The sequence below is a fragment of the Clavelina lepadiformis genome, chromosome 3, assembly GCF_947623445.1.
Source record: "Clavelina lepadiformis chromosome 3, kaClaLepa1.1, whole genome shotgun sequence".
NCBI classification, from domain to species: Eukaryota; Metazoa; Chordata; class Ascidiacea; order Aplousobranchia; family Clavelinidae; genus Clavelina; species Clavelina lepadiformis.
The window spans coordinates 2,447,522-2,549,484 of NC_135242.1; the positions used below are offsets into that span (position 1 = coordinate 2,447,522).

At 38.4% G+C, this 101,963-nt stretch overlaps 9 protein-coding genes and 1 long non-coding RNA gene across 18 annotated transcripts; 2 read left to right on the top strand and 8 right to left on the bottom strand.

The window, feature by feature from the left end:
* Positions 1–3,203: 3,203 nt before the first annotated feature.
* On the bottom strand, positions 3,204–6,101 carry LOC143450520 (uncharacterized). 5 transcript variants are annotated; one of them, XR_013114719.1, is made up of 7 exons: positions 4,896–6,101; positions 4,635–4,782; positions 4,456–4,525; positions 4,267–4,371; positions 3,975–4,133; positions 3,755–3,846; positions 3,204–3,666 (listed from the first exon to the last, which is right to left on the bottom strand). It is a non-coding gene; the product is annotated as an uncharacterized LOC143450520 (long non-coding RNA). The 5 variants fall into 5 exon arrangements; XR_013114721.1 differs by having other exon boundaries at positions 5,261–6,097; XR_013114718.1 differs by having other exon boundaries at positions 4,635–6,101.
* A 971-nt stretch (positions 6,102–7,072) lies between these two features.
* On the bottom strand, positions 7,073–15,525 carry LOC143450221 (vacuolar protein sorting-associated protein 41 homolog). Of its 2 annotated transcripts, XM_076950671.1 has the most exons (24): positions 15,398–15,525; positions 13,914–14,015; positions 13,166–13,249; positions 12,959–13,099; positions 12,692–12,877; positions 12,306–12,467; positions 12,163–12,226; positions 11,954–12,055; positions 11,687–11,833; positions 11,430–11,596; positions 10,902–11,012; positions 10,476–10,601; positions 10,201–10,328; positions 9,921–10,029; positions 9,730–9,813; positions 9,583–9,633; positions 9,315–9,430; positions 9,054–9,130; positions 8,827–8,967; positions 8,567–8,688; positions 8,298–8,412; positions 8,170–8,217; positions 7,993–8,072; positions 7,073–7,590 (listed from the first exon to the last, which is right to left on the bottom strand). In XM_076950671.1, the coding sequence occupies exons 1-24, from the start codon at positions 15,431–15,433 to the stop codon at positions 7,552–7,554; spliced, it is 2,538 nt and encodes an 845-aa protein (XP_076806786.1). In that variant the 5' UTR covers positions 15,434–15,525; the 3' UTR covers positions 7,073–7,551. The 2 variants fall into 2 exon arrangements, with proteins under 2 accessions (XP_076806786.1, XP_076806787.1); XM_076950672.1 differs by lacking the exon at positions 13,166–13,249.
* Positions 15,526–20,826: 5,301 nt separating this feature from the next.
* On the top strand, positions 20,827–25,776 carry LOC143449955 (lethal(3)malignant brain tumor-like protein 4). Its single transcript, XM_076950310.1, has 5 exons — positions 20,827–22,236; positions 22,401–22,524; positions 22,837–23,148; positions 23,346–23,412; positions 23,542–25,776. The coding sequence occupies exons 1-5, from the start codon at positions 22,175–22,177 to the stop codon at positions 25,644–25,646; spliced, it is 2,670 nt and encodes an 889-aa protein (XP_076806425.1). The 5' UTR covers positions 20,827–22,174; the 3' UTR covers positions 25,647–25,776.
* Positions 25,777–27,701: 1,925 nt separating this feature from the next.
* LOC143449383 (lethal(3)malignant brain tumor-like protein 4) lies at positions 27,702–33,003 on the bottom strand. Of its 2 annotated transcripts, XM_076949561.1 has the most exons (6): positions 32,269–33,003; positions 31,242–31,397; positions 30,810–30,962; positions 30,278–30,625; positions 30,124–30,187; positions 27,702–29,964 (listed from the first exon to the last, which is right to left on the bottom strand). In XM_076949561.1, exons 2-6 carry the CDS (start codon positions 31,317–31,319, stop codon positions 27,857–27,859), a joined length of 2,751 nt encoding a protein of 916 aa, XP_076805676.1. In that variant the 5' UTR covers positions 31,320–31,397; positions 32,269–33,003; the 3' UTR covers positions 27,702–27,856. The 2 variants fall into 2 exon arrangements, with proteins under 2 accessions (XP_076805676.1, XP_076805677.1); XM_076949562.1 differs by having other exon boundaries at positions 31,242–33,003.
* A 3,700-nt stretch (positions 33,004–36,703) lies between these two features.
* On the bottom strand, positions 36,704–40,643 carry LOC143450078 (microtubule-associated protein RP/EB family member 1-like). 2 transcript variants are annotated; one of them, XM_076950484.1, is made up of 8 exons: positions 40,481–40,643; positions 40,031–40,137; positions 39,834–39,926; positions 39,597–39,714; positions 39,040–39,141; positions 38,353–38,519; positions 38,103–38,270; positions 36,704–37,854 (listed from the first exon to the last, which is right to left on the bottom strand). In XM_076950484.1, exons 1-8 carry the CDS (start codon positions 40,641–40,643, stop codon positions 37,774–37,776), a joined length of 999 nt encoding a protein of 332 aa, XP_076806599.1. In that variant the 3' UTR covers positions 36,704–37,773. The 2 variants fall into 2 exon arrangements, with proteins under 2 accessions (XP_076806599.1, XP_076806600.1); XM_076950485.1 differs by lacking the exon at positions 39,040–39,141.
* Positions 40,644–42,864: 2,221 nt separating this feature from the next.
* LOC143449554 (dynein axonemal heavy chain 12-like) lies at positions 42,865–47,106 on the bottom strand. The gene is made up of 13 exons (XM_076949808.1): positions 46,787–47,106; positions 46,589–46,674; positions 46,256–46,420; positions 45,886–45,994; positions 45,460–45,618; positions 45,254–45,389; positions 44,980–45,154; positions 44,428–44,595; positions 44,181–44,286; positions 43,970–44,109; positions 43,761–43,869; positions 43,503–43,656; positions 42,865–43,416 (listed from the first exon to the last, which is right to left on the bottom strand). The coding sequence occupies exons 1-13, from the start codon at positions 46,955–46,957 to the stop codon at positions 43,274–43,276; spliced, it is 1,821 nt and encodes a 606-aa protein (XP_076805923.1). The 5' UTR covers positions 46,958–47,106; the 3' UTR covers positions 42,865–43,273.
* A 3,079-nt stretch (positions 47,107–50,185) lies between these two features.
* LOC143448647 (dynein axonemal heavy chain 6-like) lies at positions 50,186–79,623 on the top strand. Its single transcript, XM_076948466.1, has 80 exons — positions 50,186–50,439; positions 50,573–50,754; positions 51,459–51,677; positions 51,829–51,986; positions 52,221–52,418; positions 52,555–52,699; positions 52,893–53,089; positions 53,330–53,459; positions 53,665–53,765; positions 53,899–54,028; positions 54,302–54,365; positions 55,129–55,252; positions 55,345–55,519; positions 55,704–55,831; positions 56,078–56,222; positions 56,425–56,679; positions 56,766–56,915; positions 57,179–57,307; positions 57,421–57,576; positions 57,724–57,825; positions 57,916–58,006; positions 58,089–58,237; positions 58,359–58,451; positions 58,537–58,656; positions 58,977–59,140; positions 59,313–59,487; positions 59,673–59,859; positions 60,117–60,253; positions 60,509–60,739; positions 61,016–61,219; positions 61,451–61,596; positions 61,755–61,986; positions 62,138–62,275; positions 62,544–62,699; positions 62,820–62,963; positions 63,115–63,272; positions 63,463–63,577; positions 63,854–64,015; positions 64,193–64,374; positions 64,607–64,724; positions 64,923–65,066; positions 65,226–65,427; positions 65,651–65,818; positions 66,004–66,152; positions 66,348–66,488; positions 66,856–67,065; positions 67,270–67,398; positions 67,641–67,741; positions 67,858–67,968; positions 68,115–68,346; positions 68,480–68,655; positions 68,975–69,082; positions 69,259–69,402; positions 69,565–69,691; positions 70,028–70,177; positions 70,364–70,576; positions 70,775–70,951; positions 71,066–71,257; positions 71,392–71,505; positions 71,745–71,903; positions 72,107–72,282; positions 72,533–72,698; positions 72,877–73,005; positions 73,143–73,258; positions 73,407–73,604; positions 73,930–74,101; positions 74,247–74,453; positions 74,527–74,667; positions 74,815–74,955; positions 75,135–75,351; positions 75,635–75,755; positions 75,967–76,072; positions 76,208–76,563; positions 76,818–76,989; positions 77,190–77,380; positions 77,580–77,742; positions 77,885–78,038; positions 78,222–78,385; positions 78,676–78,898; positions 79,159–79,623. The coding sequence occupies exons 1-80, from the start codon at positions 50,343–50,345 to the stop codon at positions 79,260–79,262; spliced, it is 12,651 nt and encodes a 4,216-aa protein (XP_076804581.1). The 5' UTR covers positions 50,186–50,342; the 3' UTR covers positions 79,263–79,623.
* Positions 79,624–81,807: 2,184 nt separating this feature from the next.
* Positions 81,808–84,409, bottom strand: LOC143448649 (hydroxysteroid 11-beta-dehydrogenase 1-like protein). The gene is made up of 8 exons (XM_076948467.1): positions 84,207–84,409; positions 84,007–84,137; positions 83,388–83,499; positions 83,074–83,167; positions 82,868–82,971; positions 82,590–82,758; positions 82,435–82,496; positions 81,808–82,144 (listed from the first exon to the last, which is right to left on the bottom strand). The coding sequence occupies exons 1-8, from the start codon at positions 84,289–84,291 to the stop codon at positions 82,023–82,025; spliced, it is 879 nt and encodes a 292-aa protein (XP_076804582.1). The 5' UTR covers positions 84,292–84,409; the 3' UTR covers positions 81,808–82,022.
* Positions 84,410–84,899: 490 nt separating this feature from the next.
* Positions 84,900–91,754, bottom strand: LOC143450526 (NACHT, LRR and PYD domains-containing protein 3-like). The gene is made up of 14 exons (XM_076951103.1): positions 91,521–91,754; positions 91,376–91,445; positions 91,088–91,279; positions 90,808–90,879; positions 90,660–90,731; positions 90,525–90,566; positions 89,382–89,459; positions 87,436–89,189; positions 87,173–87,337; positions 86,865–87,029; positions 86,408–86,578; positions 86,174–86,335; positions 85,889–86,050; positions 84,900–85,817 (listed from the first exon to the last, which is right to left on the bottom strand). The coding sequence occupies exons 1-14, from the start codon at positions 91,533–91,535 to the stop codon at positions 85,773–85,775; spliced, it is 3,165 nt and encodes a 1,054-aa protein (XP_076807218.1). The 5' UTR covers positions 91,536–91,754; the 3' UTR covers positions 84,900–85,772.
* Positions 91,755–95,094: 3,340 nt separating this feature from the next.
* On the bottom strand, positions 95,095–100,284 carry LOC143450202 (uncharacterized). 2 transcript variants are annotated; one of them, XM_076950650.1, is made up of 10 exons: positions 99,959–100,284; positions 99,419–99,708; positions 98,619–98,745; positions 98,239–98,531; positions 97,936–98,062; positions 97,527–97,825; positions 96,503–96,632; positions 96,122–96,414; positions 95,697–95,831; positions 95,095–95,534 (listed from the first exon to the last, which is right to left on the bottom strand). In XM_076950650.1, exons 1-9 carry the CDS (start codon positions 100,020–100,022, stop codon positions 95,697–95,699), a joined length of 1,758 nt encoding a protein of 585 aa, XP_076806765.1. In that variant the 5' UTR covers positions 100,023–100,284; the 3' UTR covers positions 95,095–95,534. The 2 variants fall into 2 exon arrangements, with proteins under 2 accessions (XP_076806765.1, XP_076806766.1); XM_076950651.1 differs by having other exon boundaries at positions 95,688–95,831.
* Between the last annotated feature and the right edge of the window lie 1,679 nt (positions 100,285–101,963).

The window sequence follows — 101,963 nt, forward strand, 5'->3', positions numbered from 1 at the left end:
TAAGCTATGCATAAAGCTGTATGCGCGTGCAAATAGAAAGTACCGTTTGTAGTTTGAATATAATTTGGTAAATAAAGGATTTTTTCGTACTACACTTGAAGAAGCAAGCGTATAAATGTTTGCGAAAGCTCGGGTAGAAAATTCAAAAATAATACTTAACCTTCAGAGTGCCAACCTATAACTTGTTTATTATTTTGGTAAGTAAAGTTTTACTACTAATGCTAAAATGTCGTCGTTATAAAAGTCTGCTTTTACTTCAAATAATTAATCAAAGTTAACCCGATCTTTCCACCGCAACCCAAGTACCACTGTCATTCTGGCAGAATCCTAGCAGAATCATACTATCCAAACGAACAACAGTGTTTCCGACTCTAAAATTTTCAAAAACAGAATGAAACAGCACTTTATAATAAAGCAGACAAAGTTTAACGCTTCCAATCATCCAATTTAAAAAAACAAAAATTTTAGACACATATTTTAAAATTAAAAATGATGGTAACACAAAACAACAAGAAGGAAAAAAACAACAAAGTATACACACAAAACGAGTTTCAAGAGATGTGAATGTTGTACTCCTCTGTCACAATTAAAAAACAATTTGAATACATGACGTAACAATGAACAAAAGGAAAAAGGACTTGTTGCAGATTCTTAAAGAAGATTTCCTCCTCTTCACGATGGTGACCTTGAAATCGATCCCCCCTGGCCGGAAAGTTCCGAAATTCACAAAAACGCGACAGGTACTAAGAAATGCAATAAGACCCCCAAAACGTATAAAATGCCGTATTTATGAAATATTTCACGTCAATTCTGCTGAGTGTTGTCGGAAGATGTGTCACTTTTTTATTGCAGATTCTTAAAGAAGATTTCCTCCTCTTCACGATGGTGACCTTGAAATCGATCCCCCCTGGCCGGAAAGTTCCGAAATTCACAAAAACGCGACAGGTACTAAGAAATGCAATAAGACCCCCAAAACGTATAAAATGCCGTATTTATGAAATATTTCACGTCAATTCTGCTGAGTGTTGTCGGAAGATGTGTCACTTTTTTATTGCAGATTCTTAAAGAAGATTTCCTCCTCTTCACGATGGTGACCTTGAAATCGATCCCCCCTGGCCGGAAAGTTCCGAAATTCACAAAAACGCGACAGGTACTAAGAAATGCAATAAGACCCCCAAAACGTATAAAATGCCGTATTTCCAGTGAGCAAGTAATGAGGAGAAACTCCAGTTTCCTCGTGAACACTTGAATTGTAAGTAGCGCTAACCAAGAAGAGCGCGTCATCCCAAGAAGTTGGGTCAACCATAACATAATTTTTTTAAATCGCAATTATGGTCTGATTGTTTCTTTCCACAGCACCGTTTCCCATTGCGTGATACGGGCTGGTTCTTGTCTTTTTGCAGCCCATTAACCGTGAGAGCTCTTGAAAAAGAATACTTTCAAAATTCCGGCCCTGGTCGGAGTGAATTGTTTCTGGGACGCAATGTATCGTCACCCAACGGTGGTAAAGCAAATAAGCAGTATCTTTGGCATTTTGGAATTTCATTGGCCAACACTGCATGTATTTTGTGTAGGTGTCACATACGACAAGAATATAACGGTTGTCGTTTCCTGTTTCGGGTATAGACCGCTTAATACGTCGATTTGAACTTTCTGCATAGGTGTATTTTCCTCTGATGGAACTAATGGGGCAAGAACAATCCGCCTTGGTACTTTTCTTAAATCGCACAAGCAACACTCTTTGCAGTATGTTTCGACATCTTTGTGGCAAAATGGCCAGAAAAAACGCTCCTTTAACCTGGCAAACGTCCTTTTGACGCCCATGTGTCCACCTCCGTGAATTAAATCGTGAACAGACTTCAACACATCATTCTTCATTGTTGAGGGCACCAGCAACTGAGCATAAACTTCTTCCAGAGAATTCTCGATTTTTTTTGAATGATGGTCGGCGTTCCTGGCTCATCCACTGAAACAGTCTTTTCAACACTGGATCTTTTTGCTGCGCCTTAATAGTGTTTTCGGTTGACCATCCAGATGCTTCTTTTGCTTTTGGGGTTCAGGCAAGCGTCTTGGGTGCTGGCGTATAGGGAGCGAGTCTCCAGTTTCGATTGAGTGTTCGACCAGTTCTGTTTGTCCAATATCGTACGGGTGCAGCGAAAATACATCACGATAGGAAGAGATTACGGAAAACAGCTTTTGGCGTTCAACTTCTGACAGTTCCAATTTGTCCAAACATAACTCATCGTGCAGTGCCGACAACTCATCGTTGGAAAACTTGTTCTCTATGCAAGTCCTGATCCATAGTTTGAACCTGGTAGATTTCCCATGGTGGATTGCTGTGATTTCCGTGTATGTCAGAAGCACGTCGAAAGTTTCTTGCACGTTGCCTGTGACAACGTCGAGCAATGTGACCATATTCCCCACAGTTAAAACACTGAAGTCTTCTTCTCTCTTCCCCAGGTTTTCTTGCTGTTTTCATTTCTTTTCGCAGCTGGAAAATTTCGTCCTGAAGTTTTTCGACAGTTCTTTTTAATTGGGATACGTCCTGGTGATCTCCTGTAACCGCTGCTACTTCTGACGTCATTATACGTGGTTCATGATGCGTCCGTTCTGCGTTTTCAATAATGTTCTTTGCTGTGGCGTAAAAATCCGGTTGTGCATTTTTAAAGTTATCGCGTAAGATTTGTGGGACTTGTTGACGATCTCTCAGTCCTCGAACAAGTAGGTTGTACAGCACACTGCTGCGCATTTCATGCTGTTCGTCGTTTGTATAAGCCATTTTTCCCAATTGAGCTATAGATTCAAGAAAGTTTCTTACAGATTCGTCAAAACCTTGAGTTCGCTGAACGGGTTGTTGCATGGCATGCTTTTGTGAAGATAGTCCTGAAACCGTGTCTTTTGCTTTTTGAATGAGTTCGTCATAACTAAGCTCGTAGAGTTCATTACGACCATCGGTCATTGAGAATCTCATGTCTTCCGGCAAGCTTTGTAGAAATGCATGTTTCTTCCCGCATCCGATGCTTTAACGCTGTCTCAGAAGGATTCGAATTCTTTGAGAAAAGACGAAAAACTATTGCCGAGCCGGTAACGAGGCGGAGAGTAAAAAAAATTCAACTTCAGTAAAACTTGATAAAATCTTCTGTGCCTCTAAAAGGTCGTGCCGTGCTCGCCAGTGTTACGTTTTGTTGTTCTCACTCTTAGAATTACAGGCACATGTTTTATTTTAAAAGCAGTTAGGTCAAGTTTTCGTTCACACAGCTCATTTCAGGAGCTCCAATACAAAACTGTCAGTGCAACTACTTGTCGGACACACGTCGATAAAAAGACACATGTGGTTAATTTACCACGGAAACGCGCAATCGGCCGCAAGGGAGAAACGTAACAGATACAGGGCAAAAACAAGTGTAACAGAAACAACAGAAATCTTTTGCTGCCTTTGTATAATGAGGTAAGCCACGGCTCGATGTTAATTCTCTATATCGCCGAACACTTCACATGCTTAACTTCCAAAGAATGTTCCTCATGTCCTGGGAATCCTATAATGAGCGTAAATGTTCAAGGAAGGTTCATTTCCACGTCACAACTGCTTGTGATCGGATTGAGAAGACGTGATTCAAAGTCACTGTCAGAAAAGATTGTGGTTCCCAATCGTGAGTTAATTATACCCTGTGGAGAAGGAAAAATAAGATATAAACTTCAGGCAGGGATTTGTTACCTTGAGTTTGGTGAGGAAAAACGGCACTATATTACCTACATCGTGCGTGAGGAAAGAGTAGTCCAGTGTGATGGTGGGGAAGTGGGGATAGTAGAATATGATGGTGTTCGTTCCAAGATCGATCGCTGTAGCTATATATTTTTTACGAAAAAATCAGCCAATATTCCAAAACATCATAAAGACGTCAATAAGAAAACTGCTTTCACGAAAGAAAACAAGTCTCAGCATAATACATAAATCATTAAATGGCGAAAACTACCGAAATGTATCCTTGACATGGAGATAATCACAACAAATGAGCTGGAGGAATTTCAGCCACAGTACAACTTGGAAGGTAAGGCAGGTAAACACTGGAAGGATTTGTCGACGGCCGTTCTGGACAATATTGCTCAATCACTTATTGACCTTATACAGTTTTCTGTAGAAAATGCAAAGTCAAAGATGTTTGCTTATCGCCACTATCTCTTTTTACAGTGTTCAATGACAAAATTAAAGATTTACGAGTACGACTTTACGAAGTTAAGTACACGGAGAAATATCTCAGTAGCAACCTTGCATCAAATCTCCTGGAGTTTGTTCGCAGCAGATTGTGTGTACAACAAGTGAGGAAGCGATGGGTAGACAACTCTTTTATTTCCCATATCACTGTGGGCAACCTTTAAATAAAGTATTTTGAAAAGTATCAGTGTAGCTGTAACGTTTACCTTGTATGAGTGTTAGAAATAGAAGCCATAATTTACCTCACTCTGCACCTCTATCACTTGGACTACAATAGTGCTTCCAAGAAGTTGAATTTCCCAATCAAAACGTCTGTTGATGAAATTAAGAGCTGTTCACAATCACATACAGTTCACAAAATGTACGATAGTATAAGTGCATACCACCACTGGTCTTTGTATATAAAGAAATTTATATGTACTTCTTCATGTAGCACAGCGATGCCGTCAGTTCACTAGATTTTTCCATGGCATGTGCAGCCTCTGCAAGTCCCATGTTTGTGCATTCTTAGATGTTATTCTAATGATGATGTATCTGGTTGGCTCCACATTCTTTTATGTTCACTTTGTCTGTTTGTATTTAAAGTGCACAGTATCATAATTGTTGTGCCTGTTTAGTATTTATGCTTCACTATAAATACTACTTCTTAGTGTAACCATTGGTTTTGTTCAACGAGCATTACCTATTATCGAGGTATAATATGCCTATTGGGGAATGTCCTGATGAAAAAACCAAACGACCATGAAAGGGCTGCCTCAGGGGCATGGTTGGAAAATCCATCAACAGCAAATTATGATTTACACAAATAGATATATTGGTATGTTCAATTTCAGTGATAATAATTGGAGTGATAATAATTAATGTGAGAAAACTTAAATATGGTAAAAGCACAAATGAAATCACAAAACATATATGAGACTTGCACAACAATAGAACATGCCTTCAATACCGACATATTGGAGCTTAACCACATTAAAATGATAAATCCTCTTCTTGTATGTTTTAAAGGGCTGAGTTGACTTTTAAAACAGTAATTGCAATACTTACCGTATTGATTAAATTTCAAACAATTTTAACTTATCTAGAGAAAAGGATGTTTACACCAAGAAGTACTTAAACAAAACTTCCCATTTCTCTGTCATAAACTCAGTATTTTGTCAACCCTAAAACATATATGCAATTTGACAAATGCTTACTATTTACACTAAATAGGCCTATATAACATGTTAAGAATTCAGAGCCAAAAAACACTTGATAAGTAGGCTATTTCAACATCTTGGGCTGGTAAATGCATTTACTGAGTACATATAATACAATTACATGCACATTTATTTTGGAAATCAGTCAAATTACTACATCTATGCTATGCTTTTACTTAGGTTTGTAGACTGTTATCCATACAGTTGCTGACTTGATTATTGAGACAGTGCAAGTGCAACCTATTGCGATTTTGTTTTTTCAACTATATGCAACCTGTTATTAAGCTATAGCTAATGGGCTATGGTCTACAAAGAAGCTTCACTTCCAGACTTCTGCATTGCATCAACCTAATAGGCCTAAAATGTCAGAAGAACCTGACATTTTAGCCCATCAGCATTCAACAATTTTACCTTTTACCTAGGCCATGCAATTCATAATGCTAAATCAAAGAATTTTCTCATTAATATTAATAATAACGTTTGACTGCTGACATCGAAATACCGTAACCAAAAATACTTACATGCGATGTTAAAAACAGACAAGTCACGACTAGGCATACCACATTAAAACCATTAGCCAGTTTACCATTAGCGCTTAAGAATAATTATTTAGTCTACTGTACATAGTTTATAAAAAAATAAACGGAAACCCTGCTGTCATTTTGGAAGCTATGATTCTGCTAGGATTCTGCCAGAATGACGGTGGTAACCCAAGTGGTAGGCTAGTTCTAGTTGTCCATTTTCCCGATTTACTACATTATTTACAGTTATCTGACTTCACAACGATTGGAAAATGTAAAATATAAAATGACTAAAAAAAACAGAATGATAAAACTGATTCAGTATTTCTCAAAATAAAAGTTTTGAAAGTTTTAGTAATAGGTTCTAAAAGATTGTAAAAAACATGGAGTTTTTCAAAAAGCTTTAAACGTTTTTTAATTTAAAACACACGAGTAAATGTGAGCATAAGCAAAAAATCTGACGTCACTTCATTGAAATGCAAATTGTTTATCGATCAGCGATGACTCAAGGTAAGAAAATGTATTCTAAAATGAACAGTTTGCATGAGCTTTCCAACCTCGAAATATTAACATCGATATTGAGAATAGTTAAACGACCGTCAATGTTTTCCCTTAGTGCTTCGGCTGTTATTAACGAACAGCAAAAATCCCCCATACCATCTTTAACCAACGATTACGTGCTGTTGTTGTCGTTTACAAATTCAAGCATAGGTTGCTTTCTTCAAAAATTATTAAAATTGCTCTCAGCACGGGAACTACTGAGAGCAGTTGTTTTGTAGCAGCATGCGTTTTGTACAAGTGTGTGTCGTACGTGCCTGTAACATAACCATTCGGCCTTATCCTACAAATCAGTGCAGCTTATTCCTGAAATAAATTACTCCATTTACCACCAGTCATAAAATTAATAATATAGATCGTTTGGGGAGACTTAACGTATCTCACGTTTTGCTGCCCTATGGGACTAACTTCATCGGGGCAATTTTGTGACTGCTTGATTGTCCAAATAAAACTTCCATTCGCGTGGGTCAAGAGAATGTTGACTAGATTTACTCCTTTATCAGAAAATTATTCTTTACTAATGTTATCATTATCCCTCAATCTCTACGTCAAAGACGGCAAGAAAATGGTTTCCACGAAAATTAGAGAAACAAAATAATTTATTGCACTGCAATAAGTACGTAATGAAAAAGGAAATAAACCTACAGTAAACAGCATAAGTGTAGAACGCTGGTAGTAGATGACCAAAATGTAATTATCGGGATTCGAGCAGGGTAGATAAATTTTATGAGGACAATCATGAAACACGAAGTCGTCCACTCAACAATGCTTATATTAAAGCAAACCCAGAACACAGGACAAAGAGCAACTGGATGCAATGCAAGATAACAATAAACACGTGGAAGCGGCTTCATAATTCGCTCAAGGCAATTCATTGCAAGAATGCTCACAGCAACACGGAGAATGCAAAGACGAACACAAATAAAATTCCTGACAATAAACAAAAATTAATGGTCGTTCACAAAAAATACTGACAATTCGCATTCCACATAAAAATATAATGCCAAGAGTGGCATTTTTTATGACTTTTGGAATGACGTCTTTTCTCTCAACTCTACCGTCAAGAATGACGCATCTTTCCTTTGCACACGCAGCAGTCCTGCAAAACAAGAAGCACACAGTTCACAAAACTGTGCTAGGTCAGTTAATGTCTAAAACAGCGTGGTCCAACTTCTTTTCATCGCGGGCCAAAATCAGAAAATTTTTTTATCTTGCGGGCCAATGTTTTTAAATTAGAACTGAAGAAATGTGAAATTAGAACTGAAAAACAATGTGACATTGATATTAGAACTGAAATTAGAATAGTTCAAAATTTAGCTATTAAATGCTGATCAATGTGACACCTGCGGTCGAGGTTCTTCCTCGACAATAGCGACTATCAAAGCTGACTATCAGTTCGCGGGCCAAAAAATCGGTGCTCGCGGGCCAACTTTGGCCCACGCTGGTCTAAAACATACAAACCACATACAAATGGTACATTGCACTACTGCAATAAACTCACCCTGGATGACAAACATTTATCATGAAAAGAATGTTGACATAGAAAGCTGACCACCACAGGAAAATCCAATCTCGTACCAGCTTAATTTAAAGTTAAAATATCTCATTACATAACGGCGATCCCTGCTAAAACCACAATGATATTTGATCTTGCATCTGATGCTTTGATTAATTTTACCTCTTTTACACAGAAGTGGTTGTCCACAAGCGTCGCAATCCCTGCTCTCTAAAACATAAAAATGTATGATTGATCAAACACAAATTACAGCTGTCTTGAAAGAGTCGATATGTTTGGGAAATCCCCACCATCAATACGTTGAGGCCGCATGTTCACATTCATCTGCTTGCGCATGAGCGCCACCACGTCAGATGATAAAATCCTCTTGCACTCCCACCAGAGGGCAGTTTGCATCGAGTAATCCTGTGAAGAGCAAAGTAATCAACTAACAAGCAAATCCAAGTTCAATTTCGGAGCAGATATGATAACAGTTTATGATCACATAAACATCATATCATATCATCATAGCATATCATATCATATCATATCTTGTCGTGGAATATGTGAGACAGACAACCTGGAGGATTTTCACGAGAGCGTCGCGCAGTCCCGGGATCTTCATGTTGTTTGGAATCTTCTTGATGAGTATAATCGGATCGACATGGGTACCGATGTTTTCAAGCAATCCACGGATATAATCTGCATGAAAAACTTAACGTAATGAAAAGTTGCAACAAACAACTTGTCTTTTGACATAATCGCTGAAAATTTTCAAATAAGGTTTTACGCTGTAATGGAGCTCTGTGACAATCATCAGAGCTGAAGACAAGAACCGACCTGGTTTATCGAGAGAATTATTGATCAGTTCATCCCAAAGCTGTGAGTCGTCCTGGTCCTTACAAAATTCCACGGCTCGGGAAACATCAGTTTCGTGTTCCGTGATCAACGCCAGTGCCCGAGATGCGTTGCCCATTCGACCTGAATGGGAGGTTACGGTTTTAAAGTCGTTCTTGTTTCTTCAACTAACAGTAAATACTGGGTATTGTTATTTTTGGCTGATTTACCAAGAAGAAAAACCTGTTCATCAACATATTCCCTTTCCTCACAAATACAAAGTGCTTCTTCTAATGGGATGTAGTTGCTGTAGAAAAAAGATCTCAACTGCTTGCATTATACAAGATACTGTAGTACAATGAATGAAAAAATACCATTGGGTAAATTTATTCAGTCGAACTAGAACAAACCATGCAAATGTTATAATACTGGCATCGAAAAATATGGCACAAACAGTTATTTCAAAAAGCATATGTTTATGAAGTGCCTACCTTGATCTAAGAAAAGGCAATAAACGACTTCTGTCAAACTCTGCATACAATCTCACTTGGAGGGCGTGGTACTCGCTGCCAAGGTGGGGGTCTCGTAAAAAAAGAGCATGCAGGTACTGAAATGTATTAAAAGTGATTTAGATGGGAATTCCAAAAAAGTGCCTAAAGACCAGCTTGTCAAAGCGCCAAACATTTCCGGACAACATTCTTAAATTTTAATCTCGTACCTAATGTCAAAGCATTAATCATATTTAAGGTTGTTTAATACCTTGTGAAGATGATTCTTTTTTTCCTCCAGTTCGGCAACAACTCTATCAACCTGTAAGTTGATAGAGGTAAGACATTTTTACTCGGGTAAGACAACAACAAGTATTATGAACAGAATAATATAATAATTCCAAAAAGTGCAACTCACAGGAACGTATTCCATGTTATCGAGTAATAAATCAACTGCCTCCTGCTGCTGTTCTCTAAATTGCATGAGGGGAAGGATATTCTCCTAGAATAGATGACAGGAAAGTAAGGAGGATTTCACATATTTCATTTGATACAAAAGTAAATATAATTTATCACAGAATACAACTGGGCTTGTCAGCACCACCGCACCTGTAAAGCTTTGTAGAGGTTGTGTTTTCTTATCAGTTGAAATGCCTCAGGATCCTGAAGCCTTAAATAAATGCTGAGAGCACGATCGAATCTGTTATCGGCTGTGTACCTGAAAATAAAGCATTGTATATTAGGTCGTTGTATGAGCCAGACTAGACATCAAGGCAGTTACATGTCTTAGATAAAACCACTATTTATCCATCGAAGTTGTGGGTCGTGGGCACACCATGACATTTTAACTGTTACACTTTATTTGAAAACTTAGCTAACTTGTACTTACAATTTAGCTAAGGCTGCCAGCAGAATTGGATTATGGGCATCTCTGTCCAAATATGACAAAACTCGGTTGGTCATGGTGGTGATGTTGTACAGCTCACTCGGCCATTCGTTAAGCAATTTCGAAAAGCCCTTGTTGAAAAATTTTGAACACATTCCCGTTAAGCTTTGCTCACAGTCACATGGAAGATTACTAGATGTCTATGACCTACGTACTGCCATTTTACAAGCTGAACAAAAAAAATAATTGAACAGCTACGATGTGTAATATGCAGTAACCTTGTGGTCTTGCTTTAAAAAGTCTTCAAGAACCATTTCATAGCATGACAAAGGCAATCTGAAGTCACCCCGAGGTAATAATGGTGAAATCTCCCTAAGCTGACCAACTTCTGAAAACCTGTAAACCTGCGTAAAACATATCACAAAACTTATCACTAGCTTCAACTATTTGAAATAGCAAGTGCGGCCTTTCCCACAGATGAATGATCAACTGATTGAACTTAACACCAACACTAGTGACTGCCAATTGCAAACAATAGGCGATATATTTTATGGCAACAATCCATTACTAATAAACAAATGTTCTGCTAATCTGCAATTAGTAAAACAGATTTACACAATTAGCTACAAAGTCTTAGTTAAATAGATATTATCACATAATTTGGAGACTTGTGACCAAAATTAAGTCACAGAGTAGTAACTCACGATTTGTTCCCATAAATTCATATTATTGCCAAGCACTTGAGGGCAAATTTCGGCAGCTTCAGCGAAATCGCCGTCATCCATTAAGTGTGATAAATAGGTAAGACCAACTTCCTATAGAAGGAAACATGGTAAGCGACTCACACACAATGACATTGTCTACAATCTCTCTTCAGAAGCCGCTGTGACCTTTTCATGGAGGCAGCAGCTCTAATAATTCTCAGTTGACTAAATACTTTGCATTTAGTCACCATGTCTGCCAGTTCCGCTAAACATATACCCAATCGGGTTCAAGCTAGGCCAGGTCAGACATGCAATCGTACCACCTGGTTCTTTGTCGAGCGGTGTGGAAAGCATTTTATTTTACACTAATTTAAAATAAAAATCATAATTTACAGTTTTTTTGCAATATGGTGTGATTTATTACCATATATAATTTTCAATGTCTATTTATGAATAAATTGTAACAAACGGTCTTAATAAATTGCATAAATAATGTGGATCAGCGAACACATTGCTAATATATCGCACCAGGTATGTGTGTTTCTTTAAACGCTTTCCGTACTGCTGAACCAATTCTAGCGCTTCCCGGTGTTGGTTTATCTGCAGGAGCCAGGTAATCCGATCATCTTCATCGCGCTTCTGTGCAAGAACAACATCCTTTGGCGACACAACAAATATCTCCGATCCGTTGTATTCTAAGACAATCAACAGATGAGACACGCTCGTAAGAAGTAAATCAAGCTCACACAAGAAGATTATATAGAAGCTTTAGTAAGTTGGATCACCGAGACTGTAGTCGCTACAACGGTAGTTTTGATAACCCCGAATAGACAGCGCGTCTCGCGAAACTTCAATGTAAGATTCCTTGTTATTCGGATCTGGTTCAATGATTCGAAGCTGCGGACGTTGTGAAGGTTCATTGTGATCATCAGCTGCAGAGGAAAATTAAAGTACAGTATTTTGCCGGTATGCTGCAATCAAGTATCATTGAACGAATAGATAGTACCATACATACTACAGGTTTGTGGCAAAGTGTGAGTTATTATCATTACCTGTTTCATTTTGCAAATCTTCTTCAAGAAATGCTAATGCGATAATCTGATCACCGAGTGGAGCAATTCCACAGCAGGCAAAATCGGCTTTGAATTGGTACACTAAGATACATAAAATACAAGGCAATTTTAAAAAATGAGATTTAAGCAACAACTCTAAACTGATTTATCACCACTTGCAAATATATTAATAGAAGGAGAAATCTTACGTATAACGCAGTATTTTGTTGGTTCTCGCAGATTTTGGGTGGTCTTTTCACGAACAGCGCAAACCTGAAATAAGCATACAATTTCACATGCTACGACAGAAGTATACATACTTGCAGCGACATAATTTGAAAACAATTCCTACCTTGATATCATTTCCCCAACCAATCAAGATCGTTTTATCATCCTTCCACGAAATATGAGCGGGATAAAGTTCCGGTCTCACAGTGTTGTTCCGTTTGTTGGTTGATGTGCGAGAAATGTGAGTGATTCGTCTTTCTTGTTTCGTATCATAAATTTTTACACCCTGCGATGAGAACCATAATAAAATACATTTTGGTTTTACATCAATTAAACAAAAAACATTTCAATAAAGTTGAACTCACAAATATCAACTATATATCGCAATAAATAAATGTTTACATTTTCAAGCTACATCAAGTGTACATATTTTGTACCGGCATATATTTTGTTCAGCAATATTTTGCATAATATAAAATGGACTTGAACTGCAGAATATAACCAACCTACCCAATCATTGGCCCAAGCTATGAACTGTTTTCTCCACTTGATGGTTCGGACAAGTCCTTCGCCTTGATGAAGGACAGTTTGTTGGTGACGTCGTAACCACGTCCGTACACACATCACCAACTTATCAGTTCCGAATACAATTTGCTTCGATGAACTTTGAGCGTATCCAGGTTCAAGGGCAACTGACTACGAAAATAAACAAAGAATCTATATAAATAATTTACACCACGGTTGCAACAAAAAAAATTTTGCTTTTGCCTTTTTTACCTTGGCTGGTTTATCCAGGGTGATAACTTGGCTATAATCGTCATTGTAAAGGCTGATAACTGACACCAAGCCATCATCTGAGCAACTCGCTACGTATTCTCCAGTGTCATCAAGCGCTATACTTGTCACAGTTGTAGTATGCTGCAAAATATCAACGAGATGAAAATCACAAGAAAGCTCTGAGGTAAAATGATAATTGTTTCCTACCGGAGAGAATCGTTTGCTGGTGATGTTGTTTCCCTGATGGTCAAGAATATGCATTTTGCCCCAGTGTGTGCCCAAAGCAACAAACTACAAAAAATTTAGGGATAAAGAAATTTTGTCAAACCATTGTCATAGGTTTTGGGTCATGCATACATTAGATTCATTGTATTCACACTTATACACACTCTAATATTAAACACAATTTCGGCAAAAGAGAAAAAACAAACATATGTGAATAGTCTATATAATAAGCCATTACAGCTTTTAAAACTACACATAAAGAGAGAGTTTGTGGAAAGTAGAACATTTCAATGAAATAAAACAAATGTTATGCTAATAAAGCATTACTAAAATTAATAGCCTTGGTCTAGTACAACAGTGCACAACCGCATGATTAGGCACTAACAAGCACATATGCTTTCCAGCATTGTGCAACTGACATTATTTATGGTAGTTCATTTTATACTTAAACATGTTATTAGAGTTTTTATCCCCAGACGTAAGAAAGTCATCGCAAGATTTAAGCTCAGTGATAATGTTAGTATTTGTGTAGTCACTTCCAATTTCACAATTGGTGGCCATTACAATTGAACAGTAACAAGCGTTGTAAATGCCTTGCCCCAGCACATCAATTTCATGAGTTAACATCGTCAAGAAACAAACTCGACTTTCACGTTTTGGGTACAACACTCTATTGCTACTACTAAGGCATTTCTATGGAAAATTACCGTCGACATGTATCTACATATACCTTGCAGTGGAGAGCAACACACGAAGCAGCATCAGTCTTAAGAATTTCAAGCAAATCACTTCCCATTCTCTCGTACTTGAGTTGGGGTTCTTCCAACACGTCCTGAAAAATTGCATAACAATCTCTGAACATGGATAGTTGTACTTACAAGAGTAGTTAACGGGTATAAATCGTAGTGAAAAGTGTAGCATACGCACACAGTGAGACTTAAACCAATTTACAAAAACGAAATTTCATTGCACGTCATGACACTTAAACTTTTGTCTCTCCACAAGCATGATTTCTAATGATAATTGCCATACTTTCCATTCGAGAGTAAAGCACAACCAAACAAAACATCGCGAAATCAGCAATCCAACTTTTCACAGCTCAATCTCTAGTTTGGTTTAACTTGAATTGAAGTCTTTCTAATTGTTTTATATTTTGTCCAAATCAGATATTTTTATTATGCTATTTTTTGCTTTAAACACTAGAAATTTTTTTTTTGATGATAATTTTTTGGTTAGGCCTACTTCAAAATAAGATTGCAAAATATCTAGTGTACAAATTTAAGCAATTTCTATACTATCATTTATCTTTCTCATTAACTGCAGGGAGCAATAAAGATGATGCTAACCTTTACACAGCACAGAACGAAAATATGCTTTTACAGTTCACACAAGCCTCGACGGCTTAAATTGTGGAAGATATTAACTATGTACACAGCACTGTTAGTGTGCATTCCAAATGAGTTAAATGGCGCAAACTCAGTTTGACCTCGACGTCGCACAGAGCAAATCACGTCTTTGTGGAACCACATAAAAACCAAGGCAAATGCAAATTTATCTTTCTCTTCAGTTTCTCTCTTGTTAATACGAAAAAGGCTAGTTAAAATCCCCTACTGGACAGTTTGCTTTCAGTATGCCAGATAAATGTTCCAATAAATGTATCCCAAAATCAACACCAGAAATTGGCGAACCTTCTTCGCTGCATAAATCCGGCTCATTAAACAAACTTTCCAGTAGGGTTAAAATAGCATTGATGCGGCATGGATTTTATGCACAAAGCAAACACTATTTTTCTTAAAAAACGTTGTCTTTTTGAATGGCCTATCTTTAATATCTAACATATCGTAGATAGTGATGCTCCCGACTTAAAAGGACAACAGTTTTCAACAAGAAAGCATGCGTGCAAAGACACAAATTTTGGCGTGATGGCATGCACTGAAGCTTCAATTCTTTATTTATTATATATTGGCTGTCAAGCAACCAGTTTTTTCTTTGTTTTTTTATTATAAATTGGCATTAACGTAAGAAAGTTTGACATGCACATTGATAAACCTCATCTGTGCAAATGCCACACTTTCTGCTATGGCTAATGCTTCAAGACTGTATTGCATTGATGTTAACTTTTTACCACACCAAAGCTATTAAAAGTTGTACGAAATTAATGATTTTTCAAAGTTTTCACAAAAAGTTAACTTGTTGTAAGCTGGAATACAGTACCCCGGACTCGTCGTCACTGGAAGTGGTTGAAGACATGCTCTATTTGGGATTTCACTCAAACAGTAGGTTCAGCCAGTTACAGAGTTAAATTCTTTCTTAAAATCTGTAAATTTCAGTGTATGCAATAGACTATAAGCTTATAAACGAGTCGCTAGTGAACTTTGCAATAGATTAGTCCATAGTAAATTTTCTTTCCCGTGATAAAAAAAAAACAGAAAAAATATAGCATAAATTTAGCATTTATCTCTGTCGCATTAGGGCTAGGCTACACAGTTTTGACAGCACCATCCTCCATCAACAAATAACGTACGCTGCTATACAGCTTGCCGAGCTATAAACAGTAACTGGCTTGTAAAACCACAATAGCAATACATATTTCGCCGAATTTAATGTGCATGCTCTCGGTTGATCTATTCACCAATCACCATTCACCAGTACTGCAATTGAAGAACCTAACGCTACCCTATAGAGTTATAGACTACTAGGCCTTAGCCTAGCAGCGCAGTGCGCCATAGAAATCTGAAGGAACTTCATCATTTTGGAAAACTATAAATTCATAATTCAATGACAAATTATAATTTAATGAAATAATAATTTTAGTAATCTTTGAATATCTTTTATCATAGTTAGTTTAAACTGTCTAGGCAATTGCTTTAAAAATATTGCTAACCCCGAGTGAAAAAAGATTTTAATTCAATCACCTGGGTTCCCGCTTTTGTCATTCACTCAATCGGTATCCTGATTCATGAGAGGGTAGGAAGTTCACTCGAGTAACTTAAATTTTATTTCGAACCACTCAGCTAACGAGCTGACTTGTGTGTACCTTCTATGTTCTCATAGGCTAGGCCAATGACGCTTGGTCGTAGATTTTTACATATATTTTTTAGCTGTTAGGCTGCTTTAGGGTTGCCATACGTCAGGATTTTCCTGGACATGTCCGGGATTTTAGTGTTCAAATCTGCGTCAGGGAGAAATGTTAAAAGTGCTTAAATGTCTGGGATTTTTGAATAATGCATTTTATGAAATCTACCAGGCAATATTTCGACAGTAAGAATTTGTTAAAGGCTAAAGATTAAACTTTGTTATTGTTTTGCTACTGAAAATGTAAATTTACTGACGAGATGCAGCCAAGCTCTTTCTGGAAGCAGGCCGAGATGCAGACCTAGCTTCTTCCAGGCCTATCGCCCTAACGCCAGTCTAGTGTGATTTTTAGTTAACTTTGCTTGGTGACGTAGTAATTTTCATTATTTAAATTGCCTTTTTCATTTTTCGAGTCATTTGATTAAGCTAGTTTGTTTTGTTGGATATTTTGTAACTTTTAGATAGTGAATGTAGCAAAATTGGTATAATTTTCGTTAAGCGGAAAAAAGCTCTAATATTAATAAAACAGAAAGTTATTGGACTAAACAAATGTCGCAATTCTGCACTTTTTTCCCTCTTTGACAGTGATGCTGTCTTGCAGAAAAAATAGGCGTTTGGATCGGTAGGAAGTAAGAACATATGCTACTGCAAAATGCTATATAGCGCTTCTTTGGTGTTGCGAAAGTTGGTCATTGAAACCGCCAGGAATTTAGCTTTTACAGATATGGTAAACCTATTTTAGCTAGCCTATATTCAGGGCTGCCATCGGTCTGGACTCAAATGTAAGGACGAACAGGAAACAAAAGACTAATACTGTACCACCTTAAACAGTGCACAACAGGAGAAAGCAACCGTGCTTGTATCTCTTTGGTACAAAATGGTATACTAAAGGAGTCAAAATGCCCAAAATACGGATCTCTGCCCTAAAAATAAGACGAAAATAAGTACGCAAGTGAAAATAAGGACATTTCTTAGAAAATAAGGACAAAAATATTTTCTAAGACACGGACCTTCAAAATAAGGACAAATCTTAGAAATAAGGACGGTATGGCAACCCAGTCTATATTAGCCGGATATAGCTTACTATACATTTCTCCAACGTGAACAAATTCGGAATTTTAATGTTGTGCATTTGAAAATAGGATATTTGTGAGAATAACCTTACCGGTATTTATCATATGCTATCTTCAAGAGTGCAGGAATTAAGATGTAAGTGAAATGATTTTCAAGCATAGACCTATACTGAAAATCCACAAATTTTTAAGAAATCTTGTCTATTTCGTGATCCCGATAACAATCTATGGAAAATATCGTTATGATATTGTTATGGATGTCATTATAATAATATCCTAATAACCTGTAAGTTATACAACTTGCTTTATGAAAGTTTAGGGAGAAGGAATCGCAATGTTGGAAAATAATATTCTCAATTTGTTCTAAGCTTCGATTTATTTGTGAGATGAACAAAATTTAGATCTGACTTAATTCAGACCGATGCAAAAATTCATAAATTATTACGCGTTATTTTAAAACATACACTAGATGGCACTAAGGTGTCGTTTTTTATGTTAAAATTGTGAAAATGGTTCTTCCGTTCTATTTACGCTTGACTGCGGATTGAAAAACGTTGTACAACCCAGGCAAATGTGGTTAATGTTATTTATTCAGAATTTCAGGTTTTCAAAGCAATTTAATATATTTAAAGTCACTAAATTCCCCGGTTTCAGATTATATCGTCAACACACGGTTATCACGAAGAAGAATATAAACTTCATCGTGAGTTTTGCTGGTCTTTATATTGATTATGAGTGTTAGTATAGGTGCTTTGAAATTGATCGAAATCTGGATTGTAAAAGTTCAATCGTATAATATTGAAAGAAAATGCTTTTTGTGACTATTAGGCTTCCATCAAAAGCAGCTGTTCCACAGTTTAATAAATCTCAAACTAAGCTGCGCGGAAAAGGAAACAGAAAAAATTGTGACGTTTTGTGACGTTTCTTTTCTTAATTAAAGTGAGTAAATTTTGACATCCTTGCGTTTACTTGAGCCCCCAGAAAACGTTTTGCGTGAATAGGCTAATTTGTTTCAGTTTTAATATCCTTGTAAATTAAAAAGGAAGGTTATTTTTGCTCATTAAATTAGTTTATTAAAATTAACGCGGAACTTTGATGTGTTTCAAACAAAATAAAACGTAGAAAGTTTGTTTACCATCCAAAGTGGAGGGTTGTAGTTTCTAAGTAATTTCATTCAACGCATAAAATCTTATAAAATGAAGACACAAAATCCACAGGTTTTTCAGTTTCATTTGTTTTTCTTTATTGGAAGCACTCAAAAAACAAAATAGTCCATTGCAAACGCAATAAGGGCAAAAGTTAACCTTGTTTACGGTTTTTAGAAAACACATATTCAGATTATGAGTCACCAAACAAAACTTAAGTGGTATTATTATGTTTCAAACGTGAAGGAGGCAAAATAAAGAAAAGGCCACTCCTATGTAAAGAATGGCGCATAACATATTTTATATAAGCATTTTGCCCGAGGCGGTGATTATACAAGCTCATAAATCTAATTCAAATACTAGTGGAACTTAAGCTTTAGGAATTCTCTGTATTTGACAAAGAGAATAAAGCCAGTTTCTTACAGCGAAGACGTGAATTTTCAAACCAAATTGTGAAACAAATAAAATTTCAACAACTGCTGTTTCCATTAAGCGATAAAATTTGTTTTTAAATTGGACTATTTTTTTATTAACAGTGAGCGCTTTCTAAATCAAAGCGATGTAATATTTATTTCTCTTCTCCCCGCCCAGCTGTTAATTATTGACGTTCTTACAGACTATGGACATCATAAACCATTTTAAGCTAAAACGGAAAACTTTGAAACGTCAAAATAAATAAACATGATTTTGAATGTAATTGAATGAATGATTTTGATTTTTTAACATTCTTAGAAGGTCATGGATTTTAGAAAGATACCTGATTGAAGTTCATGAAATTTCGAAAGGTTCTTAGTCGAAACAGTTATAAATTTCTCATATTTGACGACAAACAATCTGAAAAAGCACGATATGCTTAAGACATGTATAGTGCCAATTTTACGCCACTAAGCGTGACTCGTTTTTGGGTTTAATTTATAAAATCAAAAGAAGAAATAACTTTGCCATTTGCGCTCTATATATAGGACTTAAAAGCACGGTACGTGTACTGCCATTGGTATGCCATGCGTGTCAAGAGAGATTTATTTTTAGGCTTGGGAAAACTCCTTGTATTATTACAACGCTCAAATTTCAGTAAATGATGTTGAGTTGTTTGTATGCGGTTTCGTTCATTTCGTCTTCCTCGGCAAAAACAGATCAGAAATATCACCGAACAATTTATCACGTGATGGGAATTACCGCAAGCCCAGGCAATAATGAACTGTGCAAATATCGAATTCGTTTCATTTAATTACTTGTGGAAAATTTTGTTTTAAATCTGGGCACAGTAAGTATTGCGCATCATCCTTGATACGATATGTCCAGATATCAAAATTAGCCAGCTTGTATGCTGAATGCTAAGTTGTAGAATTTATATATTTCTTTTAAAGTTTTTAAGAAGTTTGTTGATGTTTTCAAGAACTTCCATATCTGGTCGTTTTCAAAACCGAGTAACATCAACCGTTTTCATATATTCTAAAGTTAGAATTTTCTTTGCAGATTTTTAAATTTCAATTTTTTTTGCTGGTAAATTTGCAATGTCTTACAAAGACTTTGATAAAATCCGCTTTAAGCATTTCTACTGATAATACCAGTAGTGCTGTAGATTCTACAAAGCTATCCATGTGGAACGAATTGAATAAGGCTCACAAACCATACAGCTCTTTTACAAGCTATGTACAAAAGTTTGTTGCATATTTAAAGGAAATCTTGTAAAAGTTACCAAACAATTCAATAAAAAACTTTGTATTTTCCAAATCTTCGGTGAACTTAAAATAAACAGATTCAAAATAAATTCCTGTTGACACCGAAGGCTTTATAATGTTAAGTAAAATCTTTTTAAGTGCAAATATTTGAACAAATTTACCAATAAAGTTAACTTGTTTTTATGCCCAGTTAATTTCCGTGGTTGTAAAGCTATTAAAATTATAAAACAAAGACACATCACAGTTTAATACGAATTAAAAATTTGGTCTGTTGAGATCTAAGATTTCTTTAAAATTTGTAATTAAATTTCGCTTAGGTCAAATTTAAACTGTGTTCATAAATAAACGCAGCATATTTGCAGAGATGTGTTCGCTTGGAGCAACGATTTGGTTTATTTATTAAAACAGCCAACGGGTCTTTACTTTTATCTTTCCACTGCTTTTAAAGTTGAATTCAATCATCATTGAGCGCGCGAGCCCAAGCATTCTGTTGCGCATACACAAGCACACACAAACACCCGTTTCCACCTCTCCTCTTTGGCTTTTCTCTCTTACATTATGACGTCATCAAAACTGCTTGTTTATTATAGCAAAGCTTTTTCTTTTGAATTTAGAATTGCTGCAGAATCTTTTGACAAAAGACAGCGGTCAAGCGCAGGTTGAGTTATCAGAATTATGTATTAGTCTGTTAATTAACAGTTCGCAAATAAGTTGGTTGCATTTAAACAATATATAAACTCAATACGATAAGTAGCGCTGGTTACCTGGTTCAGAAATACATTAATGGAGATTTTGTGTTAGAGTTACGAATGTTTACTCCAGAAAATCGGCTAAACTCAGCCATATTTGAATAGATTCTGTTCAGCAGTTTACTAGTTTGTTTCCTGTCAAGATACTGATGTGAACGTTTAAAGTGTGAACAATAGGACAACTCCTGTATGGGGTATGCAGTTGATAAACCGTCAATCGAGGCAGATAAGACTACTCAACCAGCATAAAAGTTAATTACAGGGAAATATCAACTCTTAATTCGCAATGTATTGAAATAGCGAAGCGTTTGGTTCAAGCGATGTGTACAGATATATTCGCAAATTTGGAAAGGAATTTCCAGATCGGTGAAGTAAATCGAAATTTATGAACGCTCAATAAAAAAGGGAAAATCTGCTTTCGTCATCACAATCTGTTGCCCGTTCATTTTTGACATTGATAAACATGTTTATTTCGAATTTAAAGCACCTGCTGTTAATTGCCAAGTCCTTTTTCACGATTATAATTTTATCAATACCCTCGCCTTAGGCAAAAGTGATTCCGACCATTGTCTTCAAATCCAAAATTCAAACGTCACCACATACGTCACATGTTTTGCTTGAAACCTCCAGCTACGATCCATACAAACCAAAACACGTAAGTTTATTATATATTCGAAAGCGGTCTCGTTATTTCTCGCGGTTTTGCGCGCTTACGCGAATGAGCTCTCTTGTTGGATTGCTGTGTAAGCAAGCTGTTCCACGCTCGTTACAAAGAAACAAATTCTCTCATGTTGTTGCATAAGAACGAACATCACTGTTATAAATGTGATTCTTACCCGATGACTCATACAGTTGTTATACTTACACTTTACAGCAGTGTTTTGTTGTTTACCCTCGATTCCATGTCAGAGATATATTTTAGGTTAAGGTATACAAATTCCCGCCCATATTGGGATCGACAATTTGTAGATTATTACGTCATAACAATCACTCAAGGCTCATAATTATAAGAGTTCAATTGCGTGTTTGCCTCGATCTTTATGCCGTTGTACAGAAAAGCTGCTGTTGCCGGTTCTGAAATTAAGTATTGACGGTTTCTTTGCAGCAACAATTTTGTAGGGCCAGATAAATGGGTTTCAAATTTATTTTTCATCAAGACGCATATTAACCGCTTCCTTTCAAAAGCAGGTCATATTTCTGTATATATCATACATATGCAGTGCGTTGTTGAATAGTGTGCTACCAGAACGGTATTACATCACTTGTAATGTTCCAAGCCGAACAAATGCGCGTCAACGATACCGGAAATGGTATTGCTTCCAGTGGAAGGTGAACATTTGTAAATTTAATGCTCTCTCGAGATCAGTAGTCTGTCAAGCTATAGTTCATGGTCATATGTTATCAGGATAATATAGTACTTTGTTGAAACGATATCTCCTTTTAAGTTGTCGTACGCTTATCGTTTTTATGGTTGGTTTTTTAAACCGTTGCAGGTCACCGAAGATTGCGTCAGATACCAAACAATATTCACGCATGACCTCACATAGCAATGATGACGTCATGGCAGGCTTCAGATGGGGGAATGGGGTCAGAATTTCGCCAGGAGCTGATGTCAAGGTGATTAAGAACAGGTTTATAAATTATATGCAATTGAAACACTTATTTCAGCTACATGAAACGACTGTAATATGATTACCCGAAGCTCTATCGTTGTACACTCGCTCATTCTGCGAGCTCTTGTAGAAACAGGCTATAGCGTAAACATTTAGGAGAAATTAAATGTGAAAGGCTGTCCAATATAATAATTAATATCTCGCGTTCTCTTCTGTTACGTTTGGGCGCTGGTCGTAATGTTCGTCCAGAGCCGAAAGGAAGTTATCATTTAATTATCAAAATTGTGATGTCGATGTTTATTTTTTTTTTTTTCAGTTTTCCGTCAATCAACAAGGCGACCTTAAAATGCATTCAAGCCTTCTGACCGGATGTTACATACCTAAAGCATCCAATCAACTTTCGCCACGATCTGAAATGGAAAAAGTGGAAAATAAAAATGACGTCATCCCGGCAGAGAACTTTTCCAATCACGTGACCAGCGCTTGCAACCAAATCAACGACGTCACGCAGCATTCTCGTGGTCAGACTAAAAGTTCCATGAGCAGTGAAGCGAAAGATGAAAATAAGAGAGATGTCATGTGTGATGACGTATTTGACGGATCACTGAGCACGTGGAGTGAGAAAAAGGTGGCATAAACGCTGTATCCATTTTTGACAGCATTTAAGTAAATGTTGTATTTTAATTATTGCTTATAGTTTTGCAAAGTTACAGCCTTCTACATAATTACTTAAATAAGTTACTTAATTTCTTGCAAACATGCCTTGGTGCATCTGAAAATCTTATCTGTGTTAAGAAATGAAGGTTGTCTTCTTTGTTCTTTCAGGAAAAAAGCGACGGCCTCCATGATGAGATTCTAGGAGAGTCCGAAAATTACAAAAATTTAAAAGAAGGTGAAAGAGTTTATAGAAACATCCGGTCCTAAATAAATACAAAATGATAAATTACGACGATGCTTTGTCCTTATGTGTGACAAGTTGTAGAGCGCCATGAATATTTTCTATATAAATCTTGATGTTTAGGTTTAAATACCAACACACAATTTACTTACGATAACAACCATTTTTATGGAAGAGGAAAAATCTCCACGTCGGTTAACTACATCTCTTGTTTGTTCTGTGGGAACACCGGGAACATCCGGAGCTTTTTTGGACGCTTCTGCTCAAAGCAGTGCGTGGCGAGGAACGCGGCCAGACACAAGGTGAAAGGAATGAAGTCGAACACGATGATGAGGAAACAGGAGCGGAAGAGACTCCGGAGTTACGAAAACGGACTCGCTCTCTCGACCGACAACGAACCTGGAGATTTGAAGATTAAAATCCGGAGGAATCTGTCGGTGGTCGAAGAAGATGAAGATTATCAACCATCTCCAGCGAAAAGAAGACACGTAGTGACTCCTCCTCCTCTGAAATTGAAGAGAGACTTTGTCTGGGAAGATTACCTCAGCTCACAAAAGGCTCGAGGTGCCCCGCTTGACATATTTGAGGAGTTGACCGGTTCCAAAGCTTTCCCGTCAAATCCGAATCGATTTCGAGTTGAGTGGCTCCTGGAAGCGGTTGATCCTCTTCATCAGTCGATGATTTGTCTTGTCTCCGTCGCAGCCGTCATGGGTAATCGACTTCGTATTCATTTCGTCGGATTTCCTGCCATTTATGATTTCTGGGTCAACTCTGATTCTCCGTTCATCTTTCCGTGCGGATTTGCTCAAAGAACCGGTAGACGTTTGTCACCACCGTGCGGTTGCGAAGAGGAAGGATTTTGCTGGAAAACTTTCGCCCAGAAACACGATTTCCAAATCGCTCCGGATGATGCTTTTAGTTCCATTTTGTATGAAAACGAAACCGGCTTCAAAATTTTGGATCGAATTGAAGCGATTGATCGTCATCATCCTGAACTGGTTTGCGTCGCTTCAATCGTTGACGCCATGGGAAAGTATTTGTTGATTCATTTCGATGGATGGAACTCCTGTTACGATTACTGGACTCTGGCAACATCCAATTACATCCGACCGATCGGATGGTGCAAGGAAATAACCTATGAATTGTCTCCACCACTTGGATTTGATGAGAACGAAACCTTTGATTGGGAAACTTATCTTCAGAAGAACGACTTCCGAGCCGCGGATGTCGGTTTATTCCGGAACGAACCTCATCGGTTTGAGATCGGGATGAAATTAGAAGTGGTTGATCAAAGAAATTGCCGCCTTATTCGTGTCGCGACCATCGCCGACTTCGACGACTTCCGAGTTCAAGTTCACTTCGACGGTTGGAGCGACATGTACGACTTCTGGATTGACGCAGATAGCAGAGATCTGCATCCGCTTCAGTGGTGCAATGAGACCCAGCATCAGCTTCAAGGCCCGGTCAATTCAAACGAAACACCGCGGGGAGATCAGTGCCGATGTCCCGTGCCTGGATGCAACGGAGCCGGGCACGTGAAGCACGATAAGTTCGAGAACCATCACAGCGAGTTCGGATGCCCTTACTCCCTGCAGAACCTCAACAGGGAAGCACTTCCCGATCGACTCACTTACGACAAGACCCGATCATACGATGACGTCACAATCGACGCTAACAATAACAAGAAAACGAACGCGACGTTTGTCGTGAAGCGAAAGCGTGGACGTCCTCGCATAAATCGCTTGCCGAGTCCGGTCGAAGAAAAGGAGAGTCCCGGGGAAAGAGTCAAGACTCGAGCTTCGATGACCAGCAACGGACACTCGAGACGACACCGGTCCAAGGAGCACAGCAAACGATTGTCCACTTTCAAAGCTCGATCGCCGCTTTACGAGGCGGCCTTCATGACGTCACTATCGGAACGTCAGAATCAATCCGAATTGTCACTGGGCTGGGACCAACACGTAATGTCACTTCCGGGGGTCAAAGGTAAAAGGGCAAGCGAGGTGTCACAGTGGGGCATGGAGCAAGTGTCGAGATTTGTCAACGAGCTGACCGGTAAAAGCGAATGCGGTGACGTATTCGTTTCACAAGAGATCGACGGTGAAGCTTTCATGCTGCTGACGCAATCTGACATCTCCTCTGTTTTAAAACTCAAACTCGGACCCAGCGTTAAAATCTATAACGCGATATTGATGTTCAAAGCGGCCGAGAAAGTGAATTCGTTTTGAAAATGGTAATGTTTTTGACGAACATTCGTTTATATTTTGTCCAATTGAGTTACTTAACTTCTTTCTGTGGATTTCTGATGTGGAAACTTTTGTATGATTCTTTCAGAAAATATAGACATAAAGCATCTTGTTTCGAAGTGTTGTCGTGTAATTGAAATGTTTCAAATAAATTATAAGTTTAAACTAAAAAGTTGGACAGACTGCATGTTGACGCGTAATTCCAATAACGTTTGCTAAAATATGATGTCCATTTACGGGCATGAAAGAGCTTTAAGTCGAAAACGTATTCGAATAAAACGGCTTATGTATATATAGGCCAGCGCTATTGCAAGATTCTATTCCAAGAATATTAAAAAAAACATAAATCAAACAAGTGTTGTTTTTTAAATCAAGTAAAATTCGAATCTCTCTTGACCAAAAATTTGATTGGTTTCCTACTGGAAATTTCCCAGCTCTTTAAACAGACAACACACCTTTAACCAAAGACAATTTCAACGACAAGACAATACCTTCAGCATCAATGAAACAAGTATAAGGCTTTTTTGTCGGTTTAAGGTCATACTTGATCGGTCGATTTCAAAACAGAGCAATCAGTTAATCTTTAACTTATGTAACGATGTTTATCAGGAGAGTCCACTCGGCCTAAAACTTTTTCTATGACAGAATTTATTTTCGCGGCCTGCGACGAAATACAGTTTCCAAATATTACACAATATCACTTTTACACTGAGTTACGTATTTTGCAAAACGAAATCTTTGTAATTTAATCGTAAAAACATTCGAAAAAGTTTTTATTCGGTCAAAACCCAGACGTATTACACAAATTTTGGTCTCCTTTTTGCAGACGTTCGACTCTACGACACAAAAATGTATTAACAAATAAAAATAACTCTTAAAGCATTTTATTATCGTACTCTTCAATTTCGTGACATTTTGCATTAGTTTGATAATAATAATTGGGTGATTTAAAAAGAAACGTTTAAAAAATCTCACGTTTTCGATTTGAATTGTTCTTTAAAGTTAAAATATTGTGTATTGGTTATTGCATACCGCATTGAACCGCATTGAATCGCATTGAATCGCATTGAACCGCATTGCGGCTTTGTAAGCGTTTCTCTTATAGCTTCTTTTGTCAACTGAGCGAAAGAGGGTACTCTGTAACAAAGTGTCGACAGATGCGAAGTTAAACATGCCATGCACTTCATAAGTGCTGATGCTTTGCGTAGTCTGTCGCCTTCAAAATATCAGAGGTTAACTTTCACCTACATTTATCGTCATTCAAATCACACCCAGTCGAGTGAGTTCAGTTTTGACACAGAAGCACATATCTAATATTTACATCTAGAAACGAGATGACTTTTACCGCAGACATGTTGGAAGGGTCATTATGGTATGAGGTAAAGGTGTTATTGATAGGATCAGCGGGTGCTGCCTATACAAGGAGAAAAAACTGTACAAAATAAACAAGTTAGGCTTTACGTGGTATTGATATGTTGTTGGCCAGCTTCATATTTTATGGACGTGCCCTTTAAAATGAGGATGTCTGGTGAGTAACTGATTGTAACAAGCCTATTCCTAATGATGCAGAAAAAGTTATTTAAAAATGTAGCGATATAATATCTGCTTTCTTTGCAAGTTTATAATTGGCTTTGTGAAAGCACTTTTACTTATTAGTATTTTTTATTTACTATTTACTTGTAAGCATTATTTCTGCATCTTAGTAGTAATCATAAATAATGATTACAAATTAAGATTAGTCTGATATAAGCATTTTTAACTGACGTCATACATTTTTAGACAAAAACTTAGCAGTTTTACGCGGGCGTTGCTTTATTTTGGAAAATATTAGTCATTCATCCTTCGTAGTCCACTTTGTCAAGAAGTCTTGTAGCCATTTCCAATCTCGGTATTTCCTATTATGTTACAAAGGGAGAAATGATATACGAGAACTAACCTGACATGCACCTTTTAAACCTCGCAAATAACTTTTCTCCATTCCTTCATTCCCTTATATGGTATAATGATGATGATGGATTTCTTTCAAACTACACGCGGTTCTTTTTCGGATGCGTCAAAATTTAATCAAAGAATCAAGAAGAATGAATTAGTTAACCACAATTTCTTACCACACGGGTTGAAGCCATAAAATACACAGAATGTACAAAAACCGCCGAAAATTGTCGCTCGTACACAAAACATCAACGAAAATGTTAAGCTTTGAACTTCTCGGCCGCTTTGAACATCAATATCGCGTTATAAATTTTAACGCTGGGTCCGAGTTTGAGTTTTAAAACAGAGGAGATGTCAGATTGCGTCAGCAGCATGAAAGCTTCACCGTCGATCTCTTGTGAAACGAATACGTCACCGCATTCGCTTTTACCGGTCAGCTCGTTGACAAATCTCGACACTTGCTCCATGCCCCACTGTGACACCTCGCTTGCCCTTTTACCTTTGACCCCCGGAAGTGACATTACGTGTTGGTCCCAGCCCAGTGACAATTCGGATTGATTCTGACGTTCCGATAGTGACGTCATGAAGGCCGCCTCGTAAAGCGGCGATCGAGCTTTGAAAGTGGACAATCGTTTGCTGTGCTCCTTGGACCGGTGTCGTCTCGAGTGTCCGTTGCTGGTCATCGAAGCTCGAGTCTTGACTCTTTCCCCGGGACTCCCCTTTTCTTCGACCGGACTCGGCAAGCGATTTATGCGAGGACGTCCACGCTTTCGTTTCACGACAAACGTCGCGTTCGTTTTCTTGTTATTGTTAGCGTCGATTGTGACGTCATCATAAGATCGTGTCTTGTCGTAAGTGAGTCGATCGGGAAGTGCTTCCCTGTTGAGGTTCTGCAGGGAGTAAGGGCATCCGAACTCGCTGTGATGGTTCTCGAACTTATCGTGTTTCACGTGCCCGGCTCCGTTGCATCCAGGCACGGGACATCGGCACTGATCTCCCCGCGGTGTTTCGTTTGAATTGACCGGGCCTTGAAGCTGATGCTGGGTCTCATTGCACCACTGAAGCGGATGCAGATCTCTGCTATCTGCGTCAATCCAGAAGTCGTACATGTCGCTCCAACCGTCGAAGTGAACTTGAACTCGGAAGTCGTCGAGGTCGGCGATGGTCGCGACACGAATAAGGCGGCAATTTCTTTGATCAACCACTTCTAATTTCATCCCGATCTCAAACCGATGAGGTTCGTTCCGGAATAAACCGACATCCGCGGCTCGGAAGTCGTTCTTCTGAAGATAAGTTTCCCAATCAAAGGTTTCGTTCTCATCAAATCCAAGAGGCGTGGATAACTCTTTGTTATTTTCCTTGCACCATCCGATCGGTCGGATGTAATTGGATGTTGCCAGAGTCCAGTAATCGTAACAGGAGTTCCATCCATCGAAATGAATCAACAAATACTTTCCCATGACGTCAACGATTGAAGCGACGCAAACCAGTTCAGGATGATGACGATCAATCGCTTCAATTCGATCCAAAATTTTGAAGCCGGTTTCGTTTTCATACAAAATGGAACTAAAAGCATCATCCGGAGCGATTTGGAAATCGTGTTTCTGGGCGAAAGTTTTCCAGCAAAATCCTTCCTCTTCACAACCGCACGGTGGTGACAAACGTCTACCGGTTCTTTGAGCAAATCCGCACGGAAAGATGAACGGAGAATCAGAGTTGACCCAGAAATCATAAATGGCAGGAAATCCGACGAAATGAATGCGAAGTCGATTACCCATGACGGCTGCGACGGAGACAAGACAAATCATCGACTGATGAAGAGGATCAACCGCTTCCAGGAGCCACTCAACTCGAAATCGATTCGGTTTTGACGGGAAAGCTTTGGAACCGGTCAACTCCTCAAATATGTCAAGCGGGGCACCTCGAGCCTTTTGTGAGCTGAGGTAATCTTCCCAGACAAAGTCTCTCTTCAATTTCAGAGGAGGAGGAGTCACTACGTGTCTTCTTTTCGCTGGAGATGGTTGATAATCTTCATCTTCTTCGACCACCGACAGATTCCTCCGGATTTTAATCTTCAAATCTCCGGGTTCATTGTCGGTCGAGAGAGCGAGTCCGTTTTCGTAACTCCGGAGTCTCTTCCGCTCCTGTTTCCTCATCATCGTGTTCGACTTCATTCCTTTCACCTTGTGTCTGGCCGCGTTCCTCGCCACGCACTGCTTCGAGCAGAAGCGTCCAAAAAAGCTCCCGATGTTCCCGGGTTTCCCACAGAAAACGCAGAAAATGACATCACCGGTTGAAATGGTTGCCGGTTCCGGTTTTATCGGAGTTTCTATTGCGTCATCAACGTTTGGTGACATAGAAACAACCGCTGAAAAGCAAAAATATGAAATTTGTTAACGTGCCTGTTACCAGGATGCTTCGATTTCTCCTTTTGCACAGTTTGTAATATGAGTAAATGAAAAATTGTTTACATTGTTCCATATTTTAAAGGAAGTGATTGATAAAAAGCTAATATTACGTCACCTACCTTCTCTTTCTTCTGCCTTTATTACGTCAGCGCTATTGGATTCTACTGTCGTGGTTTCTGTCACCTAGAGCGTGGCAATTGAGGTTATTTAAACAAAAGTCATGGGCTAAATATCAAACAACTTGTAAATGCTAAAAACTGTAAAAAGTCTCACATCTGGCTCCTGATTTGCATTTAATGACGTCCCGTCGTCCTCGTTGTTGTGTACGTCATCAACGAATAAATTTTGGATTTGTTCGTCATCATCTTGTTTTTCATCATCAACCGTAGAAGCGGAGGAGCCTGTTACGTCATCACTGAGGTCATCACTTATATTTGCATCGGATCTTGTTTGATCGTCATCAACGGGATCTGCCTCCATTGCTTGCTCTTGTTCGCCCACGTCCCTGCTCGTCTCATTTTCAGGAGCTTCAGTGACGTCACCAGAGGTTTTGCCTTCGGGGTCTTCGACCTCAACTGGCCCTGTTATCATTTCCACGTCGCCGTGTTCGTTCACGCGAAACTGTGAATGAGCATCGATAAAACGACCAAGAAATTGAAGATTTAGGTTTAAGACAAGTTCCGATGCATTAAAAAATTACTCCCGATAAGATTATTCAGACACTTCCAAGACGCGGAGATAAGTTTTTGAAAAAGAGCCAGAACGGAACAAACATACAATCGCGAATGATGAATTAGGCGTTCACCTTGAAATTAGTTCCCGGCAATATTCCTATCCCGTTATCCCAGTCCAAACCCGATATGACGTCATCGTTTGCTTGCGGTGTGACTTCATTGACTGTGACGTCATTAGCAACTTCTGGTTCATTAATTGTGTGTGCGGTCACGGCTTGTTCGGTCTAGAAACACATTTTAATGAAAAGAAAAATTCAAATAAGATTTGTCTGATTTTTAAAGTGAAAAAAACAAAACAAAACTTAACAAAAAATTAAAAGCTGCTAATAAAAAACAAAACAATTTTTCAATTTTAAAACTTCAATGCAAAACTTGTTCCGAAACTAGTTAACCGTTTCATGATGCAAAAAGCCTTACTGAAATTAGCATAACTGCAAAGTGCTTACAACATGAAACGAGTTACCAGTTTTGGAACCTCAAATATTTTATAATAAAGTTTATACCGCGGTGGCCCTTTCCATGGTGACGTCATTTCCGCTAGAGCACGAAACGTTTGGCTCATTCACGTTCTGCGACATCATATGCTACTTGTTGAGTTTTTAAAAACAAGCAAGCCACTCAATTCATGGCAAGTAATAACAAGACTGTGCAGCAAAGACCTGTCGTAAAACAACAATAAAACAAGATGGAGGAATGCCGTGGGCTTTAACCTGTATTCTGTCAATAATTAACCCAGCAATGGCATATATCACACACCCACTCCCAAAGGCTATGTAAATTCAAATAAGACGTTTTGTAGAACAAGCGTATATAAAGCCATGGCCGTGGGAGACGAGTCTATAAATATGGCAATAAATTGCTTATTTGAAAACTATTTACAGAGGTTTTTAATTCAACCTGTGCTTACGTCATCAGCTTACGTCATCAATAAACTTAATAAACGACTTACAGTGTTAAAGGATTAGGCCGCTTGAACTTACAGTCAACCGTCAATTGTAACCGATAAGAGATAAAACAACAAAAAAGTTGCAAAGAAAATCAAAGCAATCGAGATTACCACTGCTTTCCGAAATTAGACCTAGCAGTAGCAGGCGCGAATTTTGCCACAAAAAAAGCGAAATAAATCATCTTATTTGCACAGGACGGCAGGATGTTCAGGAAACACGTGACGAACATATGGAAATATATCTTCCAAAGTAAAACGCTGACAACGCTTTACCATCTAGCAGCTATTGCACTGCCTTTTTCATGTCTATTGCACGTTTTAGTATGTAGACACACTTGGAAACTAAGTAGTACAATTTAAAATCAAATAAAAAATAACGTTAAACGACCTGATAATAATACATCTACAGCCCATAGGTTAACAGAAAGTTTCGATTTAAAAGATAACAGTATAAGCAAATTCAATTTCCAGTAGGTTAGTACGTCTTAATCTGCTTCGCTGCTACATTAATAAGTGAGTAATGCGATTAGCACTGTAACACACATTGCAAGCAGTCAGTAATCAATTGCAAAGTCAAATCTTACCAAATATCAAGTGGTTCACTGCTTGTTACAAGCTGCTTTCTGTGTTGATTGTTGGCAGCAATTCGGTAACAATTCGTACTGCCACTGTTGTTTAAATAAAGCAAACAAGAATAAACAGTCACCGTCACTAGGCAAAATAAAACTAGTTTACATCAAACGCCCTTTAACGTTCATTTGAAAAAATATGTATGGGCAAGACTGTTAGTTGCAGGAACTGTAACCGTATACTTCCGTGATACGTAACAATACTGTTGGTTCACATGCGCTGCTGTCTGCCAGACCGATTCTGCTAGCTGACTGGTTGGCTGAACAGAACCGAGCAACAAACAGAAAACGTAGTCTGCCTGAAATCGACGAATTTCGAGCTACAGCGCTGTAGTTTTAGAAGAGAAACATAGGCATTTAAAACCGTATGCCTGGCATGTTTTCTTTTCGCTTAACTAACTTTGTAAAAGACAAATTATTTATAAGACATTTTTCTAATTTATATACCACTCATTTTTCAAACCTATTAAATTAAATTCCCAAGTTAATAAATATTCCTTTTTACTTAATCATTTTCTATGAAGTAGTTTAACAGTTTTGCTCAGAATAATTTTGACTAATAAATATAGAAAGTTTCTTTTTCAAAACACACAAAAAATAACTACTTCACCTAAAAAACTGACAGGAACTGTAAGCCTACAGTAGCTCACTAGTTATCGTTAAACTCTGCCTTCTTACACAATGTTGTACGCATTGTGAAGTCATAGAGCAACGGTCAATAGTAAAGAACAGTTGCTCCTTCACATCAACTGAGTGTTGCTTAAGATAATAAAAGAGAGAAGAATTAGAGAAGCGGGGAAGAAAAAAGCGAATTGTGTGTGTGCTGACATCCATAAAATTAAGCGAGGATTCACAGTGTAATTCAAGCCATCTTGGTTTTAATTATTACAAAGGTGTTGTAGAGTCTACTTTGCTTTTGTGTTTGGGTCTGCTCAAAGCATTCTTGATAAAATTTAAAATGGGTCTACCAACTTTGAATATTTAAACTCTTTTTTTGCTTAAATAAAAAGTAGGAAAAGAAACTATGGCCTGTTTAGTACACCATTCAACCTACTTTGAAAATAGCTTTTTCAAAATATTTTTAAGCAAGAAAACGTGCAGCTAAAACAGACAACTTACTGTTTTCTTTTTAAAAACACCTTATAGTTTTTGTCAAATTCATATTTTTGAAAAACATTTTAATAAAATAGTTTTACCTTTTCAAAGTGAACCGTTAGTCAAGCAAAATGTCTTGCCGATTTACTAACTACTGGGACTAGTTAATATGAAAGTAACGAAGTACGCCCTACCTGATACTAGAACCTTAAAAAGCAACCACTTGAGAATTTGTTTGAGTGCACCATTCGATGCTTATTTTCGTTTTAGTTCCGCCATTGTAGTTTGTTGCATTTAAAGGCGTCCTGTCATAATATAATTATGACTTCATAAAGAACCTATCCTATGTATTAAGTACGTTACGCTTCATTGGCTTCTTAGAATCTCAAGTCAAATTTACCCAAGCGTGACGCAGGAGATACGTAAATACACCAAGTATAATGATATTGGCCAACGTTGAAATGAAACTTGTAACCTGTATCAGGGCTATGTATTAAAGGTGCCCTAAATAATCTTGACTATTAAAAAAGCTCAAGCGAGCATCACTGATTTATTCAAATCGATGATGTCACTGCTAATTAAATAAATACATAAATAAAATATAAATGTTTAAGGAATTTGTCTTTAAATAATTTCTTTTTTTTGCCAATAATGTTTTTTTATTTTCTCAACGTTGTGTAAATACTGTAAGTCTTTTATAGACTGTCATTCATTATTCATTTTAAGTTCTAGGTAACTGTAATGGTCCAACCGCTATTATTCCCCTGTTGCGTTGGCAAAGAAAAATATTATTATTTCACTAAAATCGATCTTCTCATTATTTAAAAAGAAGATGGTTTGTCGGAAGAATTTGAAAACTGGAATGATAACAAAGAAAATGTTTTAATTATAAACTACTAAGCCAGTACCTTTCACTTAACGTTATAAAGCTGTATCAATACTTAAATACGTAAACTTAAAATTAACTATGGAAAAAACATACTTATCACTTTATAAAATGTATTTGATGCACGAGAGTCTGTATGGAGGTTAAGTTACCTCGTAAGTGGAAACCGCAAAAGTAATGTGAAGTCTTTTGGGGTTTGTACAGTCTTGTTTGATGTCTTTCAAAGTAAACCGGCCGATACGTACGATCTGCCATTCGCTTGTTTGTTCGTACAATATTAAGTCCTGAATAGCTACATGCGTTGGCGGGCGTTTGTAGTTTTAAAAATTGTAAACAAACAGAACTCAACTCTGAGGCTATGGTAATTTCTTTTCAGCATTTTAAAACAGAAAAGTGATGTACAAAATAAGGAAAGTTTTAATAAAATTTGAATTAATCCATTCCAATGTCGATATCACAAACGTATAAGTCGCCACGACATTTAAAATACAAAGCGCTGCCAATCGCTTGGGGCGGTCGGTGGTGTAATATGTATGGGAAAAGGTTTTGCGGTCTTTAGTTAGCTGCAAAAACGCTTTAATTTTCTAAACAAGTTCTATCTTGGTTTCTGCATAGTTATCGTAATAATGCGAAACCTTGTTTTTTGACCGCATGATTTGCCGTTGTGTTTGCAACAGCAATGCAGATAATATTCATTATATAAAATGGATTTAAAGAACGGATATTAAAACAAATTTATGTTCACTCAAAATTATTTTTTATCGATCGTATGTTTTAAGCTACGTTCCGTTCATAGCCGTTTCATTCGCATCTGTTTCATTTTAACGTTTTGTTTTTATAGTTTCACGATTATTATGCCTATTAACTATATAATGTTTAGAATTAAACAAGAAAGACGCTATTTAAAAGCACGTTTTTTGGTTTCTTTTAAGCAGAATTAGATCGTGCCCTCTTTTGTTATTTCTTCTTTTGTAAAATAAACCTTTTTAATTAAGTCGAATTAAGGTCGATTTTAAAGATTTGAGGTAGAAAAAGTTTTTATTTATAAACTTAAAAAATATGATATGGTTACTTCGTATCATTGTCACAAAATAAAACACAAGACATTTTCAAAGCAATATGGCTGTGACATAGACTTTCAATATATTCTATAAATTCTATATGGCTTTGCGAGCGATGACCAAAATTGCTAACGATATAGTATAGGCCTATAGCTTGTCACGCGGCGCTTAATTTGAAGAGACGTTCAACGTTTTTCGATGATGTGTTTCAAAAATAGATTGTCAATTCGTTATCGCCATGTAAGGCAATTTTAGCCCTAATGAAACCGCACCCTAGTTTGTATACGTCACAGTCGGCGTATCCACTATTTATCACAAATATCGTAGTAAAAGGAAATGTAGAGGCATGATTTCCTATTGACATTATTATACTTTTTAATTGATTCACTTGTTTGCCTCATAATTTTGCCCTCTCTTGGCCACAGAAACGGGATTCCGGTCCCTAGGATGAAGTTTCTTTTGTGCGGTTTTCTTTAACCATCCATTTGTTATGCACTTAAGATATCCATTGTCATCTAAATCTAACCATGTCACTTTATACAGTTATTTCGGCTATTGATATACACGTTTTTCATGTTAGGGAACATGTCCTCTACATCTTCTAACAGTGTAGGTGTTTGGTTGTTTGTATTATTTTGGCCATAAATTCGTTAAACTTAGGAATTATTTTGTGGATTTGGTGGCCATGCTAACGTACCATCTTATAGCACAATTGCATTATTGCTATCTTGCATGTTTTAAGCCCTTGGGCTTTGCCACTTTTTCCTGCTCGTTAATTGTTCCTGAGCATGTGTTTTATTGTGCTGTAACTACAACGGTTAGTATCCTAACTTTCGCTCCGCACAGTTAATGGCGAAAAATAAACAATACAATGCATCACTATGAGCTTATCTTGATTTTAGATATGCAAAGTATACAGCAACTAGCGCAAAACATCACCTTTGAAGAATTTTTTTCTAATCGTAGCCTGAGGGTAGACGTAGAGATTGAAATGATGAATGCGGTTGTTTCTTGGTCGCTTTTTGATTGTTTTAGGTGACTCATTTGTGTAAGAGCTCCCACAAATAAAGGAACGTGATCTCTGTTTTTATACACACACAAAGAGAAGAAATCAAGTCGAACAATTGAGTTAAATCCCATCATCAGTGTTTGGTCGACATATGAACCAGACACTGATTTCACGTTAGCAAACTTTCTCACCGCCAGGGTGGTTTTAATTTTTTACCTATTAATTTAAATAAGAAATTTAATGCACAACAAAAAAGTGTATTATGAACTGCTGGTTTGGTTCTCCAATATGCGTCGACATCCTTTTTTGACATTGATTCACTGTGAACTCGTACTCAACTCAACTGAAAAATTTTAGTTTAATTGAAAGTACATTCATCAACCGCTGCCATTTACAAAACAACGCAAGCCACTTTTCAAACAAAGTTCTCAAACATCCAGCTCATTACCGCCGTCTAGCGATTGGAACATCCTGCTTTGGGCAAGCATAGTACCCTTCCTGCATTATACACCATATTTATAAGATGAACAGGCTTGAGCGTCCCAAGACAAAATGTAACTTTAGATAAAGATTTATAACGGGACACCAGATAACATTTAGTTTCTCCTCCAGAAAAATCGACTTATACGTTGTTGCAAAACACTTCGAAAGTCATTGTGACGAAACAGTGGAGCCAATTGTTCAGCAATACATACAATCAAAATTATCATGCTGTTTACATGTTACAAATAAATTGCTTCTCCGCAAACGTGTGTCAAATAGGCGATGGTTTGTTCAAAGGAATAACGTATCAATGCTTAAGGCGCCTTTTTTACAGGCAACAGTTAAGGTAACTTAGAAAAACACTTTTTAATGCTTTACATTTTTTATCAAAAATAAGAAAATGTACATTACATAATAGCATTAATTAAAGATAGGAATCTTTTGGTTTCTGCACACCTTGTAAAGTGTTTTGAAAACTTTGGTATTGCCAAGACTTATCAACCAAGCATTGTACATACAATATAATGGTACTGAAACAGCACATGGTGTAGCGAGTAGTTTTATGAAGGGAATTACAAATATATTGCTGATAGTTAATTTAGCTTAACCATAGTTAAGAATGCATGCTCAGTTTTCAAAACGGTTTAATTTTTCTAGAGCAAATATCCTGTATATGACAACAACAACAACATGTTCGAGAATTTCCAATAACAGTGAAGGATCATTGGTCAATGAAAAACAAACATAAACTACATCTAAAGTGTAACTAGCAGCGCCTACTGACACATATACTGCCATGTTGGGATATTAACTGGTGTTGTTCAAAATGCTAACAACCAAAATAACAAAAAACAATTCGGGAGTCTGGACATCATTCTTGGATGCAAAGCTGAACAACATGCAAATCGTGTGTTTTTTTGTTTAAGTTAATATTCGTCGTCCTCGTTAGCGAAATCCCCAGCAGCCCCTTCTGCATCTGCCCCCTCTTCTGGGACTTCGAAGCCCTCCTGTAAACATGAAGTAAACTGAGTTAACTCAAAGACTCAAACTGTGAAGAATCTATTAGGAAAAAACAGGCAGTGGAATCTGCATGATTGCACTGAAGATCGGGGCCGTGCAGGGTATTAATTAACTTTTTTGTAAGTCTGTCGATTATTTTTATCAAAATCCTGTACAGTGAGTAAAATATGTTCAAAGGTGAACAACAGCACACACAACCGTGGAATAAAACACTCATACGCCATCTTAGTCCCACCTCAGTCGCGTAAAGAATCTCCATGATTTTAGCACAGATCTCTTCAACCGGACGCTTCTCCTCCTGTTGGCTTTCTTCTTGGCAAATTAATTCGATGTCACGCAGCTTGCCAAAGTAGAAATCTCTTTCCTTTTCTAACGCCTCAACAGATGTTTGCAGTTCTTGAGACTGTTTGAAAACGAACAAATCAATTGGAATTAAATTACCAGATATTTCTGAGAAGTTAAACTCAATCAATTCACGCAGGTACTTGTCCATTCAGCTCGTCAACTTGCGCTCTCAACTGGTTCAACTCTTGGCTGTTGACCGGTGCTACGTTGGTCGAAGAAGAAATGCGTTGAGCTCCTCCACTGGCCGCAGTTCGTTGAGAGATGCTGCTGCTACTGTTGGATTGTCGCGGTCCTGATGTTGTGCGATCTTAATATAAATATTAGATTAGCATATACAGTTCGTACCGAAGTTAAAAATAGATTTGGTTCCGATGTTAGTGAAGTGGATTGCAAACAGCAAACAAACGTGCAGTAACGATACTGAGCAACAGAAATATTAAAACAAGTGGATTGTCCACTTGGACTTCAGGTTTTATGCCGTTTCAACATGTAAACATTAACTAAAGTGCAAATCTGTATATGGCAGAGCGCCTTCGTGGTAGTTGCCTTAACAAGTTAAATTGCATGAAAATCATAAACATTTTACAAAGTGAGCAAAAATTTCAACTCTTCCCGGTATATGTGGGTAAAGTGCGGAAAAGAATTTCTACAAGATTATGCCACATGTACGATAACAATCGTACCACTGTGTGAGCACATTCCAAAAACAATCTTAGTGAGTCATTATCACACAAGCCTCGATGTTAAGCATTTCACAATCTTCAAACGTCTTTGTTTATGGTAAATATTGTGTGCAAAGAACATCACATTTGTACCGCTAAGCGTACTTTCGTTTGGAATAGCTCTGTTGTTCTCAGGAGTGTAATCAGAGAAAGAATGGCCATTTGTACTATCAGCTGGTACCCTCACACCTTTCACCATGGGCTTGACTTTCATCAATTAATCAATAAAACAACATTGAACAATTATTAATGGTGTTTTGCTGCCTTGCAAACCTCTGCTAGTTATGGATACACTGTAACAAAATCGAAGCCAACTTTCGAATCGAAGCTTTTTAAATATAATTAAAAAGTAGTGATTGGTCGTATCAATATAAATAAATAAATACAAGAATAACCTGAAGGTTGCAGTGAGTGCCGGTATGTAACGCATCTGACGCTACTTTTCTCATTAAATGAATTATTCCCTGAGGCTTTTAATTAATCAGGCCATCTCATTAAATTAATGAGGATTTTAGGATTAAGGAGACTTTAGGTGTTAAGAGCCTGTCCAGTGGTATGTAAATATGATCAGAATGACAGAATGACTTAAATAAGATAAGAGAATGCAATGATAAAATCTAAATATATTTAATATTAAAGTAAAAATAATTAATAAGCATTACTTGCAGCAACTGCTCGTTTGGCTGGGGCAGCGGACCGTGACATGGGGGTTGCTTTTGAACGTGGGGCAATCGCAAGTTCAGCTCCACTTCGAGAAACAACGGGGTCGTATTCATCGCCCTGATATTTGATCACATGTTTATGTAAAAATTATAGGAACGAGTACGTCAACGTAAGTTGTTGTGCAGTTAGTTTATAAATTTATTAAAACGACCGAATTCGATAAAACAAGTACAAACCGCATAATTAGCATCAAAGAACTTCTTGAACCACTGAAGAAATTCGAAATTGTCTTGAAATCTCCCTTTTACGAGTCTCTCAATTGGAATAACCTTTGTGAGAAAATAGGAAATTAATCTGGGAAACACTTATAATAACCAGTAATCAGAAATCAAGTCATAAAACTGCATGGAACAAGATGTATCGATAAACTTACTTTATCAACGCCGCACTTCTTAAAAGAATCTTGCAACAACTTGTAATTTTGAATGTACTCGTGCTCCAGTTTTGATTCCCATTTTACTTTTTTCATAAGGACCGCTTCTGCAAATGAAACATTTAGCAGGGTGCATAAAGAATTTCATGAAGGAAAGAATGTAATAGAAATTTGAACATCACAAAATTGGATAAATATAAAAACTGGGTGCCTCCAAGATACACAGGTTCACTTCAATTGCTTGGACTATTTTTATGATCACAAAACATATTTGTTTCACAGGGATCTTTGGAATTGTTTGGATCAATCAACTGAAAATTCTGCCTCAATTTTATGGTAAATGGATAACTTTTTATTCCATGGGTCAAGGAAACTTGTATGTACATAGTTTAGAAGCCCCTTGCAAAAACTATTTCACAGATACAATTTCAAAGAACTAGATGCACTTACTTCTAAACAACATGTGCATAAATTGACAGTAAACAGCTCCCGTGCACAGATGCTCAACCTTGGAAATATTTAGCAGTAAGCTGTCATTGACCCATTGCACCAAATCTTGTCTGCTGAGGTTACTTGAAGTCATGGAGGTCGAAAACACATTTACGGCAGCCATTTTGTTAACTAGGCCCACAATTATTTGCAATAGCACGACAACAAATCTATGAACAAAATACACAAAAGGGATTTTTATCATTAAGCATACCGACATACAGTGCAAGAACTCTTTATGTATCAACCGATGTCCAGCATTGAAGTGACTTTCAATCATCTGTTGCTTGAAAACACCACCTGCTTGTCTCCTTAATTTCCCTTTTTTTCAACTTATGTTTTGTGGATTTAACTAATTATGGGTTTAGTGGCTGCACTAGTTGTTACCAGCAATTTTTGATTATTGCCTTAATTATTTTTGAGTACGTTTTAAGCCTGTTCGGCTTTGTCACTTTTTCCGGTTCATTGGTAGGTAGTCCACTACCATACCATCACCTGATAGCAACTAGCTTTATTTTTCATCTCCATCGCGCTTTTGACGAAAAATAAAATGATTGATCGTATAAACTGATTAAGTTTTTAAGCGTATTGTGCTATTGTAATGACATTATGGTGAGTAACAAGTTTGTTCACCATATATTTGGTCAACCTCATATTTATTTGAGTAACACTTCGCAAAAACCAGACTGTCTATGCTTGGTAACTAAAAACTTGGCAAATGTGCAAATTCATTGTTTTGAATTTTTGAAACAGTTTCATCATCGCCTTGGTTTAGCATGTCTGCAGGTCTGGTAGCGAAGTCGTTTAAGCGCTGACCTAGCGATAAATGCGGCTTGTGTTCTGCGTTCCATACCTGCTGTGCGGTGGAGGCGTACCTTGGGTATTTATCATATCTTGTATCTATCATATCTTGGGCTAGGCATTAACAATACTTGCTCCTGTTCAGCAGACCTGTTGGACAGTTCTAAAATCGAGCAACAATAGGCCTATATAACATATAAAAACATAAATAAAAATAGTGTGACAATCAGAACTTGCAAAGATTAGCTCGGTAACCGAAGCTCTTACCATGACGAATTATAACCAGTTTAAAGTCGGCCAAAGACTTCCCAAAGTCCGAGGATAAAGACTATCCAACAATACTTACAATTTACAATAAACAGTCACTTTCAAAGATTAATGACAGAAAGATTAAGGCTAAAGCTAGGTTAAATATTAGGATATCGAGTAATGAGGAATTCTTATGTCTTAATTTCTTTTCTATTACCTCATAACTCCTGCCTATTCAGGCCTTCTAGTCATGAGTAAATGAAACTCAAATTTTTTAAAGATGTTTTTTGCACAGCTTTCTGCCACGCCTCGGCCTATAGGTATATATCTATACTGCCAGACTGAGGACTTGGGCATGGGCGCATTCAATAATGAGGCCTAGTATACAAGTGCATAACCACAGGATGGCTTTGTACACTACACCCCAGCTACTCAAGTTGTGATGTCATCTGGTTGTGTACTACTACACTACACCCCAATATAGTTTTTTTACCAGCAACAATGGTGCAATTTAGATGTGGGATTTAGATGTAGATGATTTAGGTGCATTTTTGCATTTAACGACTAGAACAGAACTTCTGAACACTCCATTTTCAGTTCATAAAGAGATTAAATTAGTCAACTTCTGTGTAAACGCGCACTTTAAGTGCGTCTAGGCCTAGGTAGGCTATTTTTGTGAGCATCCACACTTGTTATTTTCGGTTGTTTGGTTCACACAAAGACCTTGCTGAAAACGACAATGCTCTGCAGTCCAGATATAAGCCTAACAGTGGTTTGTCAGCCTACAGCGCCGACTGTATAAAACGTGAAAACGATTTTTTTACCCTCCTGCTATGCAATTCTTATTGCACACCGTCAGAGTAGACTAGTCTACAACCCATTTGCAATATTTTGTCGGTAAGTTATTTACTGCAGAACATTTCAACCAAATAGTTCACCTCTACCAGCATGGTGGATAAGATTTGAATTATGAGTAGGTTCAAACAAGCAACAAGCATCGAACCCTGGAAAATGAGGGGAAATATTTAGGCAAGCTATCATTGGTTACCGGTAACTTTTCCCACTATGGCTTAATTTGGAAAAGATAAGATTTCTATTAATGTTACATTTTTAAATAATAGTCACGGTGTATTTCTTGAGACCTGAATAATTTAATCGATGACAAGCTAGCAGTTCGGTTCGTATTTAAAATCAGTTATGGTTTTAAAAGTTTTGCATTAAAGGTTCATGACACATGAAGCTACTGTTCATTTATTTGTGATTTACAACATTCTGATGAATGCGATGCAAATGGATAAATTCAAACCGACCACTTCAAAGAACGTCACTTAACTTGTATCTGTTACTTTCCGGTAGTAAAAATGAACATGACGAATACGTTGATGACAAAATTTTAGAAGAAAAAATTTATTTGAAAAACAAAATAAACTCAACGTTTCACAAACTCGGTCATTACTTCAAAAATATCTTCTTTAAAAAAATTTAGATCTGTGTGCGAAATGGCAAAACTACCAATAACTTGAAATATATGCAAGGCGTTGCTTATCTCGCCTGAACACATGATGAAGATATCAGCTCTGTTTTTAAAGAATGTATCACAATGCTTATCCAATTCGTCAGTACTCTGGTCAGATTGGCAAAAAAGCAACACGTTTAAATTTTGTTCTATGTAGGCATAAGCTTCAAGCTACGATTGTGCCCTGTTTAAACTTCGCTAAACATGAGGTAGTCTACGATTGGCTTTGGTACGGGGAGAGATTTATATATTTCTTCATCTTTTATTGCTTGACCGTCAAGTGAATTTCGAATAGTCAAACGACAATAATGCTGCAAACTTCGTGGTGACTCTGAAAAAGATTAAAACACGCAGTTTAGAAACTTGCTATTTAATTTATCGACAGTTGAACTTTAAGTCATACCGTGATCTAGCTACCTGTTAGTTCTTTTATTTGAGGCCAATCGTCGCTTTCTTTGATGACTTCCTTCACTAGATGACACAGTTTAATGTTGGGCGCAAAATGAAGAATAAAGAGGAGTGTGCTTCCCCACCACAGTCTGTTGCTATCTTCTGTCAGATAATGACAAAACTGCAACAAAAGCAAAAACATCTCCTACACATTGCTCAAAGTGTAACTTAGCTAGACCTTCAACTAGACATCTTTAATTTAGTTTTAGGCTATTTAGCTCATACCGATCTCTTTCGAAGGTAATCCGGAAAATTTGAATGATTTTCATCGCCGATCTCACAATGCAGACACATGGTCACGTCACATCTAGATACTAAAACTTGTTTTAACATTCTTGAAGATAAAAAAGCAATATTAGTTTGAATTCAGTGTTTACTGAAAATTTGGAACAGTAGGTATCGAATCGGCAAAAGTTCGTCCTTCCTGTGCCTACCTGAAATCTCTCATGGCAAAAACAATGGCAGCAGGAAAAATACCCAGGTCTTCGTCAACATTTGCGTTTACATTGGCGCCGTATGACAGTAGGAGATCAACGATGTCCTTTTGACTATGACGTACAGCCACCAGTAGAGGCTTAATAAATTTTCGTTAATAATATGAATTAGTATCAATCGAACATGAGCTATGTGAAATATAGCCTATACCTTAATGTAATCAACTTCGGTGCCTGCTCCAGCTTCAAGGAGAAGTTTAGTCGCATCTTCTGAGTCGTTGTCGACGGCAAAAAATAAAGCGGTTTGACGCCTGTCTCTGCCATGTCAATTCAAGGCAAAGCATTATTTCCGTGCATTTAGGTAGGCTAGTACTAAATTTCAAACTTCAATTAGCCTACAGCACTTCAGTTTGTTAAAGGTTGAATGGGACGTGCCTGAAAAACATTTTTTACCTTACCTGTATGTTATCTTATCCCTGGTTATTTTTACATTCACGTCATATCCGCTTTTGATTAACATTTCCAATATCTCGACGTGGTTGCCTTTAGCAGCTGAATGAAGGGGGCTCATACCGCAACTTTCGGCCATCTGGCGGTTGGTGACTTCCAAAAGATGTTTGACAATGCTGGTTGGAACAAAAATAAAAATTTCCATAGTTGCATCATAATTGCATTGATCTCATGATATTGACACGACACGTGACAGATACGGCACAGAGCAGTCGACAGCACGTGACAGATAGACCTATATGCGGTTCCCTGGGGATGCATAAATGTTCAATCTGCAATACCACGCAGTGCAAATTGAACAAAGAACTCTGCAGTCCGCATGATACGCATGATACGTCTAATGTGGCTAGACCGTTGGCTTGCATGCACAGCATAAACAACTTAGGTTGTTGCAATTTATGTTACTCGTCTGTTGACGCACATTTATTGTATGGTGTGATATTTTTTATCCTCAGAGTGAGGAAAGTCTTTGAAGGAAAAGCAAAGTTTTTAAGACTTACTCGGAATAACCCTGGTATGCAGCAATGTGAATCGGAAAAAGTCCGTCGCAGTTGACAAGATGAGGGCTAGCTCCGTGCCTGAGCAACGTTGTAACACACCCGACGTGTCCTTCCTTACAAGCCTCGTACAAGGGTGAAGCCATTCGGCTCTTTGAGCACATGTTTGGCTCTCCACCTGAAAAATTTCATAATCACCGTTAACAACAGAGAGAGACAGACGCTTACATGCCACTGTAACAGTTGTATTTGATCAAACGGAATTAAAACCTTTCACCTGCTTGTAAAAGCTGTTTCAAGCAATTACTTCTGCCGCAAGCAGCGCTAGTGAACACCGGGCTAATTCCGAATCCATCACGTGTGTTTGGGTCACCACCGTGACGTAGTAACATTCCAAGAATGTCAACATGACCCTGTGTCATTGAAAAATCTAGAAATTTCCCGCGAAATGGCACGGAAATAACTCGTTCACAAACGACATACCCGATATACAGCCTCATGCAAAACAGTCCATCCTCTGTTTAGTGCTTTGTTTGGTTGCGAACCAGCTTTCAACAGACTCAAGACAATTTCACGATGGTCGTTGTCCACGGCCACCAGCAGTGGGGTTTCCATCGAATTACGACCGATGTTTGGATCAGCCTAAAAAATAATTATCCATTAAAAATGTCCATATTGTAAATAAATGTATTGTTTTCGCATCAGTTTAATTGCCCTACAAAAATATATATGTTTCGCCGGAAATGGCTTCAGCAGTCTATCGTCAGTTTTACGCCGTTGTATTACGCTGCCAAAAAGGATATGCCCAGGATATGTTGCATGCAAATTACTCAATACTTGTGTTTGCTGACTCTTGCTATAACAGCAGTGCAATACATTCAGTGAAAGTCTGACATGATTGCAACAAACCTGACATTGCAAGAGTCGATTCAGAGCTATAGGCTTTGAGTGGACAGCAGCCAGGTAGAGGGGTGTTTCCCCGTTTGCGTTGCTGGAGTTGACCAGCTCTGGAAAAGCCCTGCAAAGACAAATACGATTAAAATCCCCCGCCCGGATAGTTGTCCTTATCAGCCTGTGGCTGAATTATGCGAAGAGACGATAAATTTGAAAAATACCGATCTAATTAGTCCAAATGAGCTAAAGACTTTGAGTGAAAAGCTATAAGCCTGGCACAGGGTGTTTGCACAAAGCATATAGGCCAATATACCAGATCGATATGCGAGTTTAGCATAAACATGTTTACACTTTACACAGACAATTTCGGTAACAAACCACGTACTGTAGCAGAGCATCCAGGCAGTAATCGTGACCTTTTGTAACCGCAGCATGCAGAGGTGACGTCAAACATTCCCGAGACGTCATCAAACACTTGACGTGTTCCCGATCTTTCAAAAGTAGCGCATTTTTTACTTCACAACAATCGGTGAAGAATGCAGTTCGAGGTCTAATCAAGCATACAAAAAAGAAATTTGTTTGATTTCGCTGTTTATAAAAGATAAATAGCAACAGATAATAAAAAAAAGCAAATGCGCGACACGTGACTGAAATAATCAATCTATATATGAAGATGTTGAAGTGTGTTTGATGACACATTATTTGCGTTAAAACTTACGGGCTTTGATTTCCCATCGACATCGAACGACGAAGCATCATTTGAGAAGAGCTGTCAAACTTTGCCGGAAAGTCGTTAGAAATATCCTAATGGCAAATAAATTAAGTGCTTTAAACATCTAAAGCAATGCAAAAATTTATTTATGACACGTACAGAAGAAGTACTTGTACGACTGTAGGGGTCAGTGCGTGATCTTACATTTGCAACCGATCCTCCGCTAGACGATGCTGTTACGGCAGTAGCACTTTCGTCGTCACTCTCCTCCGAGTTGCTAGAGTCTTGAAGGCTTTGCATTATCGCGATATGAAGCTGCTGTTCCTCCTCTTCTATAGTGACCGGGTACAACCTGGTGTTGTCATTGGCTTCCATGGTGTATTTCAACAAAATCCGGTATTTACAGTAAAATATTCAACAGCAGGTTGAAGCTCATACAGTTGACAATTATCAGGATCTTACAGTTGACAATTTGACGATTGACAATTGACAATAACAATTTGACGATCAGGATCTTACAGTTGACAATTGCTACATTTCGGGAAATAGGTAATCCATAATAACGAACTCGAAACTTGTTCGGATTAAGAAAAGTTTCGTCTGAACACATTTTACTTGTCATATTAGACCTAAGCTATAAAAACATTGCATTCGCCCTGCAAATTGCCGTTTCTTTCAGTGCTGCGTACTATAATGCCTGCAACTGCGCTTCTATATGCGCTTCTATATATAACTTCTTAACCTGCATTGCGTACTATAATGCCTGCTACTGCGCTTCGCTCCCGCTGCTCAAAGCTATTTATATAATCACAGTTCATTATCACTTAGAGAGAAAAGAGCTGTCTAGAATAGATCATCGCAGCTTAGATGGAGTCATGCTGACTGTATTTGTTTAGTGACAACGTTAACTTCTGTCACTGGCTAACTCTGTTTGCAAAGTAGCAAGAAAACCAACTTGCACCTGGTTTCTTTTGTTGTCTTGCATGATTGCTGTCACGTGTGCTTACGTTTTTAATTAGGATTTTAAATTAAAACATTTCATGTCTGTACCTGCAGGCTAAATGTAATTAAACAAGTCCAAGTTACAAAGCAAACCTCTATAATCTTTTTTTTATCAAAGTAGTCGTAGTCGCCGTGTCTACGACCAACCGGAAAATTGTTTCAAATTTGAGAATAAAACTACAACAAAACTACAATAGCTGAGACCTGTAAGCCCAATAAGACAATTATTGGGCAAGCTTCAAAGAATAAAGATTGCAATAAAACCATTAAAGCTGCATTGAAACCGCAGAATTTTGTAGAGTTTTCTACGGTAAAACGGTCGTCTCGCGATACAGGTGACCTTTGGAAGATCTACCGTATTCAATATCGAAAAGTAGTAAAGTAAAGGCCATCTGTTTACCTAAATTCGAGAAGCAATCTATAACTGTTTCTAGCTATTAAACTTTTTTACTTAATTTTCGATTCTCCCATTCGCTACGATGTTACATTTTTTATTACATAAACATAACATCTCTTGGTACGCCTGATGCTTGCTAAAACTTGTGTAGAGAGATGCTAGAGTGCCACCGAATATTCTACTTTCTTATTGTAATATACACTGACAATTGTAGCACACACTAACTAAGCAGGCGAAAAACCGGTTTCGGAGAGTCGTTCCTAGGGGAGCGCATATGTGAAGCCAATCTCCATTTCGACGGAGTATTGCGATTATCCATGTTTCTACAGAATTAAACTAAATACTGGGCGAGTATTACCAAACCCGTTGATATTTATCGTATCGTCTTGTTGGTTTTTGTAATCTTGTCTAATACTGCTATTAAGTTATTGTGAGAAACAAATGCATTCAAAATTCTCCGAACTAGAAAATACTCTTTCATCTAACTTTAAAGCGTTTGAGTTAATTGGATTTTTGTGATGTTATTGAACTACGTGTGTTTAAGCTGGATGAGTATTGAATTTGGAATAAATTTTACTGACGTACTTTAAGTAAGTTTTTTGGTTTTATTAATTAATGTGGTTAGTACTTAGTAATGAATTACACGTCACATGCTTGCAGTATTATATAATCCGTTTAGTGCCAAATAATTTTAATTTCTGAAATAAACTTTGAATTTTTATTTTGACTTAAGGTGCTAGGTAATTTAAAAGTCTTGATGTTCAGCCAGTGTATAAATTTTTTGTTTCCATGCATACCTTGCATTATCGGCTAAAAATATAAAAAGTAACCACGTGGTGTCTCAGAGCGTAGCTATAGAAACACAATCGCGTGCTGTTGTAACTTTCAGACCAGCTAGGCTAGTCTGTTAAGCTTGTATAAGTTTTATTAGGCGTATATTCAGCGTGCGATTTTTCATACAATAGAAGAAGATAGTATCCAGTGCGCTTATTCCGTGTGCACTTTACAAAATTAGCAATTAGAAGCCTAGGTTTGATGATTTAATCTTGATGTGAGTTCAGTTATTGCTGGTTTTTGTTACAGCCTAAACACTGAAAGGTTCACCACACTTGCATAATTAGGAAAAACTCTTAGAATGATGGCGTCCATTATCGCATTCGGACCAGAGTTTATACTATTCTAGGCTATCATGAAAGTGCTCGAATTGTATCTTTGGTCATGTTACTCAAGTTCAGGTTTTCTGCATTCAGTAGCCTACATTGCTACACTTTGTACGACTTCAAAAAATAAATATATAGCCTAGGTCTAGTTGCGCATTACATGAATTTACTTTTCCTTATACTTTGTGCGAAATATTAATTATTAGACTAAAAGCACATCATACGAATTTAATGAAGTACTTTATTCATACATGCAATTTGATACCTTGCAAAATTTTATGCACTGTACATCCCATGCTATGCTGACCATGTACTGTGACGTCATATTAGACAAGTAGAGTGTAGAAGATGCATAGGACTGTAGAATAAAAACTAGTCAGCATATTTTGAATATTTTTTTGGTTGTGTGAAGAATTTCATGCTACTCAAGTGAGTGAAGTCTTTACTCTCTGATAGCCAGAGAGTTACTGTTAAAGAAAGAACCAAATTCATTTTCATTGTTAAATATAGATGACTGAAAAAACCTGCCAATCAAACAAGATAACGGCTGTAAGTTGGAAATGATTTATTGTTGACTGCTTTTTCTTGTCCTGGTGCAAAAGTGCACAAACAAGTTTTGCCTTAGTTTTTTCGCTTGCTATGATTCTGCGGATGCCATAGTAACGTCTGTATTGGGTGACTTTGATATTGTTTCCAAGATGCATTCCATGCAATGAGTACACCAAAGGTCAGTTTGGTGTGCATAATGAGTACGCCAAAGCCCAAGGACGTGCTATGTCAATACCACCCAAAACGAAATACCATGATCTTTTTTGTCTAAACAAGAGAAAAACAGATAAGAAAAATGAATTTGCAGTTGCCACGGCTGCACCAAGATGTTATTTTGATCGTGCCATGCCAAGGTCAGACCAAGTTTACGTCGCTTGATTAAAATATACAGTACTGTATGCTTAGCAACGTTCTTATCCTGTGTCAACATTATAGTATTATGCAGTATTTGAAAATTATTCATTAGAAATTTTGATTTGTTTTCTTCACAGAATATGCACGGAATTAATTTCCATTGTGCTTTTCAGATAAATAATCAAAATGTCTAGTCTTGGTGTAACGTTGGAAAGTTAAGTATTGCATAGCCTTGTGTTAATCACAAGGTTGCTTGAATTTTTTCACCCATTTGCTGCCCAAATTATTAAACTAGAAAATGGCAGATTCAAAATTGGATGGAAGGTTTCTAAATGGCCAGGCCGCTGGCGTTTTAAGCCGAGCCACAACTATGCAGAGTCAAAGACCAATGACAGGTTTGTTTTTTAATTTTTCTTCGTGAATTTAATGAACAATTGAATGAACTCAATGAGAAGTATCTTTTAAGATTTGTACAAAACTGAAACCTTATTTCTGTAACAATCATAACACAAATAACCTAATTAACAGGAGCGTCAGAAATCGTTCTGCCGAGAAATGTAGTTGACGGAGCGAAGCTAAAAGCTCGTCTCATCTCAAAGGCCCCTCTACAAGCTCAGTCATTCACGTCGAGCACTCTCGGACTGAGGCGAGTCACAAAAGCACAAATGTCCACTAGGGAGCGTCGGAAAGGAGTCAAACTTGAGCCTTTGGTAATCTTGTAACGAGAATGTGTTGGTAGGCCTATTATGTAGTTCAGAGGTGACGAACATGCGGCCTGCAAAAGAATTTTGTGCAGTTTGACAATCGCTCTTGCATGGCGAAGCATTCCGGCGAGACCAACAGTCATGAACTTTCTTTGACCTGCTTCTAATCTTTGCACAATAAGATATCAAAAGCTGATAGCACGATTGAGTTGCAGCAGTATGCCTTCAATAGATGGCCGCACTCAACCGATGTATTTTTTTTGCGGCCACGGGAGCAGCTAAAAACCTTCCGAATGAAGCAGTTGCATTTGAATGCTAAATATTATGCAAAATTTTACAGGTTTTAGTATGTATGACAAAAAAGTTGTGCGGCCCGCTTACTCAGCTGTAACTGACAAAGTGGCTCGCGACAGCGAATTGGTTCGTCACCCCTGATGTAGTTAATAGTTAGCTAGTTATATAATAGTTTAAGTTAATATGATGTTAGCGGCAGTATTTCATGGCGGTTGCTTGCATGTAAGCAGATTCTGCTTTTTCGACAGAATCAAAATGAATTTGTTATGCAACGGACAACAATAACTTTACCACATAAAGCATTCTACAGTATTAGTATGCCAGCACACCAATAAAATTAACCATGCAACCAACCAATGTTCAGTTTTAAAGTTAATACAGTTATGGTGTGCATTAAACTGTACATATTTTTGTAGCCAACTTTGGCAACGTTCCAATCACACAACCAGCCGAGTTACATCCAGGGGCAGAATCGGATCGCGATGATCAGACAAGGATGGAGACCTCCGTCTTCCTCTCTTGGTCCTCCTGTTCCGCAATCTGCCGCTTCAAGGAAAAGATCCGCAGCAGTTGGAAGCTTGCCTATCACTCCTGGACAGCCATTGAAGCCAATGTCTGCGTTGTTGGAAAGAAAGGTTTAAAGGCGCTTTGATATTTTATGTTGTCATTTGTATATTTAACTGTTTGAATATTGTGTTAAAATGATTTTTACTAAATTTTTGGTTATATTAAAAGTTATTTCAGACTCTTTCACTTCTCTAATCACCACAAATTGTTTGTCTGCAGCCTCTCTCTCCAGTTCCACCAAAACATCCAAAGACCAGAGATACTCCGCGGATATCCCGGACTCTAACTCAGGAAGCAATTCAACAGTTAACTGTGGAGGACATAATATCAGCGGACATCCACGATCCTCTCCAGATCATCAGGATAATAAGAGAGAAGTGAGTTCATTGTTGACAGAAATTTTGCTATTGCTGTGGACGAACCATGCAAAATGAAATCTATATTTCCGTTTGCTCAATTCTATTCTGGTAACTGGTGTCTTATGATTACTGGTATCTGGTGTTTTATGATTACTGATAACTGGTTGATCGTCCTAATGGTATTTTAATGTATCTCACCATGTTCATTGTCTATGATACTTATATTAAACCTCTTATCATTACATTTGGCAGCCCAAGGATAGGTTTCCTTTACATGACACCACGCGTCGATCGATCGTCCAATGAATACTCCCCGTATAACCTCCGTATAGTTACTCACGAACACATTGTACCTGATGACTATTCAACTATAAGCGCTCAGGGTGTGACTCGAGTGCAGCGAGACGAGACGGACTTCACGGACCTGGACCGTTGGGAGCAGGAATACAAGTCAGTCTGATATTCATCTGTGTATGATGATGATGTCAGTCTTGGGCTTCATGGACCACTTTATACCATTAAGTATTTCTGAGAAACTATTCTTTGCAGTCTGCTAGTTTGTGAACGTTGTGATGTTATATTGCAGGTATTATTGTCGGTTGGTGAATATTCCGACATTTAATCTCTTCCGAAAGTGGAAAGCGTTTGCAGTCTGGCGCGAAAATGTCAGACACCACAAGACTGCAAAATGCCGGAAAGCATTGGAGGAAAATCTCTTTCTCCTTAATCCGGTAAGTTTATTGAATTATATTGCAGATACCTTTCATGCAGACGTTAAGTGTAAGACATTATGAAGCTAGTTGTGCATCATAACTTACGAGTACAAAGCATTGTCTGCCTACTCATTGGTATTGTGTATGTATACGGTATATATTTATTTATGTTTCCTACAATTTTTCATTGTTTTCCTGCACTGCTTTGTAGTCCCTACGACCAGCCCTGCTCAATGTTCGGGAGATGTGCTATCGCATCGGTGACATGGGCCTATGTCGTATTGAGAAAGGCTACACTTATCGCTTGACACAATTCCGGGATGCTCAGTTTCACCAACTTCAGGAAGTTCAGGGGCACTTGGCTGACTTCCGTGGTCTGGTCAAGGAGGTTGTTCGAAGCGCTTGCAGGTAACTTGTATTTGTGAGCGGTTTAAAACATCTATCTGCCAATACAAATCAGTGCTTATGCAACGGGATTTGCTGCAAAATTCAGTTCATAAAAGGAAAAGGTTATTCTTAATCTCCCAGATTATGCGTGTAGTGTATATTACAAGAGATACTTCAAGTTGATAAAAAACACATAAATAAACAATTCTGTTGCATGATTTTTAAAATAAAAAAAATCCACAAATGCTGAAATCTTTGCAGAACCGCTCTTCTTGAAGCTGGCTTCACCCCCGATGATTACTTTTATGACACAGAAAGTCCCGGCATGATGGGGTTTGGCGAAGATGGCCAACCTTTACCCCCCACTGCTGGTTCATCAGTGTTGGAGCAGGTACTTCTGCTGACTTGTTGCATTACTTACAAGAGCGCCTGTGATTTTTGGTGTTATAATTTACACACTACGTTTTAAACTTTAAGCTTTGAAGAAGTTTATAACTTTAGTTGTGATTCTACTTCTGGAGAATTGTCGGGTCATACTAAACTTATGCCTTTTACGGTAAGGTTTTTTATCAGAACTATACTTTGTTTATTTACAGGCTCAGTTTGAAGAAATGTTCGGCGATGCTCCTGACAAAATGTCGTACACAGAACAAGCAAATAAAAGATCTCACTGCCGCCGGCTAACAAGCTTTATCAGGTTTTATACACTCACCAATATTTTCCTGAAATTATTGTGCCAGTTACCTTTCCATAGCAATTGGGCGTGTCATTACATGAATATATAATTTTTCTTAAGCTTGCGTGATATATGTTCTACTTGATTACAACAGGTTGGCGGATTATTTGATTGTCAACACGATGCATGTGCTTGCCGTCAACTCAGTATCCACGCTACTCAATTATTTAACGGAGCAGTTAAATCAAACACCTGCTGAGGACGCCATACAAAATTGGGACAAGGTACTTTCCAAATTTAATAATTCTTCTAATTTAATGATAGCAAAATCCACTCAACTTCTTGTTTGATACGAATGTCACTGTAACGTTTTAGAAAACATGCCCTTATGACTCTTATGACGAAAATAGTTTTCCTGATCAAACAAAATTACATCAAAAAAAAAGTAGGGTATTTCTGAAGCTTACAGTACAAACACTATGTGAGGTGTCCCATTTCCCGGAATTTTTATTGAATCAAAAATCGATCAGTGACACGATATCAAATTACTAATTTAGGAAGAAGAAAAACCAGCCCAGGAGGAAAACAAAACGACTACAACAATGGTCCCTGCTGTTCCAGGTATAATGGGTCATGTCATACGTATCGTATTGTCTACATCAGGCATGCACAACTCAAAACAGTACACGGGCCGTTTTAGCGAAAAAATATTTTTCGCGGGCCGCGTGCTAACGTTGTTGTAACTAACGTGTAGCCTACTTTATATAATGTGACCGATTAACCGTTGAATAAGAGATATCGTTGAGAAGATGGTTACTGTCAAGAGACGGTTGCCTCTCGCACTACAGTATCTAGTTGTTTTTAACGCTTTGCGGCGGTAAAGAATCGGATTCGTTGATTATGTAACTGTAACCGTGGAGAAAATGCCTGAATGAGCGAAATCACGGAATATCTCGCGGGCCGCATGAAAAGGTTTCGCGGGCCGCATGCGGCCCGTGGGCCGTATGTTGTGCATGCCTGGTCTACATAATACTATTGGTATAATCACATGTAATGCATTCGGCATTCGCCGACTGTTTCGTTTCTGTTTAATATAAGTTAATAAATGCATAAAATTTAACAAATATGTTTCACTACTTGGATACCTTACATTATTCACGGAAGAATTTGCTTCGCCATTCTTTCGCTTCCTTTACCAAATCACATGACACAATTGAAACTCTGGCCCTATCCAGGGCACTAAGTGGCCATTGTCCCGATACAATCATCTAAGTCGTTACAGAAAAGTGTCCAGAACGTTGGGTCTCCAGTAACATCACTTCAGACACTTTAGACATCTTAGTAGTGAATCATTCTCTTGATCTCTCTTTTGTTCTTCTTTCAGGTGAAGAGGAATCTCCTGTCCTCCCACCACTCTTCCTCACCGAGTTTGATCTCAATGTTGAAATTCTCTCTTTCCTACCAAGCGTTGACAATTTCCATGAGGCACTTGGTGATGTCATCACAAGGTAAAGTTCCTGTTACGTCGATTTGCTGTTACAGTAGCTAGATTTTCTCATTTTGCAATGACATGTTGCAGCAAGGTTTAAGTTGCTTTCAGGTTCCAGGAGACAGTTTTATCGGTCGCCAACCTGGTAATGGATTCTTACTTCGACGCATTCACACGTCCAATCATCAACAATAAGTTTGAGGAGAAGACTTGTGGTGATGGACCCTCCCTTTCGGCCATGTTCGAGGACGACCGAGACCTGCAGGGACTTATCCATCGCATCAAGGTTAGATAGGTGGATTTTGTGTTACTTTTCACACTTCACTTGTCGATTCAAGTGCTGTTATTTCATCAACAATGGTCATGAAATAGGTTACTCTTTTTTGCATTGCACTGAATCATGGACTGTGGCATTAACTTGCAAATTTCCATTTCAAACTGGTCTTCTCATAAAAATTTCTTCTCTTCAGGAGTGTATCGGGAATGCTTTCTACTCAGCTGACATATACGCTAATACACTTTCTCATTTCCATGAATTTTATCGCGAAAATGAACTCCTTGACCTCAATAGCTTGAAGAACGAAGAACATGACGTCTTGTGAGTGATGACGTAGCGTTCATGTCACATATGACATTTAGGCCTCATTTTGAAATTGTTGAAACAGAAAAACGCTGAAAACGTTGTTGCAAATCATAATCTTGTTAACTTATCTTGTGGAATACCCAGATGCTCATGACATATCAGCGTTTGACTAGTATCCATGTTTCACACCGGAAGCTAAGGAACTATGTTGTCATGTTGTCATCATTTTGTGCTGATATTTTAACCTTTGTTGTTTTTTAGATTTTTCTCTGAATCTTTGGAGCGATACAATTCCCAGCACAAATCAGCGGTTTCCATAAAATCAAAGCGACCGATCGGGATGTTGTTGGTGGACGCAATCAAATTGAAGGAACGTCTCATTCCGAATCCTCTGCGATGTTTGGAGGTGAGTTGGACTTCCTCTCAACACTTTCCGCGATTAATGAGCACTTACTCTGGATAAATCAACTAAACGTCCGACTCTTTGTCCATAAACAGTTTGAAGACCACTCGCATTGCGCAAGCGTTTAGTGAATTTATTTGTTTTGAAATGATGCGATAAAGTCGCTATGATTGTTTTTCCAGTTGTTTTTAACCTTTGACCTCAGGCCATCAACGAAATTCTTCCGCAACTGGCAAAGCGCCAGATGGATGGGATCATCAGCGAGGCTCAGGATGCTCAATTTAAGCTTGAAATGGTCCCCGCATCCACGATAGAGTTCGTGGACTCCCTCAACTTCCTCGATGAGATCCAGGATCGAATCGAACCTCTCGACGAACTCTCGAGCGTGGTCGTGCTCATGTACGACCTCATCGATAAATACGACGTCCCGACTCCTCCTGAGGACTTCGCAGTCTACAAGGTACAATACGCATTTAAGCCTTTCTAGCGTCTTGCTAACGATGGCGACGTCATTATTATCCATCTTTACCGACGTTGTGGTCATAGACACTTCGTCCGTCGATCCATAACGTTCGTAACGCGATTGATAAATCTGTGTCGGAGCGGGATGCAAACATCGATAAGTTCTGCAACCATCTTGATAAAGACATTGCTGAGCTAGGCAAGGAGGTGAAGTTGATCAAGCAGGAAGGCCAGGTTGGTCGTGTTTGGAAATAAAACATTATGTTGTTGGTTTGTTGCATTCAAGAGTTTATTTATGCGCCCACTCAGTGCTGTTATGCCTAATTGCAATTTTGTTGTGATCATTTATTGTGACTATACGACATGCTTAGAAACTACCAGTTACCTGCCATCTGCATAGTATCGTATATCTTTACCATAGCGTATACCTTTGTACTTTAGAACAAGTACTGTTTCAACAAACACTCAAAACTTTATTTGTGTTTACTTTTTTTAAGGATCCTTTCATACTTGACTTCAAATCGGACAAAGGAAAAGTTAAAGGAATGATTCAGAGGATGATTGACACCATGGACGAACTACAGAAGCGAGCTTTTCAATACAAATCCTACCAGAAACAATTTAAGGTAAATTTGCAAAGTACTTTTTACAACCCTTTTGCTTATCATTTGTAAAAGAGGTCTTACTGTCATTCTCGCCACTTCGAAGTGATTTTTAAGTGAAAAATTTCCGTTTTTAGGTGGAAATGACAAAATTCGACGAGCTTGAAGAAGTTCATGCTGAGCTTAAGTTGAAGGAACTTCTCTGGAACTCGCTTGACAACTGGGACCAGTTGTATGAGGAATGGCTTGATGCGCCCTTTGAGACGCTGGACCCTGAAGCCATGAACGTCCAAGTAAGTCTGAAGAATTACCTGCTTCACTTCGAATCTAAAGATTAAGTGGAAAAATCGAAAATTATTCCACTGCTTGACATTACGTCGTCTTTTTCGTATTGCGGTGGGGTAAATGCAACGATCTCACCACAATCTTTTCATACCAAGGTTGCCAAATATGCAAAGTATTCACATCAGCTCGAAAAGGGGCTGCCCCCAAATGACGTGGTTCCGGTTCTCAAAAGCAAAGTCACAGATATGAGAGAGAAGGTTAGATTGTGACGTAATGCTTAGCTAGAAGCCACTTTCTTCTCTCAGCGATTTTGCTCAGAGCAAGATTAGTAAAAGTTAACTGTCTAGATGCCGGTCATCACCAATCTTCGCAATCCCTGTCTTAAAGGCCGTCACTGGGAATTGATTGAAACAACTATCGGACAAAAACTCCCATCAGGTGAGAAAAATCAGAAATTTCTGTCCTTGTATGGTCTCATCACGCTTGACTTTAGCGCTACCTTGTGAGTAAATATGCTCAGGTGGTCCACCGGCAGAGGGCGACGAAGAAGCAGAATTCTTGAATTTCCGTTCACTGAACGAATGGGGAGTTTTTGAGCACTCTGAAGCAATAGAAGATGTCTCTGGACAAGCCTCCGGGGAGGCGTCACTTGAAACTATGATGAAGAAAGTGGGTTGACGGTTGCTGAGATTTCTCGAGTCGGACTTAACACTAGCTCTTTATTCAAAATGACTTTGTAGGGTGTGTAATACCTTACCCTACCACTTTGTCATTTTGGCTTCCATTATAGGTCGAAGATTCGTGGAAAGCTATGGAGTTTGCCGTTCTCCCTCACCGTGACTCGAAAGACGTCTTTATTCTCGGTGGGACAGAGGACATACAGGTTGTTATTGGATCATTTTGGTGTCGCATTATCGCCATCTTGTTCAGCGTTATGGGTACTTACTGTCGTAGTATGATCTGTGCAGGTTCAACTGGATGACAGTCGCGTATCCATAGCAACCATTGCGTCGTCGCGCTATGTTGGACCAATCAAAGAGAAGGTTGAAGATTGGCAAAAACAACTAAATCTGATGAACGACACTTTGGTAGGTTAATGGAGAGAGAGCCCTGAAATTTTGATGGGTGAATAATTCAAGTTCGTGAAACTAAAACAGACCCCCATTAGGTTACCCACCTTTTTTGCTGGCTGTACCGCTTTGTTTCGTCAGAGCATTCTCTGCTAGACCCATACTAATGCAAGCAAGAAAAACTGGACTTTGTACCCCATATAATTTAAGTGTTATCTTACCCCCTACGAGCAGTCTTTTTCCGAACCTATATCCTTGCTTATTTGCTTGTGTTGCAATTGTGATTATGGAGCTTGCTTATCACAAACAGATGAGTAAATGTTGTTTCTATTGCACAGGATGAGTGGCTGACATGCCAGCGCAACTGGCTCTACCTGGAGTCAATCTTCAGCGCACCCGACATCCAACGACAACTTCCCGCCGAAGCAAAGATGTTTATGACTGTGGATAAATCATGGAAGGAGATTATGAGAAAAGTCAATAGACTTCCAAATGCTTTGAGGTAGCGTTTCTTGAAGTGCTCCGTTATGTTATGATAACTTTGACTCCTCCAGTGAACAGATGTTGTCGATATATATGGCTGCTATATATATAGGGACTACTCCACGGTATTAAACTTACTTCTCTTAACTACTAAGACTTGCGTTAATCTCAGTAAAATTTCCTGTTCGCAGAGCTTCCACACAACCCGGTTTGGTGGAACAATTCCAGAATAATAACGCTCTGCTGGACCAGATCCAGAAGTGTCTTGAAGCTTACCTTGAGTCGAAGAGAGTCATATTCCCGAGGTTTTATTTCTTATCAAACGACGAACTTCTCGAAATCTTGGCTCAGACCAGGAACCCACAAGTACAAAATGTTTACACTTTCTGTCCATTTAAAACCCCTTAAAAGTTAATCCCTGTTGCTGAAAAATTTAAATCCGATTTTTTCCTGATATTTTGATGTTCTGACTTATTTTAAATTAATTGACTTTAAACGACACCATACAAACCTTCATTGTAAATTACTAAACATAACACTATCCGTCATAGGCTGTCCAACCGCACTTGCGTAAATGCTTCGACGCGATTGCCTCGCTTGAGTTTGGCACAGTGCCAGTTTCCAGTGATGGAAAAGCGACACCAAGCGGTGAGAAGGCGGAGGTGCAAATCACAAACGACATTCTGGCCATGATTTCGCCGGAAGGAGAGAATGTCAGTCTTGGAAAGGGATTGAAAGGTTCGACACGTTGTCACACTTGTATTGTTACAAGAGCTTATTTTGTCTGCCTATTATCCAACCTGGAATGACGTTAACGTTATTCCAAGTTGGATCCTTATAACAGACCTTCTGTAACTTCCAAGCCAGTAACTCACTAGTCTATAAGTTACTCTGGTCAAGTACCAGTCGTTTTTAAAGATACGTTTTCCTGTGATCTTAGGACGAGTTAACTTCCAAATCTCACTAATTCCTGGATTTGATAAAATCTTTTTCAGCTCGTGGCAATGTAGAGGACTGGCTGGGCAAGGTTGAAGAGGCGATGGTGGTCAACTTGAGAAAGATGTCCAAATCCGCCATCACCGACTTCCAACAGCGGTCCAGGGAGGAGTGGTGCGTCGCTCATCCATCTCAGGTCAGTTTTTGGGGTCATTGAGGTCATTTTATCACGAGTTTTGATTTGGAGTTTTATTTCAACCATAACAGATTATTTTAAATGGTTATTTCCGTGCATTTATTATACATTGGCCAGCACTGTACCATTATGAAATTATGACTGTTCTTGATGTATAACTTTATGCAATTTAATCAAAAATTTTAGAAGAACTAAATATCCCATAGAAATGCTTAAAATGTAAAATAAAACCAACAAGCGCTTCGTTTCGTCCAGGTCGTCCTGACAATCTCTCAGACAATGTGGTGCCAGGAGGTCAGCGCCATCCTTTCCGGGGAGGTGGGTGAAGGTCCAGTAGAAGAGTTGAAAGACTTCGAAGAAACATCGTTCATGAGGCTCAACAGGCTTGCTGCCCTTGTGCGGATGAATATTCCCCGCCTACATAGAAACAACATAACCGCTCTCATCACGGTCGATGTACACGCTCGTGACATCATCACTGACATGGTAAGATATAAATAGATATTAAATTTAATTTTGGTATTCTTAGCAAGTTTATTACAGCAGCTGTTTATTCTATTAATAAATAAAGAATTGAAGTTTTTGAAGTAGTAAGTAAAAAAAAGTTTTATATAAGAAAAAACTTTTCTTACCCTCATCGGTTGTAACTTTGACGAACTGAATTGTGAAGTTCTCATTTGTGGTTCAACCATGAATTTGGAAAAAATTTATGTCAAAGAATCATTTATGTTCTAACCAGTAACCTATTGTAATTCTATTCAGGTCAAAATGGGTGTCGACTCCCCGACCAACTTTGAGTGGTTGAGACAGCTCAGATATTACTGGGAGCTCGACATAGACGACTGTGCAGTCCGATGCGCAGGGTCACAATACATCTACGGCTATGAATACTTAGGAGCATGTCCCAGGCTGGTCATCACGCCATTGACCGACAGATGCTACCTCTGTCTCATGGGTGCTCTCCGGGTACATTTTTTATTTTTTTGATTAGTTACCTTACCTGTGCAAACAATTCTTGCATCTCGATGTGATGCATTGTCATGCTGGGTCCAGCTGTTATGACCCTATTGCACCGGCCATTAAATATTCAGTTATCTTTAAGTTTGACGTACCTACATGCACCTGGACCATTTGGTTCTGTTTTGGTGCCTGCAAACCAAGCAAGTTTCTGTTCGTAATGTTTTGTTGCTTTTTAAGCTTGACCTGGGTGGAGCCCCCGCCGGTCCAGCTGGAACCGGGAAAACTGAAACGACTAAAGATTTGGCGAAAGCGCTTGCCAAGCAGTGCGTTGTCTTTAACTGTTCTGAAGGACTCGACTTCAAAATTATGGGACGATTTTTCAGGTATAATGTTACAGGAAGTATCCGCATAACTGGCAATTTAACAACAACCACTAACATATAATCAGAATCCAAAAGTTTCAACGCTTTTATGAAGGAAACTTTGAATTGTGTACAGTTTAGCGCGACGAGATAACGACAAACGCCATTATTTTATCCAGCGGTTTGGCCCAATCGGGAGCCTGGTGCTGCTTCGATGAATTCAACCGAATCGACATCGAGGTGTTGTCTGTCATTGCTCAGCAACTGCTGACGATCAGGAACGCAAAAACGGCCAAAGCTGTTCGATTTATGTTCGAGGGGAGAGAGATAAAACTGGACGCAACATGCGCTGCTTTCATCACCATGAATCCTGGATATGCCGGGAGGACCGAGTTACCTGACAACTTGAAGGTAAATTTCTTCACTAGGTCACTTTTTTACGCTCACTGACGTTACTTTCTTTTTGCGAATGATTGTTTTTTAATTTAAAAGAGAAAATAAATAATGATAAGATTTGTGGCCGTTTATGGGATAGGCGATTACCAATCTGCGTTTTCTTTAGGCGCTGTTCCGTCCCATTGCTATGATGGTCCCAGATTATAAGCTCATTGCTGAGGTCATCTTGTACAGCGAAGGTTTCGAATCCTCAAAGACTTTGGCTCAGAAAATGGTGCAGATGTACAAGCTCTGTTCTGAACAGGTTCATACTTGCAACTCTTATCCCTTCATCATATCTCAATCTTCCTACATCAAATAGATTTTTAATTTTTTTTATGTTTTTTGTAAGGTTTATCGTTTCAATCAATGCTTTATTGTATCTTAAGCGCATGTTGTGTGCGTATTAGCCCACCTTAAAGTCTATATGTTTGCACATAAAGGTGTATTAGCATGACATTAGTTGAATTTTATCCTGTCTGTTTTATGGTAATGGACGTTCTTGATTTTATGGTCACTTTTCGTCTGTGTAGCTGTCCCAGCAAGATCACTACGACTTCGGTATGAGAGCGGTCAAGTCTGTGCTGGTGATGGCCGGTTCACTCAAGCGTGAAAATCCCGACATTCACGAAGATATCGTGCTCATTCGAGCGTTACGAGATTCTAACTTGCCAAAGTTTCTCGTACAGGTGGATATTATCTGTCAAATTTCTGATTAAACTTAAAAAAGCTTGCTTGTTTAATATAAGAACGATTCCTAAACATCATGTTTTGTTGAACGGTCTTCGATACTAAGTCTTTCTTCTCAGGATGCTCAACTCTTTCGAGCCATCTTATCTGATCTCTTCCCTGGAGTTGAGATCCCGGAGCATGATTATGGAATTTTTGAGAAGACGATCAAGACATGCATGAAGGAGGCGGATCTTCAACCGATCGCATCTAGCGTTAAAAAAGTAAAACATTTCACCATTTCTTTCACACTCTAACGCTGGATTTTTCGAACATTTCTCTCACAAACCTCAGCTGTGACAGCAGTAAATGTACAAATATTTATCAATTAATCAAATGATTTTACATGTTTTAATCACCAGTGTTTTGCACCAGGTCATTCAGTTGTACGAGACCATGGTTGTGCGGCATGGTGTCATGTTGGTTGGACCAACCGGTGGTGGTAAGACCACTTGCTACCAGATGTTGGCAGAAACCCTCACACAGCTTCACCATGATGGGGTCAAGAACCAAGATTACAAACCTGTCAAAACGTAAGGCAAAAACCAGAAATAAAAACCAAGAGCAAACCAAACCCAGTGGTTCAGAAATCCATAAAATATTTCTCATATTCGTTTGTAACTTTGATCGATAATTGGCATCACCGAATTAGTTAACAAAATAAGTTGATAGTTTGCCAATCTTACACTCCACTTTGGTACGAAATATTTGATCTTCACTCAGGACTGTCCTGAACCCGAAGAGCATCGCCATGGGGGAGTTGTACGGTGAAGAAGACAAACTTACTCTTGAATGGAAGGATGGCTTGATGGCCATCAGCGTGAGAACCGCTGTCCAGGTGAGTCATTCTGACGTAATAATCAGAGACGATTTGCGTAATAATTACCGTTTGTTGTTACTGCTTTGTGCTAATCATTAAAGGATCTTGTAAAAGGTAGCGGATCTGTGTTTGCTTTACACAAAGAAATAGTTTCGAATACATTTTCAAAATTTTCTTTTAAACGAGTCTAGGCTGTTGTGACCTTAGCTTCCATTTTTTAATCACACGAAGCTGAACGCAATGTTTTTTTATTTCCTTGATGCTTTCAACTGTTTTTCTTCACACATGTCACAGGACACGACGACAGACCATAAATGGATTGTGTGCGACGGACCAGTTGACGCTTTGTGGATTGAGAACATGAATACGGTGCTGGATGACAATAAGATGTTGTGCCTGGCCAACTCTGAACGTATTAAGCTCACAGATTATATGCATATGTTGTTTGAAGTTCAGGTATGCGTTGGCGGAAATGCTGGTACCTTATCTATAAGCTTCATATACTTTATCGTTTACTTTGATTTCTCCGGTGTAGCGTACCATGTGATAATTATTGTGGCACACGTTATAATTACCTTCGGACTGACCAAATAATCGCAATGCACTAACTTTGACTGACTGACCGCAATACAGGACTTGGCCGTCGCGTCCCCTGCCACGGTCAGTAGATGCGGGATGGTCTACATCGACCCGAACGAGCTCGGCTGGCGGCCATACGTCACAACCTGGTTGAAGATGCAGATGTCAAAGTTGAAAGAAGAGACGAGGGATTTCATCCTGGACTTGTTTGATGCTTACATCGAAGATGGGCTCAGGTATCTCAGGATAAATACTTTACTTTTGTTTGAGCCTACAACGTGGGGTTTCCCTACAGTTCGATATAACTTATTTTTTACTATTTATCCGTTACGGGCTACATTAGATGGAAGACACTAAATCTAAACCGTAGTGACGTCACAACTGCGTTTTTTTGCTTTGTTGATAAGAAACGGACGCTTTGGGTAATTCATTATGCTTAAAGCATTACTTTGAGTTATTATATCCCAGATACGTAGAGAAGCGTTTGACCCAAGCCATGCCACAGGTCGGCATGAGCAAGGTCGCGGGGCTTTGCTCCCTCATCCAGTCTCTCCTGCTCGGCAAGGGAGGACCCGATCTTAAACAGGTGAGGACTTTCTCTTGAAAGCAACACTCTGCAAATTCATCGTAATTTCCACTACATTGACTTTCTAAATCTTATCGTGGTAATAGTCTTTGGGAATATATTTTCCAACCTTTTGTACCACTTGACTCCGTATTCCACTGCGTAGAGTTGTTGTCAACTTGATGCTTGTTAATGTAGTCCGTCTGTTTCTTCTTTCAGGATGCTGTTCGCTTGCATCCGATGGTCACGAACACTTTCATCTTCTCCTACGTCTGGTCAATCGGCGGCAATTTGGTCGAAAGTAGCTTCGACGGTTTTGACTCATTCGTCCGAGGACAAATGGAAGAAAACCCGGAAGTGAAGGTTGGTGCTTAAAGACAGATGAATTTTTTTTGTGAAATTTTTGTTTTAAAAATCGCATTTTTCGATGGTTGGTTTTTTAACATCACTGTTAACCTTTTAGTCTGAAACAGCCGTATTTAAAAGAGAAAATTAACGGAGAATGTTGCTTTCTCTTTCTAGCTGCCGACAGGATCTGATTTGTTCAGTTATTACATCGATTTCGACACAAAACGCTTCGACTCGTGGGAGAGAATCATCCCCACCTTCAAGTACAGCAACGAGGTCCCGTTCTTTGACATGCTCGTTCCCACAATAGACACTGTGAGGTTCGGGTACTTGATGGAAAAGTTGCTCGATGTTGAGCGCTCAGTCTTGTACACTGGTAAGATGTTGATGGAAGTTTTGGGGCTGATTTTTAACTGACAAAGATAATTTTCTATTACTTGGAATACTGAAATAAAATTTAGTCTGGCATTCAGGCTTTCGTTGATAAGCTTGAAATGAACGCTCACCATTGAAAGTTTTGATCATATTCACATCATATTCACATCATTTAACATCATATTCATATAACATCATTTCATGCCATATTTTACCATTCACAGGGATTACTGGTGTTGGCAAGTCTGTGGTTGCTCGTGGATTGCTTGAATCGATCTCAGAAGCGAAGAGCTATGTTCCATTGTACATGAACTTCTCCGCTCAAACCTCGTCGATGAGAACCCAGGAATTTATTGAAGCGAAACTGGAAAGAAAAAGAAAAAATATTATCGGTATTTGTTTTCAGAAATTGAAAATAAATGAAATTAAAAAGTTTTTTAAAAAAAAACTCTTCTTCTAAACCTTGCAGGCCCAAGTAGACACAGCGAGTCGTTGATGACGCTTTTCTTGTATCGTTTGCTGCTTCGTGACATTAATTAATGAAATAATGACTTTCTTCTAACTTGCAAATATCTAGGTGCTCCCCCTAACAAGAAAGTGATCATCTTCGTCGATGACTTGAACATGCCTAAGCTTGACAGATATGGAAGTCAACCTCCGATAGAACTTCTTCGTCAGTATCAGGATTTTGGTGGGCTCTACGACAGAGAAAAACTCTTCTGGAAAGTAAGAATCTAGTTTCAAGGTTCTCTCTTATACCGTCTAGTGACGAGGTGGACTATAAATGTAATGGCGTACACACTCACTGCACAAATTTACGTCAAATTGTTTTTATTGTAACAGTTTCGTATCGATTGCTTTGAACTTTTTTTAACGCTCTTGAAATCAAAAAACAAAAAACCAAAATCCCATTTTTTGCAGATCATCAAAGACGTCACCATTGCTGCAGCTTGTGCGCCACCTGGCGGTGGACGTAATCCAGTTACGCCTCGCTTCCTCCGGCATTTTTCCATGTTCTGCCTCCCCTCTCCATCTGACTTTAACTTGAAGACGATATTTGTGGTGAGGGTTATACTTATAACCACAATAACTTGTAACGAACAATGGGACATGACGGTAACTAACTGCGTTAGCTAACTGATGAGAATTAACTGTGTTTTCTCATCAGTAATCAGTCACTAACTTTCGGAATTGCATCGCAAGCACAGAAATTTTAATCTGAAACGCTTGTTTCTGTGAATTGTGTTCAATCTTATAAAACAAAACTTTGTAACGAACAGTAGGATATAACTGTAAATGATTGTATTGTCCCGTTATTAATTCTTACAACTGCATCACAAGCATAAACAGTCAGCAATTTAAACGTCTGCATCTACAAATTGCAATCATTGCTGAGAACAAATAAATAAATTGTCTGACACCAACCCAGGCTATTATGGGAGGATTCTTGTCCGAATTTCCCGTCGCTGTCAAGGATTGCACGAACGCGATCGTCGAAGCCGCGATTGAAATCTACGGAAGAATGTCAACCGACCTCCTCCCCACCCCCACCAAGTCCCACTACGTCTTCAATCTGAGAGATCTGTCCAAGTGTGTCCAGGGTATACTCAGGGCCGATGCCGGTGTCATCCGTGAAAAGGTTGGATGATTTTTTTGCTGGTTTATGTAGTTTGGTTGATAATTATTATTAAAATAATTTTTATTCAGTCAAAAGTTGGGTAGTGTTGATGTAGTGCATTTCGTACCGTGTATGTTGGTTTGTTTGTTAATTGGTGTTTCGGTCATAAGTGCGGTGCCGGTACTTAATCCGTTTGCCGTTGGTTGTCATTCATTGTCTTCCTAGGTCCACATTTTCCATCTTTTCTGTCACGAAGCTCAGCGTGTTTTCCACGATCGTCTGATCAACCATGAAGACAAGAATTACTTCTGCAAGATGCTCTCCGAAATGGCCAACAAGCACTTCTCGCAGCAGGTTGATTGCGAATCAAGTTTGTTGTTATCTTCACAAAATACAAAATCTAGCTCTTGATATGGATTAAATCAGTAGCCTAAACCGCTGGTATAATGCTGAAATAAGTCTTATCTTTCACGAGCATAAGTCTCTCACTCTTTGACATGATTGTTTCATTAGTATGATTCTTACACCTCAATAAAGCTTTCCTTGTCGTGATTACTACGACATATTGCAGCAAATTACATATAAATTTTTTGTAGGTTGAACCTGAAGATTTCGTCAAGAAACCGATCATATTCGGAGATTTTCTCAAAGTTGGAATCCCCAAAGAAGACAAATTATACGAAGACTTATCGGACAGGTTTGTTAGTAATTATGACGTCGTTGTGACGTCTGCTGATAAAACCGGTGACGTACCACTAAATGACAATTGCTAGAAGTTCGATCAATGATAACTGAACTCGTGTTTTCATACAGGATGGACAAAGTGAAGGCAGTCCTGGAGGATTATCTCGACGACTATAATCTCTCCTCATCAAAGGAGATGAAGCTCGTCTTCTTTCAAGACGCAATTGAACACGTGGCCAGGTTTGTGACGTCATAAAAGCTTTGAGTTCACACGTGGCAATCGTTTTTGAAGATTTGAAGAAGAAAATTTACTTCACAATTTTATGGTCATGTTATACAAGTGATGTTAATCGCAATATAAAATATAAACCCCAACCCAATTCTAGAATTGTTCGTATGATCGTGACTCAACGTGGCAACGCTTTATTGGTCGGCGTCGGTGGGTGTGGTAAGCAGTCTCTCACCCGATTGGCTTGCCACGTCTGTGGTTATCAGTGCATACAGATCGAGCTCACCAGAGGTTACAATTACGAATCGTTCCACGAGGACTTGCGCAAAGTTTACAGGACTTCTGGGGTCGAGGGCAAGGACACTGTGTTTCTTTTCACGGATACCCAGGTACTGAACCAAAATAACCCTGCATCGACCCCTAAAAACCCCTACATCCCCATACTCTGTGCTTAAATTCACATAATCATAATTTAAGTATTTGAATATTTCTTGAAAATATTTGTTCACTTCTTGTCTTCAGATTGTGCAAGAGGAATTCTTAGAGGATATCAACAACGTTCTCAACTCCGGGGAAGTACCAAATTTGTTTGAGAAAGACGAACTTGAGCAAGTACTTGCTGCGATCCGACCACTTGCCAAAGAATTCGGAATATCGGAGGGAGACAGGGACGGAGTCTTCCAACACTTTATTGCCCGGTATTTATATTTGATTTGCCTGTTACATGTTGAGATGTTTAATTTGGTCCCTACTTCATTCTAAAACCGAAATAATCTAAAAGCTGTAATATTGTCGACGAATTTCTCGACATTTTTGGCCTAAAATTTCAAAATTTTCCAAATATAAGGAACTTTCTGACAAATCAATATTGACGAATTTTATTTTTGAAGTGCGAATTCTTGTGGAGTAGAATTACTCCCGTGTAGGCATATTTACATATTTCTTTCAAATTGAAGCACACTATTATAATGTGGTTGTATGGATGAGGAGTAACTTGCGAATTTTGCTTCCGCTCAGCGTCCGGCAAAACCTCCATATAGTCCTGTGCATGTCGCCGGTCGGAGATGCTTTCCGGGCGAGGTGCAGAATGTTCCCTTCGCTCGTCAACTGCTGCACCATTGACTGGTAAGCTTAAGCTGCCATCTATGTTGTGTGCAGACAAACACGATACAAGCTTTAAATCCAATACAGCATAATTGAATCGTTTACTAGAATAGTAATAGAAATACATCACTTGGTTGTTAATCTACATCACTGTATTGTACCACCACAGTTTAAGAATTTCTATTCTTCTTGTTTAGGTTTGTGCAATGGCCAGAAGAGGCGCTGTTGAGCGTGTCTCAGAATTTCTTGGGACCCATCCATGACTTGGAGGACGTCGAGAAGCAAAGAGTCTCAAAGATCTGCGTCGAGATCCACACGAGTGTTAATACAATGGCGGAGAGGTAAGTCAACGACAATCTCCCAAGATAACTTCACTGTTCACTGCCGCCACTTTATCAGAATCCAGTTGTTTTTTGTCAGAATTCAGTTGTTTTTTGTCAGAATTCAGCTGTTTTTTTGTCAGAATTCAGTTGGCGAGTGCGAGGTGCTTTTAACCGTTTCAGGTTCTACAAGGAACTCAGGAGACATTACTACACCACGCCTACCTCCTACCTCGAACTCATCAACCTCTATCTGAGCATGCTCCAGGAGAAGAGGAAGCAGCTAGTGACCGCCCGCGACAGATTTAAGGTGGACCCCATTTGATGTTTGGTCATTTTCGAAACGATTTTACCTGGAACTTATTCTTTTAGTTTTGAAGTTGATGGTGGCTGGACCGTGTTAACCCAGTATAAAATATATAAAAAAAGAGAATACATGTTAGTACTCTACTGGTTAACTTTAATTAATTTGACACAAGTTAATAAATAGTAATAACTAATAGTTAACAATATGTCGAGTTAATAACAGTTAACCCCTAGAGTGCTGTCATTTATTCTTTTTTATCATCGAGTGGTTTTCGTACGATTTGGATCTTTATACGATATTCAGTGCTTGTATTACTCTTCCCATGTCTTCTATCACCAGACTGGATTGTCTAAGTTACTTGAAACGAACGAGTTGGTCGATTCCATGCAAGAAGAACTGACCGCACTTGAACCCGAGTTGAAGAAGAAAAGCATTGAAACTGAGGAGTTGATGGAGAAGCTCTCCGTCGATCAGGAAAAGGCAGATCAGGTACTGGATGCTGCCGGGATCATAATGATGTTAATACACGGAGGTTTCTTACAAATCCATCCACTACATGACTACATGATTTAATTTTTGGGAATACTAAATAAATTTTGTGTGTCGGTATTCCCCTGATCTTGCTCTTGAAGCGAATTTCTATGCAAACTTTTGAGAAAACTTCTCGTATCTCAGGTCCGGAAAGTGGTTCTGGAAGATGAAGCAGTGGCCAAGGTGAAAGCGGAAGAGACACAAGCGATCGCTGATGACGCCCAGAAAGATTTGAGTGAAGCGCTCCCGATCTTACACAATGCTAACAAAGCACTTGACGCTCTCGATAAAAGTGACATTGCTGAGATCAAGGTCTTCGCCAAGCCTCCTGATCTTGTCATGACTGTCATGGAAACGGTATACAATAGTTTCGCAATGGATGTTAAGTTTTAGGAATTTTTCGTCTTTTGTTAATTTATCTTTTTAATTTTGTTAATAATTAATTTATTTTTTTACTGCTTCTTCTGAATTGATAGAAAGTCTGGTAAAGCAAATATCGTTCTTGGCCTTTTAAGTGCAAGAAAAAGTCCAATTTATCCAAAAACTTTTTCCCAGGTTTGCATTTTACTCAACTCCAAAACTGATTGGGCGGGCGCAAAGACTCTTCTTGGTGACCCCAATTTCTTGAAGAAGTTGCTTGAATACGACAAGGACAACATCCCGCAGAAGATCCTCACCAAGCTCAACAAATACATCAGCAACCCCGAGTTTGTGCCAGAAAAAGTTGAAAGGGTAAAACTGAAATTTCGTTTTTGAAACGGCTTTGAAAGTGGTTAAACTGTTCATAAAAGTCTCATAATTTCAAAAATTTGAAAATTCAATAATTACCATTACACGCTGATTTAGGTGTCAAAAGCTTGCAAATCGATGTGCATGTGGGTTCGCGCCATGCACACCTACTCTAATGTCGTCCGCGAGGTGGAGCCAAAGAGAGAGCGACTGAGAACCGCTCAAGCCGAACTCGACGTCACAATGGCATCATTGAAAGAGAAACAGGACAAGCTGAAAGCGGTTGAAAGCCAGATTGCTGAACTGCAGGCATGTTTTTAATTCATTCAAAGAAATATCAATGAGGAAACCTAAAAATTTTTTTTTACTTGTTCTGAGCTAATGTCCGCCCTCTTTACCGATGAGGAGTTGATTTATTTTGTCTTCTTCCTCCACTCCTCCAGGCAACCTACGATGAGAGCGTGGAGGAAAAGGACAGACTGATGAAGACGATGTCGCTTACAGCAGCCAGGATGAAAAGAGCAGGGAAGCTCACTGCTGCTCTGGGAGACGAACAGGTTTGAACCGGTTTAAGAAAATGCTTGAAAAAGTTGGCGGGATCGACGTCTTCTTTTGAAACCATTTCACCGAGCTTACTTGCTTTTGTGAACAATGAGATTTAATTACAAGTCTAATGTAATTCAACAAAGGATGTACACATGTAATTTTATATATACTTTTACTTTTTATACTTTTCTTACTATTTTTTATAAATAGCATTGTTTTATGAAACCGAAAGCCGCTTTCTTACCACTAGGTGCGCTGGCAAGAGAAAGTCGAAGATTATGAGCAACAAATCGGAAACGTAGTCGGTGACGTATTCATAGCGGCCGCGTGCGTCGCTTACTACGGCGCCTTCACCTCAACGTACAGGGAGTTACTTGTGGAAGGTTGGACAAAGACCTGCAAGGAATTGGTGAGCAGCCAGTGCATTAAGTATCACGTTCCACGATTCTATACATTGGTCGATTATACGTACGTTTGAGTTTGACGTAATAATCCTGATATCTTTCTAATTTAACCGAACGAGTTATTCTTTGTATTAGTTTCATGAGGAACGTTTGCCGAATAAGCAGGTGTGTGACGTAATCACTTAACCCAATGTGATGTTAACCCAAGGAACTACCGACATCTGAAAATCTGAGTCTGGTCAAGATTTTGGGCGACGCATATGAGATTAGACAATGGAACACTGAGGGACTTCCCAGGGACACGGTGTCGACCGAAAATGCGATCATGGTCACGCGGTCCAGGAGGTGGCCTCTGATGATCGACCCCCAAGACCAAGCAAATAGGTTCTTTGAACTCGTTCGACTTTTATAACCTTTTACCTTTAACATATTTTACGAATGACTCCATTTTCCGTTTTGAAGAAATGCAAATTTCCGTACTTAAATAGTTTGTGCATTGTCAACGTTGGTTACTTTGAAGTAAGCATGTTAAACAGTTTAATTGCTCTTGATATGTTGCTTGCGTCAGATTGTGTGTTGATGGACACGTGTGTTGACGCAACGTGTTGATCGACGTTGATTTCTTTGTTGACAGATGGATAAGAAACAAGGAAATGAAGAACGGTCTGAAAGTGATCAAACTCACCGATCCCAACTTCCTGAGGACTCTGGAGAATTCGATCCGGATCGGGATGCCAGTCTTGTGCGAGGAGTTGGAAGAGTCTCTTGATCCCGCTCTGGAACCGGTGCTCTTGAAACAGGTCATTATCCAGATTGGGTTATTCCGTAATCCATTCCTTAAATCTACTGGTATTGGAAAGTATTCGACTCTGAGCTGGTTTTTGGAACAAACGTTCTGCTGACTGAAAGTCCATTTGCAATTTATTTCTTTGTCGTTTTCTTATAAACGTATCTTTAAACCAAAACATTGATTTTCAGACTTTCATGGCTGGTGGTCGTATGCTGATACGGTTGGGTGATTCCGACATCGACTACGACAAGAACTTCCGGTTTTACATGACAACAAAAATGGCGAATCCTCATTACCTTCCTGAAGTCTGCATTAAGGTGAGTGCAATGTATCAACTGCAAAGAACCGGCTTGTACACATCACAGATACGGGTATTATTGTCCTGTGTTTTGTTTGGTTTGTCCAGCGTGGTAGGCTACACGTCATAACACTTGTAACTTGTTGTAAACCAAAGGTCACCATCATCAACTTCACGGTGACAAAACTAGGGCTGGAAGATCAGATTCTGAGCGACGTTGTCAGGCTGGAGAGACCAGATCTCGAAGAACAACGAAACCAACTGATACTCAGGTAGGTCGCTTTCAGATTCTTCATTCACTGTCATTGCAGAACTCCTTGATCTTTGGTAGTTTGTTTTTTATATATTGTTGTCGCCAGTGGAGCGAGAATGTTTCGTTTGTGACGTCATCATTCATTTTGTGACGTATTCTTTCGCCAGGATCAACGCTGACAAAGCTCAGTTGAAGTCGATTGAAGACCAGATCCTGAAACTTCTCTTCACATCGGAGGGCAACATCCTGGATAACGAGACGTTGATCAACACTCTCAACGAGTCCAAGTTGACATCCGGAGTCATCTCGAAGAGGCTGGAGGAAGCGGAAGCGACAGAGATCAACATCTCGGAAGCTCGTGAAAAGTAATTTTTGTTGCGTTCTGTGCTGCTGATATTTTTGAAGAATCACTGGAGTGAAAACTTGTTTATAACAAACAAATTCATTTGTTCCGCCTCAAAATCAGTCATCAGATTGCTCGCTAGGATTGACTCAGTTATTTTTATTAAACACGAGCTTTCATGGGATGTTTATGAGTAACAATTAGCTACGCTTCATCCTATAGAAATTAACTTAGCATTAACTATTTTTCTATAAGTTTTGCGAAATGTTGTTGACGATTTCTACGTTAGTTGTGTTAATTTGTTTTATTTTTAACGATTTTATTTCCTCACTTTCTTTCACTGCCAGATACCGACCAGTCGCGACTCGAGGATCCGTTCTGTTCTTCGTGGTTGCCTCGTTGAGTGAGATTGACCCAATGTACCAATTCTCTCTGCAATACTTCAACAGCATTTTCAACATGACCATCATAAACGCCACCAAAGCAGACAACCTCGATAAAAGGCTAAAGATTCTGCTGGTATAATCCCACATTCGTGAGATAACTAAAACCCCTGGTTTAAGCGATAGATTTATGTTAGAGTTTCCCAGTTTGTTGCCGTAGTCTATATGTGTGTCCTAATAATAATAAGTTGCACAAAGTAGTGGTTAATCTCTCCCCACAGGAAGACACAACTTTCGCCATTTACCGCAACGTGGCGCGTGGCCTCTTTGAACGACACAAACTCATCTTCAGCTTCATGGTCTGCATAGACATCATACGACAAGCTAGACTCGTATCCGACTCCGAGTGGAATTTCTTCCTTCGGGGAGCAGCTGGAATCGATAAGAAGAGGCCGCCAAAACCGGATGTTGAATGGCTCTCAGAGGAAGTAGGGAGGAATGCTTAAGGATGAGGTGCAGCTTAAACCGGATCCTTTATGCATGCGTTGATGTGATTTTCAGGATTGGATCAAATGCATTGATTTGGAGGAGAATCTCTCCTGCTTCAAAGGAATTGCGGAGGATCTTACCCGGACTCCGATCTATTGTGCTCTTGGAGAGCTAGAAATCAGACTCAACCCGGAGAAATGGGACAATTATTCTGTGAGTGCTCGAAAAATATAGTTGAAGATTGCTAGTGTTGCAGCAACCTATACCAAGCTCTGATCTATCATTCCATCAACTCCATCGCCAACTGTTATGTTGATTCTTTGCCCTAACTTTGCACCTTCATTTTCCTCCCATGCGCAGATGCCTGAACCTCCTCCATTTGTGCGAGCAGTCACTCCTGCGGATGGTGAGGAAAAGCAGGATGAAAACATCGGGCATTGGGAGGAGAGGCTCACCATGTTCCAGAAGCTCATCCTTGTCAAAAACTTCAAGGAGGAAAAGGTCCGATGCTGATCTCACATCTTATAGTGAAATGATAATCTTTCTGCTGTTCCATGAATTGGAACTAAACTGTTCATTTTGTGTCAATTTCGAAGTAGTTTTTGTGTGAATTAGCACAAAATGGCCGATTTCGTGAATTGCTGTTATTTTCTATATTTCATTTATCACTTCTTCCATAGCTGGTGTCAACCATCACCGACTTTGTTGTCGCCAACAGCGGGAAACAGTTTGTTGAAAACCCGCCGGTATCTCTCGCATCACTCTATGCTGACATGACCAATATCACGCCTCTAGTGTTCGTTTTGAGCACCGGGTCCGACCCCATGGGGGCGTTCATGCGCTTTGCAAAGGAAAAAGATTACACGGACAAGCTGGAAGCAATTTCACTCGGACAAGGTAAGCAAAATGGGCTACATGGAGGACCACAATCCACTACATGCTCTATGTAGTGGATAAAACACAAAAGAGTAAAAGTTACTAAAAAGCAAACGAATCTTTTGCTAGTTACTAAATTACTAAGCCTAAGTTACTTTGGCAATATATCCTACTCATAATATTAAAATATTTCGAACGTTGTGTCTTTTCGTGGGCACGTCCAAAGCTCTAATTTAGTTAGTTGTAATGAGCTGTGAGAGCTGCAAATAAACCCAAACATCATCCAGTTTAACTTTCATCCCAGGTCAGGGTCCGGTGGCAGAAAAGTTGATGAACTACGCCAAGGATCACGGAGGATGGGTCTTCTTGCAGAACTGCCACTTGGCCAAGTCGTTTATGCCTAGACTTGAGGAGATCTTCAAGGAGTAAGATGTTTTTCATTGAGATGAGATGTGTTTGATGCTTCATAGGCTCGAAAGCAAGATAAAGTTGTCTCAATTTTATACACAATCATGAAATTTGTCGATTAAGTTTATTACATGGTGATTGGTGATATTAGGATCGGTCGTTAAACTAAAATAATTTCAAAGGTTACGAACATCTCACTCACAAGGGGTTTTATTGCCCGTGATTTAGATATAAGGAACTGGGATCGGAAGCCATCCACGAGGACTTCCGGCTTTACCTGAGTTCGATGCCGACTAATTTCTTCCCAGTCACGTTATTGCAAGGATCTGTGAAGGTGGTTACTGACATGTGTTATGGACTGTGGTAGGGTGGTTCCCCTGCCTTGGCACTGTGCTCTGTTTAAGCAACGTACAAAAATGCTCTGGGTGAAAATTTAATGCACTTTTGAACGTACAAAATTGTTCCACAGGTTACCAATGAACCACCGAAGGGATTAAGATCCAACATCCGTGGTGCGTTTTCTGCGATCTCTCCAACTTTCTTCGAAGACAATGCTCTTGGGGTCAATTGGAGGAGGATGATTTTCGGAATTTGCTTCTTCCACGCCATCATTCAGGAGCGAAAGAAGTTTGGTCCTCTTGGATGGAACATCCGATATGAATTCAACGACAGTGATCGAGAATGCGCTATCCTCAATCTCGAGCTCTTCTGCACCGAGAATCGAATCCCCTGGGACGCTCTTATCTACATCACTGGAGAAATCACGTACGGAGGAAGAGTTACGGACGCGATCGACCAGAGATGCCTGCGCACTATCCTGTCCAGGTGATTACGTTGCGCTGGTCGGTCAATTCAACCAACGTACGATTAAACTCGGGACAGTGAAACCCACAGATGTCGTTTGGGTCATCCTGGGTTGAACCGTCCGGGGGTTGAATCGACCTGGAACCTTACTGCGTAATTGGTGGAAGCTTCAGTTGTTTGTAATAGATATTTGTTAAAAAAATATGAAAACTATGGTATTTCAATCAATTTGGTTTGGTTTTTATACAATTACGTGAATCTTTCATCTTGTTCAGATTCTTCAAGGAAAAGACTCTGGACCCCGAGTACAAATACTCCGAATCCGGAGTTTACTTTGCTCCCAGCCAGGACTTAATCTCTGAATACCAGGAATACGTCAACCAACTTCCAATCGACGATGACCCTGAAGTGTTCGGAATGCACACGAACGCCAACCTCGCTTTCCAGGTAATGACGGCACTTGCGCGACTTGGTGGTTTTTCTTTAGGATTTGGCCTAGTGATGTAATGATGATGTAGTGATGTAGATTCCCAAAAGAACAACGATTTAATGACGTCATGGATTCAGTTGATAATTTAGTAAATGAATTGGTGGGTTTGTATCTTCAGGTTTTTCAACACATTTGTAATGTTGCTTTATCTGTGTAGAAACAAGAGACCAACGTACTGGTGACGACTATCCTCGAGGTGCAGCCCCGGATGTCATCCGGTGAGGGAGGGAAGACAAGTGATGAGATCGTCCATGAGCTGGCTGAGAGCATTCTGGAGAAAATTTCAATGTTCATCCTGGATATGGATAAAGCGGAACAGTCTATGTTTAAATTGGATTCCAAAGGGAGGTGAAGAGAAAATTTCAAATGATCAAATGCAATGATTATTTTTATTCCATTTTTGATCATTTCTGATGATCTTTTAATGGAAGATATTTTACATCTTGAAGCAACAGTCCAGTATTCTCAAGTCAACTTATCAATTTCATTTATATCTTTGCATTGTAATAGATTCAAGAAAGTTTTACCGATATGTCTTTTGTTACAGGGTGAATTCTCTGACAACTGTGCTTCAACAAGAAGTGGAAAGATTCAACAAACTTCTCAACGTCCTCAACACTTCTTTGAAGGAGTTGAACAAAGCGATTGCCGGTCTGGTTGTTATGAGCGAACAAATGGAGATGATGTACACCAGCTTCATCAATAATCAGGTCTCAGAAAGCAATAAATTCCTGATCTTACCACCTTACTTTTGTCCTTATTTTCTTATTACTTGCACATTTTTTTACTTCTCGATGTTTGTGTGATACGAGATGAAAGTTATTTGCTGTTATACAGACTTGTTATTCTTAGGTTCCAACTATGTGGGAAAATGCTGCCTACCCATCTTTAAAACCCCTGGGTTCTTGGGTCAAGGATTTGGTGTTGAGATGCCACTTCACCCAGCGATGGTTGGAACAAGGACTGCCGACTTCTTTCTGGATCTCTGGGTTTTTCTTCCCCCAAGGTAGTCTGCTGCGTGGTTGTTGAATAGTTGACTTTTTTTCTCTCATTGATTTTTTTCACATCGCTAGGTTCATAGTTAAACAAGGTTTTTGCAAATAAAAAACTATTTTTTACTATAATTATTAGTCTGCGTACTTGTTAGTTTCAAAAGACATTAATGTTGACGAGGTTTCAACATTTTCAGGTTTCTTGACCGGCGCTCTGCAGAATCACGCAAGAAAATATGATTTTCCCATCGACCGACTCAGCTTCCATTTCCACCCCCTCAACGCATTCCGGGACCAAGCTGAATATCACGAAGAAATCTCACAACTTGCATTTGGAGAAGAAGCAGAGTCTGATAAGAACGTGAGGAACAAGGCAACATCATCTTACTTCCACCATCTAATAAATCTAAATCAATCTTTTATTTCTTTCCTTATGAAATCATAAACATTTGCTAATGGTGAAAAATAAACAATACAATACGCTAATACCTTCAGCTGAATCAGTTGAACAAATGTTATCACAAAAGAAATTATTCCCAAGTTTGCATCTGCTGTCACAACACCGTGGTCACATCCACAATTATAACCAACAGCAGACTTCAAATCGCTGATTTAACTCACCTTGACGCTGAAACTTTATTTGCTCTTCAGTTGCCGGAGGTGGGCGATGGAGTCGTCGTCCATGGATTGTTCACAGACGCCTTCCGCTTCGACACCGACACGATGTTGATGGCGTCGGAGAAAGATCGAGTCATGAACGACAGGATGCCACTTCTTCACATGGAGCCGAAGATGGACTTCACCATGCCCGTGGAGGATTATCAATGTCCTCTTTACAAAACTGGAGCAAGAGCTGGCGTCCTCTCCACTACTGGTTGGTTATTCTTAAAATTAAAATAGAAGTTTCTTTGACAAAGGATGACTTGTATGATTCTCCTGGTGTATGATTAGATTGATATGATTTTAATTAACCAAGACTTCGCAGACCCATGCTGGTGAGTTTCATCGAGACAGATTACTACAATAGAAAATAAGAATTAATTTTCAAAACCAACAGAATTTCCTTGTTTTGCCACACACAGTACTTTGTGAAATTTTTCTTCTAAATTTAATGAAGTCTCTACTTGGTTACAGGTCACTCCACCAACTTCGTCATATCAGCTCACCTACCCACCGACAAACACCCTGATTTCTGGATATCCCGAGGCTCAGCTATGCTTTGTGGATTGGCTGATTAGATGCGCTCATTTCTTTTGTTATAGTTCTACTGCTTGTAAATAATAGATTTATAACCTCGTCACTGTAATCTTTACCCAGTGTTTTGTATTTTTGTAGAGCATAATTTTTCATACGGTTTTTCGAAATTTTAGTATTAAGCTGTGGTTTTACATAAAGTCTGTTTTTAGTTTTTATCAATCCTGAAAACATTTTATGATAACAAAAATAACTTCAATCCAACAGGCTTGGTGATTCTTATCGTTAAATTCTTATTCTTATATCCGATTCTTATCTTATTGCTGTTATTCATCCATTTAGTATTGTGAAAAATTTCATTAGATTCTGTTTATGTGGTTTTTCATAAAACGTTTAAAATGTGTACAAAAATCTCGTTATTATTTTCTGGAGCAATTTCGTTGAGTCATCACAGGGTAAGACACCACTTCTTTCGTGAGTAGGCTACAACATATCAGAACCATCGTATGATGCAAACCTGCGCAACTCCTGCTGAAAATGGGTTTCGCGACTGACAAGAACGGTCGAAGAACATGTATGAAAGATAGGCCGTGGTTTTGATTTGTTATGATGACTTCTTGCGTTGTGGCCATGTCTCGATTTCAGGACTGGCGCCAACACGGCTCGGGTTACACGCTAGATCCAGCTTTTCCAGTTGTGGGAATAGTTGTTACAGAATTTATGATAATGTCATGTAAGGAATTAATACATGGCCGCCAGCATAGGTGGAAAATAAATAATGGCTGCTTGTTGTTGCTGAAACGAGAATCAAATTGCATAACATCCCAAGCCAGACATGTGGAATTCGATTGATATAATAGGCTATTGGCTATTGGCCTCGACAATAAAACATTGGATCGGTTGTAATCGTTTTTAATGTAGTTTAAATTACACCAAATATAAATTTAACCCAATAGAAAAAAATTCTTTCACATGTCTATCGGATTGCAGGAAACCGGCTATATAAAGATAAGTCGTGACCACTGAATAAATAGCATTCCTACAAGATTTCAAACCAATTGTTAAAAACCTTGTTAGATGGGCCAGCCACGCGAACGAAGCCTTTAACACGTGTAAGAGCCAAATTTGATCTCTTACTCCTTTTCAAGGAATTGAAAACGTTATTCAATCCTGTTCATCTTGTAAGCGCTTTCCGCCTATTTACAAGGCCAATTATGACCAAACAAACAATTAGTCGCCACGCATCACAATAAACTATTTATGTGGCACGTGGCTCATGTACCAATCCAAAAGAACGGCTGTCAGGAGGTGATAAGGGCGTGTCAGAAACTTGTGTTACAAACTAATCCATATAAATCTAGGTAGTGCCGAGACGACTTGCAAGTGGAACGGGTAGTTCTATTCGATCTTTAACTCAACTTCAGATAAATTGATTTTGAAGGTACCGTCCTTTAATCTGCTACTCCTGCCATATTGTCTTTCTTTTCCAAGCAAGTGAAGATTGGAGCTAAAATTATGCAGAGATTTTTGGTCACTCAGCCAAACCAGCCAGACGTTTTCGATACTACAAGCCAGGACAAGCTTTCAGTTTTGAAATTTTCTTCCATGTTGGAAGCCTCCGAAAGGAATGAAAGGTTTATACCAGCACCGTTTACTCCATGCGCTTGTGGTAGGCAGCAAGAACCTGGCTGTGCGTTTAACAGAAACGGTTTCTTTGAAAATCGGATAACCACAGCGGGCGACTGTAGTGTTTCTGCTATTCCATATATGGACAACTGCCAAGCTGCTAATCAACAACCAACCCTGTCGTCGAACGTAGACAATGACTTTTTAAGTTCATCTATGCAACCTGATCAACATGGAGATCATTTCTTCCCTCTACCGAACGCAAATAGTCGTGACCATCATTTAAAACGCAATTATTCTAGGCATCGTCAGTGTTTGCCTAACAGACATACAGATGTGAACGACGTCGGGATCCGACATGGATTTCAGCGGCGACATGGTGCCTCCCATTTAGGCAGATTTACTGCTAACGTTCGGGAGAGAGACAGAATGCGCGTGTTGAGCGTAGCATTCGACGAGCTTAAGGAAGTACTGCCATGGATACCGCCTAATACAAGGCTTTCAAAACTAGAGACATTGAAGTTGGCTTGTTTTTACATCAATCATCTCGATAGAATACTGGAAAAGTTTCATAAGTAGCGAAAATGTTCTACTAGTATTGTATGATTGTCACTTGTCAGATGTATATTACTGGTATTCCGGTATTCCCGGAGGTATTCCCGTCGATGTATGTATTTTGCACTTGGATTGTTGCGTTTATTCACACTGTGATATATTATTTTATGTTATGTATCTTGCGCCAAGCAGTCTCAAAAAAGCCAAATGTTGGCCAAATTGTTGCCTGTTTCCTATACAACACTTATCAAGTAATATTACAATTCGGTTCACCATGGAAGAGTTAATTGCACATATCGATATCAGCGCGCTGTGGATTGCAATAGCACAATTTCACTAAATTAGATCATAGAAGCAAGAAGTTAAACAATTCGTGAACATGAGGTAATTAGAAAAAATCAGCGGTGGAAACTTTCAATGCATCAAATTAAATGGAAAAAAAGAGATACATGAAAGCATACCTGCAACTGCACGATTAAAACAGGGAAAACCAACGGCTCTAGAATAAATTAGTTCTATCATTGAAATTCTCAATTAAGCTTCAGGCTGGTTTAGATGAATCTCATTAATTTTTCTTAAAGCACAAAGACAAGTTAAAATTAAATAGTAACTATATCAACAAGTTATTTGTTGTAGAACAGCTTTAAAAACAGCTTGTCCAGTCGGTCAGTTGCGAAAGCTCTCTGTATCCCTGATACGATCGTCCACTTGGGAATAAAAATGTAGGGGGATCTTGTTGCACCAGCTAAATATTAAAGCCGAAATACAATTACAGGGAGATGAGAATTAATTTTATTGCACAGCATTAATTTATTATGCAATATTATTTTCTATGGACTGGACTAGAGCATTAAGAAAAGTACTTTATTTTGATTAATACCACTTAAGTGAGTATAGTGCTAACAGTAGTACTACGAATACTAACACATACCAAGGTTAGTTTTATGAATTTGTACTTAGTTTAATGAAAGTAGTTATTTCTTAGTGTAATGAAATTAGTGCATAGTTTGTAAGTACTCTGCCAACTGCTGTTACCTCTTAAGATTTCTTTTGCCGTATCAACTAGGGGATATCCCTTTATGTTGACTTGATCAGGGCTGAAGAAACAAAATAATCTTTTGAGGTGATAGCTAAAGCTAAATTAGTAATTTGCACCTGCAACAATTCAGTAAAATTTCTTTTGAACTTACTATTTTTCCCATCTGCTCTTTTTTGTTGCAATTGGTCCCAGTAAACATATTGTGATGGAATAATCGTATCTGTTTTGCAACGCCATTTCCAACCTCAGGCTTGAATAGAATTGATTAATGGCTGCCTTTGTGGCACCATAAACGGCGTTATAGATTGTGTAAACATGTCCTTAAAAAAATGAATTTTTAAGGAACTTCATAAACAATAAAGGATATTCTTTTAGTAATTTCACAAACATTTCATTTTAATTTGAAAGCTTCAAAAAACTACGACAAACCTGCTAATGATGACACCACGATAACATGGCCAGTTGATCCTTTTAGATATGGTGTTGCATGGGTAGACATGTACACATAACTTACATAATTTATTGTTGCTGACCTGGTAACAAAATGTGTCAATTAAGTGGAGTATTAGCAGGTTTTGAAGTTTTTAGTTTTCAAAGCAACTTTACAAAATATTGCATGTTATAAATTGTTTTACTTTTCAGCAAAGTTCAAGTTAAATTCACTCCCATTCCATAGACCAGGATTGCTCAAACCAATCACATGATTCAGAACTAAGTAATCCAAACCACCTGGATAATATTGAGCAAAACTGAATACTTTTATCTGAGGAAAAGGAATGCCGGGACAGCACAAACAAAATTGACGAATTTAAGTTAAAAAACTGAATTTCTTTTATATTTGTACTTTCACACAAAGACCTGAAAGGAAGGAGTTAAGAGGAAGTAGTCTCATATCTCGAAACTAGGTCTTAATATGAGTTCAGAAGTATAAGAAGCCTTAAAAAATTACCTAAATACTCTGCTGCTGTATCGACGACAGATTTAATTTGGTTCAGGTCAGACATATCTGCTACAATATAATTGGCATACATGGCACCAGACTTCTTGCATTCCTCTACAACCTTCAAAAAGTTATAAGCGCGTGACAGTAACATAAAACCAGTAGGCTACACAAGTCTGTACGGACACAAATTTCCTAACATATACGTTAAAGTTAAGTTGTAACTAAACAACACAGTCAAAAAACCATGGATCAGCCAGATTGAAAAGTTTGATGTTATTGGGTGAGAAATCCCCAGTAATAAAATGAAAAATTATCCATTATGCGTGCAATTAGTTTTAATTCCCCACACACTCGGCAAACTTTCCAATCTGGCGGGTTAGAAGGTCAAAACACAGTCACTGACCAACAGTTTCTTTCAATATCATCCGCAACAATGTCAACACTTTACAAAGAAATTTCTCTTTCCGCACTCGCACATTTTGAAATACGATCACACTTTCAAAATTGGGCCACATGCAATCAGTTAATTGTTGCTATTTGCACATTTTCTTTAACAAATCCACATCAGTCACTCACATTGCAGATTCTTCAGTCTGGAAGAGTGCTAAAAACTAAAAAAACAAACCGTCTTCAGCTCTTTTTCCCTCCTTGCGGTGACAACAATTTTGGCTCCCAGCTTTGCATACTGCAGCGCAATCTCTTCGCCAATATTTTGGCTTCCTCCTGTTATCAGCACACGCTTTCCCTTCAGTTCATCTACAAATAAAAAATCCCTTTGTCTTTAATCGGTCAAGGGTTAGCATCAAAATAGGTTGAAAATCTCACCAGGGTTAAAACCGTCATCACTTGTTAACCAAGAAACCAAAACAGCAACTGAGACAACAAACGCCGATTTGCATAGAAAACTCATTATAATGTAAACAATGCTGTAATTGGATTGATAGTGCAAAACAAATTAATTTTTATAATCAGAAGGATAACAAACAAAGCCAACGATCTCTTATCTCAGGCAACAGAAGAGATACTAAATGTTGGTTAAATAAGCTAGTAAGGCTACTGTTGTCATCCTGTCACTTCTGACTTCTGAGAACAAACTGTAAATTTTTATGTAGGGTTTTCCCCTTACTCGAATTAGCAGTTGCAAGAAAAATGTGTATTTCTTCTGTGTGACTTCATAAAATATTTTAAAAAGAAACTATGATTGAAAACACAAAGTGATAGGCCTACACAGTTTTTGCATTAGTCAACTAAACTTACTACAAATGTTAAGATATTAATATTATATGAACTTGGAAATCAATGATAAAAGTTGTTATATGTTGCGTTCAATTTCGATTTAATACTTCAATTTTATTGGCAAACGTATCTTAAACTTTAAACTAAAACGCTCAAAAATGAAAAAAGTTATCAATTTAATTAAAATTTATTCGGTTTACAAAAGTAAACAAGATAAATAAATTGGATAAAAACAACCATAGCAAACATGTAACAAATTATTTCTTGTAGGCTACAGGGCTAATTCAGTTATGGTTTCAATTTTTGTATGCTTTCAGCAAGTTTGATATTGAAGGAGTCGTTATGAGTATTAATACTTTAATAGCTTTGCAATAAACAGTTTCATCCAGAATATTTTTCTTCCTCTAAAATCTTTATCTTCACTTTTATTGATTGACATCATGTAATATATTTTAGTTTATGTGCCTGTGTTCATTTCTAATTTCAGTTACAGAAAGTTGATAAAGTTTCGTCATAGGATGCAAAGTAATCAACGCTGTACATTTACATTGCCTCAAATACCCTGCGCAGCGCACTTGCAATGCGTTCTGTGAGGTAATGTTTGTAAGCAACAACGGCAGCTGGCAAAGCTTCGTTCATTGCATTACATTTTGGTAACAGGTGTTTGTCTGTAGGCAGTAGGCCTAACTCTTGCCAAGTATTCGAAAACCTAGATATCATCTCTGATAGGGGTAGGAAATTTTGCAACAGCTCATCAGATTGTCCATGATGGTAGATGTGTAATTTGCACTCGTGAGTTTAACTTGTTGTTTGATATATGGATACATGTTGCTATTTCAATGCAATCACGACACTACACTGTGAAAACTACACAATATAGGCTACTAAAATATGAAGTCAACAGAAATATAAACAGTGATGGAAGTTTAGTAATACTGCTTGGTAGATAAACCACAAACACTGTGAAAGTGTGCACTAGAGAAGCGTCAGTTGTTTGAATGTTAGCATATTTTTTATGCTAAAGGTAAGCTTATGTACACTTTTCTATCTGCTAAGCTTTTGTCCTTCGTTATGCGGTTACACTTCGGTCCAAGGATGTGATGTAACCCAAATTCTTCTAATACTGCAAATGATACTGTTGCTGATGACGTCAGTCTACATGTTGATGTCTTGTTGGTCTAACCCACCCACTTTTGGCTTCTAGAAAACAATGTTATGGTTCAAGACACAGTCTTCATGTTTTGTGTTTAGTCCAATATTTGCTTTCTTACCGGATCCGGCAATCTCCTACAAGCTGTTCTAAGAGCTTTTACTCCTTTTTGTCCAATGCCACACCCGACTAACTGTAAGTGCTTGAGATTAAATAAGCATTCGGAGAGCGCTTTTCCACCTTCGTCGCCTACCGAATTGCCATCAATGTCTAGGGTGTTAATCTTGAATAAAGACACATTAATTGGGTTTGTTCATAGAAAAACAAATTAACTTACAGAAAGTTATGCGTCTGAGACTTGTTAGATGGTAAACCTTTAGTTTCATGAGCTAAGTGAATTTCTTACCGGTTTAGGACGGTCTTTCACGGCATATGCAATCGCTCGGATGCCATCTGCAGTTATGTTGCATTTCTGGATCCCAAGAAAGGAAATACGATCGATGCAACCGGCGATGTACTTTGCTCCATCATTCCCGATAACGTTTTCACGTAGATGTAATTCTTCCAACTATGCAAAGGTGAAAAAAATGATTGAAATGTTTGCTGGAAAGAATTTATTTTGAATTAAAAACGTTCCTACGTGATGATCTTTATCGATAAGAGCGTCCAAGATGAGTTTTATTCCTGATGCTGTGATGCCACATTTCTGGATGTTTAACTTCTTGATTTTGTGAATACATTTGGAAAGATATTGAGCTCCAATATCACTGGGATCATTGATGTTATTGCCAGGAAGACGGATTTCCTCCATCTAAGAATAAACCACAGATTCATTTTTTTGCTGTTTTCTTGATTAAAGAAAGAAAATCCGATAAAGATGAATCGGATTAATAGTTTACGGGAAACACTTTGACAATTGTTCAAACCTTCAGTTTGGAAAATACCAGTTTGGCATTTTCCAGGTTGGAAAAGTTTCGTGTGTTAGTATTTCTTGCACTGAAAGTTTCAAGTTAAATACCGTGCAACTGCTACTTAAAACTGAGCTTTAGAGTTGAATCGCGAACAAGCAATTTTATCCAAGTTAATTATACACTCACTTGCACGTCAAGTTCAGCAACAGATGCTGCTAGATATTGAAGCCCTTTGTTTGTGATACCACAGTCATCTATGTGAAGTGTTTCGACGTTGTCCAAGCAATGAGACAGATACTCCGCGCCCTCGTCTTTGATGTCTTTATTGTCGCTCAAATTGAGTTTGTGAAGCTGAAATAGACGTTCTATAACATTATGTAAACCCAAACAGGAGCCATTTTTGATCAAGTTAAACTAGTCGTTAATGTACGTTCCCAAAAGGCGTGCAGGCTGATGAATACCACTATAATAACAGCATTATAATATTAAGGTACCGGCTGCTCTTGCTTCCCGATAGCTTCGCTGATAGTTTTCACTTGTTTTCCGGATACTTTGCAACTCCACAATGTGAGCTCTTGCACGTTTTGTAAGCATTTGCAAATTGCATCGATCTCTTCATCTGTTGTTTCGTCTCTGCCTTCGACTCGTATCGTTGTGAGCTGTCATTGTTCAAATAAAACATTGGTTTATTAAACTCGTTTTCTATAGCCACAATATTATGTACCACTAGACTGCATATTGGTAAATAATCGCCTACCTGAAGGTTTTCATTCTTCAACGTTTCGTTCATTTCGATGAAGAATCGCTTACAACTATCACCTACAAAGTTAATTCGTGGCCCAACATCGAGTGTGAAGTCCCTTGTAGACTTGCGGATAAAATAGTGAAAGCAAGTAACATCAGTTGGATAAATTGTTCCTTTCAGTTGAATCTCGGGTGCTGGGACGCTTGTCACCGCCTCAGTAAGGTCATCTAGGTCTGCTTCTTTGATCCACTCGCAAACTCGCAGAAATTTCTCTGTGGTTTTGCTGTCCGTGATTGCTTTGGGAATTTTGTCAAGTGCAAATTTCTGAAGTAAAGAAATTTTAGATTTAAATTGAAGGACGTTTGCAGACAAAATTGTCTCCAGTTTCTTTTGGATTTCCAAATTGCAAAGTCCATAAACAAGCTTGATGATGACCTCAAACCTGCTTTCACCAAATTTGGAAACATGTTTCTGAAATTTTTGGTACGACATGTAGAGAATTAAATTCACAGCAGAGAAAAATTCCTGCCAGACCAAGTGCGAAAAGTAGTTACGTTTGTCACCCTCAAATATCTTCAGCTTGCAATCGGAATCTAGTTTTGTTTCAAGAAAATTGCTTACAGTGGCCTCGTCAATTCCGGCCTTCTTCAAATCTTTGTCTGTGAACATGATTTTCTGATCAAGGATACCGTTCCAAGCCAAAGAGATAAGTTTTTTTATGTTCTCAAGATCGCCCCGAATGTGTTCGCTCCTCATGTACCTGTCCAAGGCAAAAACCATAATCCCGGTCACGGATCGAAGACTCGCTGTTTGCTCTTCTTTTAAACTTTTGTTGATGCAGAACATGGTCAGGATGCAATTAACTGGCACGTAGCAATACGCTGAAAGATCTGGATGTTTTTCCAAATAGTCCAGGACTTCGTCAGAGTTTTCTCGGCATATCTGACGACAAAGTTCCTTTTGAGCATCTTGACTAAGCCCCAAAACATTCAAAATAAAATGAGGCCGATGATCTTTATGCAAATTGTACATTTGCCGTGGCCGGGATGTGATGAACTTCTTGGCATTTGGAAAAAAATGTCCGGAAAGTATGTTTTTTATAAATTGTTCGGATTTGCATTTCTTTTGCAAGGTTGTTGGCTTAGCTCGACCGGACGACATATTTTCAGATGCTTCGTCTAGTCCATCCAAGATCATGACAATGTGGCGATCTTCTTGATTGAGTTTTTGCATAATCTTTTCCTCTTTTTTTTCATCATGAATCCAATTACTTATCTTATTGCTTGTGACTAAAAAGTCTAAAAGCGCACTCTTCTCCGTGAAATCAACATTACGAAACAGTATATAGAATAAGTATTTTGTATCAGGAAGAATTCTCTTTTCTAAGATTCTTGTCGTCAGCAACTTGGTTAGAGTTGTTTTTCCTATCCCTGCCTGCCCCACGACTCCAACGATGTTGCCGTGTTTAATTAATACATTCTCCGCTTCCTTGTTGTTGCTATTTTTTGCCGCGTCTTCTCTCGCTCTCTTTAGCGCTTCTTCAAACACTTCATCCAGCAGAACGTTGCCTTGTGAATCGAACATTTGCAGGAGGTCTTCTCTGCGGTTGTAATGTCCAGCGTGGTCCAAATTGTCGTAATCGTCGTTGAGGCTGGTAGTTATCTCAAGCTTGACGAATTTTATTGAAGTATCCAGATCTACAGGTAGATTCAGTTTTCCACTTTCTCCTTCTGCAATACTTCTCAATTCATCTTGTAGTTTTGCACCTGTATATGTTTAAATTCATGTCACCTTGGTTAAGCTCAAGACAAAAGACAAAAGTTTGTAAAGGTTTTATAACTTTTATAACTTTTAACTTTAACTTTTTTAAATTTTATAACTAACTTTGGTTTTATATCAATTAATTGTGAGTCTGTTTCTTATTGACACTACATAATAAACACTCCACACAAACGTACAAGCCTCATCCGTTGCGTTAATGTTTACGTTCTCCGATGATTGCGGAAGTTGTAGCGTAATTGTCTCTGGACTGGTGACTGCCATAAAATATAATATTTTCTACATAAACTGAATTGAGTGAAAGGACACACCAAGTTTTCTTATTGAGAAGCATGTTGCTATACTATATACAGTGGGACCTCGTTAATCCGGACCCCGAACAACCGGAATCCCCGCTATCCGACACAAAACTGCCGGGAACGGATTTCTTCCTATGCATTTTACCCCTTTAATCCGGAAACCCCGCTGTCCGACTCCGACACAAAAGTTTTGGAACAAATGTGCTAAATCAATAGCAATAAAATCCGATAAACCGGATTATTAACAGTTAAGCGAAAATGATTCACGATTGTCCTAATACACTATGTACACTGGGTAGTTAGTTGACGAAACAATAGCCGATTATCTACGCATAATAACGTTGCGGTCTTTATTGATTCAAAAGTACAGTATTGCGCTTTGTAAAAAATTTTAGCCGCACAGCTTTTTAGTCATACTATGAAATACTGTACAGTATTTTAGAAATGAAAAAATAAATTGTTCATCAACAGTAACAAACAACACTTCCGCGGTCGCAAAAAAATACGTACAGTACATCGGTTGAGTGCGGCAATCTATTGAAGACATACTGCTGCAACTCAATCGTGCTATCAGCTTAATATATCGCATTGCGCAAAGATTGGAAACAGGTCAAAGAAAGTTCAAGACTGCTGGTCCCGCCGGAATGCTTCGCCATGCAAGAGCGGTTGTCAAACCGATTTGCGGCCGAATGTTCGTCACTTGGAGAGCATTCGTCTTTAATACAGTGGTTCTGGGGTTCGACACTGGGTCGGATCATACAAAAAATATAATTTTATTTTAGTTGCTGTCCAGCCAGAAAGTCGGTACTTAGAATTGGAGTAAGGTGCACACTGCGTTTTGAACACGGTGCTGCATTTGCAAGATTGATTGATTTTTTACTTTCCGATAATCCGGAAACCCCGCTAAACCGACATTTTTTGACGAAACGAAGTGGTCCGGATTAACGAGGTCTCACTGTATATATATAACGTTATTGCCAAAACCATACAAATTATGTAAAATTTGTGACATATTTATCTTACTGTTATAGGTGTTGGTTATCCGATCTCTTTCTTTGTACGTGACTGAAAACAAACAAATGGATTAGGTAGAATTTGTGTATAAGCATTAAAGCACAAAATCTGAATTTGAACGAAAATGCTTCGTGTTTAACTCACTGTTGTAAGTATGTGTATCAGCACTCAAATTTCCGATAGTAGAGTTTTCAATCCGTATCTCGCGATGTGTTGCTGTTAGGAAAATTAGTAAGCAAACGATGATGCTGAAAGCACAAAACAAGCAACAGATTCATACCTGACGACTTACCGTTTGCGCCGATGGTTTCAACATTGACGTTGTTATTCGCTGGATTTTCATTGAGCGCATTGCTTCTTCGGTCTAAGTAACAATGTAAATATCTTAGTATAAAGAATGGTCAATTTCAAGTATAAAATAAAAGTCAATATATTTTCCAGTCCTATAGTTTATTTTGCGGTCCATGCTTTGGAGTTCGTATTGTATGAGCTTCATTTAACACTGGTCGCTTGTATTAAAGTTTATTTGTTATACCAACACTTTATAGATATTATCTTGTTCAAGAGTTTACTTTGATCGAAATATGGAGGTGGATGGGGGCCACACGCTGGTCCGTCTCTTACAATAGTTTCTGGCACTTTAGAGGCATGGCTTTCTTGGGTTGACGTATAAAGAGATTTCGGCGCTGTTTCTCCGTTGCTCAGATGTCTACGCGGTGACCTTGCGTTGTTTGTTTGTGGAGAAGCGCTACTACTTGCCATGGCTGTAGTATGAAAGTATTTCTTCAGGTGGAAGAACGTATCAAATTTATGGTCAAGTTAAGCTGTCTGCGGCTACGAAATATGACCTCAGTACTCACCTGCGAGCTCCTTCGGTTCAGTGGTTGCGCTGTCCATGTCATTTTCGTCAGCGCTGCTGCCTGAGACATTCTGAATTACAAATGATTTTGCGTTCACTTTGTTGGCTTTTCGTTCTTATACAAATTTCAGGGAAACATTTCTCACCTCATTTTCGTCCATGTGGCATTTTTTATAAACGAAACTTTTTACGTTCCAAACTTTATATTTGTGTGACTGAAGCGACAAAATTCTAAACCGACCGCTACCTTACACTTGTAAGTTTAAACATCGCGCCATTGCATTGCCGCTTCATTCATGAATCTAATCTTTAAAAGATACCAATATTTTCAAACACGTAGTATGCTACTAAGCCTGTTGCATTACCATACTCATACATACACTCTAGTGAGTCTAGTGATCTAATCCATCCAGCCTAATGTCGCGAGACGAATTTCTAGAATATAAGTTTTGCATCAGATTTGTCGGCACACTGAGCTGCGCACTCAAACATGCGCAAGAAACATTCTGCAAAATATTGGAAAAGGCGACTTTGATGATGTAAAAATATTACAACTGAAGCTGATAAAATCATTTTGATGACAGACGTGGAGTATTTATTTGCGATTGTTTTTTTCTCAACGCGCAAAATCTCAACAGCTTCCGGTTTTGATCTGTTATAAGAATTTTGATTTTGGCGTTTCATTAATATTTTTAAACAATGGTTTTGCATTGAACTACGCACTTAAACGTTTTGAACACGTTGCCACCAATAACTTTTGCGACAAGCAATTGTTCCTAAATTTCTACCCTGGCAGGAAGATCTATCAAACAAACCAACCTCAAAAGCACACTATAGTCACTTTGTATTTATAAAACTCGATTAGTTTTTCTAATTGAATGTTGTATTACACTGATCTGACAAGCTTTCGACTCTAATACAACTTGTTTCACACATTCGCTACAATAACAACAAAAGCTCATCAATAGCACGAAGGGTTTTTGGAATCGCGCGTCTCGCTCAGTCTCAGGTTGTCAAATGTACCTGGAGACGACACAAAAGTTCCCATGAAAAGTAAGAAGACAGTGAAACAATATACAATGCTACTCCCAACAGACCAATTGAATGGAGTGAATGGTCGAAAGCTTGATCTCGGCACGAAATGTCAACATTGTCAGGTCGTTTTCATGACGACTTGAACGATTTATGCAGTTCAATTTTTTACTAAAAATGTCCAAAGCTGTATATTCTAGAACTGTTTATGTTAACATTTGCACATTCATTTCAAATGTCAGTCTTACACTGTGTTTTCGTTGTGTTTTTATACAGTGGACTAAGTTTTTTATAATGTTTGCAACAAGTTTTTGAGCAATCAATGCATAAAAAGTTTTTAAGTCATGCGTACTTATGCACACTCATATGAAGTTCTAATTTATACTGGATTCGCTCGAACAAAACTTCAGAAAATTAGCGTCAGTTTCGGTTTCTGTCCTTACTTAGCAAAGGTAGCGACGTATCAGCCCTGTCCGCACGTGCCACGACATGATCTTAAACAAAGAGCTTGTGTTTGTTTGGTTTTAGGCGCTTTTGAATGATTACCGCGTATCTTCTATTTGGTTTAAACATTTTCTTTAAACTTTTAACGCTCAAGTTATTATTTCCAAGTTAAAAATACGCCATTGCTTCAAAGCTGAAAGGCAGGTCGCCGTCTCAGTTTTTGCTTAATCATAAGCTAGCGTTGTTTTCGCCATTCTATTGTAGTGTAATCTTGGAGACGTATGTGACGTGGGAGTGCCGGCAAAGACAAACAAATCTTTTGTTCCTAAACTGAACCACTAAAGTCGTACGCTTCTTATTACAAAGGGCATTTTTCTCAATATGTAATATCACGGGCTTTTTTGCTTTGAAACATATGAAGTCTTCTCTTGCTGACAATTTCAATAACTCAAGTCATAGAGAAGAAAGGATTGAATCGTAGTTAAATACAGGTCTGAAAGCAATGAGATATGTCTCTTAAACCTTTCCACATAAATGGGAGGAGATAGGCAAAACCTGCTTCTGATTTGCAAATCCCAAATCAAATAGCCCTTATTATTTTTCGATTTCATGATGGTTTTCACACATATATACTTCCCAAATCTTTGTCTTATTAGCAAATGTCATTCAAATGTTTGAAATGGAGATTGACTTCACTCGGTAACTGCCCACGTAATTCAAATCTTCATAACCAGAAAAGGGGGCACATGCCATAAAAAAGCCACGCGTGAATATCTTGTTTTTGGTTTTGCTACATACTGGGTTAACGCGGTTCAGCCTCCATCAAGTTCATAGATGGATATATAAATGAGCAAACATGTTTTTGTAATATTTTAGTTGATGGAGATCTTCCCGTTATTTGATGACGTACTTTGGGCCCGGAAAGTTTTGCTTACGAGGCCGTTTTCTTGTGTTTGTTTTTTGATTGTTCACAACACTTGCTTTCTACAAAACCTGTGACCTGATTTTGGTCAAGATTTCAGAAAATCTCAGCAATAGCACAGAGAGGAACTGATTAAAATTTGAAGCTGATAAGCTCATGGTTTGGTCACTCTGAGAGCGTTAATATCGGTTCTGGACGTATTCATTCACTTTGTATGGAAGAGCAATAAGGGAAAAACCCTTTCTTGAGAAATCAATAAGAGAGAAACAGGGAAAGATATTTGACGAAAACACGTATCGCGTGAAGTTTTTTATACATTTTGTCGTTGCTCAAGGCATATTCAGTCAATTGTGCCAGTTAAAACGTTTTCAACTCAATAAAATTGTTAACATTTTCCGGTCTCTTCTGTTTTGTACACTGAGCTGTAATAGCGTGGTTGTTGCACTGGTAATTGGTAGGCTAGATAGATTGTTCATCTGACGTCATTGCGTGTTCGTTTACCGTCTAATTGTTAGTTATAAGTCAGACCAGGCTAGAGATTATTGTTGTCGCCAAATTATATTGTTTAACAAACAAAGGAATACTAATTACAGAAATACAATTACCCAAAAACATGCGATCAGTTGTAAGTAGTTCTGTTTTAATCAAATCAGACATAACATTCAATGCATTATTTAGTTGGAACCAGTCATCAGAATTACGTAATTTGGAAGTATTTCATATGGTGAACGTGCACTAAATCTGGGCCAGACAGTAGAACAACGTTTGAAAATGAAATACACCAGAAGGACGTCACTAACAATGTTAAAGTATTTGCAGATCCGCTCGGCAATTCCATATAAGGAATCAGCGGTGGTTTGAAATGATGTAATCCGTACACAATCTCAACCTTCGGGCGTTTGGGAAAAATATGCTTTCCGTAACGCGTCCCACGTCACAGAGCTACAGACATCGTTTGTTCCGATGCAATGCCAAATTACTTGTTTTTAAAGCTTGTTTATACTGTAATACTATTTTGTGTAATGTGTGATTTTTACTTTCACCTCTTCCCTAAACGAGTCCATGGACTGTCACGGTTCGTTTGTTGTGCCCTTATCGCTGCAGCTTGCTTCTCGAATTTGTCATCGTCGTATTTGACTGCATTGTTTGGAGACTGACAGAACAGCATGACATCAGCTTGTCATGGTAATGGGTCTGCTGCTGCGATGTATGGCGCTTTGTGGTAGCTGTGAGTGTTTCTCCTCAGCTTTCACGATCAACTTATTTCGTGGCCGCTGCAGGAGTTGATGCCGTTTCCTAATAGTTTCAGTTTAACGCAGGAGAGATGGCTTCAAGTTTATTTAACAATAAAACCTTATGATCGATTGTGGTTTCTCTAAAGCATTTAGTGTCAGGATGATGTCAAATGGAATAATCGCTACACTTATAAAATCGTTCTACTTCCTCACATTCAGAAAAAAGTTAAAATTGGGTAGGGAGTGTAGATCTGATTACGCATAGAAAGAAAAACAATACCACAATAAAAGTGTTTTTTGTTGGGTTTTATAAGGTTTTGTTTTTTGTTATGTTTTTAAAGTGAAAGTCATGCTTAAAACAATCACGATTACATAACAGCTACAATGTGATAAGTCGTAGACAGATAAGGCTATAATACAGTAAAGCAACGTTGAAAACAACTAACATACAAGCACATGACGTTTTGTTACAACTTAACATGTTGCTTGGTTATGAAAGTTGGCTGCTCCTAATCGACGTCTTTAACCTAAAAGTTTAAACGAATGTCAGTTGTGGTGTAAAAATGTAAACCATAATAAAAAATCAACTAAAAGCGTTGGATCGCAGAAAAATCGTTGACAGTATAAACGTAATAAATTTTATTACAAGTTTTATTCCATAGTATACAATTGGTTCCAACCTAACTAACCTAACCAAGGATACTGACAAAGCTTGAATCCTTGTGAAGAAGCTCACTGTTGTCTTCCTCGCTTATTTTCAATCTATATCCTTGGTGACGTATGTAATACCGAGGATAGTTTTCGGATTCATACACGGTATAGCCCTGAAAAGTGCAGATTATTAGCTGTTGCTTAATATTGTATAATTGAATTGGTTTGTATTCTACTTAATCTATTTATTAGGTTTTAGGCAGCTACTATTATTGGCAAGCGTGCAATATTTAACACTCCTGCTTGCGTTGAGGCATGCTGTTGTTATACCAACATGAAGTTTTTTAAGGAAATTTACCATAAACTAGTTACCTTACGCGGAAAAAAAACAGCAAAGTACTAAGCGCTTCTATTTCGCCGGCCATCAAAACACTTACACTTACAAAACACTAAAAGCACTCACCGAATAGAATAAATCCTGTCTTGGATAAAATGATGCATCATTTCTGTACAAGTCTGAGTTGTGATATGGATGGAGATGAATAAGATAATTCCGGTGGCGTAGATAGTGGTTTGGTTGATTGACTGATTTGAAGGACACAGTTCCTAGGGAACCAGTTAATCCCGGGGAAATAATCACAAATCTTTCACCGTTGTCGAGCAGAATCCAAGCCTCATTGCTATGCTTTAGGCCGATGAAATACTTGGGGTAGTTGTATGAAAGTAAAAGGACAGAGCCTTCGCTTCGACCTGCATCTGTTATTTGAAAAACATTTTCCAATAACAACAAATTGTTATCAAAATATTTTCTTGATCCGGTATCGTGACCATAATACAAAGGTACCTTCTGTAGTGATGAAACTGGCATCCTTATGTAACAGCTCGCTGCCATCTTCTTGGCTAATTCGAAGACGGTAGTTCTGATGACGGATGTAGTAGTTGGGAAAATTCTCAGATTCGTATACAGTATAGCCCTTTGACAAAAAATATTTGGTTTAAAAGTGTTTCATTGAATACAAAGTGTTGGGCAGGATTTCAACTTGACTTTTGTTTCTGCTATAGAAAAAGATTGAAATCCTTGGCTGGGTCAACATTGATTTTTCAACATAGGCAACAGTTACGTATGTTAGTACAATACAGCAGTTACATATATTTACACCACAATTATCATCTTAAAACGTCTGGCAAATTGCCACATTCCCCCTCCCCCGGTTTGGTTACAGTTATGACGTAACAAAATAATATCAATATGGGTGATGGTATTTGTTTCAAGTACGTGTGTAGGCTATGTGCATTATGTTGAATCGACTCAGGATCACACAAATTTTTTTAAGGAAAAAAAGAAATAAGTTTATGAGCAGCCCCTTTCCTGCTCTATTTGTCTGTTGTAATGTTATAATTTTCGACTGGTTTCATGCACGTCATAATCAGAGGTAAAAAGCGAACCGAGGTGCTCTTTCAGTTCCGATACCGGTATCGATCATCTCATCATTTTTTTCAAGACATTGTGATATTGGTCCCGGTACTCAGTACTTTTCAAGTAATTATTTCAAGGTTTCAATAAGTATGTTTTTCAAAAGTTTATTTTAATTAAACATCTCAATCTACAATCGTCTATTAAAGCCGCAAGAATAAGTGAGGTCACAATGTTTTGGTCTGGAGTAACCTGTAGCCGGGCCAGTGTAGGGGCAAAGATTGCACTTGCAACATGTACCTACAATTAAGGTTTTCGATAAGTATGATCTGAATACCGGTATCGTCGATAATTTTTTTGTAAATTATCGGTATCTTTACCGATACGGTACTTTCGAAGTACAGACTACACATGCAACTCTGTATAAAATTCATTTTTCCAAAAAATCCCTTACTGGATAAAAGAGGTTTTTCCGAGGCATAAAAGAAGCATCGTTCTTATACAAGTCAGCACTTTCATATTGATCCAAGTAGAGCAGATAGCCTCGATGGCGAAGGTAGAAGTTCTGATTATCTACGGACTGAAAAGATACGCTCCTCGGTGTACCAGTCAGACCGGGCGAAACAACATAAAACCGGCGATCTGCTTGATTGCTTATCCACGCCGCATTGTTGTGGTCAAGACCAAAAGTATACTTCGGGAAATTGTAGGAGAAGAAATATGCAGGACCTTGCTGGTAATGCTCTTGTTTTTCTAATAATATGTAAAGTTGCAAGCTACTGTTTATTCGTGTCGTAATTCATATCATGTAGTTTATTACCAAAATAATGTGAGGATAGCTTAAGATCAAACGGAATTAGAACCTGCAAAAAGGAAGCTCGCATCTTTGTGCAGTAGAGTGCTACCATCCTCTCTGCTAATTTTCAGCCGGTAGTTTTGGTGACGGATGTAGTAATTGGGGAAGTTTTCTGACTCATATACTATATAGCCCTGCAATTTTTAAAGGTTCATAGTAACCGGTTGGCCTTACTATAATTGTACAACACCTTCCATTATGGAGGTATCCTTCATTTTGTAATAACAATATTTAGGTTTATTTATTTGAACATTTTGCAAGAAAGACTGAGCGATAAGAATAGTATCCCAGGTGTAAACATTTAACAAACCTGATAGAAAAGTCCATGTCTGGGTAAAAATGATGCATCATTTCTGTATAAATCTGAATCCTCTTTACTGTGCAAATACAGAAGATAGCCCTGGTGGCGTAAAAATAATGTAGGGGAATCTTCTGATTGAAAAGATACACTCCCCGGAGTTCCAGTAAGTCCAGGTGAGACGATGAAAAACCTATCACCTTCCGAATTAACTATGTAAGCTCTGGAGTTCTTGATACCAATAGAGTACTTGGGGAAATTGTAGGAACGAAGATTGAATGGTCCAATTGCTTTCTTTCCAAGACCTGGAAAAGTTAAACTATTCGCTTAAACTGGCAAGTGGTTCTAAAAATAATTAACGTTTGAAAAATTTGAACGGCAAATCCGTTTACTTAAGGCAAGAAAACTCGCATCTTTGTGGAGTAAAGTGCTTCTATCTTCTCGGCTGATTTTAAGCCGATAGTTTTGGTGGCGAATGTAGTAATCACGAAAGTTTATCGACTCAAAGACTGTGTATCCCTGTAAAAAAGTTATAAAGATGACAAAAGGACAGTTGTTAAAATTTACAACTTTAACGTGATTGCTTTTAAATTTATGCCGCTGATGGTATCAATCTGGCGACAAAACATTTCCAATGGACAACATTTTGCAGATTGCGCAACGTAATGTCCCAATGGTGCATATCCTGCTAAATCGCAAAACTCCGCAGGAGATTTTTTGCTTTGAAAGGAATAAACACGCTAACATAGCTATAAAAATGAAAACGAAAATTAAATTGAGGTTAGAATATTAATGAAGATAGTTTCATAGTGATTTTTATAGTAGAATAAAAAATGATGCATGATTACGTACTTAACTGTGCGAATAATCCAACGCAATAACGCATTGTGACTTGGATTTTCAAGTTTAATTTTTAGCATCTGACATTCAAAATGTCCATAATTTAAGTTTTCACCATAGGCGCTGTGCATATCGTTCACGACGGAACCAAAATAAGCATAATTTGTTAACGTACTTAGTTATTAACAAGGGTATAAATTATAACCTACTTGTAGGCGTAATCGTGTACTGGACGGGTTACACATAAAAATGTAGCCTATGCTTTCTTATGCTACTCTGTGGAACGATAAAAATTTTTGCTTTGAAGACTAATTTTAGCTTCTTCAATTTCTCAATTCCATTTAGAACTAACCTCATAGAAGAGATTTCGACGCGGCATAAAGGTGGCGTCATTGCGGTATAAATCTTTATTTTGATACCGGTCCAAATGAAGTAGGTAATTTCGATGACGTAGGTAAGATCCAGGGTTGGTAAGTGATTGAAAAGAGACGCTTCCCGGCGTACCGGTAAGACCCGGTGAAATAATTTTAAACCTTTCATCTCCTTCCTGCTTTATCCACGCTGCATTGCTGCTGTCAACACCGATCGCGTGCTTGGGAAAGTTGTAGGACACGATGAGAAAAGCCTCGCTTTGACCGTAGGCTGTGGTACAGTTAAGAAATTGTATTCCAGAAAATATTGCGGTGTTTTTTGAGACAAGGAAATTGTAAATTGTTAAACAAAACTAGAAAACCACTTAAACATCTTACTTCAAATCTCAAAACTCCAAAGTATGTAATTGAAATGTTTTGAGAGAATATTGCCATGACTTTTTCACATGCAAGTTTGTTTTATCAACAAGACCCTACAAGTAATGCATTGTTCATTTTTGATACAACGTTTGCAGACTTACTTGCAAAACTGCACTTCGTTGCGCAGAATAAGGCAGAAAAAAACAGAATCCAACAGCTTTCCATCTTGCCTGATACTTTTCAAGGCGATGTTTATGTAATTTGTTGATATAACAAGTAAAGCTACAATTTTTGTTTGATACTCTTAAAGAAATATTTGCTTTGTAAATTAGGCCAAATTACACAGAAGTGATTTAACATTAACGGTATCTATAATTTGATATCAGTATTACTACACGAGCACATATTTCCGGCTTCGTTGAGCTATATTCCCTCCTCTTTTCTTGACAGCACTCACAGAAACACAGGCATAACTGTGGAGAATCGTCTGCAGAATGCAACCGCACGTCTCCATTTGCGAAATACGTTTGATGTGTTTGAAAGTCACGAAGCAAAAACGAGAACTAGCGAAATTCTTTTTTTTGCGAAACGTGTCTAAAAAGGTCTGTTAGTAATTGACGGTTAGGTCAGAATGAAGGCTGGTGAACCTTTTTCCTGTCTGGACACAGTGTATGTCTGGATTAGTGTATGACCACCTGCAGTACATTACATCCAGATCAATCGAAATTCATGTGCTTTGTGATATTTGAAATTTATATTTGCAGCATCCAAATATAAGTAAGTTATAGTGATATTTTAAGCTCGAACCAGAATAAAGTCTGTGCACAGAGTCCGTTGATATTAGCAACACATTATACACGATATCAACGTTAGTTGGCTTCCTGCGACGTTAAACAGATAGTGGAGGTGACGACAAAAATGTTGACAAAGAAGCAGTATTTGCAAGATATTTGGTGACGTAAGCCCGCAAACAAATATCTTGCAGTTTAAGCAAATTCCGACCTCATAGAATGCTTTGACAAAATTGGTCAACACATAGTTTTATTTTCGATCAATTTTGCTTATCAATTGCCGGCTTTCACTGTGTGCATTGCAGACAACATTTGCTATGCTGAGGATCACTTGATGTAGCTGTTTATCATCTGCAAACAGAACTTATTCTTAGCGCGTCGTCGATTGATGTGCTGCAAAGCCTGCAAGTTCCCGCTATTGTAATAACAGGAAGCAGAATCTTCTCCAAACATGTTTGTTTCGTTTTTTTTTTATTACCCAACATCGTTTGAATCTGCGAGTGAGTGAAGCAAACGTAATTAAACGGAAACCGAGGACGCATTGTGAAGGAATGTTGGGTTTTAAAAGCAAAGTGTTTCTGTTGGTAGAATTTAATTGCCAAGGAGGAAGTTAAAGTTATCTTAAAAGCCGTCATTATTTCGTATCTAAGACTATAGCTTTTGTAAAAACTTCACTTGGTTCAATTCATTCCAATTCGATCGGAACTATTTTGTTCTTAATCCAATCTCAGTTAAACTCGAAGTAACTCGTTTTGCATTATTCGTATAATTTATCCTAACATGTAAATTCTCACTTACTTGACCAAGGATTGTGTAAAAAGACGATTTGTAAATGACTGCAAAGCGCCGAGTCTTTGCGATAACACCTTGATACACAAAAACTGCGGAAACAAGCGACACAGTGTGTTTATTCAACAATATTCCACCAATCGCTGGTGCCAAGTTATGCGAGATTAACTGCAAACTTTTACATGGATTTAGAAAATTAATTCATCGAAACACGACCAAATATAGGTCTTTGAAATGAAATAAATCTAAATGACCGCTGAATAACCGTTTAATCCCTAAAGTAATTTTCTTCACTTCGGCTTCAACAAATTTTCACGCGTATATTTCAATTGTGCCCAGGGGCAAGTCACTGACTAAGTTAAACACAAACTCAAGCTATGTTCAAGCTGAACAAATAATTTAAGTTCCTCGTAATCGCGAGAAGAGTAAGTGAATTGAAAGTTGAATAAACATCATTTATAGATATTGCTAGGAAACGCAAGGCAAAAAGTAAGCGCTTATCCTGGATAAAATCGTGTTACTCCACACTCTATGTTGAATCGATTACATTGTGACAACCGAACCATAACCATGTGATTCTATGCTA

Coding starts and splice junctions, on each gene's coding strand:
- LOC143448649 (XM_076948467.1), bottom strand. CDS start 84,291: ATGAGTTTTCTATGCAAATCGGCGTTTGTTGTCTCAGTTGCTGTTTTG. Junction 83,500..84,006: donor GGGAAAAAGAGCTGAAGACG/GTTTGTTTTTTT, acceptor AACTTTTTGAAG/GTTGTAGAGGAATGCAAGAA. Junction 82,497..82,589: donor AAGAGCAGATGGGAAAAATA/GTAAGTTCAAAA, acceptor TTGTTTCTTCAG/CCCTGATCAAGTCAACATAA.
- LOC143448647 (XM_076948466.1), top strand. CDS start 50,343: ATGGCAGATTCAAAATTGGATGGAAGGTTTCTAAATGGCCAGGCCGCT. Junction 55,253..55,344: donor CTTGGTGATGTCATCACAAG/GTAAAGTTCCTG, acceptor AGTTGCTTTCAG/GTTCCAGGAGACAGTTTTAT. Junction 71,258..71,391: donor GCCAGATTGCTGAACTGCAG/GCATGTTTTTAA, acceptor CCACTCCTCCAG/GCAACCTACGATGAGAGCGT.
- LOC143450526 (XM_076951103.1), bottom strand. Junction 91,280..91,375: donor TGAACCGAAGGAGCTCGCAG/GTGAGTACTGAG, acceptor TTCATACTACAG/CCATGGCAAGTAGTAGCGCT. Junction 89,190..89,381: donor TAACGCAACGGATGAGGCTT/GTACGTTTGTGT, acceptor AAACATATACAG/GTGCAAAACTACAAGATGAA.
- LOC143449955 (XM_076950310.1), top strand. CDS start 22,175: ATGTTCCAAGCCGAACAAATGCGCGTCAACGATACCGGAAATGGTATT. Junction 22,237..22,400: donor GGTATTGCTTCCAGTGGAAG/GTGAACATTTGT, acceptor AAACCGTTGCAG/GTCACCGAAGATTGCGTCAG. Junction 22,525..22,836: donor CGCCAGGAGCTGATGTCAAG/GTGATTAAGAAC, acceptor TTTTTTTTTCAG/TTTTCCGTCAATCAACAAGG.
- LOC143450221 (XM_076950671.1), bottom strand. CDS start 15,433: ATGTCTTCAACCACTTCCAGTGACGACGAGTCCGGG. Junction 10,602..10,901: donor TGAATTTATGGGAACAAATC/GTGAGTTACTAC, acceptor TGTTTTACGCAG/GTTTACAGGTTTTCAGAAGT. Junction 9,431..9,582: donor AAAAGAATCATCTTCACAAG/GTATTAAACAAC, acceptor AATACATTTCAG/TACCTGCATGCTCTTTTTTT.
- LOC143449383 (XM_076949561.1), bottom strand. CDS start 31,319: ATGATGTCGCAGAACGTGAATGAGCCAAACGTTTCGTGCTCTAGCGGA. Junction 30,626..30,809: donor TGCCGGGAACTAATTTCAAG/GTGAACGCCTAA, acceptor GCTCATTCACAG/TTTCGCGTGAACGAACACGG. Junction 29,965..30,123: donor AAAGGCAGAAGAAAGAGAAG/GTAGGTGACGTA, acceptor TTTGCTTTTCAG/CGGTTGTTTCTATGTCACCA.
- LOC143450202 (XM_076950650.1), bottom strand. CDS start 100,022: ATGGAAAGCTGTTGGATTCTGTTTTTTTCTGCCTTATTCTGCGCAACG. Junction 99,709..99,958: donor AACGAAGTGCAGTTTTGCAA/GTAAGTCTGCAA, acceptor ACTGTACCACAG/CCTACGGTCAAAGCGAGGCT. Junction 98,746..99,418: donor GTCGAAATCTCTTCTATGAG/GTTAGTTCTAAA, acceptor ACTTTTTTACAG/GGATACACAGTCTTTGAGTC.
- LOC143449554 (XM_076949808.1), bottom strand. CDS start 46,957: ATGGAAGCCAATGACAACACCAGGTTGTACCCGGTCACTATAGAAGAG. Junction 44,596..44,979: donor GCATACCAGGGTTATTCCGA/GTAAGTCTTAAA, acceptor TGTTCCAACCAG/CATTGTCAAACATCTTTTGG. Junction 44,110..44,180: donor CCGAAGTTGATTACATTAAG/GTATAGGCTATA, acceptor AAATTTATTAAG/CCTCTACTGGTGGCTGTACG.
- LOC143450078 (XM_076950484.1), bottom strand. CDS start 40,643: ATGGCTGCCGTAAATGTGTTTTCGACCTCCATGACTTCAAGTAACCTC. Junction 40,138..40,480: donor TATGCACATGTTGTTTAGAA/GTAAGTGCATCT, acceptor TTTCATTTGCAG/AAGCGGTCCTTATGAAAAAA. Junction 39,927..40,030: donor AGAAGTGCGGCGTTGATAAA/GTAAGTTTATCG, acceptor TTTCTCACAAAG/GTTATTCCAATTGAGAGACT.